This window comes from Lutjanus erythropterus, chromosome 19, assembly GCF_056507025.1.
Source record: "Lutjanus erythropterus isolate fLutEry1 chromosome 19, fLutEry1.hap2, whole genome shotgun sequence".
NCBI lineage: Eukaryota > Metazoa > Chordata > Actinopteri > Lutjaniformes > Lutjanidae > Lutjanus > Lutjanus erythropterus.
The window spans coordinates 25,606,984-25,751,162 of record NC_139335.1 but is presented as its reverse complement, the minus strand read 5'-3'; the positions used below and the strand labels follow the sequence as shown (position 1 = coordinate 25,751,162).

General features: G+C 39.7%; 2 protein-coding genes and 1 long non-coding RNA gene across 5 annotated transcripts in view; 1 reads left to right on the top strand and 2 right to left on the bottom strand.

Annotated features, from left to right (window-relative positions):
- Positions 1–25,394: 25,394 nt before the first annotated feature.
- LOC146309939 (uncharacterized) lies at positions 25,395–108,837 on the bottom strand. 2 transcript variants are annotated; one of them, XR_014772488.1, is made up of 5 exons: positions 108,699–108,837; positions 97,688–97,752; positions 57,747–57,867; positions 31,351–31,550; positions 25,395–26,173 (listed from the first exon to the last, which is right to left on the bottom strand). It is a non-coding gene; the product is annotated as an uncharacterized LOC146309939 (long non-coding RNA). The 2 variants fall into 2 exon arrangements; XR_014772489.1 differs by lacking the exon at positions 31,351–31,550.
- Positions 55,156–60,635, top strand: nptx1l (neuronal pentraxin 1 like). Its single transcript, XM_084744909.1, has 5 exons — positions 55,156–55,722; positions 56,324–56,531; positions 57,638–57,882; positions 57,966–58,145; positions 59,433–60,635. The coding sequence occupies exons 1-5, from the start codon at positions 55,279–55,281 to the stop codon at positions 59,652–59,654; spliced, it is 1,299 nt and encodes a 432-aa protein (XP_084601035.1). The 5' UTR covers positions 55,156–55,278; the 3' UTR covers positions 59,655–60,635.
- A 14,167-nt stretch (positions 108,838–123,004) lies between the features above and the next one.
- The window catches only part of sec14l1 (SEC14-like lipid binding 1), a 21,285-nt gene continuing 110 nt past the window's right edge, over positions 123,005–144,179 (bottom strand). Inside the window, exons 1-16 of one of the 2 annotated variants that reach the window (XM_084743859.1) lie at positions 144,126–144,179; positions 143,663–143,769; positions 136,956–137,105; positions 136,647–136,778; positions 136,143–136,271; positions 135,324–135,537; positions 134,788–134,897; positions 132,602–132,791; positions 131,814–131,902; positions 131,653–131,723; positions 129,779–129,950; positions 127,661–127,795; positions 127,350–127,484; positions 126,504–126,755; positions 125,360–125,538; positions 123,005–123,745 (exon numbers count right to left, since the gene is read on the bottom strand). The exon at positions 144,126–144,179 is cut by the window's right edge and continues 110 nt beyond it. In XM_084743859.1, the coding sequence (XP_084599985.1) occupies positions 123,640–123,745; positions 125,360–125,538; positions 126,504–126,755; positions 127,350–127,484; positions 127,661–127,795; positions 129,779–129,950; positions 131,653–131,723; positions 131,814–131,902; positions 132,602–132,791; positions 134,788–134,897; positions 135,324–135,537; positions 136,143–136,271; positions 136,647–136,778; positions 136,956–137,105; positions 143,663–143,725 (2,127 nt within the window). In that variant the 5' untranslated portion in view covers positions 143,726–143,769; positions 144,126–144,179 and the 3' untranslated portion in view covers positions 123,005–123,639. The remainder of the gene's footprint in view (positions 123,746–125,359; positions 125,539–126,503; positions 126,756–127,349; positions 127,485–127,660; positions 127,796–129,778; positions 129,951–131,652; positions 131,724–131,813; positions 131,903–132,601; positions 132,792–134,787; positions 134,898–135,323; positions 135,538–136,142; positions 136,272–136,646; positions 136,779–136,955; positions 137,106–143,662; positions 143,770–144,125) is intronic. The other variant, XM_084743858.1, reaches the window with a different exon arrangement.

The following is a 144,179-nucleotide window of genomic DNA, read 5'->3' as shown; positions in this document are numbered from 1 at the left end:
TAAGGCAGATGAAGTAGGATAAAGGGATAGGGATAAGTAATAATAAAAGAGATTACTGTAGTTGTGATTTGTACAATTAAGCAGCATATTGTGTTGAGATTAATGCAAGATCCTTACGAACTCTTACATATTATGTTTTATATGCCGAAACCAACATTTCTCCACTGCTTTTTAAGGAGGTTAATCATGAAAGGTTATACTAAAAGCGCCAAAACTGTTTTTAGACAGGAACAATAACCACAACAGCATGGCAGCCGGATGAAGTGTCTCTCCAAATCACCTGCTAGGTGGTCCTGAGGCGGGCCGTCACTGCTGATTATCACCTCGCCACTGATCGCCTCATTTCCTCTCTCGCACTGTGGGTACTTTGGACAGACTTTGGCAATACACAGCCTGCTAATCCTGGCTGCAGGGAGACACACTCATTTACACACTAACACACACACACACAGGGGCTGAGAGCGCAAGCAGTCATGCATGATGTACTTGGACGGCCAGGGGATTAAACCATCAGAGGAAGATCCCAGTTTTACTTGCACACAAAAGGGAGAGACAGGAAATGAGAGTGGTGCTGTCAATTAATTTCTAACTCCATGTATACAGCTGAGAGTGGAGCTGCAAAATATGACTTTTTCTATTCAGGCGGGGGCAAGATGATTGGTAGCCTGCAATTTTAGGACTGGCATTTACAACTTATAATGAAAAGTAGAAGCAGAAGCTGCCCTGTTACAGTCAGTTTAACAGCTGAATGATATGACTGTATTTCATCTTTTGATGCGCAGCACCTTGTGACCTGTACGCTGCTCTCTGTGCAGCTAACCTTTAGTATTGTGCGGTGTACAAAAATTCATCAGTCCGATTAGACCTTTTCAACCCACTTGATTGCGCCTCTTCGTCCCTCATGTTTGCCTGCGACCTCCTCTCTACTCAAACACACTCGCTAACATCCCCTCAAATATTCATTATGTTGCAGAGGCGTCTCAAGTGGAATGTACATCATTAGAGGAATTGAGCGCAGAGCTCTCAGAGGAGTCCTCCGCAGCAATTTTACCATTGAACCTGGGACCACACTGTCAGCATTCTACAGTGTGTGTGTGTGTCTGTTTGTGTAAAGGCTTGAGTACGTCTGTGTACCCTTGTTCCAGTGTAAGCGTGTGCAAACACATAAACAAATGTCCCTATCTACCGTCAGAATGGAAGAGGCAGAAATTTACTGCATCAGGAAGTAGAGAGAAACAGGAAAGATTAAGGCAAAAATAAAAAGGCAAAAAGTTTGAACCCCTGCTATCTTTCTGCTTTAGTTGCAAACATTTGACCCAGTAATATTTCACTTATAAAGGTTTTCTCCCTATTTATGAGGCCATGCAGGAACAGTGTGAAGTCGGCTGGTTGGTCGATCGGTGGACAGAACTTCCCATCCTTTGGCAGCCACAGTTTCCGCCATAACAGGCTGATGTTTGGTATGGAGGTCGAGTGCGTGTGTGAAGGTGTGTGTTTGGCTAAACGAGGGCTTGGTAATTGGAGTGGCCTGTTCCAGAAAGGCACACGACTTACAAATGGATTCAGAGATTCAGAAGATTTAGTGGAAAGGTCGGTCAGGAGCCACAGAACAGCTGATTACCTGTTCACACCAACTGGCAAAAAGAGGTTGTGGCAGTGGGAATGGTGAAAAACAAAGAGTTGTATAGCCTGAGTGTTCATGACCAAACCATTTGTTGCAGACTCTTGTGGGAGGCGTCATTGTCTCAGTAGAGAGTTCCTGTTTCGATGGTGCGTGATAACCCTGCCCCTATACTTTAACCACACCCCTTTCATAACCCATTAACTCTATGTTTTAAGCACTTACAGGAGTCATTATTGGACTTAGCGGAGTTCATATTTCATCTGTGACAGTTTATCCTGCCCACTATACTTTAGCCACGCCCCCTTTCTTAACTCATGAACTGTTTGCCGTTGAGCCTTGTGGCACGTGTCATTGGCTTTGACCAGAAGTTCCTTTTTCCATTGTGACCGAGTCCCATTACTTACACTTTAGCCACAGAGGTCAAATGGTTGTGTGTGTGTGTGTGTGTGTGAACGCATGTGCACGTGAATCCATGCGCATAAGTATATTGCAGTAGATGGTCACAGCTATTGCAAATTCAAGCTTGGTTTGATTTAAGGTGAGGTGGAGTTTCATTGTAAGCAAACAAAAGTCATTTTTACATTCAGTGTAACTCAACAAAACAAACAGCAAATCTGCTGAATGCCTTTCCTTTCTCATTAAACATTTGCAAAGCCTTTTTTTTTTAAACAGTTTTAAATGTGCTTTGTTTATGTAACGATTACTAGCGGACAGTCTTCTTCTCTGCCTTTGCTGGCTGACTGTTGCGTGTTTCTTGGCGCCTTAGCACCCCCTGAAGTTATGTGAAAAACTTGGCAAGACTGATTCGTATCACCTGTGTGTATGTACAGTTCCATCCTCGTGCCTTAGTCATAAAAAAGGGCTACATAGCACTACTAAAGGTCATAAGCTTCATAGTGTACCTTGAATCAATTAATCGTTTGTTTATTAAGTGCCAGAATATAATGAAAAATGCATGTCACCTTTTCCTAAACCGATGTCCTCAAATTGTTTTGTTTTGTCCAACAGTCTAAATTGCAAAGACTGACACTGATATTAAAGAGAAAAAAGCAGTCAGTAAGTTAGTCACTTGCTAAATGACCTGTAACAATTGTGGAAATCCATCATAATTATTGTTTCTTTCCCCTCTCATTACAAATATTCAATTCACACCACAGTCACACCTCGCTTGTTCTTCCAATGGGATTTGGCCATCCACCAGAGTAACCGGCCCCTCTTTCATTAAACGTGGTGATAACAAAAACAAGATGGTGGCGTACCACTCGGGGAAGAGTCTGTCTAGCAGTGTGTCCTTTTAAGAAGTGTTCTTGACTATCCCTGGTCCCATGTACAGGCAGCGGTTATGTGGGAGGAAATACCCACAACTGTAAACCCACACCAAAAGGACGATCAGCTGACAGTTACTGGAGATAACTCTGACAGCATCAAAGATGTGGGGTTTATTTTCTTTTTAAGAAATCTTTTATTGATTTGTTTGGGTAGAGGGTTTACTCAAGGGAAAGAACTGAACTAAACAGAATGGATAACATTGCCAAAGAACCTTTATTGATTTGTTTGAGAAGAGGGTTTACTTTTGTTGAAATCTGACTCTTTACTTTTGGTGAATAGCATTTGGCCTTGCATTTGGACTGTCTGGACTTGTCTGTGAAGAACATTTTTATTTTTCTGTGGAGTGGTCATTCTACCTCCAAAACACTGGTTTATATCGAACTTGAAAATTAGCATCTTAAAATACCATAAGTTATCCTTTATTAATCCTCGCAGGGAATTTCGCTCTCAGGATTTAAACCATCCTTTCAGTTCTTACAAATGTTTTTACTGAGCATGATGTTAGATTCTGCTGCAACTGACATACAAATTAGATTTATTATTATTTATTTATTAAGGTTATTTCTGTGTATACTGCTGATCCTGAATATCCCTGAAGCATGGTAGAAGTAACAGTATCTAAGTTCTTTCAGACTTTAGTTGGGATTTTCCCTTCAAGTGTTAATTCACATTTCACCTTTCTTTATCAAGACTTTGGTTCTCTAATGTTATGTCATGTTACTGTAACAAAATGGCAAATAGGCAGATGTAAAATGCTGCAATATGACTAAATGGCAACCCTAAGTGCTAGAACTTTTGGGGGCAGTTTCCAGTATGGCTTTAGAAGGACAGTATACTCACATGGCCCCATAACAGTGTTAAAAAGAGGACATTTGGGACATACACAGAATATTCATATATGGTCTCCTATTGGTCATATGAGAATGTTTTGTTGAGGATTTTTGTTGAGGATCAGACTGATCATACAATATGACTTTACAGGGACGTTACATCCTGGTTATTTCATGGTCACATTAAAACATTCCATTCTTAAAGTGTGCTCCAATCAAAGAAAATTTCTCTAAGCATTCTGGAGACGAGGTCACAGCGACCTTTGACCTCCAAAACCTAATCCATTTATTCTCAATCCAAGAAAACATTTGTGTCAAGTTTGAAAGAATTCCATCGAGATGTTCACAAGAATGACAGAAGCATAATGCCTTTGGCCTAGAAGTTTTTTCAAGGTTTTACAAAAATTGTAAGTCCTTCTTCATGCAGCCATGAATGTGCTCAAAAAATATTAGGCTGATGGGTCCAGTAGTATGTGAGATTAGCTGCGGACCAGCTGGGTGATGGTTGTATATTCTACTGTTGAGAGATGTGATGTGAAGTAAATGGTGCTTAACCTCGACAGCATCTAGTTATTTGACCTGTAATAATGCAGTAGAATAAGCATTCAGTGAACAGTAAAGTCAAGTGGCCTCCATCTGAGTTCACTCATCATTGTTCCATAACGGTATATGACACAGTTTTGCAGTTAATCAGCCCTAAAGAAGTGTGCTCAAAACAGCAACCTTTTATCTTGATCAGTGTGACTACAAATTATGTGATGGTTGGATGCACACACCTCTCTGAAGTAAGTAGTGAGGGGACGGACACTCATTATCTTCAAAGTGTGTGTTGCCTTAAAACATAATCATCCATCTCAGGCCTCTGCAAGTGCTTTGTCAAAGTGGGGACAGTTATACAATATATGTGTCTCCTTACTGAGAGCCACAGAGGCCCGGCCTAGTTAAACACACCTGGCTTTTATCCAGTATTGGCTAATAAACTCGACGCAGCCAAGACACTACGAGAAATTGCAGCAATATGCAGCAGTGGGGCACAAACACACATCAATTTGTAGAATCACACACACAGGTGACGATGCTTCCCATGGGGCACATACAGTTATAAAATTAGAGATAAAAGAAAAAGCCCTGCTGTTGACTCGTGTCCTTCTGCTCTTTTGATCACTCTCTAAGGCGGAGAAACACACAAAATAAAACACATACAGTGTAACTGAAATCCATTTTGCCAGACACACTGTACTTTAAGTACAACGAGACCCGGTTTATTGTCAGTATCATAAATGTTTCTACTGATACTCATTCAAGGTGGCACTACAGGCACCATTGTCCCATTTTCTCCCCTTAAATCTGTCAATATACAGTACAGCATCCTCCAATTACTGCAGATGAAGACCCTGTGAGATTGCTTGTGGCTCAGTCCATTAGTGAGTAAAGTATGGGAGGGGAAGGGAGGTCTGCATCATTATACTTTCAAAGAGCAGAGCGTGTGTTCGCTCCGCACTAATCAAGGAGCTGTAATTGATGAGAAATCCTGAGCTCGGTCTGAATCAAAGGTCGACTGTACGGACAGGATGAAAACAGTGTCGCTTCATCAGCTGGTCCTTCTTCATCTGTGGAGAGGCAGCAACACCCCCCAGTGAGACACAGCTGCCTGGATTAAATCTGACTGCATAATGGGACAGTGCGTGTTGGTACATAAAGCGCCTAACAGTATTAACTGCCTGACACCTCTTCTCATCTTTTGAGCAGGTAGTAAAAAGCAGCCACTGACAGAGATGACAAGCAACTAGAGGAAGCCTTCAAGAAGTCTTCAGAGCCACCCATCAAAATGTTGATTACAAGGGGGTTATATTCAAATATTCTTTTGGGTTGCCTGCTGAGGATCTGCAGTGAATGCACTGTTCTTCTTCCTATGAAAAATTAAGGTGTTATGTTTTCTTCCAGAGTCAAATCTTTGAGGTGTTTAATTTCTGTGCTTACAATAATTTCATTTCATCCTTTATTGTGAAGCATTTTCGAAAGACTGTTTCAATGTGAGTGCTGTAAATTAAATCCAAGGTTCACAAACCTCTTTAAATCACAGAGCCCATTTATAGTGGTGTTTTGTTCCGCATGCCACTCCTCTGAGCAGCATCCCATTCATCTGAACTTCCATGCCGGAAAGCATGCTGGGTTACTATGACAACTGTGAGCTATTGTCACTAGTCTTACCTGCAGCACAACTGAATATTTAATGTTTTTTAATACAGAAATTTGGATGTTTGTTTCTCCTGTTTTGATACATTTGAATTGCATCCGGGATTTTTTATGTGATGAAGTACAAATGATAATGTAAAGAAGAAGAAGAGGAAGAAATTTTGCTGCACCCTTGGCCCATCCTCAGGTGGTACCCCATAAACCCCATATTTCCCTTCTTTCACATTTGATGATGACGGCTGGGAGATCGTCATGTGATGAATACATGTGATGAACGAATGATACATGTGCCACTGTGTAATGGTTGCAGGTAATGACAGCTTTGCATTGAAATCACACTTTGTCCTTGCAGTCTTTTTATTGACAAATCTAAAGACTGTTGGAGCAGAGAATGAATAACACAAACCAGTAATTAACGTATTAACTTTCTGTCTCTTCATGGCCAACTGTGGGAAAACAAGTTTGTGTACATGAATTTGAGATTATAGTTAAGATAAAATCAAAAATACCTTTTAACCCTTTTAGATCACAACCCCAGTCATACTGTGCATCCACTGTCTGCTGCGACAAATCTCTTCCAAATCCTTTCCTTTCCTTTCCTTTCCTTTCCTTTCCTTTCCTTTCCTTTCCTTTCCTTTCCAGTTTTTGTTGTCAATATGTGGAAGCAAATAGCAGTCTGATTTTCATTCCATGTCAGCTTTAATAAAACAGAATCGTGTGCTTGCATGGATTAGATCATGTTTGCATATTTCTAATTTGGTGCGTGTTTTAGTCGTTGTACATGTCTGACCCCACGCTGATCTGTGAACTCTACAAACAGCATCACTTCTCTCTTTTTTTCAGTCAGACTGTCTGTCTGGAGTAATAATCTCTGCATTTGATGACCTCTGTAGCTCATCCCTTCTGTGTCCACTAACACTATTTGTGTGTAAGACCTCATACACATGCACACACACACACAGCAGCAGCACAGACAGCCACGTAGCGTAGCAGTTTGACCCCAGGACGTCCTGGGCGTTCTCATTCAGCTCTTGATTCCAGTGTTGTCAAATGCATCTGTGGTCTCAAAACATATAAATGCACTGAGCGCTATAAGATAATGAAAACTCAGTGGATCCTCATGACTGATGGTTGCAATCACTTCGGCACAATGAAAAATGGATCGCAGTGTGAAACTGAGCCGTGTGATAAAAATATCACATCGCAGAATGGACGGAAATGTGTCATCTTGTCATCCGAAAGTGGTGCATGGACGCCGTCTCTGTGGAGAGCCGAGTCAATCACCTCCTGTTAAAAATGACAGGCAGGGAGACAAAACAAATTATGCAGATGGAGACATGTGGCTGACAGGATGCAGAGGAGTGGACCAGACAGACAGATCTATGGGAACAGGAGGAAAAACAGAGCGGTGAGATCAGCTAAAAAGACGGTGTAGGAGCAGACAGGTGAGTGGGTGGCTTGATGACCAAACCAGACCAGGAGGACAGAGAGATGGGCAGACACTAGACCAGACAGCCAGTTAAAAGGCAGTTAATGCATCACAGTTGCGTCAGAGAGAGAAGGACAACCAGCTGCTGTGACATCTGGGGCGGGCTTGGACAAAGTTGCCCATTGGTTGGGTCACATGTGCAGCCCTGGGTTAACTACTAGCACTAATAATCGGCTTGGACAGAGAAGACAAGCTTAATGAAGGCTAAGCCACAGTTACAGCTTCTCCCAGTGGTCTGCGGTCAGAGGTTAGAGGCTTAGCAGCGGGAAACTGAAACAAACAAACTCCAGACAAAGTGGAGGACACAGAAACTGCAGGGGACTATGGTACAATTTGGGTTTATTAGCATATTTATTACACTTAAGTGGCTACACTTGTGCACATGAAAATGTTAGATTTTATGGTACACTGTTGCCTCTGGGTAACATACCTCCCTTTTGACCTTTTTAACTCAACTATATACGTCCTCAATTATAGTGCAATACTTTAAAAAAAGAGGCAAGGCCCTAAGTAAAGTCATATGAGTGTCACATGACCTCATATGGTTCACCTCCATCATCTGTCTCATCACCAATAGCCTGAAAATATATATTTTTTTTGTCATTTCACAATCTGGATAAGAATGGCAGATGAATAATTAGTGATTATGCAATCACCTCTGTGTGTGCACGTGTCTGTGTGCATGCATGAGTGATCTACAGGCTTGCATCTTGTCCAGAGCTAATCTCGCATAGTGCTGGACCGATCAGCATAATTTTTGTGTGAACACTCATGACTGCATGCTGGAGGACCTCTGTGATTGACAGTATTTGAAAGAAACATCTTTAGGGCTCCACGGCAGCAACAGCCGTGACTACAGGCATTGTGTTTTTAGGTCAAACCATTCTTGTGAACGCGATAACTCATGAACCCCTTGGAAGAATCTCTTTAAACTTGGTTCAAGCGTCCACTTGGACTCAAGGATGAACTCAGTAGATTTGGCTGGTCAAAGGTCAAAGCCACAGTGACCTCAATAAACACAGTTTTGGGCCTCCTCATAATGATGAGGTGATGACATGTTAGATCCAAAAAGTCAAAGGTCAACCTCACTGTGACATCATAATGTTCAGGTCTCTGTCAGTCCTCTGTCCTCCTCTGTAAAAATAGTCTCTAAGTGAGGACAGCATATTTCTTACTTGAAAGTTTTTACTGGAATCACACATATATAGTGAAAACTTCTATTTTGCCAAAAATATACACTCGATCCCTCTGTATATTCCTTTAACATTACAGGTCAGTATAGTGGTACTTTGTTTTTGTTAGGAAAAAAATTCATATAAGGTAATACACTCTCAGGTGTACCCTAAAAATATTTCTTTAAAATTTTACAGCACACTAATAAGGCAAAACAAGCTGTACTTTGTATCAAATTAGATGAAAACAAGAAATAGTATTTTCTTCATTAGACAGTATTAGACCCTTATAAGACTTTATTAGAAGGTCATTAGGAGCACATTACAATAGAATTGTACTGTAAATTAAAGCATATTATTTCGCACTGTTAGACCCTAATTAGATTTTCGTAAAGGGTATCCGAGTACCAGCCTGCAACTGGATATTAGACCTCACAAACAGACCCCAGACAGTTCAGATCGGCGGTCTCACCTCCTTCATAGTCCTCAACATCAAAGCTGTGTGCTCAGCTCCCTACTGTTCAGGCTGTATGTCCATGACTGTGACCCCCAACATGGAGAGAACTGCACTGTGAAGTTTGCGGATGACGCCACCATCATCAGCCATATTTCGAACAATGATGACTTCTTATCAAGAGGAAATTAACCGCCCTGCAGAGCGTCAGAGAACAGTTTCAGGTTCCTGGGACTCAACATCACAGAGAACCGGTCATCACATATCTCCCCTCTGGTGACAAAGGCTCAGAAACAGCTGCATTTCTTAAGGAAACTTAAGAACACAAAATTCCGATGCCATGTTCTTGTTAACTAAGGAGCAATTGAAACCATCCTGACCAGAAACATCGCAAACTGGCATCATGGGATGTGCATGGCCCAGGACAGAAAAACTGTCATTCAAACAGCATTAAAATAACATCAGGCAGGTGAGGTGCCTGCACAGAACAAAAGGTTACTAAATACAGCACCCAGCCACAGCCTGTTCACCCTGCTGCCATCAGCCAAGAGATACAGAAGTATCTGCTACTGTACTACCAGACTGAAGAGCAGCTTCTTCCCTCGGCTGTATGACGGTTTAATTCATCCACCTTATTAATTATTGTGTTCTATAATTTTATTTTATCTCTCCAATCAATCACTAAAAGAGGGAACTACAACAAAATCTCTGAACTGTACTGTAAACTCAAGTGTATCATTTTCTACTGTTACAACAGACAAACAGTTATACCTTAATAAGACACCATAACTAAATTATCCTATAATTATGTGGTAATAATAAAGTCTAATAAGAACTAATAAAGGGTCTGCAAAAGAACATATCATTTGTAGTTGTCTCATTTAATATAAAGTGAAGCTTGTTACACCTTATTAATGTACTGTAAGAAAAATAGTGACCATTTTTTTACTTACATGCATTATAATGTGTTGCATAGACAAAGAGGTGTGTGTTGCAAAAAGTAAAGCTGCACCCAACATTTCTCTTGTCCTTCCATTTCCATTCAAAAAGAGAAAAAAATGGTGGCATTAGAGAAAAAATAGATAACAAAAAAAAGGAGGATAAGAGGAACAGAAAAAGTGATCAAGGGAAATGAGGGGAAGAGAGATTTCCTGTCCCATCCAAGGGCATGGCAGTGTTCATGTTCTCAGTCGGCACCATCTGCTCCAGGAGCATGTCAGCCTGCCAGTGAGGAGAACAGTACAAGCCTCCGCCAAAACATGCCGTAACACCATACCGCCACCATGACAAATAAACAAACATCACACCGCACACAGACAACCACACACACACACACACACACACACACACACACACACACCGGAGAGCAACACATTAATTCTGCTCCAGCGAGTGTCTGCAGCAGAGTTCCAGCTATTAAAAATCTGCAATCTCTCCGGGTCTGCAGATATCTGTGAGACAGCAAATTTATCCAGGGGAGAGTAACACGATGAAGCGAAATAAGTACGTTTCTCCAGGAGGAATGAATTAAGATGATACAGTCTTGTGAGTTGCATCCAGGTGCGGTGAAGAGAGCATCGGGTGCTGGCGGCTGGCTGAGTCAGGCCCGGGGTGACAGCGCATAAGAGCACCCGTGAGGGACCGGCAACGTGTGGCAATGTGCTACAGTCAGCTCAACTGCTGGCTTGTCTCAGGGTGTATTTGTGTGTGTGTGTGTGTGTGTACGGGCATCTGCGTGTGTGTTTTCGTGCCTGGGTTGCGGTGTGTCGACGGGGAGAACTGAGAGTTTGTGTGTTCCTGCTGCGGAGTCTGTCTGCAGCTGGGAGGGGGGGGTAATGAAGCAAGGTGCACAAGCCCAACACCAACACATTTAGCACCTACACACACTCAGAGACACACACACACTTGTTTCCAAACAAATACTCAACCCCAGGTAAGCTGCTGTGATGGATAATGGCGAGGCGAATGCCATGAATGCATATCAGTCTTGTAAACAGTCAGTCGTGTCATTCATCTGCATTCATACAGAGACACAATCTGTTATATAAATGCATACACATGCACACACATTACTCTGACCCACTTATCCTATCCTATACTACAGTAGACGCTATGGTCGACCCAGATATCAGCTGACATCCATCTCTTTGTAGAGGACTGGAGGCATCTGTCTATTAAGAACAAACGTGGAGAAGGCAGAGAAATGAATCGCTTGTCAACATGTTCGATAGTCTCGAGCAGATGGACACTCCATCACTCTCTGAACCTTGTTGCTGAGTGCTTGTAAAAACCTGACCTACACTGCTGCCCTCGCAGATCTCAGCGATTGTTACAAGCCTCCTGACAAGCAAAGGCAAAGAGAAAGGACGCGTGTGAAGGAACGATTGAGACCAGATGCCCACAGTGTCACTGAGTTACACAGCCTGACACATTAATGCGAGTTCAGGCCACATGAACAGCTTGACCTGACAGACAGAGGGTGTCCACAACAAAGATGGACAACGGGCGTGACAATTGATCATTTCATCTTGTAGTGTATCATAGAGTATGACAACTGACACCACATCTGGGATGCCTCACAATATGATTATTAAAAGACATGCTCGTTTTTTGTTTTTCAAAGGATTTGCCTGTGAAACAGGGTGACTTTATTTAAATCTTAAATTATTTAGACTTTTCTGAATTCCAGACAACCAGTATCATACAAACCAATTAAGATGCCATTATTAGGGTTTACATTCTTGTCTGTGGAAGTCTATTCCTAGACATTATGCAGGTACACATGAGGTAAAAAAAGAATTAAACTATTAAGAATTAAACTTATGATGAACAATTAATCATTAAAAGTATTTTTTCAGAGAGACAGATATCTCTAAACCTGGAAAAATAAAACTAAAGATGGTGGTATGTCAGAAACCAAAGGCGTCAATGTCATGTTTTACTTATTTTCAATTTTCAGTTGGTACAATACTTTTTGATATACTCACCTTTATCTCTCATTTCAGATACTTCACTTCCTGCTTCTGTGTGTTTCCTGCCTGTGTGATTACTTGCCCCGCCCTTATTAGTTTCACCTGTCCCTCATTGCCCCCTCTCTCCTGTGTGTGCAGTCTATGTGCTGTTCTTTGTCTGTTGCCAGTTCGTCTAGCTACCTTACCAGCAATTTCCACCAGCCATGGCTGCGTAGCATTACGGCCACGTCAGACGTGCTGCGATGCATCCCAGAGGCGGCTCGGCACCCCGGTCCACAGAGAATACGCACCAAGTCTATTTTTTGAGGGATGGCGCATCAATTAGCACAGAGCAGACCAAACGGGCAAGAAGTCAGACACAGAAAAGGCAAGGAGAATGCAGTTAATTTTCAAAATAAAAGACCCTCTGCAGACTCACGATCATAAAGACAGACAGAAAAGAACAAAAGACAAAAGACAAAAGACATTTGTTCTCTCAAGTGGTCTTACCCTAAAACGATGAAAGTCTAGAACTAAAGATTGTGATTTATTTTTACTAGTTTCCATTAATGAAAATACTGTCCTATATTGATTCACTGGAAGCGTCTATGTTGTCTTCATTTTTTGGTATCCAGTGACAGAGAAAAGCATATCTGTAAAGCTTTTTTATTTTATTTTACATTTATCAAATACTAGTTATAAAAAGGTTCAAAGGTGAAAACACATGTACTTACTTTATGTCTGTCTACTTAATGGGGCTCCCTCCCCCCCGCTCAGGTCTCACCCATCCAAGTGACACTCAGTCCTCTATCAGGGGAGAAGCCGTGCATAGACAATTTGTCTGTGAGGATTTATTACAGAGGAAAGCATGACGCTCACAAGTGGCTGACATGATTCACGGCACACATAAGCTGCTGCGCTGTCTGAGTGGGGTACAATGTGCCTCACTGGTGTCCCTCTGCACTATTTTCATTTCCCTCCATGCTTTGCATTATCCAGAAGTCTCTGACACGCACCTAAGATCCAAATGTCGATTTTAATTATGTTGATTTAGGACCATCTACAAATGCACATACCTGTAATGCTGGTAATGTTGCTTGATGCTTCTCATTACTGTTTTTATTGTGTGTGTGAAATATTCTGTTGTTTATGTTATACATTTTGTGTGGTTATTGCTGTTTTTATTGTATGCACAGCTCTTTAAGGCATGCTTTATGATATCAGGCTATAATAAACTTAAACTTAAACAGCTGATTTTACAACAGGGTTATAGATCTCGAAGCCATTGTCAGATGTGTTCATATACACCTCTTAAACATGCTATTTAGCTTCCTGAGAATCGCTCTAAGAATCACTGCATTCCTGGAAGTGACAGACACAGCCAGGCGATGCATAAAGGTTACCATGACTACTAGACAGAGTCATAAGAGCGAGTAATCAACAGTATTAGATGAAAAATACAAAGGAACAGGTAAATATAAAGTAACAACGAGCAACATACAGAATGAGTCACTTGGTTTATTTTATAACTCAAGTATATGGCATGACAGTAGATGTGATAGTATGCTGCAGTTTTTCTAATCATACTAAATAACATGAGGACACTCATATTACTCAAGCACCTTTTACAGAACAGGTCAAATGACTCTTCAGTGGTCACAGGTTTTTGTCGGCTCCAGCTCCTATCAACAGTGATGGAAACATGACATTCAGATGGACACGCTAATTTTCGCCGCTTTCCCAGTAGGAGTGAGGGCTTGTTGCCTTCATCAGTCACTTCTGCCACTCTTCTGCCTCTTTTCCATACACGTGTCCTAGCTTGATTCAGCCCAGCATGTCAGGGATTTACACCCACTTGAAGATGTGTACAGCATTTAACTGATGGCGTGCTTGTCTTGAGTCGTGTGGCTATAAAACAATGAGTTAACTCTATAATTTCCTATAAATTCTTCTCAATTACTGTCAAGCTTGTAGCATGAAGCTGCAATCAGGAAATGTTGGGTTTTCATTGGCAGTTTGCACCCACTTGAAGGTGTGTATTTATCATGTTGAGCATCTAAACAGTGGATTCTATGTCCTATAAATTCTTCACAATGAAAGTGTTTGTAATCTAAAAGCTTTTATTATGAAGCAGCCAAATCAGGAAATGTAATTGGCAGTAACCTATCATGACTGCTATCAACTAAGAGTGAGCTTAATACAATAAAATGAAGCAAAATAAAGCAGACACCTGGAAACAGGAGAGAAACTAAACTTCAAACCAGTGATATTCAGTTAGAAGATACTATTGAACTACTGGCAATAAAAAGGGAGTCACTTGCCTGTTTTTAGTGGGCTTAAAAAACCTGCATATACATGCTAATTTTGGTGTAAAAAGGGTACTACACTGGATCAAAAAACCCACTAACATGAAATATCATGATATGGAGGTGTTGCTGGAGGATGCAAATAAACATACTGTTGAGCTACAGCAAAGAAAAAAGGTCAAGAACAAGAGATGAAATTAAGAAATGATAGCAAGCTCTCAGGTGAACAACAAAAGTAAAATTGGCTTAGAAAAAACTTCAACTATCTTCAATAAACTAAAAAAAAGTATAATAATAATAAATCTGTTGTGAGCTGTGCACTGTTGGAGAGAAGTGCAATGGAAGAGAGGAGCGCACTGGGGGGAGAGATGCACAACCTGCCAAAAAACCTTAGTTAAAAATATAAATGTTGGTGAAAAAAAGGAAATAAGAAGACATAATAGAGGTCAGTGTTAATTTTCTTTAGGCTACAATGGCTGTGATTGTTCAGTATTGTTTGGCTGCTAATATGCTGCAATAAATTTATGTTTAGTCATGGTGTCTTTCTGCATTAAGGATTATTGAATGAAAACAAAAATAAATGCATCCCACAAACAGCCCCTGAGAAATGGTTTTAAATGAGATGGTCTCCTTCTTGCCACAATAACAGCAGCCATCTGTGCAGACCGCTGGGCCGATTAGCACCTTCCTTTCAAACGTATTAAATACAGACGCCGTCACAGTCACCGCAAATTATTTTCAGGCTTGGTAAATCGCAGTGCGTGTGCTGAATTAATCTATTTGCATTTTCTCCTCACAGTATTTTGCACACTAGTAAAATGTACTAAATGGACAGTGCATGCTCTCTTGCACATTTGAAAAGACGCTATCCTCATCCCGCACTCTTAGTAGATCAGTTTGCACATTTGTTTGCTGGTGATATCAAGTTTGCACACATTTTTACACATGCAAACCTTTAGTAAATCAGGCCCTTTGTCATCTCAACCTCAAATTCCACCAGTCTCCATTCAGGCAACACTCGAACATCATTACAAATTAGACAATGTTGAGTTTGAAAGAGAGACTTAAGTAAAAGATGTAAAAAAGTAACCAGTGTTTATAAATGTCATCTGGTACATTGGTGACATTGAACGTCACAAATGAGAAAAAAAAGAAAGGTAAACTTGTCTACTGGCAATGGGAAAGGAGTCAATTGCCTGTTTTAAGTAGGTTCACCCACGTTTAAAAATCCCACATACACAGATACAGAGGCAGACTGGAACAGGACTGACACTTCAAAATGAAAACATCCACCCAGTTTTAAAGGCCTTAAAAGACGCTGGGAAAGGGATATGGGGAAGAGGATCATGGTTTAAAGTATGAAGTGAAATGCAGACACGTTTTATTAACTATAAAAATATCAATAGTATTTATTGGACCCCAAGGAAACTGGCGAGGTTCGGATTTGTATTGGAGATGTGATACCATTTGTGGCACTCTGTTACACATCATGCTTGTGATATAGCTTCCATGGTCTAAGATTGTCTCCATCAATACAGTGATGTCCTCTGCGCTGGTACAGTGACCAGTGATTTGCCTATTAGGTGTGCTACTGAAAGGAAGTCATCTAAATGTTCATCAGACCTCACTGGATGCAGGATGGTGCAGCAACAATGAAAAGCAAAAGAAGTTACCAATGAAGGATTGGTATGATGAAATTGCCAAATATTATAATATGTTATATGCTGTGTAATATGTAGAATTTGAGGTGTCATGTAGTCTGTATCATACTGATTATGTTGTGTCCCTGTATCCTCTCTTTGTCCTGTCTTTCAGTTTGCTGTGATGCTTTGATATATGTTAGCATTTTCTTCGTTTGGCATGTATGTATGTTTTTTCTGCAGAAAAATCAATAAAACCCTCACATATGTGGGCTAATTTTGGTGCAGAAGCCTGATAATGCTGATGTCGTTGCATCATTTATTTTGATGTATGAAGGTGTGAAATCAGTAAATTGAGGAATTAATTATTAAAGCAGGAGAAATGCAGAAAATATATTTAAAGAAATGTAAAATACATGTAAAAATATGTAAAACAAGTTAAATATTTGACAGTGTACCCAAATTCCACACTAATGATGAATTTATTTCCATACCATTGATACAGCAGGTACTGTATCAGCATGAAAACGTGTCGACCATCTCAAAGGCTCACACTCCTCCCACGGTCAGCTGGTGGCTCTGACCCTGGACCTTTCTCCCATAAGCTCTCTCTTTATAGATCTGCCACTGACACCCAGAGAAAAGTCCATAGCAATATATTCCCCCCTCTCATATCTATCCACTACAATCACTACCGATCTCCTTCCCCCCTGGGCTGCAAATTATCGAGAAACTCCAACGACTAGCTGAGCGGTAATTTGTGGAGCAGCAGACCCTCATCCCCTTGACCTTCTCTCCCTCTCTCCCCCTGAGACAGCCAGCCTCTCTCCCATCAATTCTTCTATTTCATTTTTTTTCCACCCACTTGTGAATGTCAGGCCCTTTTTCTTTCTTTTTTCTCTCGCTTTTCCTTAACCTTTTCCTTTCTTTCTGTCTCTCCATCCTCACTCTCCCGCACTGATTTACACACTACCTCCACAATAAGGAGGGGGAAGGGTGAAAAAAAGCCGAACTTAAATAACGAAATAAATCTTTTATCAGCAGTGAATTGATTGATAATTCAAGGGGAAGGTTGACAGCTGTAGGAGTGAAGAAAAAAAATATATATATACATGTGGTCTGTGTGTATGAAGCCTCTGTCTGGCCACGCAGCTGTCAAACTCCTGCTGAATTATCAGTCCGCAGGCCGGCCCTCCTGCAAAATCAATTTGAAAGAATGTGCTGCAAAACAAAAACTGGCAGCACAGGTTGCCATCACATGACTCAGGACAGACTATTCCTGTGAGAGCGGAGCTAAATGTGATCATCGATATGCTGAACACACATGCACACGCAGCTTTGTAAGAACAGCAGAGGAGCATGGGAATGTGTGCTGGTTAACGTGATAAAAACCCAACACGAGCTCAACTTTTGAGCGAGTCGCAGGGCGGAGAGGATTTCTCAGCGATTTGGCTCAGATGCAGATAGGAGGAGGAGGGTGGTGTAATAAGATGAGTCAAGCTGATGTGCCCATTAGTGGGTGCGAGTGAGGCATTTCACTGTGACACCCACATCCTCAACACGACGACCTGCAGTGGGCTCGCTATGGCAGACAGCATTGATTGATCCCTCGCCTTTAAAAACTCACAGTAAGCAACAGAATGAGAATAGTTTATGTACACACATCATAACTGAACTACTGACTTGACACACCACACCGTGACAGCTTTTGTCTCCCCAGTTTGAGTCCTGAGGGCTGTTCTACGAAGCCAGATTAATGTGTTAGCAAGGTATGTTTAGTCTGGAGCCAGTCTGCATTGTCACAAAAGGTCTCTTTTAACCTGACTAGATCACCATGGTAACTTATGCTGAATTCACAATCTGGTTGGGAGCAGGTTATGTTCAGACTTCCAGAATAGCCAATTCTTTTCCTTTGTTTGTTCCTTCCTTCCCTCTTGTTGCTTTTTATGAGTGATATATTTTCTAAACAGAGAGAAGACATAATATATGATATATACACAGTTGCTGAGCTGTACTTGGTAATGTCACCGAACAAAACTGTGTAATAGTTGTAATATAATGTAACACAGACTGTATGCATCATGTTTCCATGGGAACCTCCATTTGGTGATGGAGAGTCTCTTTTTCCTGTTTGCTTCAGGTCACATTAACACATAATGTTACACAGCAGATCATCCACACACAAAAATAATAATGAAGCAACTACAGAATAAAATTTCTAAGCTTGATCCTGATTTGCTGCCAAGTGTGTTTTGCACTGCTGGTACTGCAGCTCAGAACACTGATTAGAAAATTGATTTGTCAGTCTTATTCATGACGGAAAATATTCAGTCAGTAACATTCATTGCATTCAATCAATTAATAATTTTCTGACAGCATTCCTCTCTTGCCTTATTTACAGCAACAGTGTTGTTTTTGCCACAATATATTTTCAATGTTTTCACAGTTGTTCATTATAATTACTTGTGATATTTCTTTTTTTTTTGAAAATCCATGTGGTGTTTTTCGCATGTTACAAGACATCAGGAGAAAAATTAGCAGTAAATGTCATGTCAGGTTGCAGTGCAAAAGGTGTGTGTTGTGTTTGCTGCCACAGAAAAGACATTAAAAGTCTCTGTTTAGGTTAACAACTTTATGCAGCAGCAGAGCTAGCTAATTAGCAGCTATGAGTTAATTTCATGGTGCCCTGCAACCAAAAGACAATGTGATTGATCATCTGAAGACTACATGACAATACTGCTGTAACATCACAGGGGCCATCACACTCTGACTCTCTCACAAAACCATAGACTGTGGGGCAAAAACAAAGGATGCCGGCATGGTAACGCACCACTGTCAACTGAATTTATGTTAGATTGAGGAGTAAACATTGGTCTCTTGTGATTGATTGTGATTGGAAAATCAAATAGCCCGCACCCAGGGAAATCTGTTAGAGTGGAGGAAATGTCAGACTGAATATGGAAAAGTTGATATCAGGCTGAGACAAGACTTACAAAATGTATATAATTTTGGTCACGATTTTTGTTTCCAAAAGACCAAAAATAAAAAGAAAGTTGTATTGCGCCAAAACTATCTTAAGCATAGTTGTGTAATATCAGCAAATGCTTACATGGTCCAACAAACATATAATTTTTTGAGGGCTTGTTAGTTTCCAAACACCCACAAGAGATGAATCAAACATTCCCCTGGTAGATGAGCCATCTCTGATCCATGAAACATTTGCAGGTTAATTGCTGGACCGTGTTAAGCCTCCCGATGTGACCAGCTGCTATGTAGGCCATTGATCCCTCCAGCTGGCCGCTGCCACGTGACGCCAGCATCTGGCATCTGGGCTGTGGCAAAGGTCATGGGCCTCCTATCCTCTACCTCTACCTCTCGCCTGTATCGCTAAGACCAAGCACGGATGCACGGATGCACGGATGCACACACACACACACACACACACACACACACACACACACACACACACACACACACACACACACACACACACACACAAACCTGGTGTTCCACAAGACCAAATACATTATAAGAACATAGTACTGAATTCTGGAGTTAGACTGATAAGCTGGCATGCAGGATTTTTTGGGGCGGACCTGAAATTCGGCTCAGTGACGTGTCGGAGCCATGTGCCCCACAAACTCCCCCACCTTAATGGTCAGTCACGAATGTACTTCAGAGATTCTCTCAGTCAGCTCACTTCAGTTCCTACAACCCAATACAGAAAAAGAAAACAGCATCTGGTCACCGTCCTCTGGTTCTGACGGCTCAGACATGTCTGACCATGTCCAATAAAGCTGCTAGATGGAGCACCCGTGTTTTCAGGTCAAAGTGGTTTTTGACTCTGAGACATGTGCAAACAGGATCTCTAAATTTAGGTTTAGGTTTTCTAAATTTAGCTATTTTTTTATTTTTATTTTATTTATATATTTTTTTTATTTATTAATTGGCTGGGTAATTAATAACACAGTAATAAACATGCTGTCTTCACTTAGAGACCATTTTTACAGAGGAGAACAGAAGACTGATGGCGAGCTCAACATTATGAGGTCACAGGGAAGCAGACCTTTGACCTTTTGGGTATAAAATGTCATCACCTCATCATTTTATCCTATTAGATATTTGTGTGCAATTTTTGTCATAATGTGTGTAAGAATTCATGAGCTATGGTCAAAAATGTATTTACTGAGTTCACCGTGGCCTTGACCTTTGACCAGCATTCAAGAGCCCAAGTTGACCCTTGAACCAAGTTCACCAAGGCGTTCACAGGGTGACCTGAAAACATAATGCCTGTGGCCACGGCTGCTGCTGTCATGGAGCTATAAAGATGTTTTCAAATATGTTTAACAAGGTCTCTGGACCTCGACTGTGGACCTTTGACCACCAAAATCTAATCAGTTCATCTTTGAGACGCTTGCACCAAGTTTGCAGAAACTCCCTCACAGTGTCTGAGACATCGCATTCACAAGGATAGCTGGCGTGAAACATTGGAAACATTGGAAAATGTTTTTTTAAAGAATTCTGAATCAGACAACCTTCAGCATTCAGTCATGAATGTGCACAAAGAAAAAACTAGGCTGTAGGTCTGTTGATTGTGCACACATGCTCATACATGCAAGTGATCACATTCTAATTAAAATCCACATGAATTTTACATAAGGTCAGAGGTTTGGAACAACAGAACTGGAGATTTTCCAGCCAATGTCTGCTAAAATTAACATAAATGTAAGAATTGTTAATATCTTCTGAGGCCTTTTTGTTTTTGGAGAAGATTCAATATAAGACTATTGAGCAACCAGAGGGAGACTAAAACACACAACCACACACACTGAGTATGCTAAAGGCTAGTGTTGATTTTTTTTTTCATAGTGAAATGTGTAAACACATGTGGCTGGATTCGTTTCTTATTATACATCAGGGCTCAGAATTGAAGGCAAAAAAACAGCCACATAAAAAAAAACTAACCTTCAGGCTTCCTGTGAAAGCAGCAGCTAACAATTATGTGCACAGTGTGTGCCGTGTCCACCATTTCTTTTTGCCAGTCTTGTCCATGTGAAGGTTTCATGGTTACAGAGAACAAATGCCTATTCTTCCCTTCTGCTACCGCAATGCAGGGCCAGAATAAGACCGGAAAAACAAACTACCAGCAATACTCAAAAGAGATAATGCAACATTAATGCTGCTTCATCACGACAACAGGAAGAGAATAGCATATAATAATACAAGAAGAAAAAGAAAACTTTTGTGTATCAGAAATGATGGGTTGGGTTACACTTTACAGTACTACTTCGGCACACTTTGTTTGGCTGGTCCTGTACTACTGGCAGAAGAGCAGAAAGATTGATGCCTACTTATTTGATCAAATCACATTATCTTTTTAATATATTTGAGTCTTTTTATTTGTCTATCATTTGTCTGTAACCTTTCCCTGACAGGTCGCAGGAGCCTATCCCAGCTGACACTGGGTGAGAGGCGGGGTTCACCCTGGACAAGTCGGCAGTTCATCTCAGGGCCGACACATAGACAGACAACCACTCAAGCTCACATTCACACCTTTGGGCAATTTAGAGTTATTAGTTAACCTATTATGCTGCATGTCTTTGGACTGTGGGAGGAAACCGGAGTACACAGAGAGAACCCACGCGGACACAGAGGTTTTGATCTTTGGTCCAGAACATCACAAATTACAGATACAGTCCTCTCTAGGTCCACTCACCACCAATGTAAAAGAACCTTGGAGTAACCTTTGAAAGTCAACTGTCCTTTGAACAGCACACCAGGAAGACCACACAGTCTTGTTGTTACTAGCTAAGAAACATCTCCAAGATTAGACACATGCTCAGTTTTAATGACACAGAAAAGTCATACATGCTTTCATATCGTCACGCCTGGACTACTGTAACTCTCTTTTTACCTGTTTAAACTCACACTTGGTCTCACGACTACAACTCATCCAGAACTCAGCAGCCAGATTACTGACTAAATCTAGAAAGTCCTGTCATATCACCCCAGTTTTAGCATCCCTGCACTGGTTACCAGTTCATTTTAGAATACATTTTAAAATTGTATTAATTACATATAAGGCAATCCATGGTCTTGCTCCAGAATATAATAAGGAGCTTTTAACCCTGTACAGTCCAGCCAGGCCCTTGAGATCAGCCGAGACTCCACTGAAGCTTTCAAGCGACTTGTTAAATCTCACTTCTATAGAATGGCCTACTATTATTAATGTTTTATTGTTTTATTGTCTTTAAGAAAATGTTTGTATCTATCTGCTCTTAATGCTTTTTTAAATGTTTCATTATGATCTTTTGTGCTTCCGACTCTGTATTTCAATGGTTTGACTTTTTTCCCTTTTATTCTGTGAATCTTTTAATATGAAAAGCACTTTGCGCATGAGCTTGAAAAGTGCTATATAAATAAAATTATTATTATTATTATTATTATTAATATTATTTGAGTGTCTTCTACTTGTGTCTTAATTTTACTTCAATTTTAGCTTAATTTTGTCTTGCTTTTGTTTGGCCTCATTGTGTTTATTTTGGTTTACAATTCTGTTGTAATGTGTTTCTAATTACCCTTTAATAAAGTTTAAGAAGGGTCTAATAAACAGTATAATACTGTCAACTATCAAACAAATTATTTCTAATGTGTCTAATTTGATTTTAAAAAGTATGTCTTATTACATGTTATTAATGTACTATAAAATAAAATATAAAAAAAATAAATAAAGCTAAATAACTTAAAACCAAAAAATGATGATTCAACTTGAGAGAACTTCCTAAAGAGTGCATGCAACTTAAAAAAAAAAAACATAATTAAGAGCTGTGCATCACTAGTTTTGCATCGTGACTGTGGGTAAACACCCTCACTGTGAATACTGTATGGATGACTTGAGCTGTGGGTGGATTAAATCGTGCTGTAGAATTTGTCATCTGATGTGCAAACAAAAACCACATTATCAATATATTTCGAGTCAAATGCCACACTGATTCACCAGCGCTTTTCTGAAGTTTCCACATAATGATATCACTGGCTACAAGTTTTGCGCCTGTTTATTCTGCCTGCAGCTGTATGTGAAGCGCAGATAAAAGGTGATGGAGAGGTGGTTGCTCGACTGCGTCTCAGAACATCAACAACGCACAACCCACACACAGCTGTGCTGATGAGGAGAGCCCTCTGCTAATAATAATACAGCACTGTCTTCCCAAATTTGGATGGACACAGCCTGGAGGTGATGGAGAGAAATAAAGAGAGGAAAAAAAGAAGAGAAAGGGGGAATCTGTCAGTGTGGGATCACTATAACTCGCTTTAGATTTTCCTTTTTGTGTGTGTGTGTGTGTGTGTGTGCAACTCTTCCCGCCTCTTCAGGGAAAACTTATTTTTTCTTCTTTGGATGGAAACATAAACTCATGAATAAACAGAAGGATGGGGCATGTGACTGTGAAAACACATGGCTCGGGCTGGTATAAATGTAGACGCCTCTACTGTGGAATGTTTTTCCTTGATTTAGAAGATACTCTGAATAGCACGCCCTAAAGTCAGAGTGGGAACAGACGAGAACGTCAGCAGTGGTATCACTCTCAACCATGGTAGAGGTTCTCTGGGATCTGTTCTTGTTGCGGGGTCTGCGGCGGGGCTCAACAGGTTTATTGATGACATCTGGTCGATGTTTAATGGATTCGCTTGTATCAAATTTTGCTCACCGTGCACATGGCATCATGTTGGATCAGCTCTCTCTGTGGTTTGTATCGATGTGCTCTGCCTACAAGGCCATTCCTTTATGCCTCTGTGTGGTAAGACAAATGGATTCTTGGAAGCTCAGCTGGTGATCCAGAGAAATAACATCTTTCAAATTGTTACGTTATTATGAACACAACTGTTGAGATAGTTTGCAGCAGCTGGAGGGGAACCGCTGGAATAACAGCAACTGTGGGATGTCGAGATAAAACCTATCTCTCTGGTCAGTAACAGAAGGGCTGTTTCGATGTTAATGCCTTAGTGTTGCGAAGTGTTAGAATCTCGCATGGAGAAACAGAACTATGTCAAGCCCAGGTATCCTGTCAGTGTGGAAGAGGAGACATGTAGTACCATGAAGTCCAACCCCCAGTATTGATTTAGTAAAGATCTGGGTTAACAACATGCATCTGGAGTGCCTTGCTTTGTGCCAAAGTTCCTCTCTGTTCCAATCAGACACTTCGCATTTTCCTCTGGGTGCAATTCCAAGAAAACTTTCCACAGATGCTCTCAAAAAGAAACTCAGGCCGCGGTAAAAAGCATACAAAAGCAAGGTTCAAAAAACATTAGTGACTGAGCTCCAGTTCAGTGGTTTAAAACCCGAGGGTCAGGACCCCTTCAAGAGGTCACAAGATATAGACACACAGCATACATTTTCTGTTACATTTTTTCAGACTAAACTCAATTTTCTTGTAATTACTGGAAAAAACATATCACCTCAGGACTCTAAACACATTTAAATAAAACAAAGAAAAAGCTAAGTTATGTGTTAAGACATTCAGTTGAACTCTGAACTGAACAGCTCACTCTTTACTTAGTGGATGTGGGTCTGCCGCCCACCCTTAGAGAACAATGTACTTTACAGAAGAACAAACTTTAAAAAATGCCTGAATAATCACTAACACTAAGCTGAGCGACATCCATTTTTTGTACCTCTTGGTCACTCTTGGGTACAACCAAGGAACACAAGAAAGACTTGACTGTACGGAGGTAGCTGATAATTTAACCCTGTCAAATCAAGGATGACAAATCTGGAGGTGTGTTAAGACAAAAAGCAAAGCGAATTTAACTTTAATGTTAATTTGACAGCTGGACCATTTGGTCAATTTGTGTTTATTCCCCCCAAACAGGCAATTAAGCAACTGTACAGACAATGGCAATGAGCTCAATGTGTGTATGTCCCCTTTTACACAAGAAAAACCATTAACACCCAACAGCATCTGTCTTTTTTCCTCAGATTAAATGACTCTGCAGTGACAAGTATTTGGCTCAACTTCAATCAGCAGTGATGTAAACATGACACTTGGGTGGACACACTAATTTTCACCTATTTTCCAGCACAATGCTCTGTAGGCTTGTCAGCTGTTTCATTAACTTCTGTGACTCTTTTGCCTCTTTTCTAAACATGTGCTGCTTGGCTCGTCATATTATGACTTGTCTTGTCAGCTTAGCACAGCAGACATGTGCATCTCCATTAAAACAGGGGCACCTGATACACTCTCATCTTGAGTCAAGTGGATGTGAAATAGGGGCACATTTCATCATCTATACATTCATTCATTCACAATTCCCTGGATATTTACTTACTTAAATGCTCTCACAAAGAAGCAAAAAATAGGAAATGTTGGGTTTTCATCAGCAGTAACTTAAGACAAGAATGCTTTTCCATTGTCTGTACATGCAATTGCACATCGTCATTTGTTTATTTAGTCATTTTGGAGCCTAAGGCAAACACAGGCAGGGGGCCCTACTCATCGCTTGTTCTTCCCCTGTTTTAATCCTTGAATAATTAAGTCATAAAAACAAACTATGTATTCTTGGGATGCAGCAGTGGATACTCCTCTATCTCTGGCCAAATGGCAAACACTTTCTTAAGCATAAGTTTATGAAGTGTTTTATGGGGCCCTTGGTTGCTTGGAGCCTGATGCAACTGCCAACCTTTGCCTAATGGTGCTCTGCATCACAAATTCACCCTACGTTCTGTCTGGACGCACCCAAAGAGCAAAAGCATATTTTTTATCACTCTTTTATTGTGATGTATCTCCCCCCTAGCATAGTTTCTATTCCAGCTTTCATCAGGCACAAGGCACATGAACAATACTAGCTTTATTCTACAAAACTGAATAATAATAGAGTATATGAATGACACAGTAGAGGAGGGTTGCCAGCACATTGTATGATTGATAAGTCTTGCCCTGGGTGATAAGTGCAGCATTGACAACCCCTTCCATGAACACGAGGACTGTTTTCGTTAATTAACAGTATATGCTTTGGGTTACTTTGGGCCTTTCTTGAGCTCCCCTTTAATTAGAGTTAGAGCATATGTTTCAAGGACACTTTGCTCTGTGCTGCCATCGTATGAGGTCCACAGGAACATGCTGGATTTGACAGTCTCAAATCCACTCCAGAAAGTCAGGAACATGTTCTGTCCAATAAGAGAATGACCTTTAAAGACAGAGGAAAGATAAAGGTCACGATTAAAAATCTAATACCCTTCATTATCCCAGCTTAGATTCTCTCACTAGCTCTATCATACCAGGCAATTCCTGAGCTGTAAACATGCCAAATCTATCAGCATTCTCCGGAAATAATCACTGATGATGATAAAACACTGATAGCAACTTGCTCATCATTTGTGGAACCGTGTTACTGCAATAAAGAAGCAGAGAGCTCACAGCTTTTTCACTTTCCCATGGAGTCAAGATTGTTCTATTCCCCGAGGTGTCTTTTGTGTAGCAAACTGGCAATTTGCGGTGGCTCTAAAAGGGAACTCTAATGCCCTGTCCATTTGAAACAAGAGCAGAGAGCGGAGAGAAATCTTCCTGATAGATTCGAGCTGAGCCTGGGTCAGATAAACAAAGCAGCAGGAACAGAACACAAATCGATAGGTTGAGACGGGTCAGGAGTTGGTGGGGACAGAGAAAGTCGGGTTGGGTCAGAGCTCAGAGCAGTTTGTCTAATAGTGCTCACTGTGTGTCTCTCCTGCTTCACATTTACTTTTTTCAACTGGTAAAGCTGAAAGCCTCACTCTGCACTTGACAACTAAACATTTTCACCACCTAAATTTAATTTCTAAAATGTTGGAGAGGCCATTGCTGCTTTTCGAAAGATCCTGTTCTCTTTTTTTGTAGTAACCATCAAGAGAAGAAAACAGAAACAGACAATGACGCCGGTTCATTTTCGGGGCAAGATGAAAGCGATCACCAGCAGGTGTTTCGATTTCAGATGCATTAGCTGCTGATATTAAAGAGTGGGCATTGTGCTCAGTGCCATTCAGGCTGCATTTCCTTCCACCGCACCCTCAGTACTATGTGGGAGGGTCATGACCACTCAGCCAGAGCTACGTCTCCCACCAGAGATCAGACAGACACAGCGGGCCATGCACTGTGACCATACCGCCTTAAATAGCGCACAGAGATGCTTGCTCACACAGACACACAGTGAGTCACGACAGCACAGAGCTGAAATGCTGCTCACTGGTTGTGGGGAGAAAAATGACTGTGTTGATGATACTTTTTCCGAGTTAAACTTTTCCACATCTCACGCACATTTGTCATATTCCTGCCAGCTTGCTTTTTTGCACTTGTATTTACAGCAAACATTCATCAAAAACAAAAGTTTTATGGGTGGACAACCTACAACAGGAAGTGAAGATACATGCTAATATATACAGGAACTCCAATATAGTAAAACTTATGCTTTTGTGGCAGGTCTAAACTTATTGCAGAAAGGCAGGTAAATTAAAGCACTAAAAACAATTACACAATTAACTTGGGGCAACAGACAAGAAGGCAGTATTGTTATTTAAACAAAACCAAAAGTCTACAGCTATGGTAGCACTTTTATGACCTAAATGATAACATTAGCATGCTAACATTCAGATAATGACAATGCTTATTTGGCTATATGTTAAAGCTACAACAATGAACTATAATATTTTGTTGATTTTGGAGGCTCTTGTGCACAAAATCGGTAGTGTTTCCACATTAAAAACTACAATCTATAACATATAACATCAAAATTAAACCGTAACTCTGCCTGGAAAAATGTAAACACAGGCTCGTTTCATCTGAAAAGTGTTGTTGTAGATTTACAATGATCACTATCACAGTTTAGAATGCTAACATTTGCTCAAGACCACTGAACTTACCTCGATCCTCCAGAAGTTGCACCGTTGCGCCATTAACCCATTGCAGCAAAGCAGCTGCTGATAACAGGAACAATAGTTTTGTTGTAGAGAAAACCCTACATTTTTGGTGTAATTTTCAAAAAAGGCAGCCACCAAAAATACAAAGGTAGCACGCCTTTGAGTCAAGTAACTGTTTGTATTTGAAGCACGAAGTTTTACAGCCAGTAACAGTAATGATATTAACAAATATGTCAGACAATGCACAGGCAATTTAGTGATTTCCCAGGAGCTGTGGTCTTGATCGGTCTTGAAATAAAATCCTGAGTCCTCTCTGTTTTTCTTTCTCAACACCAAGAATGATCTCCAACACCACAGCAAGTTGAAAAAGTGATCAGTGGGTTCATGACTACACTCCATCACTCAAAACAGGACAGATGGCAAAGTGAGTAGCTGCTCCACATGGATCCACAGATCTATGAGAAAATTAAAAACTGGGCGGATTTCGGTGGGGTCTGGAAGTCCCTCCACAAGACAAATTGAATTTTAAAGACTTTATTTCTTGCATTTTGGTGACTGTTAAAGAATGAAAATGGCAAAATAATAAGCACACATTTTTGGCAAAAGATGATCTATAACTGACACTTATTAGCTGGGAAACTCAACAGGACCCCAGCATTTACTCTTGCCTGGTCCTATTTCAAAAAATTTCTATATGAAGATCCGAACCAGAGTTCGGCAAACCTGGTGTTCCCTTCTAGACACGACCCCGACTCACAGAGGAGATGGAGGTGGATGAGGCACAAGTGTGGATATATTAAGGAGAAGGATAAGGATAATTTGTCATAGATCGTGAGAAATATGGGAGAATAGCCAACCTAGGAGGAAAGCAGGAAAAGGCAGTGAAAAGTGTGAGTCTCTCGGGAAAATCAGGAAGGTTGGCAAGCATGACTTAGACCCCTGCTGTGCGTGCAGCTGATGGCACACTAAGTGGTGTTCATTTTGCTGCAACACTGCTCCTTGACCAGCTCACACCATCACATGCCTCAGTCAATCACACGCTGACATGCGTGCACGCACAGTTCTGTACATACTGTACACTCCTACATGTACTCCCGCTGCAGGGTTTGTAGTGTCAGCTCAGCCCTCTGACAATATTGAACCTTCAGTAAGTTGAGAGACTGGTCAGTTTGACTTTGCAGAAATGTGCAGTGCTGCATTTTGAATCCCAGGCAGGCGGTTCGCTTTGATCAATGCACAAAGGCTTAGAAGAGGCAGAGTGAAGCTGGCACCTGTGAGGCACATTGAGTTTGAATTGACAGCTGCTGAGCTCTGAGGTGTGTCTCCAGTGTAGGCAGGCGGCTGAGCCTCAGAGGCCATCTATATTCCTGCACAATGTTCAAATGCTCGAGTTCAATAGACGGACTCTCTTAAAAAAGCCAATGTGACATCAAATAGACTCTAGCAGTGTAGAATAAAGAATTTGGTGCAGGGAGCTATATCAAATTAGCTCTACTGAAGAATACTATAAAAACACTGAGTTTTTACAAGAGCTAGCACATGGAATAACTAAAAAAGAAACCTATTTTCCCATTTCCCACTTGATGGGTTTACATAATTCTGGCTTCTGGCTCTGAACAGGCCCAGTTCCAGAACAAAATGACGTGGGGTGCATCTGAAATTAGTGGGGGAGCACTGGTATCTAGTTTGGACCAGCAACAGCAATAATAAATAGTAGTTGTTACAGGTCTGACTGTGGTCCCTGATGAACAGATTATGCTGAAAACACAACTGGAAAAAGTTTTAGTCTTAAGTAAACACATTGTGCCATTCCTTTTCGACAACAGTTTACTTTAGGAGTCAGAACGGCACCAATTAAATGTTAATACATCCTCAGCCTCCATTAATTCTCAAATAATGCAGCCTCATTGTGTTTACTTTCATCAAAACACCGGGAAACAACACAAGGCTGCTGCAGTATAAGCATAGAGACCTCTGCACACACCACACTGCTCAGTTAATATTTCTTATGCTTTTTTATAAAGGAGAGATCTGATTACAGGGGCTCATAACAGCCTTTCTTTTTAGCAAAAGTAATCCGCAGTACAAGTGAATAACTTTGAATTAATGCAAAAAAAAAAGTGTCATGTCAAAGAATCATATAAGCAGTTTCACCAAATCAGTGTCCATTTTTTTAGTGCTATAATTATTTTAACTACCTCGTGGAAAACCATATTCCATCTTCAGAATCTTCGGGCGCTGATTTTTGGAGATGTGTGTCCATGTAATGATGCTCTGCACCATCCAGATATTTCCTGAGGTAAAGCTTTTCTGTTCGCTTGTTAACATGTTTAACTGTGATTGGCACAGTTGTCGATGTGACCAGCTGAGAGAGAATTTAATAATCACTCGCTGATCTATATTCACCTTCACCCAGTCTTTCTGCACGTTGCGCTGAAGACACACAGTCCATGTACCGTGAATATAGTCTCAAATGGATGCAAACATGGACAGCTGTGGACACCATGGATGCTCAAGCTACCACTGTGCACTTGACCGTTATTATTTAGATTTAAACTGAGGGTGCAAAATTAGTGCAAAAAAGTGAGGATGTAATGCATGTTTCTGTACCCTCTTCAAACACGGCTCAGCTCTAATTGCTAGAGCATGTCAGTAATTGTTAGTGTTATCAAACGGGACAGGAGGGCATTTAAAAACAAGATCCTTTGGGTATGCTGATATTGCACGATAAAAAGGGGCCGTTTCTGAACAATGTTCAGGAGTATCCACTTTAAAGAGGATGCCGTGTTGCCTGGTCTTCAGCTATTCCAAAAGCATCCTGAATGCACAAGGAACAGGGCTTTTAAAGAGTAAATATAGAGGCACTGTTTTATGTGCGTGTAGAGTATCCGCAGGCCGTTTGCAACCCGGAGAATATGGCAATGCCCTGCGAAATCTTCTGGGAGCGTACAGGCTTTTAGCATTCGCCTAAGCATAAACATCCAAGAACTTTCAGTGATGAAATTCCATTCGTGTAGCTACAAACAGTCAGCAAGCATCTCTCTGAACTCCTGATGTAGTTGAAGTCCTTGTTGAGAAAATGTACAAAGCAAGCTTAAAATAACATGCCTGCTAAGTAGGGAGCATACTAATGGAATCTCGCTTGTGTGTTTATATGGTCTCACTGCTGCAGCAAATTATGCCAACGTAGGGAAACTAAATTAACATCTAAAAGCAGAAACATCAAACCCCCGATGTTTGACCCAAGTTAACTGAACATGGGGTGGAGATGAGAAAACGAGAGAGGTGGAAGCTGACAGACTTACTGTATATTGACTGAGTGAAGGACGGACGGAAAGAAGGGGGAAGGTGGAGGAAAGAGGGGATAGTAAATAATTGAGGGTGTCCAGCAATGAGAGAGCACCGGCTGACCTAGTGTAGTACTGTGCTCACTTCCCACTGACCACACAGGCCCTAGAAATCAGTGTAACATCACCTTTAACTCTGACATACACTGGCTCCCCGGCCACTCAGATCGATGGCCACTGATCACCCTCCATGCTCGGCTGTTAAGGCCATTACCACTGTTGTCTCCATCGATCACTGAAGAGATGTGTGTGTCCTGGTCCCAGCTGACGATAGTTGTCCTGTGTCAAATTCTGCTGCCCCTCACTTTCTTTGTGTCTATGGAGAAAACTGCGATACAGAATTCCATAATAATTAAGGGGAGGGAGATTTCACACCAAACCTGTCTGATAAATATACATTTATATACCACTGACTTGTTTTTGCCATATATTTGAAGTCTGCTTCATGATCACTGTTTGTTTTTCCAGCCTTGAAAGTGTTCCATTTTTACAGGCAGGTTGGTAGGTTGTTGTTTACTACTAAATCATATTGGTTAAGGTTAGAGACAAACGGTCATAAGGGTGAAATATTGAAAAAGCAAACACTTCCTGCATGGTCCTTCAGTCAGCAAACATTTTTTTAGAGAGCAGAAACCAAAGTATAACTTTTTAAAGTGACCATATTTTATAGTCAACAACATACACATATCCTCTACCGATGTCAGCCTTTTTTTTTATTTTGGATGGAATCAGACTGGAAATTGATGATGCACTTTTGTCTTTTACTCTTCAGACAAAAGAAAGACAGATGCAGGACAAATGTAACAGATGGATAACTCAACCACAAAACAAATAAGTCCTTAATGTTTCTGGCACACAACACTCATTCATGAAAATTGTTAAAAAAGGAAATAATGATAAAAATTATTGCTTCAGTTATGACTGTCACCTTCCAGTCAATTTATCATGTTAAATGTCGCAGTTGTGTGAAACTAGACCAATGCGTCAACCTCACTTTAGTCCATAATCACCTCTTACTGACTGTTGGTCAGATAAAACAGCCTGATGTGTTCCACATCTGGACTGATAAGACCTCTGCTGGTTTCCTCACCCTAACTCTGCCATATATAATGAGCAAATAAATACATCTTTAATAACTGAAAGACAAAAGTGACACTGTTACTCTGTCAGCTTTACCTCAACTAGCATCAAACACAGGCTAGTGTGACAAATTAAATTAAACCTTCACAGATACTATGATAGGTCTAATAAATTTTTTACCTTCAAAGTGAAAAATCAGTTTTTCTACTATAACTCTGGGAAAATTGATCGGATTGGGTTGATTTTTTCCTGCAGGCTGAATCATGGTGTGGACTTAAAAACATGCTCCTGACTTCTATGTTTCAAGATAAAAGGTCCGTGTTGCAATCATCTCATCTATACTTTTGTCCCAGCTTTCCCCTATATATTTAGATTTTTAAATCATTCTGTATATTCTCAGTAGTGTTCCTTATGTATTCAAATCCGAATTTTTACTGTCAAAATGCTCTTTTTACAACAGCGCTTTTAAAAACATTTTTCCACTTGACCTGATGTTGTCTTCTGCATGATGACATGGTTACATGTAAACCTGAGAGAAGAGAGGGCATCAGCTCTCTAAACTACACGACTGTTCTTTGCTAACAGCTGAGCGGGCGTTTCCATTTGGAAAACCCGAAAAAGTACACAGATGAAGTCAAGCTTTAAGACCTCAGACTTTCCTTGACCTTGACCGAGTGCTGTGCCTAAACATGAGCATGAAAATGCTACCATGCTTTAATCATGAAGAAAAGATACTGTAGGGAACATCTTCATAAAAAGTATGCATCTACAGTCATATTAGCTGCTAGATGAGGCTGTACTTTGGCACAGGAGTGCTTAGAGCATCAGCTTAAGCATCACCAATGAGCATCCATCATGTTCTCCATTGTGGTTTATCATTTATCTGCTGATTAATGCTAATTATTATCTTGCTGATGTCTTACTTTTACAGTTATTTAATTATAAATCAAAATAACGGTTAAAAAAAATGACCGAATGATGGAGCTAGAGAAAAAGTGGGATCACCAAAGTGACAACAGTTCATCCTGCGGGGGGGATGTATGTCACCAATCTGAAATTTCAGACCGATCCATCCAAGATATTTAACAAATATCAACCTCATGGTGATATAGTTAACCAAAGTGGGGGATCAACTGACCAACCCTGCAATCGCTAAAACCGCAAAGATAGTGTGGCTAAAAATGTTTCCTTAGTGTAGTGATAGGAAAAAAAGAGGAAACCAAGAGGCGTAGCATTTCATTCAAAATATATTTTCTGTTGTAAACTAGAAGTAAATAAACTGTTTCTGTTTCAGAGAGTTTTATCTTTGTGTTCTCTACTTACTGCCCATAAAGAGATTAAGAAACGTGACAAGCATCTAATACTCTGTATTTACTGAACTGTGTAAACTGCAAATGAATTCAACTTTGTTCTACTTGGATGTTTTTGCTCCAGAGCATCTAAAAGAATTCACTGTACATGAATCAGTTATTTACAACTGACTGCTGGGAAAAAAAAAAGACATAAAAAGGCGTTGCTGATGTGATAGGATATGAAGGGAAAGCACGCCTTCGCCCACTCTTGTACCTACGACACAGTACACAGGAGAGCATGGAATCATGGTAAATTTGTGAGTGGGTACATCTATTCATTAACATCAGTTCAGTTACTGTACAAACTGTTTCAAAAGTTGGGAGTACTTCAACAGACAATATATATTCTCCTACAGATTCTGTGTTCAAACTTTTCACCCACTAACAGACAAATCTCTCTGAGGTTAGTGAGAAAAAAGAAAGCTTGCGTGAGAAGTTCAGTTTTCTGAGAACAGAGGGCTTTATGCCATGATTGATTTTAAAGTAGGTAGACGGTTACTGGATCCAGTGCTTCTGAAAAGTCCCCACTGGCATCACGAATCTGCAGTTGCATCAGCTATATTTACACTTTAGAAGTGAATAACTTCTAATGATTCAACAGAGAAGCTTAATTTTCATAAAGTCTTATGTTAAAAAAAAAGCATTTTTAGCACAAAAACAAACTTGGATATTTCTCATCAAGGATTCAGTGCTTGATCTCAGGAATTACACAGCAATGTTGTGCATTTTTTCTTTTTTTAAATACAAATTTATTTACATAACTGCCAAAATTCACTATGAACAAACCTCAATCCCAAAACCGTTGGGATGCTGCGTCAAACTTAAAAAAAATGAATGCAGTGATTTGCAAATTCTTTTTAGCCTATATTCAGTTGAGTACAGTAGAAGTACAAGATATTTAATGTTAAAACTCAACCGAACACGTGCCAAATGTGCCTTGGCATAATAATCAGCGACGTCCTTAAAGACATGATCTGAATGGCGGCATACGTTGCTCCAAAACCTGTATGTACCTTCCAGCATTAACAGAGCCTTCACAGACGTGCAAGTTACCCAGGCCATGAGTACTAACACCTCCTCATAACATCACAGATGCTAAGTTTTGAACTTTTGGTGAACTCTGGTAACAATCCGTATGGTCCTTTTCTTCCTCAGCCCGGAGGACATGACGTCCATTAACTGAAATGTGGACTTGTCAGGCCACAGCAGACTTTCTCGTTTTCCATCAGTCCATCTAAAATGAGCTCAGGCTCAGAGGAGTCAGTGGCATTCCTGGATGTTGTTGATGAATGGCTTTCTCTTTGCACGGTACAGTCTTACCTTATATTTGTAGATGCAGCAATAAACTGTTGAGTGACAATGATTTTTCCAAAGTCAGTGTAGTGTAGTGATGTAGTGATTTTATGGTTTGTAGATGGTGAAATCCCTAAATTCCTTGCTTGTTTGAGAAACTTTGTTCTCAACTCTTTCCCCCCAATAACAATATATCTCGTCAATTGCTGTTTTCACTGCGAGGCGGTGATGCATCATCTGTCAAAAGACTGTCACTTGAAGAGGAAAGGAACCACTGGAATGAGCAGAAGAAGAAGAAGATGGTGTTATCTAATGTGAAGACATTGGTGAGCGACCGCGTCTTTCGAGGATCCCTATTTAATACCCAGTCATGATACTGTCACATTACCAATACATCCATTTACCTGTCAAATGTTCCAAAATGTTCTGTTTTTTGAGCATTGCTTGCTCCAGTTCCACCCTCTTTGAAACATATTGGAGGGGCCTCAAATTCAGAATGAGTGTATATTTACAAAAGCATTTAAGGTTATCTATTTGAACGTTGCATATCTTCTCTTTGTACTGTTTTCAACTGAATACAAGTCGAAATTTTTATTTGCGTTTAACACAGTGTCCTAACTTTTCAAGAACTGGGGTTGTACTTTCTGCCACAGCCTAATTTAGGATTCAGTAAAGCGTTCCACTGTAAACATGACCCAACCTTTATTTGATAATAAAACAACCTCCATCATCATCATATTAAGATATTGTTCAGGTAAACCCTGTGCTGATACAGTGGCCTTGTACAAACACTGGCGTAATCCTGCCTGCCAAAACCAATTTGCACACCTCATTACACTGTGCCTGTGAAAATATGTTTGCAAACATCTTAAGACAATAACCTGGAATGATTTATGAGGCTAAAACAATGAGAATTAATCCATTGTTTACTATTGTTTGAAGTTAATGCATCGGAGCAAAGAGCTAAAAAGACATGAATAATGAGCAAAGAGGGAGCTAAACTATAATGTTACTAAAATAATCAACATGCAGAGGGTAAAGGCAGTCACTGCCATTCTTCACTGTGTTGAAAAAGAAAAGGAAACAAAAACAAATTAAATGTCACTGAAATTTTATGATTTCTGTCTTCAAATAGTTTTTTTCTTTGCCCCAGCTGTTTTAATTACTTTTATTACTGCAAAATCAGCTTGTTAGACACGAACTTGGAGAGATGAAGAGATGTAAATTACAAATGAAAGCAGTGATGGGTAAGCAGGGCTGAAACCAGCATCAGCACTATCTGCCCATCAGCAGGTACCTATGTGCCCCATTAGGACGCATTATATAACAAACACTAAGTCAACTCTCAGCAGAGTGTTCCTCTCCTGCTTCCTCCCAGTCAGTGTGAGGCAGGGTCAGAAAACTTCAGCAGCATGAACCACAACAATCAGCCGCGGAGCAGAAACAAAACACACACACACACACACACACGCAGCAGCAGCAGCAGCAGCAGCAGCGGGTAAGGTGCACTCAACCACCTCTGAAATCACTTCCAACGTGAGACTCAGCGGGAAGATAATTGTTTATGAGAAATGTCGAGACTGCGTGTGATGCACGATTGACTGTGGTTTGAGCACACACACACACACACATGCACACACACTAGTCTTGGTAAGCATCTCCTGCTTGACTCTGACGGATTAAAATTCACACACATCGATTATGGTAGATGGTGTCATCTTGTTTTAGAAAGTACTCTGTAATAGTTGAGAATGCCAAACTTTCTTAGAACTTTTTCTACTTTTTGACAAACAATCTGAGTACTATCTTTATAAAAGCAACTATATTGAATGGAAGAGGCCTGAGGGAAAGACATCGACTGGGGTTTTTGCAGTGTTTTTTTTCTACCGGGACTCTTGTATCATACAAAGATATTTAAATCCAGCAGCAGATAAAACAAAACGTCACGGTTAACAAAACACAAATTAAATTTAAGTGGTCTAATTTCCCTGCTGTTATTCCCTGCGCACTCCTGCTGCTGTCTCACTGTTGCCTACGTGACTTATTTATAATTCTGAAAACATTTTCCAGTTTTTGATCTTGTATTGAAACAAGACTTAAAAGTCCACAGACATGCTAGGAGCTCTGTGAGGCTGTATTTTAACACAGTGGTGCTTGGAGCTCAATGCTAACGTCAGCACACATACTCACAGTAATACTAATATTCTGATGGTAAACAGATATAATGTTCACAGTCTTAGTTCAGCGTGTTTACATGCTAACTTTTTCTAATTGGTACTGACTAGAAGCTGACTAGAATGTAATTAGTTTAAGTTAGTTTCAGGTATTTGGTTATAAACCAAAATACAAATTCATTGCAGCCGCTTGGAGGCGGGCCGGGTTCGCTCCGGCAATGCTCTGGAAATGGTCCATCTCAGGCGTGACTCGGCACAACTTGGCACATTAAAAGCGGTAATGGAAATGTGAATCAGTGTGGTATGATTTGTGTCAACATAAAAACCCCAAAAGTATCTCAGGCATTGGGATATATCGTCTGAGACCCTGTTTACCTGTACAGAATTTTTTTTGGCAATACATATAGTTGATATTGAGATGTAACTTTGAAACCGTAATGGTGCTAGATTAAAGGTCGAGGTAGAGACACACTGAAATTACCAACCATAAAGCCATGCTGTATGTGTTATACTAAAAAAAAAAAGCTTCATCTTACAGGGACCAGCTTGGTTTAATACAATAAAAAAGATAAAATACAGAAGTGAGTGATCAGGGAGGTACTCGAAGCTTGAGAGTTCAACCAGTTTGATCGTCTAAAGGCAATATCTCAGATGTGGTAACACTTTTTTCTAGGTCTGTACTTATCCGCAAAGTACAAAGATCCACCCTGAGACATACTGTACGGCCTGAGGAGAGCTACCACTTGGCAGCATGAGCAGCGTTTTGAAGAAATGGGGTTTGTGGGTTTGGGGGAAGACAGAATACTTGATGGGAAGTAAGTGGGAAGGTGGAAGTGTAGACTCATCTGTTGACATCTTTCCTCATCACCTATTTAAAGACAATGAATAGAGAAAATGGGAAGGAGGAAGAGATGGAGAGATAGAAGGGCTAGATGAAATATTAAACAAAAAAGGAGGTCTATTTTTAGACTCAAGTGGTGGTGGGGGGTGCTACAGTTGTATTATTGATGTTGCTGTGCAAGTGGGGGCTCTCTGGTTGTAGCCTGAGTGAAGGCCTGGCAGACGTGTGTGCAGTGATAGCGGTTTTCTGTGGGGAGTGGTCGTTGCATTAACAAGACAAAATGGAGCAATAAAAGGGAATGAGACCGCACTTAGTACAATATCAGATTTAAATCTGGGCAGACAGACCACAAAACAGGGGAAGCATGAAGGAGACAGGCTGAGAGGAAGGAAAAAAGAGAGATTGCGGCAGTTGTCTGAGCTCCGTTTCCCACAGAGAGCGGCGGAGTACAGAAATATTTGCCTGCACTTTTTGACACAATTTTATTATTCCACACAGATGCAAGGCTGGCTCTTCTCTGGCAGAGGCTCGGAGAGGGAGCCTTCATGTGGAGGCACTGATCCTGCTCTTTTTGCAACATGCACACATCCGCGCAAGCTTGCTGGGTTACAGAGTTCACAGAGCAAAGATGTGGGAGAGGCTGTGAAGCACTGATTTATGCATCATCTTGGGACTTCAAAAAAAAGTTGGCGATCAGCATCATCTACAAGCAATAAGGTGTGATTCATTTAATTTCTGACCTTTAGAGGCTTAAAAGTTTAACTCAACAACAACTTTGTTTTCTCGCCACCCTTAGTTTTTTTTCTGTTACAGGGACATTGTGCCTGTCGTCTTATTTCTCCAGGAAAAAAAAAAACTGTACAGTATGTCTCACTGTGACTGTACAGCGCATCAGAAGCACAAGTGTGACTGTAATTTTAAGTCGTGATATCCTCAGCTGTCCCAGAGTCGACAAAGACACTACGTCCCTGGTGTGTGTACTGTACCATATCTTCCCTGAGTTGTTCCACAGGCAGGCGCGCACACACACACACACACACACACACACACACACACACACACACACACACACACACACACACACACACACACACACACAGTGGGGTTTCCATCACTTCAGAGAACATTACATTGACTTCCATTCATTTCCTGGAGACTTAGCTTAATACCATGCATAACATCTACTTGTTTAACCCTAACCCAAGTCTTCATCCTAATATTTAATGATTTACATCATGGGGACTTGACTTTTGTCCTCATAAGACAGGCAGGTCCCCACAATGTGAGTGTGTCAATCCTCACCCTACCCATAACAGCTACTCGCTATAGGGGTGTAAGAAAATATCAGTACACTTAAGTGTCGCGATATTATGTTTTGTATACTGTATTGATTTATAAAAAAAAGCTGTATTGTGAAATAGTGATACATGCAAAGATCCATCGCGACGGTTCATTTTGGGTTGTGTTTAAACCCCCAACCAATAGATTGCAGTGTTGTTTTCTATCTTCACTGTTCTGATGGCATAAAACAGTAAAATTTATACTCAGATTTTATGAATGTGGTGTTCTTTATACTATGACAGTCTAAAAATTTGATGATTTTACAATTTTGTATTGCAATACATCACAATATATTAAATCATAAGTTCAACCACTTATCCGAAATCAGGTCGCGGAGGTTCCAGCAGGGGACCCCAGACATCCCTTTCCCCAGCTACATTAGCCAGCTCTCACTAGGGGATCCTGAGGTGTTCCCAGGCCAGGGTGGAGATAAAATCCCTCCACATAGTCTTCAGTCGGCCCTGTGGTTTCCTTCCAGCTGGACGTCCATGGAACACCTTCCTAGGGAGGCGACCAGGTCGCATCCTTACAAGGTGCCCTATCCACCTCAACTGGCTCCTTTCTACGTAAAGGAACAGTGGCTCTACTCCAAGTTCTTTACGGATGACTGAGCTTCTCACCTTATCCCAAGGGAGATGCCTGCCACCCTCCTGAGAAAAACCATTTCAGCCACTTGTATCCGCAATCTCCTTCTTTCGGTCGAACCACCCTTCATGACAATAGGTGAGAGTAGGAATCAAGATTGACCGGTAGATTGAAAGTTTTGTCTTCTGGCTAATCTCTCTTTTCATCACAAAAAGAGAGCTTGTGACCCTTGTCTTAATCTAACCCTAACCCGAACCCGAACCCAAGTATTCACCCTAAAATTTATTGATTTTGGTTATAAGGGTGCCTTCCTTAAATGTCTCCATAAGGAAGGCAAGACCCCACAACATGAGTGTGTGAACAAATTTATGTCCCCACAGCATGAGTAATACACGTCCACACACACACACACAGAGACAGAAAAACATGGAAAGAGGAAGTGACCTTGATGTACTGAAAGATCAATACATCCTTACTTCCATGGCCTCAGATTATCCTCTCCTGCATTACATCACAGTTATATCCCTGTGCTTATACTGTAATTCAGTTCAAGGCCAGACAGTCTCGTCCATGGCATGCCTGCTGGACGTCACATGGAAGCCTTTAATGCTCACAATACTTATGAATATGGACTGATGGGGAGTAATCAAATACAACCACATGTCAGCTGAATGTGACCGCATCTGACCTGAGCGAGGACATAAAGAGGATCTGACGGCTTTAGACAAACTGCATGTTTCAAATTTATTGTCTACATTCAGTTGTACTATGAAAAGTGATCTCAGACACCAACTTTTTCTACTTTTTGGTAAATCTTTTGAATGCTGAACTGCATCTCTGGTATATCATTAAATCAGGAGTGATCCAGTCAGACAGCACAGTGCGTGACTATGTGCATGTGCATGATCATAGCGTGCAGGCTTCTTGCCGCCAGCCTTTTATACCACCACACTGCAACGTATGTGGGCTATTTTTGTACCGACTCAACCTGTTACCCATACATAATATATGGAGGAGTCTGCATGAAAGACTAGATAGACTTCCTGCAGATAGTTTTTTTCTCTTCTGGTATTTAAAGTTGCAAGTACATTCAGTTTTTCTCCCCAAATTGTCTATCCTTTAGGTCTTAGAAGTGTGCTTTCTTCTTCATAAAACACTTCAGAAGCAGATCTTTGAAAAAAAAAACATACATGGTTTACATCCATGTATTTGCTAGCAAGATTATTCTTGACTGCCTTTTGCCTTTTTGGCACATTGCTACATTTGGTAACACTTTTTACAACTGTCCAGTTTAATGGTGAGTAGATGGTAATCAGCTATGAACATGCCATCGCTGTCAGGTGCAAACCTTGTATCTCCATATTTTGACTTTTTTTTTCATAAATCAATGCTACTGGAGTTTCACAAATATTTAACCCTTGTAACATATTAACAAGAGATCCTAACTAACAAAGCAGGGGTGCTTGGATGGCTTGGTTTGTGGAGCGTGCTCCCCATGTACGGAGGCTGTGGGCCCTCTGCAGCGGCCGCCGGTTCGACTCCCGCCTACGGTCCTCTGCTGCGTGTCATTCCCCCACTTTCTCTCCCCCTTTCCTGTCATGTCATCAGCTGTCCTATCAATTAAAGGCATAAAAGCCCAACAACAAAAAAAACTTTGACAAAGCAGCATTTAAGAAAAGCAGATTTTTTTCATGCTCTTCAAGGTTTCTGCCCAACAGCGACCATATTTGAAACTTCTATGAAATTACCCCCAAATTTTTATACATCTTCTAGAAATCAGTAGCGATGCAATTTACTTAAAACAGAGACCTCATTTGTATCTGATACAAACCAGATTTCTATGTTAAGTAAATGGTACCATTACTGATCTGATCTCTGTTAATTAGACGAGGCATAGAAGCCTTGGGGTAAATGTTAAAGTAATCTGGGGGTTATTTCATAGAAAATTCAAATATGTTACTTGCTAATTATTATTTAATTACCGTGAAATTGGAGACCTTTAAATGAAGTGTTACCCCACATTTCTTGGAGTAATGTTGCCAACCAACATCAGCATAAAACTAAAGGCAAGATATGAATCTGAACACCCACATGCATGTCCGTCCTAATGCTTCTAGTGGTCAGAAATACCACAGGGTACCTTTAATCTTGCCTTGTCGGGGGTACATGGAAACTAATGAAGTTGGTGGTGTACTGGGAAAGAAATTCAGCTCTGGACTTATTTGCTTTTAGTGAAATAAAGGTCAGCGTGATCATGTCAGCAACCTGCTGTGTGTTTATTCCGCCTACATAAGTCATAATCATTAACTTTATTTAACTCTATATTTCTGCCCTGGTCATCCAGGCCCCCTCCTGCAGTGGCTATGCACCCCAGCAGTGGGGCCCATCCCCAGTGCATTAGGGAAAGATTTAGTTGACTAAACAATTAAAATTAAATCCATGAATAATTCATAATTCATCAACAATCCGTTAAAATAATTAGACAAACAACTGTTTGGCAATCATGCTGTTGATAAGAAAAGAAAAGAAAAGAAAAGAAAAGAAAAGAAAAAAAGATATGAGGATGCGCTCCTCGTATTTGGTTGTTGACTCCTCCCACTATTTATTAATCCAATAGCAATCTATTGGTTATCATCATGTCCACAGTTACTGTACTTTTTGTTTAGCTGAGGTGCATGGGAAGAACTTTCTGGACTTTTTGACGGCCCACCAGGATTTGTCCCGGTATGCCAGATGGCCAGTACACCACTGACCAAAGTTATGCATGTATATTACTTGAAAAAAATAAAACAAAACAAAACAAAAAAAAAAACTTTCAGAATCCAAACTCTGTGGATCCCCAGGGTCTAACAAATGCTGAATGTGTTTCCTTCCTCATGAATCATTTGCAAAGCTGATTTTTGGAGGTGTTTGAATTCCACATTGTTTACATCCATGTTTGCCGGCTCAGTCCTCTTCTTCTTCACTACATTTTCAGGCAACTGCTACACCTCTTTCACAAATTGCTATCACCAACTGTTGATCAATGGAAAAACAAGTGTGTCATGACAGCTGCAAATCTGTGAATAACAAACAAAACAAACGAAATGCAACCCAGACATTAATACATTGCTCCATTGTGCTACTAGAGGTCAAAAACTCCACAGGGTACTTTTAGGGCCTCTTCACACCAGAGAGTTTGAACCAAGGTTGCAAGCTCAATACAGAGCTATACACTACATGACATATCCATGACATACCTACATCCTGCCATTGTTGTCAGTTCAGTTCAATTCCTCTCTCCTTCATCATCCTGGAAAATAAATGCCTGAATTGTGAGTTTTTTTTTCCAACTGACACTTTCTAAAGTACAAAATGTGCAACTGCAGCTCATTTAATTTTGTTGCCTTATTTGTCTTTTTTCCAGTGCTGATGATAGTCTGCCCGATCTTTATGTAACTAGTCTGAAAGTCTGAACGATTAAAAAAAAAACAAAAAAACAACTACACACTAGAAATGAACCAAAGCATGGTTCAACTTGACTGACTAACACCACCTCTTTCAGTCAGACCAAAGTTTCGGTGGGTTGGTCTGGACTGTGGCCTGGGGGTACATGGGAGAAGTTAGCCTCCCTTTAGACTTTCTACCCAGAAAGCCTTTAGGAAGTCAGGTGACATAAAGAGTGACAAAGTCCTCCCCAGGAGCAGGTTGTGGTGAATGAATGGATTAAAGGCCCAGGACACTGGGCTTCAGCTCTCAGAGGAAACTTATTGTTGACTCATTATTTTTAGACTTTGACTTATTTCAAGGGTTTTGTTTAGTTTTTATGATTTTCAGTTTTCTAGGTTTGGTTAAGGCACCAAAACTACACAGGATTAGGAAAAGATCATTGTGTCATATCTTTTCACGTGGAACTAGGAACTGTTAATGTTAGTGTACTTGAAACAACAGCTTTAACTTGAAGACACATAAACAGCTGAAACGCAAAACAGCAGCATTTTAATGAATCCTTAAGTCATCTTTCTAACTTTTGTAAATGCTGTCGATCGGTAAAACAGGTAGGAATTTTTCCTCTGCTAACGCTGTGTGGGTGGGTTGGAATCTTAATAAGTTAGTAAGGCATAACTTTTTCTTGCGCAACCATTGCTTCTTTTTCTCTTGCTAGGCGTGATCCAGCGCAATGTCTTAAGTCTCTCCTGCAGAGAGAAGGTGCCAGACAGAGGCCTTCAGCAAGTCAGTCACACTCCTTTTGTGTTGCTCAGCACAGTACATCCCTTCATTAAACTGCATCTCTTGACAGCACGTCATGCCTCCACAGCTTTAGTGACAACTGAGCGGCGCACAAGCATGAGGCTCCCACCTACACACTGCTCATGCCTGGCTAAGCCGCACAATACCACGGACACATGCCACAAACATATACAATAAACACGTCATATACTGTCACTGGTAAATAATGTGACTTTTATAAAACAGTGTCAGGACGTGAAGCAAGCATTGACTAAAGGTGAGCAGAGACACCTGAATCTCTGTGGTATTTTATCACATTTACATACAATTTGTACATTAAGTCAAATCTTCACTACATCTGTTACTTTGTATGCAAAACAGAAAACCAATTGTGGATTATCAGGATCTAAAGGGAAAATGTATAAATCATGATCGTGCTTTATGGAGGTTTTGAAAGGCTACACTCACTTGGGTTTGGGGTGTGTTTAATAATAATTCACCGTTATGGTTTAGCAGGGCCTCATCTGTCAAATTGCTGTAAAAACCGTCACACAATCTGTTACCTTAAGCAAGTTCTCCTGTAGGAAAGCAGCCAGAACTGTCTGATTTAGAGCAATAAATGTGAGCAACACAGTGTTTGTAGCCTTCAACAGCGCTGAAGGAATCCGAGCCAAGATTGAAATCAAATCCACAAAGCCGTCTGTGATGTGATCCTGAGAATTTCTGATGCCTAATTCATAATGTAACATCCCTTCAGGTGCTGAAAGACTACTGTACCGTTCGTATTCATACCAAACAATAAAATACAATAGAAATGGCAATATGCTGTATAAACCAAGTTCTACTAGATGCTGACGGATAATAGGAATCTGTGACTTATTTTCTAAAGGCTTACAGAGATGTACACATCTATGGTAGGCAGTTGATATAATAAAAATGTCACTGTGAAAAAGGACAATTACAAATGGAGTGACAAGGGTTGTTAAGTATTTGACTGATCAAGGGAAATTTAATCAATCTACTATGAAATAAAGATCTGAAATATAACAGAAATTACTTTTATGGCTGTGTGTCACATGTTGTCTGATATGCAAGTACATGTGCTTAATATGTGGGCCTTTAAGTCAGTTATAAATATGCAATATGCTGTGGAAATCAAGCTTTGACTGAGGGGAAGAATGCATTTGGTATTGTTCGGTGTAAGCTAATTATTTGTTTTTTAAATAACGATTAGTCAAGTAATTGATCATTAACTTTACCAGTGATCGATTAAGGAAAGAAAACGGGGCAAATCCTTTGCTAAACACATCAGTCACAACTTCTACAAAGATTATCTTGCATACGAAAAGTCACAAACATTATGACAAAGTATGGCTGACTCAGCATATGCTGAGCATCTGCAGCAGTGCTAAGTTTGTCCAAGTGGGATATTATAAACATGTATAGTAAATTTATTTAACCTGATCCATCCATGATGCGTTCATGAACCGGGGGTAATTCATTATTTTACCTCCACACAGTTTGGAGAGTTGCAGACAGATTAAAAACATAGACTTGACACAATCAAAGCAGTAGATATGAAATGTTATATCCAGTTTCATAAACCACCTGAAGTCTCAAACTTTAGTCTGTCCCCGTCTCTTTGCCCACGTTTTTAGACTGAGGCTTTCATGACAGTCATAATATAACGCATGTGCACTTCACTCACACTTCACTCACACTTCACTCATATCATTCTTTTATGTTGCTTGACAGCATTATTTTCAGTGCTGACTGGCTTCTCCAAACTTTACAACAAAGAGAATACAAGAAGAAAAAGATGATGAGAATTTTGTCTTCCTTGAAGAATATAGAAAAGGCAACAGAGGTGGGAAAAGTACACACATTCTGTACTCAAGTAGAAGAGCAGATATTTGTTTGCAAGACTAAAAAAGGTAAAATAAGAAAGTAAAAGTGAAAAGGTATTGTATTCCATGTATAAAAAGTAAAAATTAGCCCTCTGAACGATATTTCTAGCAACTGCGTCTGTGCAAAAGTAACTGAATATCACCTTTTATCCACAGTGGAGTGTTGCTCTCTTGTCTGTTTCATCTGTTGTGCGTCATCACATGTGTGTGATGCACTGATGGATACACCAAAGAATCACCTCTTTATGTGTTATTGTGCTATCCATTTAGGTTGAAATGATCAGTCTTAATGTTGGGAAGGTGATGCACAATGATGCCATAGGAAACTAATCAATAACCTGCCTGTTTTTATCTGCAGAGGACCCTGTCCTCTGCCTGCATTTCCTTATTTTCTCATTATTTTGCTGTGCTCAGGATTGAACATTGGTATTTTAGATCCTGGAAATGAGATTCAACAATCAACTATCTTTCTGGTGCATTTACGACCAGCCGGTCCCATTCTCACGAACACGAAATCCTGGAAGGAATTTCTTCACATTTGGCTCTTATGAATGTGAAATCCCAAGAAGCAAATTTGACAAAGGCCAAAGTCACTCTGACTTCACAAAGCAAGTTTTGGCCGTAACTCAAGAAATCATATGCTAATTATGAAAAAATTTCAGACAAATGTCCAACACAATGAGATGAAAAAATTATGACATTCACTGTGATGTCACAATGTTGAACTCTCTGTCAGTCCTCTGTCACTGAGTGAAGACAGCATGCTTCACACTTATTATTCACTAGAATCATACATTTCAATATATTGATCATTTCACCAAATAATACACTTCATAATGATTTTTGAATTCCTTGTTAAAGCCTTCATTATATAATCATATGTAATGATTATATGATGTAAACGGCAGCTTAGCAGAGCCATACAACCGCAAAGCAGTAATTCTAGCTTTTTATGGTATTAAAACTTACAGCCCATTTAAAAGTTCTCGTGAGAAAGTAGCTGTGATCGGGTTAGAAAAGTAAAAACCACTTAGGAAAACAGCCACAGAGAAGCATCACGGACAGAACAAAGAAGTATTAAAGTCATAAAAACTGATAATCTATTAAATCCAAACTTGCAGAGAGCGAAGGCAAGCAGTGGTGGTGTGAGCGCCCAGCCTGTTTACACACAAATATGCATCATAAAGCTTTCCATGAATTCAGTCTATGAGTGTTTTGCATGCATGTGACAGCAGATTAGATTAGAAAAATTAGATGATGAATGGGTGACTTGTATAAGAATCTCCCTGCCCATACCCAGCAGTAAATTTAGACATTCTGTTTCCAGTTGACACACACACTGGGCAAAAAAAAAAAAAAAAAAAACTTCCAATCATACATCGTTGCATATTTCCTCATCATCTTCAGCAGAAGAAGCAGACTGTCACTTCAGCACAGAAAATGATCCCAATGTCAGATGATGCATCGTATCAATTTCAGATGGGCGCTCAGCTCATGCAGAAGGGAAAAATAATTAAATCACAACCTTTAATAAAACATAGGGACAGCAATCATACGGTATGAAAAACTCCATCTGTAGACCGGGAGGGAAATAACTAAAAAAAGGGACAAGCGATGGGAAGTTACGGGAAAGAATGCCTTTGTCTTAATTAGTCTCTCTGGGCTATACATGCAGATATATTTTTACATGATGTTGGCAACTGCATGACATTTTCCTCGCACTAACCAGTCAGTGCATACTAAAGTTCCAGTGACCCCAAAATGGCAGCTGTCTTCCTCCTCTGGAATGGCATGCATGGCTGTGGCCTGCCACATTAAGAAGCAGCTTAATTAGGCTTCTGTTAGTAACACGATGAAAGATCTTCCAGTGTCCACACAGTGAGACATCGGCTGACGGTGACCTCAAGCTTCCTCAGAGATACTGTAAATATTTTTTACATTGTAGGTGTGCTGCTAATTATCTAATTGCTCTGATGCGACCAGCTGGGTTTCCCAGTGTAATGTCACTTAGACACGCCAGAGCGACTGTTGCAAAGTGACAACAGACTGCAGCCTTTAGTTATCGGGATGTCAGTCAAACAACTATGCTGTATACCTTTCTTCACTGTGTTTATGTTCTGTTACATGAAACAACTGTCAGAGGCAACGTGTGAAATCAATCTGAAGAGCAGAAAATAAATAGAAGAGAGATAAAGTACAGTCAGTCAAAGACACTGTCATACAAAAGTCTGAAAGTTGAGATCAGGTCAATAGCTGTGACTGTCAGATTCTCTAAAATGATGCAGTATTTTCATTTATTTTTATCATGATTTTTGAGAGAGAAAAAAAAATCAATGTCAGCATGGAGAAAATGTTCAAAACCAGTGCCTAAACATAATGAGACTAACTTGTCTTAATCTTCACTTGACATATAGCAACCACTGAAGAGCTGTGCCTGAACAAAACACGGTCTAAAATATGACAAAATATCATTTGAGTCAGAAAACATCTAATTACAGAATAGTCTTCCACAGAGGGCTAAGGCTGGGTTTGAAACTGTATTTACTATATAATAGAGACGCACCCCAATCTGATTACATTATTTGGGAAAGCTCAGATAAAGCCATGGAAACAGACATGTCTTCTACCTGAAGTTGCTCTTTATTATTTTGGAAAAAATAATTTCGTACGTAGCGTAGCACAGTAACGTTATGAGTACTACTTTTTACTTTTATCTAAAGAACATTTTTACACAAGTACTTCAATTCAGTATTGTAATATTTTATGATATACTGTGATTGTGACTGTAAAGTGCAGTAATATTAACACATCTAGAAATATAAACGCAACGTCATTGCAATTGAAGATGATTCCCTTCAACTGAAGGATATTTTTAATATCTTTACTGTAACAAGTTCCTATTTAGGTTCAGAAAAAAAAAATCAGCTCAATTTACTGTGACTTCCTTAATAAACCACGCCATCTGGTCTCCTCTATCCGAATACAGATACCAAGACAGATAATTTGAACAGATACAGATAATGACAAGTTTGTGCACTTTTACTATACAGGCCACCTTATGTTACTTATGTTACTTTTTATTTTATTGGAATGTGCAAATTTTATTCCTTTGTAAATTTTAAACAACATAATGGAGCTGAAACTATCGTGCCCATAACATGTTACTAGCCTACTGTCTGCTAACATTCCCACAATGCAATGTGTTGCATTGTACTGATACAAAAAGGAAAATATGCGTGACACCACACCTGTCAGTGAGGACACAAAATGGAAGTGATTCATAAAATATCTAAAACCTCAATTTACTGCTCACTACAAACTACTGAGTGTTTCTTATTAATGGAGTGATTTTTGGACACCGGCAAAGAATCTGAGCGAACAGCACTTGACTGTTTCTGATATTAAAGTCCAGATGAAATGAAAAATGGGGTGCCAAGTGGAGTGGAGCCTCTGTCTCTAAACTGATTGCACTTTTGCAGGTCGTGCTTATTACTATATTATATTCTATTGTTCATTATTAGAAGGTAGGTCGGCTAAATTTGTGTAAATTATTGGCGCTGAAATACCCTCTGCTCCCGGCGGTCTTTCAAGTGGGCAGACTGTTAAACCAAACTCTGTTTTACGAAGGGACACAATTTTCACTTCCACCATCACAAAGACTCGTCTCTGATTCATTTCAATTTACAGACCAATTTGGCGCACGTCATTTACTCAGGAACATCATTAACTAATGTGTGATGAAGTGTTTGCCACAGACGCACTACAGATATGGACCAGCCCAGCACTGTTGCTCTTGTTTTCACCAAATGAAAATACCACTTTGCAGGATAGACAAACAAAACTTTACAAAAAGTGCTGTGTTTGTGTGTGAATTATTTCAAAAGATGAGCCTGCTTCCATTAAATACATATTTTCATTCACATAACTTATTTCTAAATACTTTGCTGCAGCAGGACACATTCCCTTTAATTGCCCCCAAGATCTGAGCACAAGTATATACCAAAAATAAAGTCATATTTTCTTCCTGTAAAATGAAGATATGTGCTTATGTTAACTTGTTGACCAACTAGTTTCAACCAATAATATCATGACACCCACACATCAACCACCTTCAACTTTAAGCAGCATAGAGCTAAGATTCATTATTCCGCTTGTTAGCAGCAGTATGATATTTTAGGTTATGGAATAAAATAAATGACATATTCCATCCTGCCTATCCTGTTGCACTCAGAAATATGTCTGGATATGGAGGATAGATACTCTTGAAACACTGTTTCAGGTTTCAGACACATTAAAGTCGTTATGTAACCAAGCCCTGATGTCAACAGATAAACATTTACACCACACTTTCTTGTTATAAAATGTAGAAGTTTTTTTTTTTTAATTCTTATTATTATTTTCAGTTTTCAGTCATAGTTTGGTTAGGTTTTGGCAACAAAACTTCCTGGTTAGGTTTAGGGAAAGATCATAGTTTGCCTCTGTCATGTAGATGTAAGTAGCCACATTTATAGCCGCAAGTAGCATTGTGGGCTGTAGACACCTGGGTCTCTGCCATGCTAGGCTACATACACCTGGGTGTAAATAGCCACACTGGCTATTCCACCCTGGGTGCAAATAGCATTTGCCTAATTTAAAACAAATAAGAATCACTGAATAGTTTCCCTCCTAATGGTCTTCATTACATTATAGCAGGAGGGGGCAAGGAAAAGCAAGTCAAGGCAGGATGCCAACATGTGAAATTACAACTATTGATCCCTGGTGCTGCAGAAAGCATTTCCACGGTGTTAGAATGCATTATTAAGGAGATACTGTTCGCAACAACAGGTGGGATGGCGGCTCGGCAGCACAGACAGGAGCGAGGCTGTAGGACTGTGATAAGAGTTACTGGCAGCTGTTTGTATGAGATTAGTATCTCCAGTGTCACCGATTGTTGTGCCATCATGTCTAGTAGAATGACTTGAACAACAGATAATCATTTCTTCCAAACCCTATTATTATTTCATGCACACCACGGCTAACAACATTATAAATTCAACAGCTGTTACAATGCTTTTTTTTTTTTTTTTTTTTTAATTTCAGCATAACTCAATATGCTTACAGGGCCAACTCATGGCATTGTGGAAGAAAATGATAATTTGAGAGACTGGTAAGGCTACAAAGCAGCAGTGTGCTTTAAGAGGCTACTTGAGCAGCTTGTGGGAGGAGAGGAGAGGACGGCGAAGGGGAGGAACGCAGGGAAGAGTGGAGGTGATGGGAAGAGGTACAGTGTGTTTCTGAGGAGCGCAGACGAGTGAAGGCTTTTCTTCTTTAAGCATATGGCTCTGAGACTTGTTTGTGTGGGAAGCACTGAATAATGAATTCATAATGAGAGACAGACTTTGGACATTTTGCATTGCTACTTTGGTCCCACAGGGGTAGAAGATGTCTAGGCTTTTCTTCCTGATTATACAGTACATACAGTAAGATAAACTCAACCCAAACAAAAATGTAAAATATTTAAACTACCATTCTGTCCTTTGCAAATAAGTGCAAAGCTCTGTGGTTTATAATGCGTCATTATATAACCAGCACAATCTAACCAGATGGTTGATATGATGGAGAGAAGGAGTTGTTTACTCATATTTCTTGCTCTGCAAGTTAGGGTGCTCTAACAGGACCAGAGTGCACGGCTCTATGTTGCATAACATCTAATAAAGTTTCAATTTTTTTTGTCTGTTTATATTTTACCCGAAAGCAATGCAGCTAAAAGCATCACTCTGCTCTGTACTGGTGTTACTGCTCTACACATTCTCTGTTTAGTTTTCTGTGAATGCCCCTGTCAGATGGATGCTCACCAAAAAAGGGCTCAGATGGCTCTGCTTAAACAAAGAGTCGGCTTCTTGGTGTTGACCTTGGACCCGTATTTTACTTCTATCATCCCCTTTTTCTGAAAACCTCGAGACAGGCACGCCACCAGCAGCAACGGTTACACAAATCTGGACGGTTACATCACCTAAAAAAAATCCAGTTTTTCTTATGAAATTACTTTCACACCTGTAAGCTTCATATTTGTTTTTCATACTATCAAAAACTGTCCATCAACTTTGGATTACGGACAGAGAGTAAAGTCACTAAACCTCTCTCCCTTTTCATTCCTCTTAGATGTCGCATCATTAAAATGAGCCATAATCCACAGGAGACGGTCAAGAGACAATAAATAAACAAGTTATGTCACATGTTATAACACTCTTTACTTTACTTTGCCTAATGTATTTTAAGATTACAACATCATGCAATGACTTATCAAAATCACAAAACTCTTATGTGGCAAAACATCACAGAGACAATAACTTTATTGTGGACCAAGGAAATACTTCAGAGCAGGATTTACTTTAAAGGGATAATTCACCCCTAAATCAGTAATACATATTTTTATGTCTGGCACATAGTGCTGTATTTTCATCACCTTGGTGTGAGTTGGCAGGTTTTAGAGATGTCGGCTGCTCATTTTTTCTTTATTGATGTAAAAAAATATATATATATTCAGATCATACCAACAGTGTACAAAGCTGTCATCAAAGCAAAAGGTGGCCACTTTGAAGAATCTAAAATATCAAAGAGCAAAAAAGTTTTGTACACACAAATCAACAACGTGCATAGGAGAAGCCTATGGGTTGAAATAAAAAGCAACAAGACACTCACACACACTGTCCTCTGAACTTGCAGTCAAAGATTTAATAACGATGTTATTAATATGTTATTAACAATGTTATAACTATGCTATTAATAACAATGTTTAATAACAATGTTATTAAAACTTTGATTTAAAGGCAGAAGACAGTGCAAGAATGCTGTTTCTTTTTAAGAATCTAAAATAAGGAGCATAATTTGCCTTCTTTTCACAGTTTTTGCTTACTACATATAGTTTTAGTGTCTCTTAATCTATATTCATTCATTTATTCATTCATGCATTCATTGTCCGTAACCGCTTATCCTTGAAGGGTTGTGGTTGTGGGGGCCTGGAGCCTATCACAGCTGATATTGGGAGAGAGGTGGGGTTCATCCTGGACAAGTTGCCAGTTTACGACAGGCATGACACATAGTGACAAACCATTCACTCTCACATTCACAGATAGAGTCACCAGTTAACCTATTATGCTGCATGTCTTTGGACTGTGGGAGGAAGCCGGAGTACCTGGAGAGAACCCATACGGACACGAGGAGAACATGCAAACTCCGTACAGAAGTACATACAACTTGCCCCAGCCACAAACTCCCCAGCACCCCAGCTGGCTGAGGGATTCAAACTCAGGACTTCCTTTCTGTGAGGGTTAGCACTGTACCAGCATGTCTCTTAATCTACAATGTAAAAATACATACAAAAACCCATACAACACATCACAACACTGCAACCCAAATTCTAAAGTTTTGAAAACGTTTTATAATGTTTTCTTGAGATAATTTACTCTTCTTCAGATAAACATGAATCTCTGAGTCTTAAAAACCCACAGATTTCAAAAGCTGTTGAGTAAACTCATTGAAGTGAAAGTGAAAATAATATTTTCAACAGCAACAATTTAATTTTCAAGCACCCAAATAATGACAAACCTGGTTCACAGCTCACTGTGAACAGTTTTTGAAATACATCTTTGTCAGGTTTCTAAAACTCAAAGCTTCAGGTAAAAAGAAAATGATCTCAACAAAAGATCATAGGTTGGCAAAACTTTGTGTAGTTTGTTTCAAGCCTTTTGACTTTGATTCAAAACTCAAAAATCTAGTTAAGGCAGTTACCTTGAAAAGGTTTTTTTCACCCAACGTTTTAAAAGGAAATATAATGGCTGGTATCTGTAAGACTGCAAGTCACACCAAAACAATCTAGATGCATAAATAGCACTATGGGCATGAGAAAAAAATGTAGTTTTGATTTAGGGCTGAACTGTCCCTTTAAATCTCTCACCATATAGTTGCTAAATCATTTCCATACACTGATAAAATGCCTACAGTCACACAGTATATTGCACCAGGTCTAATTCTACTCTTTGTGGGCTTTACAAGGTTGAAATGAAGCTCTTCCTCCCGACAACAATTGAATCAGTCATTCAGTGTTAATATCTGCACCTGCAGTTATGAACCATTTAGCTTTAGAGATGTGCTGTAGATGATAGTAATTATGCCCTGACCTATGTAACCTCCTCCATCTAAGATCCTTTTGTCACTTCCACACCTTTGTCTCTCATGCTGTGTACGTCGGCCTGTGTTCATCTCTCACAAGCAATCGATTTTAATCTGAGAGCCGATATGTTTTCATTACTTATTCAGAATGTTTTCATTTTATTTTCAACATTGACTGAATAAATAAGAGCCGAGTGGGCAACGAAAAATAATAAAATTGTCCTTCCTGAATAATAGATGGGGCAAATGGCTTGGGGACAGATTATCATTTGAGAGACTGAATTATTGAGATGATTAGAGCAGTGATGTGGAGAGCAGATCGCCACTGCAGGAGAGGGTCAGTGGGAATAAGGTGTGTGAGGTGTTGGGGGAGGACTGGGCTGGGAGTTTGACCTGAAAAAAAAATAAGCTATGCGTTTTTAATAAACGTGAAATAAACACGTCTAATCTGAGAGAAACACAGACTAAGAGGAACATGTGTATATGCTGAAACAAAGTGAGAGGAGGGAAAAAAAGGTATCAGCAGCTGGAAATTAAGCAGCATCTCCAGCTGAGCCGCTCCTCTGCGCTCTGTGATAATGTGATGTGGTCGGAGCTGTCCTTGGTGCTGAATCTGCAGGGACTCTGCCGACCACAAATTGCTGCAACTTCTGATCTGCATCCTCCTCCTGTGTGTGTGTGTGTGTGTGTGTGTGAGAGTGAGAGTTTTCTGTGCGCGCACAACAAAACAAACACAGCTGGCTCTCTTGGCACCCCGCCACGCAAGCAAACCCCTCTCTTCACTGCCTACAAATGCGCGTTTTCCAGATGAATAATACACAGCGAGAAATGACAAATAGTCGAAGTGATGAAAGATTTAACATGTGGGAGCCTGAAAGCAAAATGGGTTTCATCTCTTGAATGTGACGCTGCTTTCTGGAGCCGATTAAACGGGGACGGCGCGATTCCCTCCCCTCCGGTCGTGATGCAGTGAAGCAGCTCTGCGCAGAACCAGGCTGGCTGTATAAAAACGGCTGCACTTTCCACGGACGGATTACAACAACAAGCGGGACAGGAGCGCGAAGTCACTGCGGCTCGTCAACCCGAACAAAAAATCGCAGCCCAGCACAGCACAGACGCCGACATGCGGGCCGGGAAGAACGGGGTCTGCTGGAGACTTTTTCTATTTTCATGCCTGCTTTTGGAAAGTTCGTCTCAAGACTTTGGCGGACAGACGCAGTTCATTTGCACGTCCGTACCCAAGGATATGGACATATGCGCGGCCACGTTGCAGAACAGTGTGCCGGGGGAGGACTTGAAGACCACCGTCATGCAGCTGCGGGAGACGGTGTTGCAGCAGAAAGAGACCATCATGAACCAGAAAGAGACCATCAGAGAACTGACCTCAAAGTTGGCTCGGTGTGAGAGCCAGAGCGGCATCGAGCCCGGGGACGCGCGGCCCGGGAGCAGGAGGAAAGAAGCTGGGACCAAAAACACAATGGGGGACGTATCGAGGGGCCCCGCTGACACTTTGACGCAACTATCACAGACTTTACAGTCGCTGAAGCAGAGATTAGAAAACCTGGAGGTAGGCTGCTGATGCTGTCGGGGACCCTTTCAACACTTTGGGCGCTCTGCGCAAAGCTCCGTCGACCAATTTACAACCACTTTTGAAATAAAAATAAAATTAACAAGAGGTGATTCGGGTCTAATAATGGGTGACTAACAATATTAAAGCTACTACAAGGAACTTTAATATTGTGTTGATTTTGGAGGCTCCCGTGGACAAAATGAGTCGTGTTTCCACTGTCATAACCACACAATAAACCGACAAAAACATAGTTATCCTCTTAACATACTAACTTTACCGGGGAAGTGTAAACAGGCCCGTTTCATCTGATTTCATGGGGATTCCGACCCGGTGCATTAAGAGTAACTCAAAAACATATCCGATCTTCTCTTGCATGGTCTTAACTAGTCTCGATCATATTGAGGCATCAGTAATAAACGGAGACTGTTTCATAACCAGTTAAAAACTCCTTGTAGTTGCTTTAAATTTATTAAATATGTGACATGAGAGAAATAAATCAAGTCGGTTGTCCAGCTTTATAGTAAGACAGGAAAGAAGTCAATCTGTAATCAGAATCATTCTTTACATTGAGCTAAATGCTTCTTTCCCCTCCTGACAGCAATTTAGCAGGAGTAACAACTCGGTGCAGGCGAACAGCCTCAAAGACCTGCTCCAAAGTAAAATCGACGACTTGGAGAAGCAGGTGTTGTCCCGGGTGAACAGCATCGAGGAGGGGAAGCCCGGGCTCCGCAACGAGACGGAGCAGCGTGGGAGAGTGGAGTCCACCCTCACGTCTCTACACCAGAGGATCACCGACCTGGAGAAAGGTAGCTGCAAGGGAGGAGGTGATGGGCGTGTGCGTAAAAAGTAAAAGGAGATCTTGGGAGGATTTGGTGCAGTGGCGGATTCAGGCTGTCCGCAGGGTTTTAAAGCAAATTAAAAAGGGCACCAGCGTGGTGAAAATTATTACGCATGTAATGCGGAGAAAGTTCCAGTTCTTGGTTAATATTAAAAATGTGTTATTCCACAATAACTACAACTCTGTCATAAAACAGAAAGAGAAATATTTAACTACTTAAGGGCACATAGAGGCCAAATCATCTTTTAGTATGTGGGGCAGCCTGTATGGCACTTTTCTGCAAAGGCATCCCAGGGGGCATTTTATCATATTTTTCCACTAAAAGTGCACCCAAGAGAGCAGTCTATCATGTTCATCTACCACATGTGCATCCAAGAGTGCAGATCTTGCTTCGTTGTTTAGAACATCAAGATACTGGGGGGCGATTGCCTCCCTCACCACCACCCCCATGAGTCCACCAGTGGTTTAGTGGGTGTGTTAAATGTATGTAGGGATGGGTGGAAAAGAGGAACGAGGAGCAGTGACTCTCAGCAATCAAGAAGAGATATTAGAAAAAAAAAAATCCAGTTTGGCATTATGAGCTTTAATGACCTCAGCAGTCGATTTAATGTTTTACTCATCCGCTCAAAGCTGGAGCAGCCCGGTATATTCGACAGTTTCCTGCTCTAATTCATGCAGATTAAACCATTTTAAACACGCAGTGAACGACCCATCCCTCCATTTGCTCTGTGAGACATTTAAGAACTTCAAACCACTGGGTCTCTGATACCATACAGCGAAAGAACAACTTATACAGCAGTAAAACAGAGAGGTGTGGTAGGGGAGAAGACAACAACAGATGAAGGTTGGCAATGCCAGTACTCCTGTGATAGACTTATCATGCGAGATTAAAGCAAATCTGGAGCGTCACGATTGTGGATTTGTTGTGTAACATATAATTCCTATGTAAATCCCCAGGATGTGTGCGTTTGGAATGATACATCTGTGTTTAATATGGGAAACATGAAAGAAACACACTGATTCTGCCTCCCCCAAAGTGTCTGAAGCCAACTATTTTCTATTTCTCGCTCACAGGTCAAAGAGAAAACAGGCCTCTGGATAAATTCCAGCTCACGTTCCCACTGAGAACCAACTACATGTACGCAAAAGTGAAGAAGAGTTTGCCGGAGATGTACGCCCTCACCGTGTGCATGTGGCTCAAATCCAACGCGTCCCCGGGAGTGGGCACACCTTTCTCCTACGCAGTTCCTGGTCAAGCCAACGAGCTGGTCCTCATAGAGTGGGGGAACAACCCAATGGAGATTCTGATAAATGACAAGGTATGTCTGAAACACAGTGGGAATGACTAGAGATTGATTTTTTTGTTGTTTACTGCAGCAAACAATCATCTGTCTTTTTCAAGGTTGCAAAGCTGCCTTTCCTCATCAATGATGGGAAGTGGCATCACATCTGTGTAACCTGGACCACTCGTGACGGTGTGTGGGAAGCTTTCCAAGATGGAGTCAAGAGGGGGAGCGGGGAGAATCTGGCCCCATATCATCCCATCAAACCACAGGGCCTGCTGATCCTCGGTCAGGAGCAGGTAAACACAACACGCATCTGCCTCAAATGCATATGCCTTTCAATAAACTTGGATATTTTTAAGCTTTTTTTTTTTTTTTTTTTTTTTTTAACGTTTTGTTGAGATAGCGTGGTTAAGTTTTAGAAACCTTCCAAAAAACTGTATTTCAAAAACTGTTGAATAATCTCATTGAAGTGAAGATGATTAATGGTTCATCATTTAATATATTCTATTGCAACCATTTAATTTTCAAGCACACAAATAATGTAAATCAGGTTCACAGCTCATGGTGGACAGTTTTTGAGATACATTTTTTGGGGGTTACTAAAACTCAAAGATTCAAGTTCATCTAAAGAAGACAAAGTAAATTATCTCAATAAAATATTATAAATTGGCAAAATGTTGTTTAGCTTAGTTCAAAACTCGAGAGTGTGATTCAGAAATCTAGTTTTTACAGTGTACTTTATGGAACCATGAAGGCAACAAATTCTAGTTCAAGCCACAAATTACCTGCATTTACTACACTTTACTCACTATAACTGCTGGGGAAGGGCTTAATGCAGAGGGATCATTATACAATAAGATATCATTTTGTTAAATACAATAATGTCGTGTCACAAAACATTAGCTAACAAGGTGGAAAAGTAATTTTTGCATTTTACTGCTTACAGAGAAATACTTCCTGTCAGACTTTGCTTTGATGAACAAAAGAACAACTTGAGGAGCCTCAGTTATTCTTACTTCAATGTATGAGTTTAATACAGGACATATCTGTATACAGATTTGATACAGAGTGTACACAAAGGCACAGTTATACCAAAAGCTTGAAATAACCACAGAAACGTTTAAAAGGTTTTATACAATATGTCTAATGTCATATAGAATCACCTATCATTAGGACACTAGACAGGAGGACACCAGATAATATAAACAACGTCAATGTCAAAAAAGCTGTTAGGACTTTAACCAAGGCCTAAGATATCTACAGCTCCAGACACCCAGAGTCTACATAGTGAGTGCGCCATGAATGAAAGACAGAAAAATTCTTAAACAATTGTGGAAACAATCAGTTTTCAATTTTCACATTCATCCTCAGTCTAATTCATGTAATAGGTTTAATAAGGTGATTATGTCTCATCAAGTGTCCCAGTGGATTGAAGATGCATGTCCCTCATTCAATTTAATCAGTCAAAAAAACAAAAACAAAAGAACAGATAAATCCACGGAGGCAATTTTGTTCTTTCCATGAAGGAGCCTGGGGCGAAAAATCATATCATCTTTGATTAAATCTATTTGTCTTCACTACAGGACACACTCGGAGGAGGATTTGACGCCACACAAGCTTTTGTTGGAGACCTGGCAAATTTTCACATCTGGGATCGGAAGCTATCAGTCGGAGAGATATACAATCTAGCGACTTGCAGCAGCAAAGCGCAAGTGGGCAACGTATTTGCATGGATGGAGACGAGCCTCGACATTTACGGAGGTGCCTCGAAGTGGACATTTGAAGCTTGTCGCCAGCTCAACTGAACTGCAGGGAAGAGAAGATCAATGTTAAAGCCACTCTGTTTGTCACAGCCTCGGTAGACTCGTTTGAAAGATCAGGAGGCGGTTATTTTAATGAATAGCATCTGGATTTGTTATAGATATTTGAAAACATCATTTGTGGACACTTGATAGATTTTTACCAGATTCTCATGTGGGGGACAGGTCACTGGAAGTGGACATTTTTGGCGTCCTGTGGTGCTCGAACGCACAACAGGCCTACTCGTGGTTTCATTTGAAAAAGCTGCTGACGCTGCTCCGGAGAGCAGAGGACGCTCTCCAAAATGACAGGCCAGCATCAAAAGTACAGTAGGAGGTCATGTAGTTTTTAGCGAACAGATGTCACGCAATCAAACAAAATTGACTGACTTCTTCAAACGTCTTTTCTGTCTCGACTGCCAGGGATTTTCACTGTGAAAAAGGACAAGGTGGACTTCTTTAACGGGAATGAGTTCTTCAGGAGGTTATGAAATAGACGACATTGTTTCTCTCTCACTATTCTTTCTCTGCCACCACCTGCTTGACGTGATTTTGTGTAAAGAATGACGTATTTATTGCCAACATTTGAGCCTGAGTGCCTTGGGCTGTTGAAAAAAAAATCTCAGCACATTCATTATGATTTGCAGAGTGTTTCTTTGTTTATTTTCTTGTAAATTAATTTCAAATGAGGTGTTTTCTTGTAACACTCTGGATGACGCTGGATCGGATTGTTTATTGTAAAATGCAATTCATTGATGATAATGACGCATTTTGCAGATGTTTGTACTTCAACGGGAATGTTCTCTGTACAGTAACAGCATGTCTTAACTTCTGTAAATGCTGCGTCAGCATCTATGATCTTTGCTTTTACTATCCTACTTTTGGGTTGAGATTTTATACTGTATTGTTATATGCTTAAAGCATGGCAACACCGACAGATAAAAAAAAGTTCTAGTTTTTGTAATAAATTGTGATACTTGAATCATACACAGGTGTAAACATATTTATTTAAGACATCTGAAACTTTGCACACTCCTTATGATACAAGATCTAATGAAATGTTTGGATTTGACAGATGAGGGCGCTACAATTAAATGTCTAAATTTCACCTGCGTGAGTCAGCAACTCCTGAATCTTTAACCTTTTCTCTATACTGAACCACTACATTTGGCTGCTACAATCAATATTCTTATATTAAAAGTCAAGTGTATAAGATTTAAGGGGATTTATTGGCAGAACATAGCAGAAGAGGAAGAAAGTACTCATGAGTATATTTTCATTAGTGTATAATTAGCTGAAAAATGAGAATCGCTGTTTTCGTTACATCAAAATGGGAGCATGGGTCCTCTTCCATGGAGGCTGACTTGTTGCACCACCAGTTTTCTACAACAGTGCAGAACAGACATACGAAACACTGACTCTGGATACAGCCTTTCATACTTTCGTGGCCATTGTAGGTTGTTCTTCACTCTTGAAAAGGGGGAGTGAGACCAGGTGTTTGCAATCACTGCTAAATGCCAGTAAGTCCAACACACTGGTCCTTTAACAATGGATTACATGACTACTTTTGCAAGTGAAAGGAGCCGCTAATGATGAAATTACAGAGAGTTATAACCCAGCTCTGCAACAGAACAGACACAGACACAGTTAGTGACTAGCTGGTGAACATAGTGGACTATTTAGCAGTGGCAGAGCCACTTTTTGTCTCTCAGGAGTTGGTGGAGACCAAAACAGAGCTAAAATGAGGGTGACTGTTGGACTTATATTTATCAGATGGCCAGAAAGACGACTCCAAATGACCGCTAACATTGATTTGTTTCTGCTGGATGCATAAATAGCCAACTGTTTACTAACAAGATCATGATAACAACCTGAAAGTTTTTTCTGTCAGTTTGTTTGTGCCCCAAGTGGCCAAAAAAGTTATTACAGGTGAAATGTGTAGTATTGTTACTGTAGTAAATCATAAAATGACCATGATATGTCATCAGAGATTAAAGAAACATGCCAGGTTGAAATACAACAACAGTGCTGCAGCCAGCATGTTTTCCATTACGGTATGTAACATCTGTTTTAGTTTGCCTATATTACGCTTATTCCCTTTACATGGAGCTAACCTTAATATCAATATTTGCTGAATGAGTTAGTGTCTGTTTATGAGTTGTGAGAAATCATTAATGAGTTGTGAGAAATCATTAATGAACTTTTGGAAGGAGTAGATGTTAATAACAGTATTTAATTTAATAATTTTAATGGAGTCTGGCAGGCAATAAGGCAGGCAGTGTGCATTTTTGAGCAGGGGGCTTTTGTTTTAGGGATAACAGGCTTAGCTTTACATTGAAAGACAACTAACAGAATTATAAACAGCTAATGAGCTTACAGTGCAGGACTCATTGTCCCTCGTCATTGTCAAAGTATGTCTCTTGTACCTTCAGTGTCCCTGGAGCCTGCAGGCAACCTGTCTGAGCTCACCTTAACTTTCACTTTTAAGACAAACTTTGTAACTATTGTCTGATAAAATCCAGATCAGTGACAGCCACTTTGAACAAGTAGGCTGATAGAAGTGGACATGGTGGAACAATAAGCTAGCCAACAAAAACTGTTCTGTCCAACCAACACAATATATACAGTAGTACATTTTTCTGGTCACCAAAAGTGATGCCAAAACATCTCGATCATCTGATGGCTGGCTGCAGTTTAGGTCATAAATCCTGTCCACTCCATGTGAGCAGATGGAACATGGGCCAAACTAAAAAATCAAAATACACATTTTTTTTTCAAAAATGGTTTCTGTAATTTGAGGTAGTTCTCATCACGTTGATGATTGTTCAAGTGTTCATTTTTCTTATAAGTTTGGTTTTAATTAGTTATTTGATGCTATAAAAAGGGGGCTTCACATCATTGATTGATTGATAGCTGAGCTCTGCTTGCTGTTGAGTCGGCCTGTATGGGCGGGACCTCGACATCGGGGCTCCAACTCCGATCACTACTGCGTAGACTCTGGATCCAAATGATATAACCAGAGATGGCAGATAACCAAGATGGCAGCACTTTTATCCAGGATATTGTGGCTTCACGTAAGTACAGTGGGACGAAGTGAAGATGTGGTATTCAAAGGTTCCAGAAAGGCCAAAACAAATCCTATAATCCTATTAAAACCTTAATCGTAAATTATAATGTGAAAGTGATGATCCTACTAGAGTTTCTTGTGACCATCCTGTGCCTCTCCTGGTACATCAGTATACCTAACAATGAACTGAAGACTGGCTGTGACTTGTGTTAACCTCTTATTTTGCATCTCCTTGTCTCAAATAGGTGAAGGATCATGAAACATATTAACAGTAAATTCTCATGGATTCAAACATGCTTCTTCTTTCAGCTTGTCCCAAATATCAGCGCGACACAGTGCAGGCCTGTGCATGAGTCTACATTTGACATTTGGGGAAAAACAACATGAACTACCAAAATATGTTAGGTGGTTTGAAATATGGTGGTCCTCACCACATACAGTATTTCTCACACAACTTTGGCTAGATAATTGACCCTTCAATAAGACAATGACAACTCTCTCTAGAAGATTTAATAAGAGTAATTGGCTAATGTAAACTAATGCCAGTGCTTAAACTCCTTGAGTCAGCTGAGAAGTCAGTCTCCAACGGACTTTTTAAAATTTCCATCTGACACATTTTAAAACAAGAACTCTGAAGCTAAAGCTAGCTTACATTCAGGCAGACACTGGTCAGATGGTGAAATACGACATGTATATGTATGATAGATGTCTGTAATACAGTCATTAATGTGGAAAAAGGAAGCGCAGGGATTAGATTAAGCACACTGGACCTTGAGACGGTCACCCAGCCAGACCAGCCGGATAGGAAGAGAGCTGGGAAAAGAGCCAGGCTAACCTGGCTTAGACTTAATAAGATGCACTGTCAATTGGCCACTTTGATTCCGCACCAGCCTACATCCTCCACTTCAACCTCACCACATAACAAACCCCTGGGAATAAGCCGTGAGTTTGATATCTAATGACTTTGTCTGGAGGTAATGTTACTGCAGGTAGCTAGTTAGTATTAATTAGCTGGACATGCTAATGCTTGAAAGACTACCAAAAAGACGCCACTGTCTAAAGTCACTCAAGCTCACTTATGTTAATCATCATTAACATCAATCAACATATATGCTTGTGGGTTTTGAATTTTTCCCATCCTGCGTCCAGAGAGAATGATGAAAGTGAAAACACCATCTTTCTTTAGTGAGAAATTGACCTAAAGGTGGTGAAGATCAAAACAACTTCTAGAGGAGCGCACTGTAGACAACAGCACCTTAACTAAACATAAATCGCTCTACAAAGGAGTGCACAAACACCAATACATGCACACACTTTGAGTACACACCTTTTTACACACTGTACTGTAAACACATGGCTTTCTCTGTCAACAAAAGCTTGGCGTTGAGGTCATACATCTCAGTCTATGCAGCTTCTCTGCAAATGAATCATAGCTGACACCACCTGCATTAGAGGTTACAGGGTCTGAAGGTCTTCCCTTTATTGTTAGCGAGGTCATTTGGTCCCACCGCAGTCGGCTCATGTGTCCCACAAATTGGTTTCCATTCTCTACCTCTGAGGTGGTAGAACGACTTGACATCAATAGGGTTTTCCCCAGACAGCAGACAAACTTCAGCTCATACCTATTGCAGAGCCATTACAGACAGATAGTGTGGCACATTTGGGGTTGAATTTCAGGGCTGATAACTGAAAGTCACACACACACATAACCCCCTACATATCCACGCAAACATGTACAGACACACACAAAGATACACAGCATGATATCTTCCTGAGTGGCCACTAGAGGCCTAGGAAGAAATTGACTTCCTCCACTAGATCCACCTGGCCTCGTTGACCTACAGAGCACATTAGTCTGAATCAGGTCTTTTTTCCGTTGACCTAAATCTTGCCCCAGCTGTCCAGGTATATTTCTGGCATTGCCAGATAATAACCAGCCTGTTGACCTCGGCCCATAATTGGTTTGTGTCTGCATGCACTCCAGTTCAAATTACCTTAAAAAGTAAGGGCAGATATGAGATGATTTTTGTCTACCACACCTGGCTCCTCTTATTTTAGTTTTTATCTGCATAGGCAATGCACACAAAATTGAGCTTTTTTAATAAGGTGACAGTGTGGATAACAAGCTTTTACCTCATTCAGGAGACCATGTATTTGCTGCATGTCAAATCATCATACAGTACCATCTGGATTCACCAGTTCTGGGTGATTGCTGCTTAAAACACAGGAAAACATTCAACTTTTCTCATATACTTTGTTTTAACCAAAACAACAGCAAAAATTCCTGTTCAGCTGAAAATGCAACCTGATGATGACACTCGCTAGACAAAAGGTCAGGGATCAAAGTTAGTCCAGTCCCTCCTCTGGGGACCATGAATGTGTGCACCTAATTTCACTGTAATCCACCTCTTAGTTATATAGATATTTGCCTAAAAAACACTAAAATCCACCTCATGGTGGTGAAAGAGGAAATGTCAGGGGGTTAACAAAGTCATTAGGATTCGTCCTCGTGGAACCATAAATATCTCTAGAAAATTTCATGCATACCTGCTTACACTCGTACGTTTTTCCCATATTTCTCCTGTACTGCATATTTCATTCAATCCCCTGGCACCCTTCCATTTTGTTGTTCCTCCTAAGAAACTCCCATATTTTGCATAGTCATCAACTTTTATTATGACTAGAAAGCATAAAGCCATAAGGTGGAGCCATAAGTTTTGCATGTTTAAATAAGAAAAGAAGAGTAAGACGTGATAAGGTAAGATAAAAGATAAAAGTGTATGAAATACACTGCAAGCTGAGTCTCATTTAGTAGTGAGAAACATACAGATATATGTTATATGTTTGTCCTCTATGAAACGTCTGTGTGTCCTATGGGAGTCCATTTCTGCCAGTGTGATGGGAAAAAAAAAGATCCTGTAAGTCATTAAAATGAGAAACTGTCAAAATAATGAGGTGGAATCTAAAAGTCACTGTTTTGAGATACTAGGTCATTATTTTGAGATAGGGGAGACCTGGGACAACTGTAACTCTTAAAAATATTTTTCTTAATAACTCACAGACTACATGAAATACACTATACATCTTTTGATATGAGACGTGTACTAAATTATGTAGTGGCCACTCCTTATCTCTGCTTGAGGCTAATAGCTCGAGGTTACATTAGCTGCTACATTAGTTACATTAGCTGCTACCAGCATAACATGGATGTATTAAGAAGAGTAGATACAGCATTGGAGGCGGGCCTCCATTCATTCCTATGAGAGCCGCTCACTGGCACATGAAGCCTTGCACTTTATGCAGCCCAGTAGAGACTATCTTTGGCTGACTGGCTAATTTCTGCTTTCCAAATGTTATTGGACTGAATTTTATCAAATTCTGATCATGAAACAAAATGCAGGGGTTGCAACGCTCAAAATGATTTATTGTATGTTTTGCAGCCACTTCTTTCACAATGCAAGTCTATGGGGAAAAGGTCTTTTTGTGCCACAGAGCATCAGCTAACATTGTCATTACAAAGTTGAGCCACCATGTCAAATCTTCCTGGGGGCTCTAATCAAAATGTCAGTGATCAAGTTGCATCGTGGATAATGTAAGTACAAGATTGTGACAAGGAATAAAAATGATCCGGTTCTGCTGCGTCAATTTCGATCCTTTTACAAACAACGTTATAGGAGTTGGTGGAATTCTCTTTTAATGTGAAAAGTGTATAGCAGTAAGTTTTGTCCACTGCTGTCACTATACTGACAGGCTGATTCTGACAAAGATGGGGTTAACAGACTATAAGTTACTAAAAGACCATGCCTCCACTATTCAAAAGCCATTGTAGCAGTGGGAAAGTAGAAAATGTCCCCTGCCCAAGACTGCTTACTGTGCTTTATAAGGCAAACACATGAAATGTCTCATCAAGCGGCTGATGAAAAATTCATGACCAGAGAATAGGAAAACAAACTATGTGGGAGTGAGAGAAATTTAACTGTCCCACTGATGCTGAATAAGAGCCATTTTTGCAGGAAAAATCTGATATTGGTGACACAGGAAATCTGTAGATAAATGTTGTTCAGTGAAATGCATTTTTAATGGCAAAGAGATTATCTGCACAAATAGGAAAACAGTGGTATTCAAGAGTTTTATAGTATCATATTCGCAAACCATCAGTATCTTTTATTGAATCATATAATGCTCACTGCAAAAATGCTGAGACATGTTTTTATTTTCAAAGACTTTTTAGCATTTTATTGTTCAGACTGGAGAGTGGATGTCTTTTGCACTTTCTTTCGCACTGATCCAATTCTAATTTTGTAGGTGCTATGAGTAATATCTTAACGCCCCACTTAAATCTCATTACACTAAAGTTTCGGCCCGACGTACTGCTGATGAACTCTTTATTCATTTGTAATTACAAGTATAACTGGCATAATACAGCGGCAGCCAGAGGAGAGCCAGTGGTTGTTTGGCAGGAAGACAAAAGGAGATTGACTTTCCTAGTGAAACAGAATATACATGAGACACACATCCCGTACTTGTCCTTAATCTCAAAGCTACTTCTGCAGCTGTCAGGGTGGTGCTCAACCCTCCATGCCACTGAATGAATAATGGATTTCCTCCCGACATGGGAAATTCCCCTTCCAGAGTATCACCCAAGAAGTGTCAGTCCAAATATATGCACAAAATGCCATTCCTCGAGGGAAAGGAAACACAAAAACACACTACTACACTGTTTTCTTCAATGCCTCCTTGAGGTGTTTGCTAGATGAGTAAGTATCTAATTATGTATTGGGGGAGAGATTTTTTGGATTGTTTGAAAAACTATACAGTAATTGTTACATTTTATTTGTACCATAGACAGCAGAAGAAGTGGACAATGTCTGAAAAGTGAGACCAATGTGGAAGTACCTTTCTAATGTCAAGCAGGGGGCGACTCCACTGGTTGCAAAAATAAGACATATTGCCTGAAAATGAAACTACTTCTCATTTGATTTATGACCCCAATAAATAGTTTCTTTATAGTCTCAATAGAGTAAAACAGACAATAAAACAGGGTATGCCTTAAGGCGGAGCTACCATGTGATTGACAGGTAATGTCAGTGAGTGATCTGTGAAATTTGTGCGAGATTTGTACTTGTTTCTTCATTGTCTTGTGTTGAACAAACAATGTTTTATAATGTAATAATGTTGTCGTTAAGAGCTGGGTATGTTAGGGGCATCTGGTTATTGTTAGGGAAAGTTCATGGTTCGGGTTAACATATTCACTCTTGTCATGTCTTTTGACAGTCTGGGGATCCCTTCTAGACATGACCAGCCACCCACCATTGCGTTTCCAACGTCCAATGGAACCTCCCGAAACTCAGATCAAACTGTAAACTTTGATCTGTTACTCCATTGACTATGTCTCATTTAAAATGTTTACAGACAAATATTCTGAGCTGTTAAGTTGTTATAGGTGAGAGATTGCCACCGAGCACACCAGAATTTTTTCCCGCTGACTGGACAAGCCAAAACCAAACAAAGCCCAAGTTGCAGTGCATCACCAGTTGCTCTGTTTTCCAAAAAACCAAGATGGCAAACCCAAGGCCCAACTCAAGGCTTCAAAACAGTAGTCCACAAACCAATCGGTGGCGTCACGGAGGCTCTGTCTACTGATACATTGTCGGTGGTTTATACTTTTTAGGCATATTTATTTTTATGTGTACAGTGTACACTTGGGATGCATACTGAGACACACTGGCGATGAGTCAAGCATTGCTGATTCAGAGATTAAATATAATGATCAAATTCACAAGAGCTAAACTATATGAGAGCAAGCCAACACGACCACAAAGAAAAGTGTTTTTGCAGGTTGAGCATTTGATGTTTACCGTTATAAAATCAATCTAGAAAAATTACCTAGTTGCTCAGTGTCCAGGTAATTCAGCAGGCCCAATACATTATAGTGCTGATGATGTCAAATATTCTTCAAGTGGATTTTGGGTCTTGCTATCAGCCATCCGACAACCTGAGTGACAAAACAAGTTCATTTCCTGGTTCATTTACGACCCTTTTTATCGTGCATACTGAACCAAAGCTGATGTGTTCAAACTCACAACCTTATGCAAACTAAAATGTCACACTGGGTTCTCAAATCATTTCAAGGACCAGGCAAAGCCATGTTGAAGTTGCTCTCTTGTTTGGCTGTTCAAACTGCACTGTGCATCAGTGTTATGTGTTGGCGTGTCATGAAGCCAACTGAACTATATCATCTGCAAAAAGAGAATTTCACACCCAACTTCGCCAAAAATGACAGCCCCGTCTCCTCAGTTGAGCCCTGAGTTACGACCAGTGAAAATCACATTCAGTGATGATGTATAGCCTTGATGAAGTGAACACCCACTATGAACACACTTATGGACACTGTTCTTGCTCAAGATACATGATTGTACTGTACACCAGGACTGGATGGACTAACAGCTCCCAGATGGACGTGATTATTAAGCATTCATGCACAAATGAATGAGCCCCTCCACTGTTCCCAGCACAACATAAAATCAGCCTCCAGCACTCTGGTATAAGCCTAAGCTTGAGCGTGGTGATAACCTCATAACGAGAGCAAACCATTCTGTTCACTTTTGTAAAAAAAAAAAAAAAAAAAAAAGGGAACCACTTCTGTTGGTCTCTCCAGGACCTCCATTTACAATAAAAAGCTAAAACACCCCAACAGTGCAACAACCCATTATTATAAATCAAAAGTAAGACTTTGGGAGTCAAAACTTGTGTGGCCAGTACATCTTGGACCACACTTTCTCTTGTCTAAGGGATGGCAGAGCAGATTAATGGTGCTTTCCAACACTTCCTGGCAGCCCTCCTTCCATTGGCTCAGTGCCCCCCTCTGCAGCTCGTTACTTGTGTCCTCTGCACACTGAAGAGGAAGGTTTGCATTTTTCGTTTCCAATGATCATTTAATCGATTAGTCCATTGGGTACCCACTTGGGGTGCACGTCCCCCTTAGGGGGTGCCAGAAATCACAGGGGTCTCTTAAGACTTTATGTCCTCCTAGGCCATCAAAATTAGATTTATACATGTAATCTAAAATCTGCTCAGGGAAAAAAAAGTTGGGAACCACTAGAGTAGTTAACCAAAAGAAAATTACTTGCCAGCTTATTTCATAATCGATTAACTGGTTTCAGTCATTTTTCAAGCAAAAATACCCATTTATTCACCAGATACTTGCTGCTTTCAGAGTCTTAAATGTGAGGATTTGGTGCTTTACTTTGTAATTTATGATAGTACCTGAAGATTTTTTGGCTTTTTGATTGATTTGATTTGACCTGAAGATGTCGGATTGGGCTTGGGGATTTTTTATAAACTAAACAATAAATCAATTAATCAATAAAATTGGATTATATCCTATTCAGTTTGCTACTCCTAAAAAGACTGAACAATACAATGACAGAGACACTGCATTGTTTCTGTCATGTGGTCACCACACCACAGTCAGATTTAGATCTATGGGTGTGCATGATGCAACTTCTTCAGCACACACATCCATCCAAAACCCCTCTGTCAATAATGAGAATATTATTTATTTATTTATTGCGATGGCCTCAGACCACACTGCAGTCTAGGGAAGCACAGAACATGTCTCATAATAAACACAACATCAAAATCAGAAAAACTGAAGTGTTGTGTTTTTACTGCCATAAATTGCCAGATTTGGTGAAATTTTCCTTTGTTTGCCACTTTTGTTGATTTACTGCTGCTGAGTGAATCAGGGCCTGTTTAAAAAAAAAAACATCATACATTCCCTGACGGTAATTACCACTATGCTAACATCAATAATATCTACCATAAATCCAACATGACACAAATGTTGCATAATTCTATCTCCTCTTCATCATCAATCTCCCTCCGTCCCTCTCTTCCCTTCTTTAAAATGTCCCTCCCTCTCCCTCTTGGCAGTCTGCCATGGCTGGGCTTTATCCACAGGCATCTTGTGACAGAAGCCGGCACAACAGGAATATTTTTCATGAAGATGCCACAATCCCTGCACCCTCCGGGAGCAACGCCAGAGGCTGTTTTCCATAATCAGGTCAATCACAAACAGCCACTGTGGAGCCCTCCATCCCTTACCTCCACCCACCCACACCCGCCCCCTCACACACACACACACCAGGTAGAGCAGCGCGTGGAGGTCCGCTCCGTGTGCCAGCAATCACTAAGAGTGTTGTGGCAGCAGCGCTGAGGCAAGCAGTGACGGAGGGAACGCAGGTGTCCTCACCTAACCTGACAGAGCAGGTGCACCATGAGGCAGCACATTCAAATTCCACTGTTTTTTTTTAAAGATGGAAGTCAACAGTTAACTTTTAAATCCTGAGAATAAAAAGAAGTGACATCAGCTTAAAAGAATGCAAGTTGTGTTGGAGATACAATCTACTTTTTTCTGAACTGCATGTGAAGGACTTCACTAAGCTTGTAATTGACTGAGCAAATTAATAGAGATCCAAAGATTCCAGCAGTGTGCACTGTACCTCACGTAGGTGCAAACAAAATTAATGAAAAGGCAGCAGCACAAATGAACAGATTGGAATTTCTGTCAAGGTGAGCTGACTTCAGTCTACACTAAACAGCTCCAGTGTTCAAGAAATAAGATGTCATCCGTGTTCATCCGGCAAAATAATTAAAGGCAATGTACAGTAATTTTGTAGCCTAAAGTCAAATCAAAGCTGAATGTATCACACTGGCCAAACTGCTGGTATAGCCAAGGGCGCAGATCTTATTTAATTTACTACAAGCCAAGAGAAGTAGAAAACAGGTCGGTTTAAGCTCTACTTCCTACATTGCTTTATGCTTTTTACAAGAGAGCAGGTTTTTATTAGAGAGCAGGTCATCTCAGCTGATGTGAATTACTGATGTTAAAATACCCTCTGAGCAGTTTTTCAAGTTGACAGACTGTCAAACCAAACTCCATTCTAAAAGCAGACATGTTGGGGACATATTTCTTCACGGTAATAGAAGGCTGAAGTCACACACCTTCCAGTGGACCACCACAGAATGTAACTTGGGAAAAAATATGAACGGTAGTCAATGGAGAGAAGCAAATAATTGTTTGATCCCATTTGAATTGTGCCACAAATTACACATACCATATTTGTCAACTTAAAAGATTTTAAGTATACTTTTTTTAGTGTAAGACTGTGAAAAGACATAATTAGAAAGACTACACGCCGAGAAGTCGCGTATGTGATGTCATGACTTTCTCAATCCAAAAGTTAATCGAATGCAGTCACACAAGTTTTGCTCATTCTTTCACTTCCAAGCTGATAAAAGAACCAGGAGTCACTGGATAAAACACATCACATACAATAACGTTACGAGGGACACTGATGTTAGTGTAGATGTTGTATATTGTGTGAGACGTGTGAGATGTAGTTCACTGAACAGTTTCATATAAAACTAAACTACAACAAGCTACAACTTTCTTGACTTGTAAAACGCTAAAGGCTCTGTCCAAAGCCACTGTCTGGTTTGAACCTTCTGGTCTAAAGCAGAAACATGGTAGCCTCCTTATAAGAGGGTCTGGACTCTGTAGATGCCATGGGCTCATTCTAAGGAAACGAAAACACAGCAACTCTTATTTTCAGGTGATTCACGTGGTTTTAGGGGTCAACACAGCACCAAGACGCCCCCAATTACAATTACAAATGACCTGCTTTTAGCTGCTGTTTCTGGTTACCTCAACATACTGATCCTGTTAAATGTCAGTGCTGCTTTTGTTATGGTCTGTCAGCTCAACCGGTTAGAAACACTAATTGGCATCACTAGCACTCCATTATCTTGGTTCCCTTTGTGTCATTCAGGTCTCAGTTCTTGGACCATTACTCTACATCATTAACATTCTCCCCTTTGGACAAATAATTCATCAGCAAGGCCTCAATTTTCACTGCTATGCTGATGACACTTAACTCTATATCCACACCAAACCCTCAGACACTTTACCACCATCCAATCTGATCAACTGCTTAAATAATATCAGTGCTTGGATGCACTGCAACTATCTTAAGCATAATCACGGGAAATCTGAGGTTATTGTCGTTGTCCTACCAGCCACACTTGGCAAAGTCTCCCATCTAAATCTATCCATCCCTACTTGATTACTGTAATGTCCTTCTCCACAGTATACCAACTCAGAACTTAAATAGACCACAGTATGAATTCAGCTGCAAGAGTCCTTTTCTGTCTTGGGAATAACATCTACTGCACTGGCTCCCAGTTAAATACCGCATCTGTTTTAAAGTACTTCTCTTCATTTATAAATCCCTCCATGGCATGGGACCACCCTACCTGTCCAATCTACTCCATCTCTATACACCTGCTTGATTGCTACATTCCTCTGATGTACGCCAGAGCACTGCTGTTACTTCTTTTAAAACACAACTGAAAACTCACCCCATATATAATACCTTTTCCTGGTGCTTCTTAATGTGTTCTTTTATGTGTATATGTAGTACATTGCTTTGTTGATACACTTTGTTATCATTATTGTATCATTCCTTTAATTATGTATTGATTGGCGTGTCTATTGTAAAGTGTTTTGGGTGTCTAGAAAGGCGCTTCTGAAAAATGTATTATTATCATTATTATTATTATTTGAAAATTTGTGTCACAGCGTCACACAGGCTTTGTGCCATGAGTTCTGTTTGTTACATCTGTACACTTTGTGACACACAGCCAATCAAAATGTATACAGGAAAACTGACTATTTCCCACCGCCTTTAAGCCACTACCAGTATCCAGTATATAATTCAACATACTTGCAAGTCTGTGCTATGATCAGCGCACAGTGTTTTAGCCATTGGCAAAACTGTGAGGCACACTAATAAGAACAACATTCTTGGACCACAGAAATAATTTAGAAAACTTGAAGGTGACTAAAAGCAATTACAGGTGACACAAATAAAGCAGCAGGAAATGAAATTCAATTGACAACATACTGTAAAAGAAATAAGTAATTTACTGTCACAGTGGGACGTGTTAGTGGAAAATAGAAATGTTGTTTATGGCCAAACTCGAAGCTGGAGATGTAGAGCGCCTTACAGAACAGACGATGTTATAACCACAACAGAAAGAAAGATGAAGGCTGAAACAACAGCTAAGAAAATCAGCACTCTTTCTGGAATGCTGCATGTTCAATAAAAGAGAAGACAGCAGGTTAAAGTTGCTTTGAAATACTTCAAACATAAAACAAGAGGACAGAAAAGGAGGTAAGAAAGACAGAAAATCAGATCTCCAGCTTTAACGTCTATACTCAGACAAAAAGAACATTACCAGATTATGGCTGCCAGGAATTCTTCCAGAATCAAACAAATGACAGATTTTGCTTTAAAAAAAAGACCTAAAAGAGGTCATAGCAAAGTGTGCCACCGAGCCGGAGGAAGTAAACCATCAGCGGGGCCTGCAAAATGAAGGAAGCTTATACAAAATATACCTCAGCAGACCTTGTTCCTGCTGACTATGGAGGAGGAAGAGTTGAACGGACAGAAATCATTAAAGATCTTGTAAAGCAACAGCCAGAGGGCGGTGACAGGTATTTTTTTCTACTGTGCCAAGTGTTGGAACTAAAGCGAGCTGAAGTGAACTGCTGGGCTGATTTGGCCTGAGAAAGTCACTGAAGTTATGTTTGTAACTGACTGTTAGGTAGGGTGAGGAGAGGGGGAGGCGGTGTTGTTCGTGTGTTGGTTCGTGGGGCTTATATAGAGTTAGGGGACCATGGCACTGGGATGTCACAGAGCCATGTTTCAACTCCGCCCCAAAAATCCTAAACACAGAAATCGTGAACAACAGTCTGCTGGCCTTACTTGAGAAAGAAAAACTCAGTTTTTCCTTTACATGGACTTTAAAAAACTAAATGTGATGCTGTGGAAGACAGCCTCTATAAACAAATGACTGTGAAGGAGATATTATAGTACAGAAAAGCTGGAGGAAGATGAGCCAACTGGTGATTTGGCAATGAAGAGCAGCCCCCCTCAGATGTACTGTGACTGCAAGCCTCCAATTCATCCTGCCACAGTGTAAGACTGCATTGTCTCTATGGTATTACACAGGGTGATGTGACTGGGTTTTCAGGGACCAGGGTGAGATACTGGAGGAAGACGCATGCATTTTTCAACAGAGGAGGAAGCTCTGAAAACACCTGAGTCCATCAAGTCTCCTCTGACCTAACAAACGGGGGTGGGGGTATTAAAGTTGACCTTGGCATGCGGCTTTCAGGTTCCCAGAGGATCACCTAGACATCTCTCCACCAGACATGGTGGTGTGGTCAGTGGACACAGAGACCTTCTCCCTCATTAGGAGGACAGAGCTGTGCAAGTGAAAGCACACATACAAATACTGATGTATGGAGGTGCAGCCCCTGCAGAAAAAGGGATGAAACTTCAGTTTATTCTTGTGACTGAAGACAAATTTTGACAACTCAAATCCAATATAAAGCAGCCAGATTTGATTTATTAATGCATTTTCATTTCAGTTGGACATTGGGAAACATTTTGGCTTTAATAAAAATCCAGAAAAAGGCAAAGCATGAGACAAGATGCAAACCTCGAGTCTTAATAATTTACTGTCTGAAACAGATATGAATAGAGGGAGAAGAATAGGAAAGAAAGTAGAGGAACATCCATTTGAAATACTTTTTACTTCTTTAATCTTTTCATGGGTCAAATGTTCAGACACTTTATGAAATGATAATTGTCACACCACTGTCTCTGGTTAAAAGGTAATGTCTCCTTGGCATATGGTTTTGGTCTGGAACTGTTGATCTCAATGATCAGTCTGTCCAGCTGCTCTTAAGGATTAAAAATATTAGATTGGTGCTGTTTTGGACACAGCTTCACAGGCAGAATGTGAGTGCTGAATACAGAAAAGCCTCTTTTGATGGAAAGAAATGCTATTTGCAAGTGATGTGAAGTTCATAGCTCCTCCAGATTATGGGTTCTGTTTGCTATATAACCAAACAGCAAGCAGCGTACACAATCAGAATCAGAAGAATAGTGATCCCCAAGAACAGAAATATATACAAGCCCCAATTCCAGTAAAGTTATGACACTGTATAAAACCAATGCAAAACTTATTTGTGTTGTATTCAATTGAAATCAATGCAAACACAAGATATTTAATGTTCAAAGTCATAGCCTTTCTTAAAATATTCACTCATTCAAGTTTGATGCCTACAGGTTCACCCCTTTTTAAAAAAACTGCATGGGCAAATAGGAATGTTTCTCAACAGACAATTGCAAGGACTTTAGGGATTTCACCATCTACATTCTTTAATACGGTTGGGCAACATGTTAAAATTTTCCAATCGACCATTGTCAGCACATCCACCCCTGCCCACCTCCTCCCATTCACTCAAGTCTCAGCTGGAAGACGAGCACAAGTTGCACATTCAGTGTTACCAAGGCTGAATTATGTTCAATGTGCCCAAAAAACAAATTAAACTCACAAAGTGGAAAGAAACTGCATATTCTCACATCTAATTTCCTTTTTAAACAAAGAAATACAACCTTAAGATTTCAAGTTTCTCTTTTACTGATCTAAGACAAGTTTAATTGCCTCGTTAATTGCCGCAGAAAACACACTTCATTAAAAAAAAGAAAGTGTAAAACTCAGCTATAATCACTTTCTTATTCAGTCCACTCTTCCAACAAACACCAACTCTGGTTTGGTCAAAGTAAATCCTTAATTCACAGCATGAAAAGAGTGCAAAGACTGTCCTCTCACTCCTCACCCAGCTCAGAGTACTCATGGTCGGCTGAGTGGGTGTGTCCAGTGCAGCTGGATGAGAGCACGGCGCGGAGCAGCAGCTGACACCCTGCAGACCATTACGTTAGCAAAATAAAATGACAAATATCCCCCAGAAATCTTCCAAAAAAAGCAACCGGTCAATGATTCAGCAATACATTCATCTAATCGCCCAACCCTACTCTGTGATATAATTAAAAGATTCAGAGAATCCAGAGAAATCTCTGCACACAAGGGCCAAGGCCGACAACCAACAGTGCCTGTGACCTTTGATCCCTCAGCTGGCACTGCATTACAAACCAATATGACTGTATGAAGGATATTACTGCATGGGCTCAGGAACACAAATGCAAGTTAAGACTCTGCCATGCAAAGCAAATGCCACATATCAACAACCTTCAGAAGCACTTCTCAAGGCCTGAGCTCATTCGAGATGGGCTGATAGAGAATGGAAAAGTGTGCTGTGGTCTGATGAGTTAAAATTGTCCAGATTGTCACCAGACCTAAAGTTCAAAAGTCACTATTGTTGATGGTATGGAGAAGTACAATGCATTTTTCAGAGACATCCCTGTTTATTTCAGCAACACAATGCTACAGACACATTCTGCACGTGTAAAAACACTGTGGCTTCGTAGTGAAAGAGTTTGGATACTATAATGATCTGGCTGTAGTCCAGACCTGTCTCACATTGAAAATGTGTGGTGCATTGCTGTTGAGCACCTGAAGTCATGTATCAAGCAAGAGTGGTAAAGCATTTCACTTTCAAGACAACAATTACTGTCCTCAGTTCCCAAACACTTACTGAGTGTTACTGAGAAAAGGTGATGTAACACAGTGGTAAACATGTTCCTGTCTTTTGAACTTTTTTGGAACACACTGCTGGCATCAAATCAGCATGAGTGTATATTTACAAAAAGCAATCAACTTAATCAGTTTAAACATTAAATATCTTGTCTTTGTACTGCAAACAGTTGAATATAGGTTAAAAAGCATTTGCAAATCATTGCATTCTGTCTTGATTTATGCTTTACAAAGTGTCTCAAGTTTTTTTGGAATTTGGGTTTTACAAGCATACAGAAGTATGAGAAGAATATGTATAAGACAGTGTATAATGATAGTGTATATAAAAAAAAAATAAAGCTGAAAAATGGCTCTATAAATAAGTCTGTTCAAATGCAAGAATTGAGTTGAAGAGTTGAATTATTATCGCACAAAGTATTATTGCACAGTGGAGTTATTGCACAAATGATTTTATTATTTGATCAGTATTGCACAGTTGAAGATAAATTCTAAATAAATTATGGGTTATAGCTCTTGACAGGGGTGAAATAAGTCCAGAGACCATCGATTCAGAGTGTCTGAGACTCTGAGTTAAAAAGTTTGATGGCCACAGGCGCTCAGTGGTGCATCTTGGTGGAATGAGTCTTGCACTGAATATACTCCTGGGCTTGACCAGCACATCATGGAGTGGGTGGGAGACATTGCCCAGGATTGCCGGTAACTTAGATGGTATCCTCCTCTCTGACACATCTGTGAGAGTGCTTCAACGTCACTGGCTTTGCAGATCAGTTTGTTTAGTCTCTTAGCCACTGCTAAACTCAGCCTGCAGCCTGGGCACAGCATACAGGACAGCACTGGCCATCAAAGACTAAAACATCCTCAGCATTGTCCAGCAGATGTTGAAGGACCTCAGCCTCCTCAGTAAATAAAGACAGTTCTGGCACATGTTGTCAAGGACTTCAGTGTTCTTAGTCCTGTCCAGTTTATTGTCTATGTCCACTTACAGGTACTTCTAGTCATCTAGACTGTCCAAACTGATGCCCTGGATGGAAACAGGCGTTGCAGGTGCTTTGACCCTCTTCAGATCCACAGCCAGCTCCTCGGTCTTTGTCACACTGAGCTTCAAATGGTTCTGTTCACAGCATGTGACAAAGTTACCCATCACAGATCTGTGTTCAGCCTGTCAACACCCTGCTGATACACGCAACGATTGCATCAGAAAACTTCTAATGATGGCAGGACCTGACAGTCCCATGTGGGGCCCCAGTGTCGCAAGCGCATGTACTGTGGTCTGCCAGTCAGGTAGCTGACAATCCAGGACACAAGAAGGACATCCATCTACACTGCTGTCAGATTCCCACCCAGTACAGCCAGACAGATGGTATTGAATGCACTGGAGAAGTCCAGGCAGGTGTAGACATGGTTTAGTAGGAGGGAGTCTAAGGCCTCCATTATAGACCCAAATGGATGCATACATGGACAGTTGTGGACATCATGGATACTAATTAGTTTTGTTTATACTACTTTCTGGAGGAAGTGCACCACACATGTGTAGTAAATCAATGCCTATAGTGGGCAGGTATGCAGATGTCCACAGAGAGCCAGCATGCACACCCACTGATGACAAAATTTACATCACATGGACCTTCGCTTATTTTGGGATTTGGGAAGCATAATATCAGTTTTAGACTGGCCTGATCATGGGCCAGAAGCAGGATGACCAGACTTCTGGAAAAATTCAGGACACTCTGCAATTACAAGCATTCGTCCTGCATCCTGAATTCTGTCCAAATAACCGTTATAGTAATAGGTATTAAGAACATTTGCATTCATGAGCATATTTTCATCAAATCACTTATATAGGCGTTAATTCCTTTTCCTTTTAATTCATTTTTTAAAATAAAATATCTCTGAGTATTGTTGTGTGTTATATGAGAGGACAGAGAGTACAGGACACATACACTCAAAAAATTAGGCCCAAACAAATTATGATGAAAGAAAAATTAAATAAAAAGATTATTGGACAGACAAACTCACAAAAAAAAAAAAAAAAACAGAAACCAACAGTGTGGCAACAGTGTCTGACAAAACACTGAGAAAAACACTGACAAAACACTGACTGAGAGAACATGACATGGTAGTAGAGGTAGGCCGACACAGGCAGACCTGGCTGCCCAGAGAGGGGAGGTTGTGTTCCTACTGTGACCAGGGACAATAGAGACAGAGCAGCACTTCCTGACTCAGCGTACACGACACAAAATATTAGAGAACAAAAAAAAAGTGACTCTGAAAGACTCCCAGCCTCACTAGGAGAGAGGAAAGACTGCTGTACACTGGCAGCAAAATATATTGCAGCCTGTCATGAGCTCTGCAACTCCTGTCCCACAAGACCAATAATTAATGTTGCTTATTAAAGAATAATCCATTTTTTGTAAGTTCATAAGAGATGATGAACCTACAAGAACTCTATTCCATAGTATTTATTTATTTTGTTTACTATGTAATGATAAGTATTGCCAATAAAGCCAATGAACTGAAAAACTGAGTGCAGGTGCCACTGTGGGATGAATGATTTTACCTGTTTCTACCCAGAGGATTAGATGGTCAGATGGTCACCAGATAGCCACTACAATGAAGGCTTTTAAGGTTTTATACTGACAGACAGATCTGAGCTCTATTTGTACTTGGCTATTTACTTGAAAGGAGGCTTATATCCAATGATGTGTGCTTGTAATACACACTCAACAAAGGGCAAGTTTCTGTGTCTCTTTCATGTTCAGTTCCAAGCAGAACTCCTACGTAATTTTCTTTAAAAAAAACAACCACCAACAACCAAAATCTAAGAGCTCACATAGAAGAAGCTGTTTTCATGCTCTTCTCATGTCCCAAAATATAATATCCTACTGAATGCAAAGAGATCCTTGGCACTGCTAACTCCCACTGTCGGCCTAAAGGGGGTGCAGACACCGTAGAGACGAATCTCCAACACACACGGTGTCACAAGATGCAACTGGGAGCATTTATGTGCATGTTAATTATGTGTATCAGTACAGTATGTGTACAGGACGTGGAACTAACTGTCAGAAAAATACAAAACAAAACTCCTCTGTGTGATGCATGTAAGCATCAACATTCATCTGCTCAGACTTGATGAGGGGTTGTCAGCTATTATGACTCACTTTGCGAACAATGACTGTGATTGTGGTTAATTGCTGGTTGATGCGAAACCGAAACTGTTCAATCCAGCTTTTTCACAGACTGCCAACAGACAGACAGAACAGACATTACAGGGTTATTTCATCACTGCAACCCATGGAAAATCCACAACAAAATAAACCACCTTTTTTACTTCTGCACCGCAACACAAAATTCCTGCTGCCATGCCCAAGTGTAGCTGTAAGGTAGTGTCAAAAATAAGAGCAGACGGTCTGTCAGGGGCAGAGCAGAGAGGCAAAGATAGCTGGCTTATCAGTGGGTGAAAAATAGAGAGACTAGAAACTGAAAGGATGCGAGGGTTCTACTGACCAGTCATTAGAGCAATTTGCAATGTTTGATGTCCAGGCTGGACACAAAAAAAGGCCACTGAATTCCATAACAGTTACAGGGGAAAAAAAGATGTCATCAGATTACAAATCATAGAAATGTGGTCTATTTGTAGGATTGCATTTTTTAAACATTTCAAAATAAAATGTGATATATGACCATGCACTGTGTACACACATTGCAGTACTTCATAAGTCTCATCACCACTCTGGTCTCCATTTCATTTACTGGTAAGACTAACTGCTAACGTTAGCAATGCAGACCAACCTCTAACATTAGCTACACAGAAAAAATGCTAATGTTAGCAACACAGAGCAACCACGAGCGATGGCTACACAGAACAATCACTTATGTTGGCTACACAGAACAACTGCGAATCAGGCGTGGCATTATGGGTAGGGACGTCCCGATACAACTTTTTCACTTCTGATATGATACCGATATTGCAGCCTTGAGTACTGGTTGATACCGATATCGATCTGATACGATATCAGCACGAATCATACATACTTTTATTACTTATTTTGTAGCGTGGAATGGTAGAAAAGGCTTGATCAAGTGATCAATGCAGTCCGATAAAATCCGATACTCATTTTTTGGCTGATATTGGACCGATATCCGATATCAATATCGGACTGGGACATCTCTAGTTATGGGTGGGCCTAACAGGCCTGGGCCAACCCACTTGTCCAACTGCCCCATATTAAATGTCTGGGAGAACATTTATTTTCTTAACTTTTATTTTTAACTTTTGAAATCAGCATTTTAATACACCCTTAATAGAAAAGAAATGTTTTCATTTGAAAAAAGACAACATTGATTTGGTTATTATCACATGTGAGGTCTGGACCAATCACAACGGGCTATTATTCATCAGTGTTGAGGTCATCCAAAAGTAATCAGTTTACATGGATTTAATATATGATGTGTTGATGTCAGATCCATCTCTGCCCTGGAATGACAGGTAAATTAAAACAGCTGTAATGTTTTCTATCCAGTTAAAGTATGAAACAAATAAAAGCAACACAAGAGGCTCAAAGATCATTTCACTGTATTATTAGTAGCATAGTCATTAACCTCCATTCACGAACTTCGGACGTGTGACAACTTTTTCTGTTGACCTGATGCAACTGGCCCTGTCACGCTCACCGGGATATGAGCCACACAATGGGACTGCGTCATCCACTCCTTATCCCATGAATAATCCATGACCTCAGAGGCAGCAGCAGCAGCTCCGGGTGCTCGGTGAGAGGCTTTTCACTAAAACAAACTGTCAAAACAAGACGCGTGTGTTTACATGAACTCGACAGGAAGGTGGGAAAAGTTACACAACTGCAACATCCTTGGCTGTTTTACTCAACAGAGGGTTTTGTCTGCTGGAGGGGGAGTTTAAATTAATTTTTCTCCTGTATTTGTCTTCTTAACTCAGACAAATGAGTCAGCGTGTTGTTCAAGGACATTCAGGAAGGACGAACATATAAGGCAATGCAAGAGTTTCATGCTTCATTTCACAGCACAAGATTATGTTTGCAGACACAAGAGACATCATCTGTACAAAATACACCTTAGACAATATTCACATTAGGTTAATCTTGTGTTATGAAATACATTTCCTGCCATGAAATTAAGAAAATGGATTTGAAATAACATGATTACCATATTATTACCATAATCATGAAACACATTCTAGCATTGGGTTTCACAAAATGGACTTAAGTGGCAACAGGCGGCTATTGTGTACAGAAAATATACTCTGATATACAATATGGGGCATTATTGTTACATGCTACAAAAGGTCATGGAAAGTGACACATCACTCTTCAACACAGTAAAACCTGACATCCTATGAACATTCATATTCATTTATGATCATATAAAACATTTCAAGGCACAAAATGCATCCATGAAATGCAGCCTGATCACACTGCAGCTCACAATAATTTTACTTTACAAGTTAATCAAATTGCTTTAATCAACTAATGATTTTCTCAATACACTGTTTTTATAAAATGTAATAGCGATTCCCAGAGCAACAGTGACATTCAAACAGCTTGTGTCTAAAACTCATAAGACAAAGAGAAGAAGTAGAAGAAGAATAATTTGAGATGCTGGGACTGAAGAATGCAGAGGTGGAAACATTATTTACTCAGGTAGAAGAAAATGTAGAAGTACTAAATTCAACTTCTTTACTCAAGTTAAAGTGAAAAAGTACAGCCTCTAATCAAAGGATAAAAGTAAAAAGGAGCCATCTTTTCGTTGTTTTCCTCTTACATCTGTTTTAGTCTCTTTTGTCTAGTAACATCTTTTAGTTGTTTTTTGTCTTGTTGGTTTTTTTGTCTGGATATATCTTTTTCATCATTTTTCATTCGTTCTGTAATTTTTGTCTTGTTGTGTCTGTCGTGCTCGATCTGCATTGATGAATACATCAAGGAATGGTCTTTCCTGTCTTTTCCTGTGTTATTGTCCAGTCCATTTTGGTTGAAATCAATCTTGATGTTTGGAAAGGCTGCATGCAGCAATGCAAAATAAAAATCTATAATTCCCTTTAAAGGCATTAAAATTAAATTAATGAGCTCTGAGTTTTGAAAATGTAAGGAGTAGAAAGTAGAGATATTTGTGTTAAAATGTAGACAACATAAGCGAAATGTTATCATGAAAAAAAGATACCAGAAAGCACAGTAACAAAGTATTTGTACTTAGTTAATTCTCAACTGGAGGAATGTTTGCCGTTTTTGTTTGATTAACACAATTAGTCAATTATCAAAATAGTTTCCACTTTATTTTCTGTTGGTCATATAAACTGTGCATTGTTGCTGCTCTACAGTATGGACTCTTTTAGTGCAGACATCACACTTACATCACAGTGTTAGCTGGAGGCAAAACAAAGGAAAAAGTAGAGGAAAACAAAACAATTCACCTCAGAGTAACAGCCACATATCAAATAGAAAATATCATCTTGCTTTGTTTGGCTGCCAGAAGAGTAATGGCTAAAAATTGAAGTTTTATCCCAAACCAGCTTCCACTGGTAGTCAAAAAAAATGAAAACAACTATGGTTAAACACAATAAGATGAATGCTAGGAGATGTGTGGGAGCCGCCACAAAATAAACAAAATGAACTCACAAAATGTCAAGAAAGTGAATATTGTCACACCTGTTTCTCTTATTATACAGGAAAATAAACTGATCATGTTTTGAATTCAAATTTCTTTCTGTTACTGAAGTAAGATGAGCTTTAATTGCCTTGTGAATTCCATAAAACACACCTCATTTACACTCAAACGACATAAAACTCCCCAAGTTGTCTTGCTCAGTCTTTCCACTGTTATCACAATCACACACTCTGGTTTGGTGAAAACAAATCCTTAATTCACCACATTACATGTGAAAACAGTCTGACTCTACAGGCTGTATTACTCTCACTCATCCTCTGGCTCAGTGGGTGTGTACTGTGCTGCTGAGTGGGTCACAGAGCAGCACCTGTCACTTGTGCAAACCATTAAATTAGCAAAATAACATGATGAAAATAGAAAGAAAAAAAAAACCAGACACTTCCTGAACCTCTCAAAATTTCATAACAGGCTCTAAAAAAGCTTGTCCATCTGTAGCTGACGGGTAAAAAAAAAGTTAGAGGAGGAAAAAGAGAAGATGTAAAGTTATGAAACTGTATGTTAGTTAACTTTGCCACCAGCTAAGCTTTTTCATGAGGGGTAAGCTTGTGTTTCTGTCTTGTAGATTGCTGGCCAACATGAAAAGCTTAGGTATGATTGCAGCTGCAGGCATCATTTAACATCCTTGACGCAACCTAGTTTTTTCTGCTACCACAGTAACACAGTAACACTATACTTATTAAAAAAAGTCTCAAGTTTTTTTCATCATTTTTTCGTCAAATATGGTTTTGTTTCAAAAACTAATGATTAACTGAGAATGTTACAATATGAATTCTATTTTATGTGCACTATGCAGTGAAATAAATATTAAAATAACAAACTCACTGTTGGAGGTCTGTGACAAAATTTGATTTTACAAGCTAATTATACTTATTACACAAATTGCCCAACATGCAACTAAGTAGAATTTCATCGACTAGTGCTACAGATGACATTTCAATCATAAGGTTTATAGGAACCATTAGTTGGCCCACAAAATGTCCAGTAGATGACCAGCTGAGCTCTTACCCACAAAAAAAAATCATAATGTTACCCAACTGAAAACTGAAAATGAGTCTATACTGTCGTCATCACAGTTTGATAATACTGATGTCCTGGACAATCTTCTTCAGATGAAAACATGTCGGCAAACACAAAACCTGAATTACAGTATGGGATGGGATTAATGGACGGACAGACAGGAATCAAACCCACTTTGTTCTTGCTATGAGGTGACAACCACTGAGACACTGCACCACCCACAGGTTACCAACTATGCAATGATGTGCTTATACAATAGTTGCCACAGACTCTGGAGAATAAAACTTTAAAACTTATGTGCCTTACCTAATATAGTCTTCTCTGACAGTGAGACTATAATAGAACAGTCATCTGCTTCACCTGGTGTAGAACATTCCTCTGGCAATGATTGTCCCATCTTTCCTCTGCAGCACAGCACTGCAGCAGTAGGCAGGTTCACATACCAACTCCCTACAGCACATTTAATGAGCAGCCTGCAGAGTGTGTGGTATGTGTATGTGTGTGTGTGTGTGTGTGTATGTGTCAGCTTTTTACGACTTGCCTCCTCCTACAGCCCTTCAGCATATTTCCTGCCTGCCTGTCCACACCCACATTGTCATCCTGTATGCTGAAACACTCATCGTGTTCAGGTGTATCCATGACAGACACGGCCTCATTTAGAATTAATAAAGATGTAGTGTAGAAACATCATTATCTGTATCTGTGTCTCTCCAAACAACAAAATCATCTGTCTCTGTATCTGTGTTTGGATTAAAGACTGGCAGTGGGTGTGGTTCATACAGGAAGTTGCTTTAAATGTTGCTGTTTAACCAAATAATCATTGACAAAATAATTCTCTTTTGCACTGAAAATAAAATATCTTTCAATTAAACAGAATCACCTTAAATTGCAATGATGTTGCATTTGTGTTTCTTGATTATAATAATACTAATATTAAAATTATGCACTTATGTAAAAACTAAGATTAAAGTTAAAAGTAATATGAACATCACTGTTTAATTTTTAATTTTTGACTGAAACCAGGGGCAAAGTGCTAGCTTGCCTCTATCCAAAGGTGACATAACCCACTATCAACAACTCCTCCTGTGTGATCTGTAGAAAAAAGTGCTGTTTTTTATCTGTTGGACTATTTCTTGGCCCAGGAGCAATAATTTGAGGGGTCTCTGCTGGTTGCCTGGTAACTGCTGCTGCTCCTGGCAGAAAACTCCCTCTAAAACATTCTTATACTTCACTTTTTGTACAGATGAAACAAACAAGATAAACATGTTAATTAGCAAGCTTTAGAAGCACAGGTTGGCAAATGTTGTTACCTTTGGACAGACCCAAGAAAGCTCACCGTTTCCTCTTTTGGCTAACTGGCAGCAGATTGATATTTACCCTGCAGACATGAGAGTGATATCAATATTCTCATTGAAATCTTGGCATGAAAGCAGAAGTGTCTTTTCAAAATGTCCAAACTATTCCTTTAATTCAGACAAGCAGCATAAAAATACAGAAAATGATTGGCTTAACAATTAAAGTGTGTGTAAAGAAATTAAACATATTATACTACAACCTGAAAAACGGACGTTCTATCTAAAAGCTTTATTGGACTTGTACAGACATGACTGAGCCGCCAGAGCCAGAGGACGGTGACCTTTCAAAACTTTCAAAAATCATCTCGTTCCTCGCTGTCTGCAACATGATGGTATTTTTTCTTTGGTGTCTGGTCGCTGGCTGATTTGGACTGAACAAATCACTGAAGGTGTGTTTCTGGCTGACTGTGCATGGTTTGTGAGTTGGTTCGTAGGGCTTAAACAGCACCAGGGAGTGTATGATTCTAGGGCATCACTGACCTACATTTCAGGTCTGCCCAAAAAATACTGAACATGCAATCATGAACAACAGTGTAATGGTCTCCCTCCATAATTCAGTACTACGTGGTTCTCAGTCTGTTCACATGTAACTATAATGCAACTATAATGAGTTCAGAAGATCTCTGGATTTCCTTTCCACAGACTTTAATGAGTTCCTTTCATTGCCTTCATCCACTGCTCCTCTGCTCTTGTATAAACAAACTAGAAAAGTAATAAAAAGGAAAGTCTACCCTTTTATTTGAATAAAGGCTTAAAGAAAAAAAAACTGCATGGAAACATCTTAAGCAGTATATCCTCAGTGACAACTACTCCACAAAATAAGTAATTACCCCGGTGGACAAGGACCGTCTTTCCCTAATTTGGCCGAGACTTTGAGGATGTTATGACTGACTGATCTTCCTGTAAGAACACACAACTTCCTCTTAATTACTGCTGGGCGCTGAGATGAAAAGATCAATCTATGTGCAAATAGACCAAGCAGATCATGTCAAGCTAATTGACACTTGAGACTGCATGGAGGATCATCATTACCCTAATGGACAACAGCCATTATAGTGCCGGAGATATAATCTGTCTTCAATTAATTGCTGTTACCACGGAGGGCAGAAGCCTCTTAAGTGACCCTGTGTCAGCTCTCACTGTGAGCCTTGCTGTGCTAATGTATGAAATGTTTCTGTGATCCATTTGGGTATTTTGCTACTGAACCTGTGTATGAATATAGCATAAATTGAAAAAGGATGCAACTCAAACAGATCATTAAGCGGCTGCTGAAGCACTGCATAATATGTTCAATACAGCATAAAAGAACACCAATTGATTGCCTGGTTAGACTGTCTAGACTGTAAGTACAGGAATATGAAGAATCTATATACATGCTACTATAAGTTAGGCCTCAAGGACACGTGGCAGGAGGAGAGCAAAGGAAAGAAAAGCAGTCTGTCAAATAAAGGAGACTAGCATGAAATGGTGCTTTGGGACTGCAGGATAATGGCAGCCCACCATCATTTACTTTGTCTAACCTTTAAGCACAGTAAAAATCTGCAGTATCCTTTAATAAAACTCACATACTCAGTTTTGCCCTTTCCTGCTGTAACCTCTGTCTGGGTCCTCCATTCAGGGCAAGTGGCTTTGTCAAGAAAATGTTAATAAAGTTGGGTTTCGTTAGAATCTGTCCCTCGGGTTCCCCTGCGTGCTCCTGTGTTGTGCCGAATATAGGACGTGGCTTTTAGACAGTGCAGGTTTCGGTGCAATTAGCTGTCCCTCTGTGACAGGAGTAGAGGAGGGAATACAGGAGGACTAATGATCCCGAAAAAGGTCTTTAGAGAGGGAGTTCAGTCTGAACATTAAATGTCTTGTCTTTGTAATGTATTTATCAGAACTGAAGTCGAAAATGATTTGCAAACTAAATGATGCATTAGGTTTTTAATTTACATTTTACATATTGTCCCAACTTTTTTGGAATTGCAGTCATATGTCCTATAGATCATGCATAACAACAAGGCTGTATATAATATTGTAGCTTTAGTGCGCTATAGTGCATCTCTGCTCAAGGTCACTTCTATTAGCAGCCAGCTGCATCGACAGCAGCACCTTGCAAAGAGTCGAACTTTATCAGATCTCTCAGGAGGAGCCCCAGCTCTTCAGGAGCCAAGAACCACATGTCAATCATCAGTAGCGATGGTCTTTACCACTTATATAAATGCTCAAGTTCCCCTGTTACTGCTACTGACAAGCAGCTATTCACTTTGAAAAGACAAAGAGTAGGGTCACATAACAAGCCCAGAGTGGAGTGGAGTAAAAAATCTTGTTTGCAAAACTACACAAGTAGAACTGAAATCAAAAAGTTGCTCGACGGATAATTAATTGGCATCTGCTTTGCTGATTGATACCATTTAAGTTGTTATTGAAGAAAATTTAATTGGTTCCAGCTCAAATGTAAACATTGCTGTTTTTCTCCACAGTGTGGGGAGACAAAACAAGTAACTGGGAGGATCTCCTGCGTTGGGAAACCGAATGAAGTTTTTTTTCTGAGACTGGAAAATATAACAAATAACCTTCAATAACAGTGCAATAAACATTTTCCAGCCACACACACATACACACACGCAGACTCATAAACTGAAAACAAAACAGCCACATGCTGTACACTCACGTTACAACAACTCCCTGTTTCATGGTGAATCATGCATCATCATGGCCATCCATTATACCTTGAGACTGCACCATAACAAAAAGCTTTGTTTTTATGATTCATTATGTATTCACCCATTTGATGTCTATAGTTTTTAGGCTACATATAAAAGAGTCTATCTCTAAATCTAAGCTCAAATGCAAGAGACACCAACCTTTGCTTCAAAAAAGTTGAAGAAACAAAATATGCAGCAGTTAAGTTAGATATTAGCGTTTTACTTTTAACTGGTAGACTCTGCAGTCCTCTGTGTGACCTTCACGTCAGAGTTCGGTGGGAGTGTTAAAAAGGAATTATCCAAATCTCTCCTCTGGCACATAGTTCAGACAACAGGTAGACTCCAACCAGTCGCATCAAAGAGCCAGCAGCCCTACCATTTTTGGCCCGCACTGCCCGCTTTTAATCTGGCATACTGGGATAAAAATACAACACAGTGGGTCAAAGACATCTGTCAAAATAACAGGGGGTAGCATGTTTACCACAATAAAATAAAACCTTTTAGCCAAATAGCCAAATCCATGGCTTTGACTTTATTACCTGCCTTATTTACTGTAGCACTTAAAGGAGAGATCTGTAATATATTTACTGTAATAAATCATAAAATCACCCTGATGTGCCATCAGATATTGCAGGAACATGAAAAGTTAAAATACTTAGCCAGTATGTTCTCCTTTGAAATTTCTATTCCAGTCCTTAACTTGACGAATGTTTGTTGAATAAATTAGTGTCTGATTATGAGTCATAAGAAACTATTAATGATCTTTAAGGAGTATATCTTTATAACAGTTAAACTGAGCAAAATGTTAATGAAGTCTGGCAGGCAGTTACTGAACTCCAGAGTGTGGATTTTTGTATTGTGCTTTTGTTTTCAGGATAACAGTGTTCCTGCAGTGTTCCTGCAGTGTTCCTGCAGTGTTCCTGCAGTGTTCCTGCAGTGTTCCTGCAGCCTGCCTGAGCTTCCTCAAGTCTGGGGAGGAGGGGCAGGGGGAAACAACTCACTTCAACCATAGACTGTATATTAAATAGGATTTCAACCAAGTTAATATATCTGTCTCTGGCTCCAGCTTCTTACTTGGATCACAGAACTAACTTTTAGACACCCAACTCAAAAATTCGATATTGCTCCTTCAACACATCTTTGGTATCTCTCAGCATTCTCTATCCTGTCTTAAACCAAAAGATTCTGGGTTCATTTGACTGCAGCACCAGAACTTAAATTAAAATCTTGACTTCAAAATCTTGAGAAAGAGACATGAGATCCTCTGACCCAAAAGTCCTGTCTGTTGCGAGATGTAGCACTAAATGTTCAAGCTATTTTCAGATGCTGCCCCAAAATCAAGACATTTCCCCTCTCCTTTCATTTGATCTTCTCCCTTTATTGAACCTTTCAAGATTAAATTTTAAAAACACTTTAACCTACCAGCGCTCTGCTGTTTTGACTTGAGTGTTTGCTCCATATGCCACATACATCTGCAAGCTTTAGCTGTTTGTACTGGCATTTTTTGCAGAAAGATGTTTGATGTTAAAAACACTCTTTTTCTACTGAAATTTGACACATGTAGATAGCAAATAAGCCTCTGTCATGAATGAGATTTCACTGTGACTCATGCACTGACACACACAGATGACAGTGTGGCTGCTCTGTGCTCAGATGAGTCAGTGTTGGGAATTTAAATGTGTATTTTAAAGCATCTGATATGACAGCTGCTGAGGATATTGGATGCATTAAAAACAAAACAATGAGGTGCTCACTTATGCTTGTCATGTTATTGTTGTAAATGATAAAAATGATGCAGTTAAGATTGTTTGTGGGATGAAATTATCAGGTACATTCAGTCAGTGAGTTATTGCACAAATCTTGCACGGTCCTTGACATTTAATCCCAAATGTGTGAGAATCCTACGGTGGTTTGCCTGTCAATCCATAAAAATGTGGTGGCTAGTAATCCTGCATGTGATATTGGCAGAGCAGTGGTTTACCATAATCCCAGGACATTGGCTCAACCCCCAGGCCAGTGTGGAGGGGCCAGGTTCTAATCCAAGGTCACTTTTTCAGCCATGTCTGTCCAAGCACATTATTACATTACATAATGTTCACTTTTGGGGTAATAAGTGATTAAAACTGCTGGAATAGTGTTGTCAAAAGACACGTTTCATTGGTCACTTTGTTTGGAAGCATTTTTAAAGGGACAGTATCAAAAAATACATATTTTTCCTCTTAACTGTAGTGCTATTTGTACGGCTGTTCGATCCCTCGTCCGGTCTTGACTACCCTCCTGCTCGTCCACTGTCGGCTCATCTACCCTGTCTGACTACTCACCTGCTCCAACTCTACCACCTGGCCTCGACTCCCCCTCCTGCTCGTCCATCGTTGGCTTGTCTGCCTCGTCTGACTGCTCCTGTGGTTCTAGATCCTCCGCCTCATCGACCTCGTCTCCTGCCTGCCCCCAGCGTGCATCTACTTTTGGAAGAGATGCAATGCAATGTAAACATTAGTGGCATACTCCTTGGCTGAGCTGTAAACACTTGTCCATTTTTCAAATGGCACCTCAAGCTGAGTGTCATCTAATTCTATTATATTTGAGAGGAGGCAGACATCCACACAGCTGACATCTCCAAAACTCTGCAACTCACCAAAACTATCTACATGGTTAAATAGCACTACAGGTAAGGAAAAAAATGTGTATTTTTTGATTTTGGAGTTAACTGTCCCTTTAAGCATCACCAACAGAAATGTTGGCAGGGAAGCTAAATCCAGTTATTGCAAAGCTGATGAATAAAAAATAGAAACAAATCTTCCCAGAGATTTTCTGTCTGAAGTCAAACCACAAAGGGGACCCTGAGAGAAGATCAAAAGACTGTCGCAGAAAATAGACAAAGGCAACCAGCAATACAAAAACAAAACAAGACTGTTAAAGTAGATACAAGTGAATGTGAATACAGAAGCTGAACTATAAAACCTATAAGAAGTATACTGAGGGAAGGCTATACAAAAAAGGATTACTGCGGTCAACATTAATGTTTTTTTCACTTGCCCAGCCAGGCAAGAGGGTCAGAAATCTACTTGTGCAAAGTCAATTCTTACTTGCCCCTGTACAAATTAACAATTTAACAATTAAAGTTAATTGACCACTATACCTCAGCTATTAGTGTTCTGTATTCTGTCACCCTTTTCAAATGACAAAAACTAGAAGAGGTCACTCAGAGTGCAGATCTGTCAGGGAACCTGAAAGCAATATTTGAATGTAATGCCTCTGTAATCACCAACATTTTGATAACTGTAATTTAGTTACATATTTTTATAAGTAACTTTAACCGATTACAACTGCATTTATTTTGTAATTTATTTTGTAATTTAATTACAGCTAACTAGTTACAGGTAAAGTGGTGAAATTTCTTCAATATCCAAATTAGAAGTCACAGTCACCTTTGACCACCAAAACCTACTCAGTTCATCCTTGAGTCCAAGTGCATATTTGTACCAAATTTGAAGAATTTTCCTTGAAGTGTTCCTGAGATATTGTGTTCTTAATGGTCATGATGTCACAGTGACCTTGACCTTTGACCTTTGACCATTAAATTCTCTCAAGACATTCCTTTACAAGAATGACCCAACAGCTGTCACCAATTGTCAATCACAGAGTTCCATCAGCATACTGTCATGAATGTGGACTAAAAAAAAACTAAGCTAATCAGTCTAGCTGTGTATGAATCCCATACACAGCTAGACTGATCAGCTTAGTTTTGAGCTGTGGATGAGTTCCAGGTCTGTTCATACATTCATGCTCACAATCGCATGATCCCCTCCAGGCTCAGGCCTGTTATAATAACAGCACCACTGTAAATTTTTTCCTTGTAGAAATGACCATTTTCAGCAGTGTGTTTAATCATAAAGACATCCTTCCTTCTCTTTATCATCATCCTTTCTTTCCTCAAACAACAACACATTTCAACAAACAGCCTGCTGTTAATGAGAACATGCAATTGCTTTTAGCTCAGCTTTGATGTGTATAATACAAAATGCTAACAAGATTGTACCCTGCTAACCTCTGCTTCCCCTCAGCCTGTTCAATATGAAATTGCGCTGCTGCTGATTCAATTTTTCAAAGTTTCACCAATCACATATTTATGAACAAACATGTCAGCAACAGCAATATGATGTAAATGGACAGCGTATAGCAGTGTCATTAGCATTTACTGAAACAAGAGGCAAAGCAGCACAACACATATTGGATTTTTCCTGCATACATTATGAGATTTAAATTTGTTTTCCTTCAAAACAACTGCTAGTATACAGTTCCTACTGCAAATATGCCCTCAATCGTCACAATTTCAGAGCTATGTACAGTGAAGTGTGGAGTTGTGTTGTGCCACAAACCCTGAAACTCCTTAACCTGCATCACTGGCTCATATTATACCTGCATAAAATGTAAGAATGTGAACAAATATGTAAAGGTGTACTTTGAAAACATCATAGATATCAATTAATTCACACAAAAATTAAAATAATCAAGTAATAATCTGAATCTTCTCTTAAAATGAATGGATACATACAGTTTAATTTGTCTCTTACAAAGCTTGTACAAATATTATTATCATGCAATCGCTGGCGTGTCTGTGAATGTGTGCATGTATGCATCCGTGCATTAGTGAGTGTGTGTGTGTGTGTGTGTGTGTGTGTGTGTGTGTGTGTGTGTGTGTGTGTGTGTGTGTGTGTGTGTGTGTGTGTGTGCGCGCGCATGATCAACAGATCTGCAGCTTGTCTGGAGCAGCTAATCTCGCATACTACTGGAGCGATCAGCCTGATTATTGTTAGGTTTTTTTTGTGCACACCCCTGACTATGTGCTGAAGCTCAAGAACGCTTGGAGAAAATTTCTTGAAACTTGGTTCAGGCGTCCACTTAGCCTCAAGGATGAACTGATTCAATTTTGTTGGTCAAAGATCATGGTGACCTCGAAGTTACAGGTCAATTTAATAGCAAGTTCCACATTGAATTCCTTCAAGGTTTTCACTACAGACATTATAAGAGTCTGGAGAGACATGGATCTAAACTGCAACTTGACTGGTTGGTGGAAACATACAACTGTGAGGCAGTGATTCTATTTTTTGACTGCTCTGTTTTATATGACCATTGATAGCTGACTTCTTACTCCTCTTAACCAGCTGCTGGGGCCCACAGGTGATGAACAACTGCTTCATTTTGAGCTACGGTGAGCAGGCCATTTGGGCTGACTATAGATCTGTAACGATTAATCGATTTATCCCTTACTCAATTATTCATCAGCTATTACGTTAATAGTCTTTGGGCTGCGAACAAAAACAAGACATTTGAGTTCATCATCTTGGGGAAAACAGTGATCAACATGTTTCGACTTTTTTCTGTCATTTTATGGAGCAAACAATTATTCAATTAATTGAGAGAATAACTGAGAGATTAATCGATAATGAAAATAATCATTAGTTGCGGCCCTAGTTGACTGGACTGCCTACATTCATCTTTGTTTCTGTGACTCACTGAACTTTTTTATTTGTGTGTACTTTGTTTTCATTTCTTATTTAAGTTCTGACATCCAACATGAGGGACAGCTAATAAAAGAAATTGTTAGTACAGTGATAATGAAAAGTACAAAGAGAAAAAAGCTGATCGGTTTTGTTTTTTTCCCACAAAGAATGCATTGATTTCTGGACAAAATGGTTTCAGAATATCTGAATCCCAAACCAAAAAACACATAATAGGCCTTTAATAAGTGTGGTCTGTATTGGCAAAGCACCAAAAACTCATCAGAAATAATATAAAGCCTCTTCTCTAATATAAGCCTCACAATTCTATAAAAACACAAGAGGCCCAAGCACTTCACATTTAGACAAATGGTGTCACAGCTCTAGGTAGCACACGTACAGTACTAAACAACTGTGTTAATAAACACTCCAATGGGCCCTTCATCAATTCAGGCCACCTAAAGTTGTGTTCCTTTATGCCGCACTCTCTCTCACCAAATAACAAATGAGTGCAGAGCTTTAACAAATTAATCTAGTCTGCAGATGAGAGGGAGTTGGTAAATAATGAATCACACTGCCACCCACAAAGCAGACTCACACACTAAAGTGTGGATGCAGGCACAGAAGATTTCGAAAACCACACACACATAAAAGGAGCAATGGGGTGTCCTTGGGGAGAGGGCCAACATGGTGGTTGTGGCTCTTGTTCAATAGATGACTCAGTCCTTTTGAAAACATGGGATTATATATTCATTTGTGTCCCCAACAACTAAACTGATTGTAACCATTGAATAACAGGGTTCATCATTGTTGCACAAATACATGAGACAGTTAGCATCAGTCTACCCTGGATTTTGTTGAGGATGCAGAATATAACTGAAATGGTATTAGATGGCTTCTTGAGGATAGTTAAGGAGCTTACATTGAGGTTCATTGATACTGGTGACAACTGGGCTTAATCAAAATAGCGCAATCACTATATGACCAAATGAAATTTCCAAACCACAGAAGCTGCAAATTTTTTTAAATAATTTTTGATTGCTACAAATGTAACATAATCATGGGTTTGATGAGTTCTTTTCAGTGAAAATAAAAATTCTGGTGCAAAAATGATCATTCCCTCTAATCGTGAAGCACATTGAACCAAAAAACAGTGACTGTCCACTTTTTCTGTGGCTCTGGTTCAGGAAGTGAATTTCCCATTCATTCAATCCATTGAAATTTCAGAAAATCATCGTATAAAAATAATGAATTGTGACCACAGAACATTTGATTTAGGACAAGAAAAAGAAAAAGAAAATGATCACAAATTATATGTTTCTTGTTAAATTTAACTTCTGTAATTATCATAGCGTTTATATTATTAATAACAGTTTTGTAATGTATTGTAGTTTTTTTCACTGCAGCATCACAACATTATTAGTACAATTCATGTTAGCGACCTAGCTACTCAGCCTGCTCGCAGAACTACCTGTTCATGGGTTTCAGTAAACATTTCCATGGTAACAGTGAGCTTCACCAATCGGAGACTTTGCTGTCACACTTCTTGATTGTGGGTAGTGTCGTACTTCTCCATGGCATCATGAAAACAATGACATGACACAGAGTTGTGGCTTCTACAGGAGCATCTACCATCATTTCACAATCTCATCAAGTTTACTTTGGATGGTTACAACATTATTCCTATGATCATAAAGTTTTTTCACTTCCAGAATCTGTTGAGCTCTATGTCTGTCAAATTATTTTTTTCACCATATAATGCAGCTATAGTGACGATCCATGTTGCTGCTCCCTGCTTCTGAGTCCTCTGGGCGCTCAAACATGGCTCTTTAGCCATTTGAGTGATAGACCTGATGACAAAAGTTGTCAGGTTTAATTTTGTCTGGATTGAGTCACTGAGTGAGGTGGCAGTTCACCCAAACCATGTGGATATTTATCGTCACGGTTTGTTGAGTGAGTGAGTGAGTGAGTGAGTGAGTGAGTGAGTGAGTGAGTGAGTGAGTGAGTGAGTGAGTGAGTGAGTGAGTGAGTATGCATGTGTGTGTGTCTGGGAAACATTAGTGTCAGCAGCTACATTCAGATCCTCACGCTGAACTGAAGAAATCAATCTTGTTATTATCCAGCAAATAAAGTTTTTGGAGAAGCAATATGTGTAAAAGGGACATATTTAAGTCCCTAGTGTTCAAAAATCACTACTGCAGTCCAAAGAGTGAAATGGAGCTATAAAGAGTATATTATATTAAATTGGTTGAATCTCTTATGTCTTTAATACACAATCTATGGTTGAAGTGAGTCGTTTTCCCTCTCCTCCCCAGACGAGCGCAACATTATATTTTGACAATGTCGTGTGAAAATGAGCCTTAACTGTAAGATCATCAGCTGTTTATAACTGTCAGTTGTCTGTCAAAGTAAAGCTAAGCCCGTTATCCTGAAAACAAAAGCCTACTGCTCTGAAAATACACACTCTAGAGTCGGAGTTCAGTCACCGCCTGCCTGCCAGACTCCATTAACAAACTTTTTTTTGTTTAATTGTTAAATTGTTTTTGTTTAATTACTCTTATCTACTTACATTTGGCATTAATTTGACCTCTAATAAATGTGAAAAAATGATTAATCCAGCCTGGAATGGAAATTATAAAGAAGAACATGCTGGCTGTAGCGTTGTCAGAGAAGCCGCAAGTTAGCATGTTTTCTTCATTCCTGACGATATATCATGGTCAACTTATGATTTAGTATAGATAATATATTACAGATTTCTCCTTTAAATAAGTGGGGACTTGCAAAAGTAATGCATGTGATGTTAACTGGGTTCACATGACAATAATCTTCATGCACAACAAGTGCTGTAACATGAAGTGGAGATGAATTTTGCAGGTTATCTCACCATATATCCAAGCTCACAGTGAACCATGTACTGTATCAAACAAAGGATACATGTGTTTGTTCTGTCTGTATACTGTAACTGTCTAAACATTTGGGCTAGCTTGTTTTTCAAACTTCACAATATCATTGAACATTTTTTTTCTTTAGAAACTGCACAAGCCACTCAGTTGTTTTTGAAGCTAACAAAAGACAAACATTATTTCTCCAGTCAAGATGTAATTCTTGTTTAGAGATGCCAGTTATGTATTTACATTTGGCTACGTACCTACAATCTGTTTGAAGGGGTCGGACAGAGTTGAGCAGTATCCAGATTTTCACCAGAAGCGTCTCCTGTAAACAAAGTTGGACAGAAATGGCCTGTTTTTTTAAATCCAACCAAACAGCCAAAAATCCCAAACACATTCAGTTTATGGATCCACTTTATTTTACAGTACCTGCTAAAAAGATACAAGAAGTTGTACTTTATATCAAATTAGATGAAACGAGCAATAATATATTCTTTATAAGACAGAATTAGACCCTTTATTAGACATTATGAGACAATATTGGTGGGTAATTCAGGACACATTACAATAGAACTGTACATTAAAACTAACGTGTATTGCTTCCCTCTGTTAGACCCTTGTAATGTTGTATGTGTGGTGTGTAGTGATTAAGCTATAATTGGGTATGACTACTGTCTAATAAGAACACATTAGTTCTAGTGTTTGTCTTATTTAATGCAAAACACAACTTGTTACGTTGTATAAATGTGCTGTGAAATAAAGTGCAACCCAGTTTATTTACAAAGACAGGCCTAAAATCCTTAGATGAGCCAACCTGAAACCAATTAATTTAACATTTGTATGTGGAAAAAATCACTGAATTTATTATTTATTATTTATTATCAGGTTATCAAAATCGTTGCTGGATCGACTAATCATTTCAGGTCTAAATGACACAAGCAGACCTTATAAAAATGTATGACTCCAAATGCCTCCTCTGTGACATTTAAGCCTCTGCTCATTACAGCAGCAGTTGCAGGAGTAAAGGTAACATGGTTCATATTCATCACTTTTAACTTATAACTGTGCTTCACCTACACACCTACGCTGATCATCAACTTTTATGGTAAATGAACACTAAGATGAATCATAATATTATATAAATTTGATTTTTTATGATTATTGTCAAGGTAAAGCTGAAATTCTCCTCCTTTCCTTGTTTCCAGTTGTCACTTCATCTAAGGTCTATTCAGACTCAGAACCATTGTTCTTTTGTCACAAAAGGCTCTGATGCAATATTATTCTCAAGGCTCCCTGAATGGAGAGGGTGGCGCTGACAGCTTTCATCTGTAAATCACTCGGAGGCTCAGTTCTTCTAACGTACAAGAGCTGAAGACATCAGTGCTTCACTCCCTGGTTTGTGGTGGGAAACATCAAATATGCACAAATGGGAAAAAGAAAAAAACATTACTGACAGCACCCCCATCTCATTTACGCTTTGATCAAGAGCAAATAGCGGCTTCGCTTCAGTCTCCACACAATATGTGGAAAATCACACACACACACACACACACACACACACACACACACACACACACACACACACACACACACACACACACACAAACATGTACCATAAATCAGTAAATTAAGTATGCACCACCGTTATCAACAGAATATTCACTGTTTCTTGATCAAATTATGAAGATAATGTGGCTTTTCCTCCACTGAATGAAAGAATGTGTCAAATGTATGAAAAGACTGAATATATGAAGATTTATGAAAAGACTTATTTCCCTCTGGTACACTGGTAGACTCAGAGGAGAGCAGCGGGGTAATTGCCCTTTCTGGTGCCCACACGTTTAAAAAAATACCACAAAAGTGTCCTTTGGGATGCCCCTGTGGCAGATAAACCATGATCAAGTATCCTCTAAAGTGCCCTTCCAGTGGATAAAACACGGTGCAGCACAATTTTCAGCACATTCGTGCCCCACTGCATACAGCTGGTGCCCTTTTTATTTTCTCGCCCCTGCCTCTCAGACAGCCTGAGGCCACCACTGCTCTACTGTATCACTCCGCAAAGTCCCTCCCACCAAACCTACAAGCTCGAGTGGCAGCAGAAGGAGCCGGCTGCCCTGCAAAACCGCTCTCTGCTCTCCACTGTGTGAGCCTCGCCAGGACCTCAGTCCCCCTTGGCGCGACTTGTCTTCTCAAAGACACCCCTCTAGCACTTCCCCGCCCAAGGGCAGAATGCCCCAGGCTTCAGAAGCAGTTGTGCCACCATCCAACGGCTGAATGAGAGTCTAGTACACCACACACACATCCTCCTGTCCCACCTTATAATTTACTCCCCACTGTTTGTCATCGTGCTTCTTTGCCACTCGTCTATGCAAGTGTCATGGCATTGAAAATAAAGAGCCTGAAGCACCACGAGAAGACAGTATGTCAAGTTCACATGGGTAGGCAGAGGAGTTATTAGAAATGAATCACAAGATTTGGGATTTTCCACCACTGAATCAGGCTTTCACCATCTGAGGAGATGCACATATGCATTTGAATAACAACCAATAGGAAGGCCCTCTCTCCGAAATGACCTGTGATTGGCCCAAGGTGTCCATTCACGGGCTAAACTTTCCAAAGCCTCAACTGAGCCGAGGGGAGGAGCAGGAATCTAGTTTTCCCTCAGACCACCTGAATTACATTATGCTGAAAGGTCATTATGAAATATATATATTTTTTTATTATTATAATTTTTGACTGGGTAGGTAAGTGCCCCAACTGAACAGTAGGAAATGCTACTGCTGCCATGAGATCACTTCAAGAGACAGCTCCAGAAATCAGCTTCTTTGGTTGCACTTTATTTTATAGCACATTAATAAGATGTAATAGGTCATGCTTTATATTAGATTAGACAAAAGAAATAAAATGTTGTTTAACAGACATTAAAGAAACACGACAATATACAAATTAAACACCATACACTTAACATTAATAAAATGTATCAAGTAACAAAGCTTTCTTTATCAGAAAGTATTAGTCTCTTTATTGGACCGTTATTAATCTGTATTGGAAGGTAATTACTGTATAATAAAATGAAATCACATATCTGCTACTTTAAAAACAATGTGTGAACCAGATCTATCAAGTAAAGGCCAACATTATAAAGGTAGAGGAATATTTTGTCTGTGGGTGACTGTACAGGTTCATTGTAATACCATAGGCATATAATGTGATTTGTTATTAACAATGTGATTTCAGCCACAGATGGTGTGTCTCAAGTAGCAGATATGTGATTTTACTTTAGATTGCGGTTTTGTTGTAATGTGTCCCTAATTACCCTCTAAGAAAGTCTAATAATCTAAAACAGGGTCTAATAATGTCGAATAAGGAATACATTACTTCTAGTTATTTTATTTTTCTAATCTGATACAAAGTATAGCTTAGTAAATCTTATTAGTGGAACATTAGGTATATGGTGTCTAATTAGGGTATAAATACTGTACTAAATAACATATTATTCCTAGTTTTTTTCAAATTTTACTAACAGTATGAGTTGTTAGGTGTACAGTGTCTCATTTAGGTATCTGTGTTTGTTTTATGACTAATAAAGAACATTTTTCATTCTTGCCTACTGCTTGTTACTTCTTATTCATGTACTGTAAAATAAAGTGCAACCTCAAAGTCTTTGCGGAAAAGGTCAAGAATTTGCCTCTTTGCCATGCAACTGGCTGTTTAGATATTAAACTTGGTACAAGCATTGAACAATAACAACATGACCTTTATACAATTTTCCCTGAAAAAAGACAAATTATCTGGTCTTATCCCTTGCACTCAGTTTATTACATGACATTTTGGTCAATAGACCTTAATGAATAAAACTTAAAAGAAGACTAGATAATATGTTCTATAAATGAGACACCTTTTTTTCTTACTTTACCCTTAAGTAAGTGCCGTCCATCCATAGTTGTATCTACACAAATATCAGAAGCACTCATTACACTGGCAATCAGAAAATCCAGCCTTAATGCCATTAGCACATCTGAGATCAGGCAGACAAAGCAGATGCCACAAGAGACGTGGGATCAGAGGCTCAGTCAGAATCTGGGATTCAAAAGAAACTCTCTTCCCTCTTTCACTCGGCTTTAAATCTTTATCCATTCCTCAAAACCTGTCATCCTCTACTGCATTCCTGCACCGGAGCTTCTTTTAATAACCATCCTCTTTATCTCTGTCTCATGTTTCTCCCTGCTGCCTCCATGCTGCACATGTGACTCACCTCTAATGATACCTATTGTATAGGTATATACCAGTGTATTGTATCAGGACCAATTATCTGAGATGGTAGGTGGATGAGAATGGGCCGGCTAGAGCTATTTTCCCCGCATAGTTAGCGATGGTATTGATTAGTGGAATAGCACCATTGTAGAGAGGCATGGCATATTGTGTGAGAAAACATAAGAAAAATTCAATAAAGACACATCAGGTTTACACTCACCGTCTACTACAAAATGGTATTGACAATTTGTTTTGGCATGGACTGTTTGACGTTGATTTGAGCTAATTACACCTCACACTGCAATTAACAAGCTTATAGGAAATCAGTAGAGTAATGAAAAGGGGAGGCTAAAGCTGGGCTGAGCAATTAACTAACCAAACAAATAATAACCCAAACTAGACAGAGCTTAGGCACAGGGGACCAGATAATGACATGAAAATGAAAACAGCACTGACAAGTACATACACAACAGGTCTGAGTGATGGTAGTATTATGGAAAATCCAATCCGCAGAAAGCTTAACAGGTGAGGGTTGAAGTCTGGACTGTCAATCATCCGTCGGTGTTGCGCCAATTGCGTCGACCTTTTTCTTCCTCGACGGCAGCTCTCATGTTCAGCTGCACTGCAGTGCCAGCCGTTCAAAGAGCCATGCTTCCCTCTGCCTCCTGTCCCAGCCGTGCCCTGCTGACCCTCATTATAACAGCGCCCACGACCACCACTGTGCGTAATTGAACCGCGGTCCTGCTAATTTGTGCCGCAGGAGTGGGAACCCATAAATCACCTTTGTTCTGCTCTTGATCTCTCAAAGTTCAACCTACTGGCTCAGAAACACAACTCAGTCTTCGGACCACAGAGGAGGAATGAGGATACACTTTATAATGCAGCCTGCAAGTTACAGTCTAACTTTGCTGTATGAATCAGTGCATAATAAAGTACTAAGCAGTTCCTACTGGTATTTAAGACACAGTGGAAGAAAACAAGACTATGGGGCACAACAAAGGAACAACTGGGCATTTTTGTAAATACTGGGTATCTACAGGATACAGTACTGAGAAACAGTTTTAGAACGAGCCAGGTGCTATTTGCACCCAACTGGAATAGCCAATGTGCCTATTTGCACCCAGGATGGAATAGCCAATGTGGCTATCTACACCTGGGTGTATACAGCCAAGAATGACAGAGACAAGCAGCCAGGTGTCCAAAGCTAAAAATGGTATTTGGTATTTTGCTAATGTGACTACTGACACCCAGAAACAAACCATAATTTTTCCCCCAAACCCAGCTAGGTTGTTTTGTTGCCTAAACCTAACCAAACTGCAACTGAAATTTGAAAACAATAAGATCTAGTAACTATCAAGCATCACTGACATGTAAATTCTACAAAGACAATGAAAGTGTGGATGTCCATGGTGGGACGTGAACCCCACCTCACAGGAAAGTCCTGGACTTAAACCACTTGTCCACCACAGCCTCTTATAAACAGTGAATTAGTCAGTTGCAAATACCCAGATTGCTGCCATGTGCCTACTCTTACTCAGGTACAAAAAGACACGAGGACCACTGTGTAGGATGTCGTGCTGTCTAGCACTGATCTTGCAGATTGCAAACCCCTCAACATGGCAGCGACCTGCACCCTCTGTAGATATCAACAGTTCATTCAGAGGCCCCCGACCTCTGACAAAAACAGAACAATTCTTATTTTCAGGTGACCGTAGACTAATGAAAACATATCAGCAGCTAAACCAAAGTTCAATGAACATGATTTATGCAGGAGAAATAAACAAACAACAGTTTGCTGATGCTATCATGATAAGATTTATTTCACTAATATTCAACTTGAATCCTCTTTTCAGCTGCTTCCTATTATAAATATTGGTGATGATGGGTTTTTTTTTGCTTCTGAAGAGGGACATACCAGAAAAAGTTTGGGAAACACTACTCATGTATTATATTCCATTTCTGACATATTCTTTCAATAGACCCCCCCTAAATCTACCACACTGGACCTTTAACAGCACTGATATTCTGAAGAGTCTGTGTAATAATTATAATATACTGTGTTTCACAGTTATACATTAGTACTACAGTAACAAAATGGGCTTTGAGAAAACCTCTTAAAACTCGTTATTTATTGATTCATATATTTTATATATTCTTCAGTAACGCCACCATTTGAGTTTCAAGAGATCTTCTCAAAGCTCCTTTCTTTACCTCACTGTTTCCCTGCAGTTTTTATATCACATTATATCTCTTGAATATGTTATACCATAAATACTTTACAGTTTCTGCAGTATCAGCAATATCAGTGTTGTTAACACAATTTTTTCCCCAAATTTAATCTCAGTACTTTACATCGTAGGTATATAATATATAATATTCTAAAATGTTCAATTGTTATCCCCTTATCCCTCATTCTTCCACAGTACCTATATTTAAGTGCCAGTAGGGATCAGGAAGGACTTTATTGGTACCTGACTCATAATGTTATGAAGTGTTGTCAAAGAGCAGTGAACTTTGTGAAAACATTCATAAATGCTTGATCAGTTAATATTAATGTTGAATTATTAAATGGTCTGTTGCCCATTTTGAGCAAAAAGCATCCCCTTCATCCCCAAGACATTTTCATTAATGTTAACTCATCACACTACACCTGCACAGGCAAACACAACACACCTGTTTTTCCTTATCAACAGACAGGAAAAATCAAAGCAGTGACAACAAAAACACAAAATTTGCTTTAAATTTTAATTAGAAATAGGCAGAGCTGAAGGCCAAATATTTCATGAAAGTCAAATCTAAAGCAACATTTTGTCCGTTTTGTTGTAGAAAATGCTCATCTGCTGGTGCAATCACTTGAAGAAGCAACGTCTTATATAAGTGTTGCTTGAATTGCTGTTTTCCTGCAGATGTGTTTGAATCATGTGGTCTGAGAATCCCTTCTTGATGTCTTCCTCACAACAAAACATGACAGCGGCACCGTGTTCTGTAATTGATTCAGTGAGGAGCAGACACGTGTACTGCCGAAGTCCTCTGTTCCTGCTAACAGCAAACAATAGTTATGAAAGTGATATTTTTATATCTGACTGCAGCAATCTGAACAGGTTCACTGTCACAGCAATATGTGGCTCGTGGTTATCAAACATGGCAGGTAAACAAAACACTGCGATACAACCACAACAACAAGAGATAATTGAGAAATGCCGCCTGAGTCACATGTTATGGGAGAGTCGCATCTTTCAGCATAAAGCAAGACCTCACAGGCCTCTGGAAAACTATTCAAACTGAAATTACGTTTTAGTGGTGCAGCCCCTGGGAGCGTGAGAATGAAATTCTGCACATATCAAGCACTCACCTAAGGCAAAACACCGTAATGAATTTTTATTGCTGCACAGGCAATGAGTGCTGAATTGAGAGAAGATACGAGCAGTTAAAACCCTAATAGATAATTTCTAAGTGTGTCATAGATAGAAGGAGATAGAAGCGGGAAAGGTGAGAGGAGGGGCGGCGTGGTTCGGCTTAAATGATGGAAGGATGATGGAAGGATCATGAAAGGATCACAGCCGTCAAATCATAGGTGCAATCAGGCTGTCAACATCAAATGCTTTAACTTTAAGACTAGAATTACCGCCTTGCAATTGTATCCACCAAACAGTCAAGTTGTTGTTTACATCCATGTCTGTCTAGGCTCATATAATGAATCTGTAAATACTCTGAAGGAATTTAATAAAAAGGTATTAAGCAATCTTTTTGGCAATATGTATATATATATATATATATATATATACATATACAATATGTATATATATATATATATATATATATATATATATATATATATATATATATATATATATATATATATACATATATATATATATATATATACATACATACATATATATATATATATACATACATACATACATATATACATATATATATATATATATATATATATATATATATATATATATATATATATATATATATATATATATATATATATATATATACATGCTGACATTACTTAGAGACTAATTTGGTAGAGCTGAACATTATGATGTCACAGAGAAGTTGACCTTGGCCACAAATGAGTTTTATGAAGTCACAGTGCCACTGACATTGAAATTCTAATAAAAGTGAATTGTGCCAAATTTTAAGAAATTCTGTCAAAGTTCTTGAGATATTGCGTTCACAAGAATGGGACAGATGTGAAGTCACAGTGACCTTGAACTTCAACATTTGCCCGTTAAAATCAAATCAGATATCATCACTGAGTCCAAGTGGACATTTGTGCAAGTTCGACAGAATTTTATCAAGGTGCTCTTCAGATATCATGTTCACAACAATGGGACAGACATGAGGTCAAAGTGACTTGCAGCTACGACTTTTAACCACCAAAATCTAATCACTTCTTCCTTGAGTCCAAGTGGATGTTTGTAATAAATTTGAAGAAATTCCATCCAGGTCTTCCTGAGATATTACATCAATGAGGGCCAAACATGAGGTCACAGTGACTTTTGACCTCCAAAATCTCATCAGTTAATTCTTGAGGTCAAGTGAACATTTGTGCCAAGTTTGAAGAAGTTCCATCAAGGTGCTCTTGACATATTTTTCTAACAAGAAAGGGACGGACAGAACCCAAAAACATGCCTCCATCTACAACCATTACAGGCATGAAGCCATAACAATTAGGGACATCCCGATACAACTTTTTCACTTCCGATACGATACCGATATTGCAGCCTTGAGTATTGGCCGTAACAATATCAATCTGATACAATATCAGCACGAATCATACATACTTTTATTACTTATTTTGTGGTGTGGAATGTTAGAAAAGGCTTGATCAAGTGATGTTACTCAAACAGAGAACAATAGTCAGCAACCAGCGTCACCTATGGATAGAAGTGCTGGAGCAGAAAATGGACTGCTGATCAGAGCGCTTATATCAGAGATTTTAGATGCAGTCCGATAAAATCCAATACTCGTTTTTTGGCTGATATCGGACCAATATCCGATATCAATAGTGGATCGGGACACCCCTAATAACAATGAAATGGTTTAGATGTCTAGTATATTGCATGATAGATTTTCATTTTAAAAAGAATTACATTTTAACAATGTAAAGTCTTTCTCTGTGACTCCAATCAGTCTCAGATAGAAAATCCCTCTCTTGGCTTAGGTTCAAGGCCTCAGAATCTTTCGTTACACCTTTCCCTGCTGAATAATGCTGTCTCAGCCTGAAACCTTTGATCCACAGGCAGAAAGGGAATCTAAATTCAAATGTAAGAAAGTGTTTGATCCGGACATGGTGACTCCTTGATTGCAGCTGACACGATGATCTATCAGATTACATAGAAGCAAGAGGTGGAACAAAGGACTATCAGCTCATGACACTGTATGATAACAGTCACTTTACAAGACGTACAAGTTGGGTGCTACCCAGGAGAGTAACACAGACCTGAGAGCTCACTTGAAAACGCAATTATCATTTTAATGGCATGTCATCAGAGTTTACAGGCGTTGTGAACTAGTCAATCAGCTCTACAAAGTGAACGGACAGGCTTAAGGTCATCCTCTCATCCTGCCCTCGCGGCATCTTGGGCTCTTTCTCTTTCTTGCATGTTCTTTAAATAATACAGCATAGCATAATTTATCAGTTCAAATTAAGGTTATCCACTGTTTTAAATCAAGGAAATATTTTAATCATGCAAAATATTTTCTGGCCTGTGAAATAACTAAAGCATTATCTATGTAAGAGACCACTTAAGATTAAGGCTGTTCGCAGCCTTCTGTAATATTTACAACATTAACTCATTTGCAAGCCAAAAGTCATAAAACACTTCTTGTCTTTGTACATAATACATGAGATGCATCCTAAGAATTTAGCCAACAGCCATTTCAACTTTTAACATAACACTTCTGCTGCTATACTACAGTTCAGACTGCACATACTGAATAAGACATAAAAAACAACAGATGCTCAAAACTCTGCAGGATCCCTCATTTAATCACATGACACGGGTCCAACTATACAAACAAAAGCGCCGCCTCCACATATGGTGACTGCCACATACACCCCCGCACACACAACGGTGTCTGAAAGGCGTAAGAGTGGAGTCAGGTTAGATTATATCCACATTGCTGGCAAGTAAACATTTACTGCCCACTCTTTGCTCTCTCCAGCAGGTTGTGTTTACTGTAGGGCCTAAAGAATAAACGGTATGTTTTCACTGTTCACTTATTCATCCGGCCAATTATTATGCTGCTGCTTATTCATGCATTTACTGTTGTTGCAACAGCGTGAGGTGCGGCCTTAGCAAGTTTTTGAGAATAATTTCTGAGTAGGGGCGGGTGATATCAGCCAAAACCTTTGTAGCACCCCAGCACTCCATAGTATTTTAGACCTGTGTGATTTAAACGACCTTAAACTGGAATGATGGGGTGTTTGGGTTTGTTAGATTCAAGGTTTACCTATATTAGGCGGAACGCAAATCTCCCTGATTACAAGCAAAACTGCTACACTTATCACTATTCACCTTTACATTTACTGACTGGACCCAGACATTTTTTTTAAATAAAGAATATAAATTTATTTGAAGTTCAGTTTTATAAGAAATTACAAAATTGCCCTTTAATTTAAATAAAACACAAAAAACACAAATGAAATACAAATGTATCCCTTAGAAAATACCAGTAAACCAAATTACCTTGACCCAATTTAAAGTAATCTTTCAATTACTGAAAATGATTAAATACTTAATAGCCTCCTACCCAAATTGGGTAGGAAACAAGGCTTACTTGTTACTACTGATTACTAGAACAGTTGGCTTCCAATCACGTGCATTCACCATTGTTAACAAATGTGGACCCACACACACACACACACACACACACACACACACACACACACACACACAAAATTAAAAAAAGTTGCAGGCCTGTGCACAGTCCTTGCACAATGCAACTGGTTGAATCTTTATTCATGGAAGGAAAAGTAATAGGAAACCTCACCCACAGTTTGGCGTTCAGGTTCAGTAGAGAACGGTCAAAGTCCGAAAGATGGACACCAGGCAGCAACGGTGAAGAAATCCGCGTCAGGAGTCCAGGCGCAGTCCTCCGGAAACATGAAGTAGTCCTTGTCGGTCAGCTGCGTCGTCCTCCGCTCCCGTGCTTCCTGAGCATGGCGTCCTCCCTTAGCAGGCGTCTTCAGGGTGTTAGTTGAGGCACACGAACACAAATGGTCGCTTTACTCACAGCAATTCAGGAGCAGATGTGCCCAACAGTCCACAGCTACATTCTTCCGCTTCTTACTTAAACTTTGCAGAACTCTGTATTTCCATGGTGGTTTCACCTTCTTCAGTCACGCCTCTCCTACTGTCGTTTCTGTTTCGTCCTCCGTGTTTTTTTTTTCCTCCGCCCCCTACAGCGCTCTCTTCCTTATATGGTCAACTACCACAGGTGAATCTGACTGACAACTTCAGGAACCAATGACACACTGAAATGGTAGACGAAATTAAAGCCATGCTATGTAGGTTTTGACCTGGTTCAGTTTACACTTCAATATGCCATTTATGACAGTTTATTTTAACATTACCTCAACAGATTATTTTAACCATTTACTCAGCTATTTACACAATACTTTATAACAACCCAGTTAACCATTTATTTTCCTTTATAAACCAAATTTGCTTTCAGTTTAAACATCTTATTATATTATTTTTGTCTGATTTTAGTAGAAATTAATTTGTTTTAACCCCTTATATTTACACCGGGCTACACCTTTCACTGTATGGGCAATTTCATATCATGGTACCAGTATATGTCAAGATGAAGTTACTATTTTTTAATTAATTATGGAATAGTTTAAAATAACCAGTAGTGGACAAAGTACTCAACCCCAGTACTTGAGTCAAAGTATAGATACTCCTGGTCAAATATTACTCAACTACAAGTGAAAGTTGCTCAGTCAAAATTTTACTTGAGTTAAAGTACTAGGGTTCTTGCTTTTAAAAATACTTAAGTATTCAGAAGCACATGTTTTTAAAAATACTTAAGTATTCAAAAGTACAAAGTACAAAGTACATTTTCTAATATCAATACACGCTGTATCGTTTTCATGATGCATTTACAGAACCTTGTAACTCTCTGAAACCATCTAATGATACACTGATGCTTGTAGAACCACTCTGCTACACAAAGCCTATAGAAACACCTATAAAAACTTCAGCATAGAAATACAATCAAAACCAAAAAGGACAGCTATTGTCATTTTCTGATGTAACTGTATTAAAATCACATCATAAAATTAGATTGAAGCCGACTCTAAGGAGTTCTCCAAGTCTGTTAAATAACTGAGATTTCTTTCTGTTTTCAGAGGCAGTATATACATGAATTATGCTGTATTTTTCACCCCAATAAAAACAATCCAACTTTAAAAGCAACCTGGAATAATGAATGATTATAATAACATCTTGAGATTTAATTTTGTCTTTCTCCTGCTGTCACCATTACCGCTTTTTGTTTGAATGACAGAGGGAGAACTTGCTTGTTCTTGTTACAGAGAGCGCCTGGACGTATTTCCACTTTTACATCAGTCCCATTTGAGAGGAGCTACTGTGATTGGTTTTCTTTTGTGAGGAACACAGCATGTGACCAATTGTATTTTAGAAAAGAAAAAACACCAACAGCTGACTTCAAAGCTCAGTCGAAAAGTAACAACAACCTTCCTACAAATGTAGTGGAGTCAAAAGTACAATATTTGTTTTTGAAATGTAGTGGAGTGAAAGTCAGAAGTTTCCAAAAAAAAAAAAACAAATACTCAACTAAAGTACAGATACTCAAAAAATGTCCTTAGGTACAGTACTCAAGTAAATGTACTTCACTACTGTCCACCACTGAGCAGGTCCCATCTTACCCTAAGACCCTTTTGCAACCCGCCCTTGACCGTCATCCTGTAAGGGAACGGGTTGTGTTCAGCCAGAGGAAGGCTTAGACCTTCCTGGTGCAACAGGCCCCTATGAGTGTTCTACACGGAACACTCAGGCTACGAGTACAACCATCGTAGCCACGGGCCTGTTGGCAACCCGCCCCTTAAGTCATCCTGAAAGGGAGCGGGTTGGCTTGAACTTAGTCTATAATCATCTGCTCGACCTATATATACTAACTTCTGCACCTGTGACATCACTGTGATGTCATCAGCTGTGACATCATCAGCATCAGCATGTGCTGTGATGTCACAGATGATGACATCACAGATTATGTCACAGCTGGTGACATCACAGTGATGTCACAGGTGCAGAAGTTAGTATATATAGGTGGAGCAGATGATTATAGACTAAGTTCAAGCCAGTGCTTGCCCTCTCTCTCTCTCTCTCTCTCTCCCTCTCTCCCTCTCTCTCTCTCTCTCTCTCTCTCTCTCTCTCTCTGCTGTGGACCAGCCTTATTGTCTCCATCAGCACTTACTCATCTCCCTCCTCATATACTTGTGTTTCTTTGCACTGAGTCAGTTGCCTGAACACACAAGCCTGTTTACATTGTCGTTTGAAAGAAATTCGCGTCTTCGTGACTGCGAGCTGATTTATTTCTTGAGTTGCGCGCCAGCTGTCGCAGTGCATTGTGGGACTTGTAGTATGAGTTGTGGTAGCGCTATTTACCGACGGGCCATTCATAATAGACACATGAAATTATCTCGCGGGCCGTATATAATTGAATTGCAGGCCGGATGTGGCCCGTGGGCCTTGAGTTTGACACATATGCCTTACAGGATGACAATCAAGGGCGGGTTGGAAAGGGGGGACTTGGGGTAGGATGGGACCTGCTGCTGTTGAAGCCTTCCTCTAAACTTAGACCAGGAGTGAATCCTACACCCAGTCAGAGACAGACATACAGGCCGCTTTGATTCATTTATTTATTTATTTATTTATTTATTTATTTATTTATTTATTTTCTATTTATTTATTTATTTTTTTGCAGGGTGCCTAATACAGAACAAGGTGTCCAACCAAATAAAAGGGTTGGCCTGGTGTATTACCACACTGATGATGTTACAGTTCAGGTTATGTGAGCTCAGAGATGATGTCACCAGTTCAAAAGCATCTCTGAAACCACCTCATGATACACTGATGCTTGTAGAACCACTCTGCTACACAAAGCTTATAGAAACACCTATAAAAACTTCAGCATAGAAATACAATCAAAACCAAAAAGGACAGCTGTTGTCATTTTCTGATGTAACTGTATTAAAATCACATCATAACATTAGATTGAAGATAACTGTAAGGAGTTCTCCAAGTCTGTTAAATAACTGAGATTTCTTTCTGTCTTCAGGAGCAGTTCAGTTCAGAGCATTTGAGAGGAGCTACTGTGATTGGTTTCCTTTTGTGAGGAACACAGCATGTGACCAATTGCATTTTAGAAAAGAAAAAACAGCAACAGCTGACTTCAAAACTCAGTCGAAAAGTAACAACAACCTTCCTACAAATGCAGTGGAGTCTAAAGTACAATATTTGACTTTGTAATGTAGTGGAGTGAAAGTCAGAAGTTTCCAAAAAAACAATTACTCAAGTAAAGTACAGGTACACAAAAAATGTACTTAAGTGCAGTACTCAAGTAAATCTACTTCACTACTGTCCACCACTGAAAATAACCATATGCTACCGTACTTCATCATATTTCCACACAAAACAAAAACCAGCTGAGACAACACTTGAGTTAAAACCAAAAGACCCAAAACAGTAAAACTGACATTACTTCAAGATGGAAGCTTTAAGGTACCCAATGAGAACAATATATATAGTGACGCCTGTGAGGTAGTTGAGGCAGTCAGATCAAGCTCCACCACCAACCACACGTGACATGACTCACTCTCAGTACTACATACCAAACGCACCCTTCCAATCTGGTGGTCTATTTAAACAGCTAAACCTCCAATCTCTCCTCTCTGCCTGTCAGTGTATTGCTGCCCTGCACTACTGTCACTGCCTGCTCTTTTAGCCCCCCATCACCCCAGCATCCACCTGCAAGCTCCGACGGGGGGTTCACTTCCCTTATATGTCTATGTAACTTAACCTGCAGGGAGTGATGAAGTCGGAGCCAAGATGCCAAACTCTAATGCTGTTCTGCAGCTGAATAAACATTATAAAATGTGAGTTGTCTGACTGAACTTTAACTGGGGGCAGTACGGTGGTGCAGGTCCTTTCTGTGTGGAATTTGCATGTTCCCCTTGTGTCCGCGTGGTTTCTCTCAGCTTCCTTCCACAATCCAAAGACATGCAGCTTAGTAGATTAATTGATAACTCTAAATTGCCCATAGGTGTGAATGTGACTGTGAGCGGTTGTTCATTTCTACTTGTCAGCCCTGCAATGAGGTGGCGACTTGTCCCGGGTGTACCCCGCCTCTTGCCAAATGTCAGCTGGGATAGGCTCCAGCCTCCACGACCAGGATAAGCAGTTACAGAACAGGGATGGAACTGTTAAAGGTTTTTAACTGGTACTTTGTAGTACCAACATTTTTCAATCAGCATCTTTAAAAGTACTGAGTTCAGCCCTAGCTAAGAGGTCTCTGAACTGCCTCAACTGGTTGTAGACAGCAATGGGGGCATCTCTCCTGTTTGCCAATCCAAGGATACAGTTGTGAGGTTTGAGAGTCTAAAAATATCCAAAGCCTTCATGTATTATAGTAATGAAAAAACAGGACAACCAGACAGAGAAAGGGTGGTCACTGAGTCTACCACTGTACCAAAATGTACAATGTGAGAACTGTAATTTATTTACAAGGTCATCTCTCAGAGCTCTTTGAAACATGGGATCTTTACAAGCCACTTCACTAGGATTAATGCACTTGTAACCCCATTGGCTCTCTGTAACGTGACTTCACTGGGAATGGAAAATAAATTGACATATCCACAGCTTCTTTACTAGGCTCTGGGTGCGGCCATACATTTTGTGGGAAATGATGGGTTCCTTTAATGAAGGTTAGGTTTAGGATTTTTCAGTATTTTAATAACAGGGAGCTCAGGATATTTATCTTGAGGAAGACACTGTTCAGTCATTGAATATTATCCAAGCCCGCAAGCATGTCAGTCATCAAAGAAGCTGTCTAGAGTGGGATTTCTGCCAAGTTTCTGCCAGCAGGCTACCGTTTGAAACTGTCCAAACATATTTATCACCAGATTTCATCACAATGGTTCAACCATCAGGCCTGTGCTTTCTGTTTAAATGCAAGATGTGTTCCCTGAATCATATGCTGAGCTGCTGCTGGCTTGAGGGTTGATGCTGAAAATAAAATACATTTACAGTCACATCAACAAGTCTGCAGTTTAATTTTTTATGATCCCATATGAAGAGCTTTATACACATGTGTGATCAAAGTGCTGTCAATAAAAGTCAAGATGCATCTTTGGACACATCAGCCATATTTCCATCTCACTGGTTTTAGTTGTTGGCCTTATCTTGCCCAATAAGACCGTTGTCATACCAGTTGGTCTTGACAATCAAAGACCTCTGAATTCATTGCCTTGTCTATTCTGTGTTGAAGTACTAATGATGCACAGAACAAAAGACTTACGCTATATTTCAGCACAGACGGGATGTGGTGATGCCAAAGCAAGTGGCACAAATTGGCTCTCACACACAGGCTTTCGCCCACATAGGATTGTGTGTCTTCACGCAACAAGTATGTAATAGGCTTAACAGATCACAGCTGAAAGATCCCTGGTCCTGAGCCTAAGCCAGTCTTGAAGGCAATTATAACCACAATGCTTTCACACCACACGGCAGGAGGACAGACATAGAGAAGATGAGCCGGGGGGAGTGATGGTAAAAGCCTTCATCGCTGTCACACATTCCCTGTGACTCTCTGCGACTGTCAGCCTCATGTGACTGCGTTGAGGGGAGACTGTTCATTTCGATATCCAAACAAGGAATTGAAAGGCAGCAAACACGCTTACACACCAGCCTATAGTCATTTTGGTCCTGACAGGTGATGAGTTTCCCTCAGGCTCATACAATAGGCACACCTGTCAAGGTCCATATCTCATCTATGCTGCCTGTCAAAGCTATTTTCCCCAACTGCCCAGCAGGAAAGTCAAAAACATTTTCTACATCTGCATGTAGCACAAACCTGTCCTGGTATACTTAAACTTGTAGCAGCACAGTATGATAGGAGACAACAGTAAGGACATTAAAGGTTTGATACATCACTTAAAAGGAATCATTCAACGCTTTGGGAAATACACTCCTTTACCTTCCTGCCAAGAATTAAGATGGAAAGATGGATACCATGTCTGTATGATAAATATGCAGTGGCAGCCAGCACTCAGGACCCCCCTAAAAATTTGGCTGCCTTACATCCTGCGTCACACAGAGTGTTGTGTGCCTGATGTGCTTTCTCGTTGGCTTGTCTTGGGTCATCTTGTCATTTTTCCGTTAACTTACAAAACTGTGGCCTAAAAAGTTCTTTGTTAACCTAATGTTTCCCCATGAAACAGTTGGCGGAGTGCTTATCGGATACGAGACTCCTACAAGTCTTGCAAAAAATGTAGCTGGGGAGCCACTTGTTGCAGGCATTGATTGCCGTTTACAGTAGCTAATAGTGCTGTGCATTATGCTCCCTCCTGCTCTGCGGCTAAAGCAGTCCATGGATGTAATGCTAGGAGGGACAGTGGTCCTATTAGCCAACTCTTCCTGGACAGAAAGCTCTCAGTGAACACAGTTGGACCTGGACTAAATCGGCCTTTGAGACTAAAAGGCTGCAGTACAGAGGTGGTGCTCTCATGGGGTTTGGATCCCTGTACCCCAAGCTAACTGAGCTTAAGTAAACTAGCTAACAGCTAAGTGCCGTTTGCTCGGTTAGCCCCAGGGTACTGGGAGCCAAACCCAGAAGGAAAACCACCTTGATGTTGTATCCCTTGTTGGTCTCTGAGGCGGTGTTCAATGGGAGGCTGCTGAACCTGGTTCTGTTGCCTGCTAGTGGCATCTAACAACTAACAGTTACAGTTAGCCATCTGTCCGTCAATGTAATTAAATCAATGTGAATTGAAATTAAGCAACAAGTAACTCATCAATTTATGTAGACAGGCTTAGATTTTTAGTCCTTGTAGTGCTGGCACAGCTGCAACTATGATGAGATTTCCCTGCAGATTTTCAAATGTCCTCTGACTGTCAATAAATTCTGACCTTCATAATGCCACTGAAAACATGTAAACTAAGTAATGCTAAAATATATCAACTTTCAGATAAACTTTATTATGTCCAACAACAAAAATCTGATCAGATCGGGGGATCTGTATTCTGATATAAATGTAAATTAGTATCTTGCATCAACATGTCCATCCCAAATGGCCTTACAAGGCAGACTATCAATTTCCAAAATATACAAGTTACAGGAAACCATGAATAGAATATTCTGTATCAATGTGTGTATTATTTAGTGTAATTTTAACAATAAAAACTAGCCCATAGGCCTACTGCCACTTAGAGCAAGTTCTCATTTTCATCAAACCAAAATAATTCAGGATTTGGTGCAACTGATATGGAGCACATGATCTGATGTTCCAATTTTAGCATGAGAAGATAGTTATATAGAAGTAAGGACCTGTATTTGTGAAAAATCATGAAAAAAAGTGAATAAGTACTCAGAGCATAAGCTGAGATGGAGCTTGCAGCATGTACTGCTATGTCTTTTAAAAACAGTCACAGAAATACCAAGTTTTTAGGGAGTCCTGCTGGCAGTTGGTTAGCTTAGCTTAGCATAAAGATTATTTCTTGGCTCAGAGCAGTAAGGACACAGCCAGCAGAAACCCCGGCCGAGAAGTAGTCATAAAATGGTGCTTTTCTTTTTTTCACATTTTGCTTTTTGTTCGGACATAGACAGGTGAGCTGTTCACCCCTGTTTCCAGTCTTTGTGCTAAGCTAAGCTAACCAGCTGCTAGATGTATCTTTACAGTAAACGGACATAACACTGGTACTGATCTTATTCCAACTCACATCAAGAAAAGGAATAAGCGTGATACCCAGAATGCTCAGCTGCTGCTATAGCTAATGATTAAAATTTTAAGATAGAAATAGGATAGAACTTTTAACATGGACCACGCCTTAATCAGCATTACAGCTAAACAGGTTCATATACTTCACCAACCACACAGCATCCTCGCTTTCTTTATAACTGGAGCCACATGGAGTTACAGTGTGCCAGTTTGGACCAATCAGCCGTTCTGTCTCCTCCACCAGCTTTAATGTTCTGCAATCAGACTCAAAATGATAATGTCCTCACTGTCACCAGAGAAAAGACGTGTCCCTTTATGATGAGAATAGTTTGCTTTAATTTACACAGCGCAATGAGGCAAGTAGTTCAAACAAGGTGGGAAGACTCAGAGGCTACAAACAGACTGAGTGGTGTAGTGCCAGCATGCATCTAGGGATCGCTTATGGGCCTGGCTTACAGTAACTACCTCATAATGTCAGGGGGAGACAGAGAGAGGGAACAGCGGATGCCGGTGCCAGAAAATGTTTTCAACACATAACAGTTTGGCCATGTTTCATCTGCTCCTGTTCTCTGCTTCACTGCATCTGTAACGGAGCATCTAAAACAACAAGAGACAAAGATCTGACTCGTTCAGGGCAGTATGTAGAGAATTATTTTGTCTCTGCTATTATAAAATACATTACACTCTTGAATTGTAACACTCAAATGCAGTATAACTCTGTCTTTGTATGTACTGTGTTAGTGTACAGTAAGTTGTACGTTAGTCAGTTAGAAAGAAGCAGAAAGAGATTTTTCTTTAGATAATTTTATTTTGTTATAATTTGTGGAAACACTACTGCTCTTGTCCACAGGAGGCTCCAAAATTAACAAAATCTAAAAGATCCTTATAGTTGCTTTAAACAATTTTAGTGGCACATTAGGTATGTGAAACAGTAACTCATGAAGCACAAATAAGTTTAAAGAACAGAATAATAAAAAAAGGCTCTCACTAGAAATGCCTGAAGAAAGAATAGATTAACAATAAAATAAAAAAATAATGGCCCAGAGTCTTATACAGCAGTGGATGAGTTTACACTGAAGTTACTTGAAAAGCCTGGTGTATTGTTCTGTTGTACAGTGGAGTTGTTGAGGATCAGCAACAAATCGGTAGTATATGAGCTGGGAGTGAGGTCGGGCTGTTTTGCCATGTCATTGCCAATTTTTTCTAGGCCACTGTGACGCCTTCAGTTCGTTTTTTTTCAATCCAAAACCTAAATATATTCATTTTATTATCATATATCACAAAGAAAACAGCAAATCCTCAAATTTAAGAGGCTGGGACCAGAGATTGTTTGGCAATATGGCTTGAAAAATGACTAAATGGATTAACTAAATAATCATTGTAGCTGCAGTTGAGTGTGTGCACACATGTAGGGGCGGTAGTATTAGGGTTATATAGATGCCATATATATAGACATAGATACCAGCTCGAGACAGGCTCCTCCACACTCGAGTATGCTCACTCATCTTCACAGTTTGAATGGATGAAAAGGAACTAGGAGGCAAGATGGCAGCCAGTCCCACGAGAAGCCCGAAATCTCTTCAAAATCTACATTTGCCTTGATCGCCCTGCTACCCTTGTCCTTAATCTTACCTTCATGCCTTTATCTCACCCTCTCCATCTGTCTATCACTGCCTTTGCTCTCTCTCACACACTCTTCTCCTCTTTATTCAGGAGACACCCACATCATTCAGGTGTATAGGGGATTCCTGCCAGCCCCTCCGCCTGACAATAAGGCCAGCCTGATTTTATTGAGGGGTGGCGAGGCTTAGCAGGTAAGACGAGCAAAGATGGATGGCTTAAATGCCCCTTTTACTTTCTGCTGGCAGGAACAGGCATCCATGTATTCATTACAGACTCCCTAATCATGTACAAAACATGATTACATCTGTACTAAACTAGTACTGTGGGGCACGGATCAAAAGGCAGAAGGTACCATCTTACAAATATGTGATAACGCCCATTTTGTTATTCCGTGTGTGACACTGTTGATAATTTTTGTAGATGTGTTATAATGAACTAAATACAGGACACAAAAATGGCACCCATTCAGTCCAGTGAGACGTGTTTGTGTGGTGTATAAGCTAAAAAAAAGCCCACAATTTTCTGCTTGGCTCATAGAATTCAAATTGTGATGACTTCACATATTTTTTTAATCTCTTTTCTCTGCATTAGGAAAGATTTACCAATAAAAAAAACTCTATGGATGAAAATCTAGTCCTCGTTAGAGTCATAAATGAGCTTGTTTGTCAACAGTTTTACAGACGCCTCTTTTATTATGATGGCTTATGGGGGCAGTGGGTAATTTTTCTCTGCAATGCCGCAAGTGGCCACTGGGAAAAACTGGACGCATCGATGCATCACAAACTGGATTGTAAACTTAAAAAAAATGTTGACAGGTGGAAGGCCTCTTCATAGAAATGATTTAAAAATGAAACAGCTCAGTGGCAAAGCTAACACGCTGTTAGCCCAAGTTTGTGTCTACAATGCACACAGCCTTTGTTTTTAAACTTGAGAATTTTGAATTTATGATTTATTTGGAGTTCAGGTTTTACTGAAATATAATCCCTTGTGGGCCTTCTGAAAACACTAACCAATGTTTTGAAGATTTTCCCAAATTCCTCAAAGACTTAAATCCAGTGGAAACTTAATATTATTTTCTTTCCTTTTTCATCTTTCATCTTCCTCTAATCCGTTTCCAAGGGAATTACCAAATTGGAAGCCACTTGAACAAAACCATGTTTTTTTTCTGCAAAACTTCAAATATGTCTGAAAATACACAACATGAATCCAACATATTATTAAAAAAGATAACAGGTTAAAAAACAAACAAAAAACATCATTTAATTCAAACAATGTTTTTTTTTATCCCCTAGAAAAATATTTTACGTAAGTTTATGTATCACATACCTTTTTTTTTCTTAAATGACCATTAATTATATATTTGGTTGTCTGTCCTTTTGAATGTAATTTCCTTTTAATTGAATTTTTACTTTCTTAGTACAACTTTCTTTCAGAAATGTTGCCCCCTGCTTTTCTGTCTGTATTGACTTGGACACAAAAGATATTTTATCCAAGTGATAATATTGTGAGATACACTTCAGATTAGCATTTAAGTAGGGCAGACTGACATTGACCTGCACAGTTTAGTGCACATTTAGAGTGAGAGGAATGGAAATGTCAGCTGCAGAAGTCAGTGGGCTAAGAAAACACTGGAGGAAAAAAAAAAACAGGCCTGATGGTCGGAAACCGATGAAAGCGACATATGACTTAAGCAGAGCTTTGACACTTCATTGCAAAAGAGGGCAGTGCTCAGAAATTGGCCTAAATTGAAGCTAGATTGATGGTCTCTCTTGATGCACGGAAAATCAATGTTAGAAGATATGAGCGCTGGTGTGAAGCATCAGAGATAAATAGACGTGACTGTATCTATTTGTTTGTGGACATATTAATCAGGCCCTGTAGTACATCAAGTCAGAAAATGAATTTCAAGCTGGCCGATATGAGATTAGTTAAATAGACAGGTCCACAACTCAGATGGAGGAGGCATTAAACATTTACTGTTTTTCAGGTTCCACACGACACGGTGAGGCAAGGCCTTGATTCAAGCTGTAGACACAAACAATCCCGGACAAAGTTTCTCTTCCAGTGTGTCAGGCCTCCTAAAAATAATTTAGTACACACTAATCCAGAGCTCTCCTTTTCAATTAGCGGGAAGGTCAGGATTGTCAGAAGGAAGCAAATGAAACACAAGCTTAGGTTTTAATGAGTATCTCCACTGCAGCGAGGCTCTACAACCTTATGTCTGATGAGATTTTCTTACTGTGATCAAATCAAGTTAGAAACAAGCTGTTTCTTTGTACGATTTGATAGATTGGGGGTAAAGAGATGGATGGTACAGTATAATTTGGTTTAAACCTTTGTATTCCCAGCTCCCCTGGTCAGCTCTTTCAAGTGGGTTCAAAGGTCTATGCTGACACAGGCCAGAGGGGGACTTACCATTAGGCAAAGCTAACTTGTTATTAGATTTATTGCTAATAAATTACTTTTCTAACTAATCCAGGTCACTCTTTGTGGACCCCAACGAACTGTGACAACCTAATACCATAATACAAATTGTGTACGCAAAAAATTGACATGTATTTCATGAATTAATAAGTAATCAACAAAATGTTTTCTTTTTACCGCCATGTTTCTGCATATATGGCCTAAACAGAGAAGTTGGCAATTCCTGTAACACGTGTAACATGAACGCAGGATTACTGTGCATCTGTTGACATTATTCAAGAAGACAGTAGCTATCTCATGCAAACAAGCTGCTCGACATGGTGTACTGAAAAATTAAGCAAAGCTACTCCAGCTTTGTTGAAAAGACGGTAGAAAGGAAGAAGTGGGACAACGCTAAAAGACAATACCAACCCAGCCACAACCTGCTCTGCTCTGCTGCTGTCTGGCAAGAGATACAGGAGTATCTGCTACTGTACCATCAGATTTCAGAACAGCTCCTTTCAGCTGTGAGACTATAAACAAAGGATTATTTTTGTACTTATTATTTATTCTAGGATTGAAACAGGGAGAGAACAAGGGATGTCGAAGCTCTATGTCTGTGTTTGCCTTAGGCCCCAAAATGACTAAATCTGCCCCTGACACAGGGAAGTGTTGCATGAGTCACTATTTTGAAAAGAACAACCTGTGTACCTTTTGTCATTTATAAGATGGAAATAGAAAAAAGAAACCCCACCAAAAATCAGCCTGGTGTTGACTATCCCTATGCCTGTCTGGTATTTCTGAGAGAATGATGATTCATTATCATGTACATATTCCCACTGAAGACTGGGGTGTTTATATCTTTAACAAGAAGACAGACTATTTCAGCAGCATATTATCAATGCCGTTCTCCTCCTTTGCCTCTTTGCCTGCTGTGCTCACCAAAGAATTAAAGAGATCTAGTGTTCCTCGTTTCAGTGTTATTGAAAATGGGATTTTAATTCAACTGCTTCTCCATCACAGGCCGGCCAGCAGCTTATGAGCTGGTTAAGTTCAAGAAAGAGATCAATTTCTCACAGGGATGTAGCTGGGATTGAATCCTCTGGCCTGTTACTCTTGAGACAAATTCAATATAATGTTGTGGTTTTATCTGTGATGCTCCGTGCAACCAAAGAGTCAGTGATGAGATGTCAAACTTTCAAATGCAGGAGGTGAAATTTGTAGCTCTGAGAAATTACTTCATGAATGACTGTTCCAGAAACGGAAATAATTCCTTTTCAGTATAGGGGTGAAAAAAAAAAACTGACTGTTAGATAGTTACAAATATTGGCCACACAATAAACACACAGTTTGTTCTGTTTAATTTGTCAAAGAAATATGAGGGAAAATAAATCTACAGAGAGGTAGAGGTAGTCTCCATCACAAATGTTATTGTAATAAGTTATAGTTACTGAAAAAAATACTGAAATCAAAATGTTGGTGATTTTTTCAGTTTGCCTGGTGAAAATCTACACTCTACTGAGGGACCTCTTGTTTACTTTACTTAATTTACTTAACAAACTACAGTTACCTAAATAATGGACATCATTTTTCAAGAGTGCAGACGCCAGTGACATGCTTCAGCCTTAAATCACATAACTGCTCATGAAGAAGAGGTTTTAATAGCAAATTATGAGCATCAGGAGCTGCTGTTTATGTGGACAATGTGTGTCTTGGGAGGTCATTAGAGCAAGCTGAGTAATTCAGTAAATAAGCTTCTAGCAAAGTCAGTACACTTCCTCTTTCTAACAATCCTGTCACGCCAGCAGGAAGTCAGGCTCCCGTTCACTCAGCCCCTCAGAAAACACCATCCACCTGACTCAGAATTGGGTTGGCACAAGAAGCAACATGACATAAGTTTGCAAACTGAGGAAAAAAAAAACATAACACAGGGAAATTCAATTAAGCTTTAGCTGGAAGCATCTGATAAGTTTATGGAAATTAAAGTTTTATGTAAATCAGTTGTCGGCCTGGCCCTGTGCCAGATCACAAGGGGCTGCACTATATTGCATTCAAATTAGCTGCCTCAGAAAACTCAGCAGCTACGCCTAACAAGCCCAAAAACAGTACATGAAATCTAGAGAGTGAAAATACATTTCACATTATCTGCTCACTCTTAACATCTCACCTTTTGTTTAAAAATGATTAATAACCCATCTCAACGATTATTCAAAATTACTATCCCACTACTGCAGCTCTGCTTCTGCACTCACTGTTGTTTTTTCGCTCTAAATTCAGGATAAAGACACACGCTGGAGTTGCATCAATATTAATTCTTGTGATAAATTCTTTATTTAAACAATTCTCCTTTCGATTTCTTAGAAGAGCAGACAAAGTGTGAGTGTTGGACTGTAAACACACTGCAGACCTGAGAGCAGTTCCAATCACAGAGTACACTGACATCTTGTGGACAACGAACGCAACTTCAGGAACTGAAGCTGTGTGCGTTGTACATACAGTACATTTCATTTGCAATCTCTATATCTCACATAAAGAAACTGTTTGTGAGGCATCTCATTTTGTCTTATTGATTGAGCAGATGCTGCTCTGTAATGGCACTCATGGTCACATATGGTGTACTAACTACAAATCATATATTTAACATTTGCACTGTGCATTACATTTTGTTATAAATAACAAGTCAGTCATCATATGTGCAGGCAACTGATTCTTTACGTACATCACTCCCTAGAATCAGATCAATGAACCTTTACTGATCTGCTAAAATAATAATAATGATATAAAACATTTCCATAATCCTCTCCTCACTTTCAGTCATCAGATCAAATTCTAATTGAAGTGTGTGAGTAAAAACAGCCTCTTTTTGAAGGCACAAGGCACAGTTGGAGGAAGATGTCATTAGGTTTAAGGTCACTGCTGCCTTTGACCCCTGCTGAGCAGATGCTACCTTGAGATGGTGGAGCTGGTGTGTGACTGGCTGGAGGAGGTAGTGGCAGCACTGAGCTGAGAGAAACCACTGTGGCTGGACTCCAGACTGGTCATGGATCCCCTGGACATAACAGAGGAGGACAGAAAGTGAATGTACGGTCTCAAAAACAGACATACAGTATAACAGGTATATAAAGCAATGGTTCTCAAATAGGGGTCTGTGGCACTCTGACAAGGCGTCTGTGAGGAGTTTTTACATTCATTCATTCAAGAAGATATTGTTTTATTCTCACAAAAGGCTTCTTTCAACAAATAATGTGGTATTTCTTAATCTAAAATAGTTAACACATTATGTTCTAGTCTGACAAATATAACTTATTTAATATCCATTAATAGGATTGGCTGTTACAATCCCTGAAGATTCAGCATTATACTTACCTGAGTGGGATTGTTCCTGGAGGTGACTAAATACAACTTAATAAATACATTTACAAATCATCCTCTCACCATCCTAGAGCTGCAATGATCGATCGATTAATTGTGAACTATGGATAGGTATTGTTAGGATTTCATTGTTACTGACAATGCATACTGATATCAATGCTCAATGACATTCTTATTGATACTTCTTGCCATAATTATGTAAAGACATTACATGACAGTAACTGAAAATATTCACCTTCATCTGTATATTATTAGTTTTTTTTTTGCAGAAGTAACAAGTTAAATTGTTTAATGAGTTGTTGCATTTAGCTGCATTTCATCAAATTCAGTCAGGAACCAGAGCTGGTTTAAAAGCGGTTCTCGCTGCCCATCCCTAATAGGGATGTTAATGATTAATCATCAAATGATTAATTGCTGTTAAGAATTTAACCAGTTCAAAAAATAATCATGGATAATTTATTGGTGGTCTAGAAATGGCAGTAATTGCACCTCATTTGACAATGTTTTGTCTGGTGGAGTCATTTGTTGAATAAGGACACTTGAAGAATGAGGAAAAAAAATGAGGGGAGAAAAAGAAAAAATAAATTGCATTTTTTAAATCTTATTTCTTCTTAATAATAAATTGATTGATCAATTGTTAGCGTCTTCAGTGGTTAATAAAATTGCACAAAATTTGCACCCCTAATCCCTATTGTCAACTAATAAATTAAATGTCAACTATTCTGACTGATTCATAAATTGTTTTTTCAAGAAAAAAAATGTCCAAATTCTCTGATTTCAGCTTCTTAAATATGCATATTTTCTCATTTCTTTACTCCTGTATGACAGTGAACTGGATATCTTTGGGGTGTGGACAAAATTAGACATTGGAGGACAATGTCTTGGGCTTTGGTAACCACCGACTGACATTTTTGACCATTATCTGACATCGTATAGAACAAACAACTAATCGATTAATGGAGAAAGTAATTGACAGATTTATCATTAATAAAGATAATCGTTAGTTGCAGCCCTCCACCATTCAAGCACACATCACTCATTAATGGTGCAAACTAGTTTATCATCATTTAAAGGATGCTCAGCTGAGAAACATGAACAAGCTCTGATACAAAGAACGTATCTGACAAACATGTCTGTAAAACACAATGAGAGATCATTTCCAAAAATATCACAACACTGATTTTTGATAAACCCACGCACTGTGTGAGAGGCAGCTTTGGTACATTACAAAGAGAACATGACACAGCCAGAGAAAAAAAAAACAAAGGCTCAGTGGAATAAACAAACTGACCTGAAGTCATGGGAGTCCAGCACCTCGGTGTAGTACATGATCTTGCACTTGTGGGAGGAGACCTGCAGCGAGGCCAGCACATCATCCACACGAGGCAGGCTGGAGGCGGAGCAGGCTGGCGAGCTGTGGAAGCGCCACTGGAGGATGTAGAAGCCGGGCCAGCGTGTTACATGGGAGCCCTGTTTGAACAGAGGAGAGCTGCAGGATCAATTTTAGGCCGCGGTGATGGAGAATTTAACTGCTTGCATGCAACAGACAGTAAACAGGGACAAACACATCCTGCGTTTCATCAGTAGTTCTACATCCACTCATTCAGCTACCCTCAGCCCTGGGTATGACGTAATAGTGTGCGTCGCATGGAGGCTGCTTGGAGAGCCAAGGGGAAAAGGTTGGGGCAAGAGCAGGGGCATTTAATGAAGCACATTTGCCCTAAGATAGGTAGGTAGGTAGGTAAGCAGGCAGACAAACAGACAGACAGACAGCACTATAATGATCTCAAACTGTGAAATTCTTGCTCTTGAACACTTTCAGCCCAAACTGTCATGAATCGACCCTCGGTTGTAGGCTTCTTGCGTGATACTGCTTTTTACAAATCATCACAAATACCTGCAGACTCACTTCAATGAGGCAAAAATGTCTTTTGCAATTTCTTCTATGAAATATATGTAATATATTAGATGTTTTGGTTTGCACCCTGGTCCCAGACAAGGGTTTATAGCTTAAAACAATTTAAAAATGTGTTATAAGCCTTCAAATTTTTATTTTTGACAAATTAATTAAATAATATTGCTATCGGATGTGCTTCAATCATAACCCATGTCCCTTCTAAATCAAAGCCAAATAAGAAATATGGTTTAAAAATGTGTGTTCTGATTAGCAGTAAGGGTATAGAATAATATAAAAATAATGTGTACTGTCCCTGAAAAATGAATGAATAAATAAATGGTGACCGCCGTTGTTTACTTGCTCCCTCAACTCTCTGAGGGCTGAGTGAACAAGTTCACTTCATTTTTTGACACTGATCGAGCAACACTGATGATGGAGGTGACGATTCACAGAGGGCAAGTGGCGAGGGAAAGTCAGCGAGGGCGTGTTGAACAACTAATGAAACGCAGCCACAGCTTAGTGACACCGTCTCTCTGACCTGCACACTCTCTCCCTCCCTGCAGGTGAGGGCTTTCTCCACCATGCTGTAGTCCTTTCCTAACACCCAGCTCCTGTCTATCAGCTGGGCGTTGACGGCGCCGAGGGACGTCAGGCCATGGGCTCCGAGGGTGTCTCTTTTAGGAGGCTGTGGGGCCCTCTTAGAATGGTAGATGTTGAAAATCACGTCTCCTTTAGACACATCAAAGTCCCAGGTGATGACAGACGAGGCCTCTGTGATCTCGATCAGCATCTGCACGAGGATGTAAAGAGATTGAAAACACAGAACAGCAGACAGAAAGACATTAATCACATCTTTGACCGCAAGCCTGCAATGTGGAGTTCTTACAGCTGGTGGCGCCCTTATCCACAGTATAAAATCCATCATACACAGAAAAATTGAAATGTAAGCCTTTACACATTAGCACAATTGAGATCCAGGAGTGGACAGTTACTAAATACAGTTACTTGAGTACTGTACCTGAGTAGACTTTTTGGAGTATCTGTACTAGCAGTACTGTGGTATTAATCTTTGAGAAACTTATATCTTTTAGTCCACCTACATATGAAAGAAAAATATTGCACTTTTGACTACAATAACAGCTCCCTTGATCCCACAGAACTTCATGAAATCATCAGACCTCATATTTTGTTATAGTTTTAATGTGAGAGAAACCCCGTACTTCAATACTTTAACTCAAATAAAAACTACTTTCACTTGAATTTGAGTAATATTTAAGTATCTATACTTTGACTTAAGTAATGGAGTTGTGTACCATCTCTGGTAAGATAACCTCATGCTTTGATACACGTGATCTGAGTGCTGATTTGAAAACAGACACCGTACCTCATATGGGGCTCCTTTGAAAATACTGGCACTCTTGTAGATGGAGTCGGTCAACAGGCGGTTTTCCTCACTCTCCAGCTCTTCTGCTGTCCTGTACAGAGATTTGGGGACCAAACCTCCCTCAGGGATGTCACACTGAAGCGGGCAGAAGAAAAACGCATCAAGCTCAACCAATGACAACAAGAGGCAACTCATTTTCATGTGGAAATGTCTCTGCTTGTGTGGAATTGTTGCGCAGGAACATACATATTTAGTATGCATTATTTCAGAATATAATGTTCGAGTCAGTGCTGTGTGAACTAAACCCTCACCATGCAGTCCCCTCCCAGGAAGTCGGGGATGATTTCCTTGTGAATGTAGTCCACCAGTCCTCCTGGACCCTGGTAGTCATTCCCAGCATACACAAGGAACTTCTTACGGGTATTTTCATCAATCAGGGGGCTGATCTGGAAACAAAACACCAAAAGTCATCAGAGAACATGAAAGCAACAGCAGATTCATATGTTACAAACTGCAAAAGTCAATGAATATTCTGACTATTCACCCGTGAGAACTAAACAGATTAGCTGGTGGTTTTACAACTGATTTTATTGTCATATTAGCTCATACTGTGTGAGTACTTCTAATCTTATTTTCTATTTATACCTTTCACACCTCCAGGTAAAAGCTGTTAGGAGTCCAAGCAGTGTTGCTCACTGCAGAGCCCTACTGCTTTTGTTCCAACCCTTCTCCTTCTTTCTCATTTTTCTCATCTGAAAGTGTTTGTGCAGCAAAAACTGCAACACGAAAATTGACAGGTTGGCTGCAAATTCCACACAATAATCGGGCAACAAAAATGACACTCAACAGACCTCAAGGTGGCGCTGTAACAATAATATAAGAAAAAATATTTCACCATTTTAATCTCTTAATTCATCTGCATCTCAATTAGTATTCTGTTTTAACAGTGTCAGTTTTTTGACTTTTTGCTCAATTTCAAAATCCTATTTTTGCAAACTCATCACAGACCAGACCAATCATCCCAAAAACCATCCAAGGACTTTGATCTAAAGTTATCAAAGAAATTTCAATTTTATGAGCCAATCATTTTGACCAATAGCTTATTCCCTAAGTTAGCTAATTCCCTAGTTATTTGCAATAACTCATGAACACACTGATAAATAGCCCTGAAAATCACACTTGTTCAATAGTGTTTACTAAGCTTACGTAGTCAAACACCTTGCGTTTCACCTCTAGACAGTGCCACAAATGTGAAAAATCTATATTGTAATAGACTTCATGGATTAGAACACAACTCATTTTGCAGAATCTCTGGTCATGACTTAGTCCATGCATGATTTTTTTTAATGACTGATTAAAGGAGAAATCTGTAATATATTAATTTCTGATGTCTGTTTCACATTAATTATACTTCAAATAAATGCTGAATGTTCGCTGAATGAGTAAATGTCTGTTTATGAGTCATAAAAAATCAATTATCTTTTAGGAGTAGATGTTTATAACGGTTAAATTGAGCAATATTTTAATGGAGTCTGGCAGGCAGAGAGACAAACGGCCATGTAACTCTCAGTCCACAGTGTGTATTTTCAGGATAACAAGCTTTACAAACAGCTGATCAGCATATAGTGACAATAATGAGCAGTTCATCATTGACTGTTGCACTGACTGCCGGAAAAATATTTCTTAATAGTTGAATGTTGCTCACTCTCACTGATGTCAAAGCAGGATTTTATTAATTGTTTGCACAACTTAGTTAATGTTAAGTGTTATTTGTTGTCAGTGTTCTACTGGTCTAAACATACACACCATAACCATAAGATCCAGCGTTTGGCCAAGTCCCACTTGCCCGTTGCAGGTGTTTTACAAATTCCACCCACTACTCAGGCACATAATGACACTCGTTGATGACCTCGAGGTGACACTGTAGACTGCACTGTTTTTGCAATTAACCAAAAAATACCTTGGCCTAAAGTCAAAATTCTTCATTATAATCTCTAAATTCATCTGCATCTGGTCTTCTGCTCTTAAAATGTTTGCGATCTTCACAATCTGCTCGGGCCCCATTAAAACCTGCTTGCAGGTTTTCTTGCTTTTATTACGGTTCTGATTTAATTAAATATATTGGTGTACTTGCATTAAGTCTTTATTTCTTTGCTGAATGCCATTACTGTCTTCTACAGACTATACCGTGGCATACTGCTGTAGCAATAATGAAATCTCCCCTATGAGGATCTGCATATTGTGAGCCTATAATTATCTTCCTCCTCTTTCGTCTTTGTTTACCATTTACTCATATTCACAGCGTTACATCCAGCTATTAAGAATTCTTCTGCAACCTCAGTGTCTGCACTGGACAACTTCATCCACTCTTCCATAATCAGAGGACTAATTAAAGCCACATTAATGCAAGTGCCAGCATTTATTCTCACCAGGGTCCAGAGCACCGGAAAAACACGAGGCGCCCTCAGTATGAGCAGGCGACCCAGAGTCTCGGGGTAGTTGGCCTCCACCACCTCGATGATTCTCAGCAGAGCCTTAACACCTGGTCTCCACAGGTGGCGCATGTTAAGACCCTCCAGATCCACCAGGCAAGTCCAGCAGCTGAACGACACATTCATATAGACATTACATGACATGACGTGACATAAAAGTGTTTGTGTATACCTGATAAGGTGTTGAAGGTACTATGTAGAATAAAAATGCAATTAATGATTGCTGATGTAATGAAGTTTGATTTTGAAGATTTTGAAAAATGTCCAAAATGATGTCTTCAAATTGCTTCTTTTATAGAGCCAACAGTCCAAAACAGAAAAACTATTCACTTACTATCATACATAACAAAGAAAAGCAGCAAATCCTTTCATTTAAAGGGTTTTACAAAAGTTTTACAAAAGAAAATTTTGGTCGTATTTGCGTTAACTGTTGCTATATCCTGACAGTAATACATGAAACAAATGCATGAAAAGATCTGGTTACTGTGGCTTTTCCTAGTGTTCATTATGGCATTTGCAAGAATAGACATGCCTGAACAAAAACAACCAATCAGAGCCAGAAGGAGTCAGTAACGCAGGTGGATCACACTGAGCTTCCAAACAAAAAAAATATTTTATTGTGGTGTCACAATTCACGATTTGATTTGACTTTCAGTTTTAAGGTCAGCATTTGATTCAATTTTTCAATATATTTTTTTTTTTTTGCCCTGTCAGCTATGCTGTTGTTAAACTATCAAGTTTTGTTTTGTAAAGATCAATAGGTTGTATGCCCTGACAACTGCCGTTTTCATTTTAAAATGCACCGAGAATGAGACTCAATCAACTATCTTTCGCCAGACTCGCCTACCAGCAAATGTTTGACATTTTTAGTCGAAAAATGGCTGAACAATTAATTGACTATCAAAAGAGTTGGCAACTAATTTTCTTTTGATCAATTAATCGACTAATAGTTGCAGCTCTAATGTGGAATTCTCTGAAAATCTTTGTTATCGATGACAGTGGTGGCCATTAAGTGGACTGCAGCCAGCATCCTGTTGCTCGCGCTCACACGAGGCATGAGCAAGAAATCTGAGCATCGGTCCCAACAGTGATGTGACATACACAAGACTGAACGCGACTGGCATCATGTTGATAAATGAGATAAGTAAAGTTAGCCTCGTGTTGTGTCGAGCTCTAAAACAAAGACTGGGGGAGTGAATTTCATTACAATAACACACATTTTACAAATGCTTTTCCAAGGGTATGTTTGTCTTATCTGAGAAAAATGTGCCCATTTCCTCTGAAACATCACACAAGAAACAAGAATTCTTATTTCCAATTTCCTTGAGTAAATCTTTCTATTAGTATTCTTCCTTTCTCTGTGTCTCACTCACTGAGGGAGACGAGGCACGAGTAGGAATTTATTAAGAAGGACTGCATCCAGTGGGTCTGAGCAGCTCTCTTCTGCATCATGAGATGACATTTAGTGTCACTGTATTGTTGTCTGGGTGGAAACAGGTTTTTAGAGATGTAGGGCTTATACTCATTGCTCACCGTCAGAAACAGGTGATAAAAATACTAATAATAAATAAAAAAGGTGTGTAAATTGTTCATAAATCAGGAGAAATATGGGGCAGTTGAGATCCTGGGAGGAAAACCAGGAGAGGGCGATGAAAAACGTGAGTCTCGTGGGAAAATCGGGAGGGTTGCACACCGTTGGCACTGTTTCAGAAGTGATTGGCAATAGAAAGTGATTAATACATGTAACTGCTTCACATAGTACCTTTAACCAAGGAGACAGACAGAGCAGAGATTAATTAATATTTAGGCACCTTATGGGTCGACCAAAGACCCTGGTGTTGTCTTCACAACGCCGCAGTCCCTCCTCATTGATGGACAAGACCTGAGTCACATTCATCAAGTTGTAGTATTAATGTAAGTGATGATATTTTACATGGAAATGAGTACGAGTATGAGAGTGTATTCATGTCACCTGTCTCAGTAGCACCTCCTCTCCCAAGGCTCGTACCAAGCCCTTAGTGTCCATTTGCCCCAGACGCAAGATATACAGAGGACGGCCATCTAAACCAGACAACAAAAACAGACACGGAAATTCAAGCAACAAGATCAAGCAACTGCAGCTCACGTGGTAGAAGTGGTCGTCTACTAATCTGAAAAGTAGGGTCGATCCTTTAGTCTGCATAGCAGCCTTTACCATCAATATATGAATCCAGTTACTGGGAATATTGTGCGTGTGACTGGGTGAAGGTTGCTTTAAGTGACTGGCTGACATGAAAAGGGAGATAATAAATGCAGTCCACTCACCATACAGTCCATTCACTGTACAACAAAGAAGAACCCGCCAGCAGAACGAGTCAGATCCCTTTGTAGTATTGACTTTTACCACATAAAGCTGGTATTTGCCACTCGGACAGCTATTCATTTAGCATGTGAACATTCAAAGGCCACTTCCTGTGTTTAAGTCCTAATGCTGACCTGATGGATCAGTTGAGCTGTTGAAAGCAATGACTCATTTTCAAACACGGGAGCTACGGCAGATGGTGCTCAGACTTTACAGTCAATAATTAACAGGCCGTTTCAACAGTGTGGACTTGAATACAGAAGACTAAAAACCCTCTGTCTCTTTATCTTCACGCTCGCTGATAAGTTTTCACTTTCGCTGCGGACAAAGCCGCAGCAGCACAATAACAGCAAGCAGAGAAATGAAGTGAAAATGAGATGAGCTTGAGATAAAACAGGCAGGTATTAATAACGCAGTACCTCTGTCGTGGTGGTGCCAGCCTCCAGTGTAATAGTCCTGAAGCAGCTGCGGGCGCTCCCATGTGTCCAACAGGAAGTCTACCTGGTGCTGCTTCCTCCAGGTAAGCGACTGGCACAAAAACTCCCTGGCCTTGTCAAGGCTGAAATCTCTGGCCCTCAGGAAGCGCAGCACGTGCTGGTCCTTTGGAATCTGTGCAACCAGAAGCAAGCGTGAAAAATCAAATGCAGAGCTCTAAGGCCACATTCAGACCTGGTGTTAACATGCTAGGGCTGCTGTCAACAACATTATTTTTGTTATTTTATTAACTGAACATTACATGTCTAACAACATTTAACCTTATTTAGGCGTAGACCTGCAACTAACTATTATTTTTCTTGATTAATTGATTAATTAATTGTCAAAATCTAGTCAGTTTAAGAATAGGTCAATTTCTAATTTTAATCAATTAGTTGTTTGGTCCATAAAATGGTGAAAAATAGTGATCAGGTTTCCCCTGAGTCCAAGATGACGTCCTCAAATGTTATGTTTTGCAAGTTTGTTTCAGTTTACTGTCAGAGAGGGGTAAAGAAACCAGAAAATATTCACCTTTAAGATGCTGAAATCATAGAATTTTGACATTTCTTTTTTAAAAAAATGCTCAAACAGATTAAGCAATAGTTGACGATATATTTAAGAAGCAACTAATAACTGATTAATTATTGCAGCTCTACCTGGAGGACAAGCTAGCAGGTGACTCTGTAGATTTTTGTTGTTGTTGAGTAAGATAGCTTTGGTAGTAACTTGGCCACTTACAGTGCAGAACCACAAATACTAACCAGCACACACTGCTTCCAAGATGCTAGCTTAGTTCACTGAAGCATCAGCAGGGCATGAAATAGGTCAAGCTGGATCACAAGGCTAATTAGTTCAAACTGTCTGTTATGCTTATAGACTGTAAATTCTGAATTTGAACAGGACATCACGGTTTGAATATTAACACCCACACACACACACACACACACACACACACACACACACACACACACACACACACACACACACACACACTCGAAGCTCAAAGTACAGATGTGAATGTGTGAGATGCATTTAAGAGCTGATTGCTCAGACCACATTCAGAGGTGGTCTGGGCTGCGTGTGACGCAGTCTTTTAGCAGTGTGTCTGCAATGTATCCTGGGAGACACTGTAATGGCCACTTATGTGACTGAAATGGTGTAAGTACATCATTTGGTTCATTGTAATGCAAATGAAGTGTTTACCTGCCAGGATAAGCAACAGATGTTTATGAAAAAAATAGCAGCCGCAATATCCCCAGAATTGTGAGAGTTGTGAGTGAGCAGAAACTTTATACACTTTGTGAAACACTGTCTATGACAATTTCTATTTGTGCCTTTTGTAAATTGGACAGATGTTGTATGTTATTTCTTTGTTTGCATAAAAAACATGTCCATTTGTCCCAGAGTGTTGGCTACTGTTGGGCATGTTTATTTGCATAAAGAGTGGGGACGTGAAACAGCTACTTATTCATTTGTGCATTCTTGAAAATTCAGCTTTAAATGCAAAACATTACGTTGTTTTTTTCCTTTCAAATATCATCATGTTGCTATGAAGAGCAAACAGGAGAAAGACTCTGTGGTGCGCTGGGATGGACACTTTTACTTTCCCTGACTCTGTTACTAATGGCTTTCCTGCTGGGCTGCTGAGAGCACAAGTAAAACATGAGGCTAATGCATGCTGATATAGTTTGGCACTTAAGATAAAAAAAAGAGGAACAATAAGTCAAATCTCCACTTTGACGATCAAATGGACAGTAATGGACTTTAGACTGACAAAACCGCATTAGTCTTAATTTGTAAACAGAGTGGGGACGTGAGATCTGATCACAAGAGGTCAGATGGACACATCTTGAGACATGTTGTAATGCCAGGTGTGAACTCATGTGCTCACAGCTGTCCACTTGTGATCAGATCACCCAGGACACACATTAAGTTAAGTGACCTTTTTGCCAATGGATGCTTATTTGTAATCTTGTTATATGTCAGCTGCAAAACTGACTTAAGTGTGGAAATAAGAGCTGAGCAGATGTCTAGATTGTGTGAGTGTCTAGAAATACATGCATAGTTAACATATTGGCACAAACTCCTCTATAAACAAACAAAACAGTGTTTGCATTTGTGTATATGTGACCTTGCCCTTGTGGTTTTCTTGGAGCCACTGGCGAAGTCGAATAAGACAGCTCTCCTGCAGAGGCGTTAAATCACCTAGGTAACGTCTGATGTAGTCGGCATCCAGCTTGTCTGCAGGCCAAAACACATGTACATTGTAAAGTTAGCACATACTGCAAGCACAAACTGGAGACATTGGGAGCTGAACAGTGCAGTGAATTTTCATCATGTGCAAAAATAATAAAACTAGTTGTTTCTGGAAGTTTTCACCTGCTCCTCCTCTGATGACAGTGCTTTTAATTCTGGCACTTTCGTTTGAAAATCTGCCACTAAAAATAGTGCCAAAGAGGCACAGCTGGGACAAAATATTTAGCCTTTAAAAATCCCCTGATTAACTGTTACTATAACAAAAAAATAACTCAAAGACAGAACTACAGCATTTGTGAAGATCTCAGTCCTGTCACTGAATGTATGTGCTCTGAACAACATAAAGAATCAATCTTTTAACCTTATCAATGCATTTTTGTGTGAAACTGTGACTAGTGAGGGAACACTGACCATCTGGAGAACCAACAACCGGCTCTGTGGGACAGGCCGGGTCTTTACTGTCCAGTCCACTCTTAGCACCCTTCGCTGGGATGGTTCTGGCAGCAGAGGGCGGCGGCAGCTGGAGCCTAGCAGCGCCAGAGACAACGGGGGGTGTCCAACGAGGTATGTAAGTTATTCCTTCTTCCTCCAGCTCTCTGAGGTAGTACTCGATAATTTCTTTACCCTACAACACAGGAAGGAGACAAGGCTTCATTTTTAGTGTGACAGTGCTGGTGAATCCAAGGTTAATACAACCCTGATTCCACAAACGTTTGGGCGCTGAACACAGCGAACACATTCCAAAAAAGTTGGGACAGCAGCACAGGGAAAGTTGTGGACTGCACAAAATAACCTGTTTGGAACATTTCACAGGTAAACAGCTTAACTAGTAATAGGTGATAGTATCATTATCGGGTATCAAAGGTTGTTCACAAGCAATGAAGAGGTTGAACACTTTGTGAAAAACTGTGTGGTCAAACAGTCCAGCAGTTTAAGAACGTCTCATAACACACAACTGCAATAAATTTAGAGGTTTCACCATCTGCCATCCATATCATTATAAGACTCCAGAGAAATCTTTGTACCTAAGGGACAATAGTATAAAGGACAGTACATGGGCTCAGGAACAGCAAGTTTATCAGTATTCAGGATTTGCACATCATTGCATTCTGTTCTTATTTATGTTTTTACACACCCTTCTGGAATCAGGGTTGTACATGCTAAACAGATCACAGAACACAAATACAATTTATCAGTAAAATCAGTCAAAGTCAGTTCAAGGACGCAAACCTTCTTAATGCTGCTAGCGTACTGTTTCATAGCTATCTTCTCTGCCGTGCTCTCGAAGCCAAAAAAGGACTTTATATCCAGACTGGCTGTCTGTTCGAAGCACGTCCACTCCTCATTCTCTGGATGAACCTATGGAAAAGAATAATCTATAAAAACATGCATATTGCTAGAAAAAATATATCACAACATTAACTATTCTTAAATGACCCATACAAAGTAATAACAGAATTTCATCAAAGTTATAATCAGACGGTCAGAGGGGATCAAGTACACAGCATGAAATTAGGGTGCTGTTGATGTAAATGTTTATCACATTTGGCACACTATAAGGAGACCATTCAAAAATTCATGCACTGAATAGGAAAACTAGAGTTTGAGTGATTTGCACATGAAGAAGTGGGGAATTTTTCTATGACTGTCTTACAGGAACAGTAAAACAAGTACAACAACAAAGAAATAAAACTCTCCTGGACGCTGTCTGTTTTATTGGACTTTGACGCTCACCGTGTAGTTGCAGCACTCACGGACAATGACTCTGCTGGAAAAGGTCTCATTGTGGACCTCAATGCGGAGCGTCCTGTCTCTACGATTTAGAGTGTTCTTCTGGATAAAGTACAGGTAGTCTACACCGGCAATCTATATGCAGAAAGAAAGAAAATATTTACACATAAATATTTCAAAAATTCAATCTTTCAGTTCATGCAATCTAATGCAATATTGCCACAAAATACACACTTTCTGATAGTTTTGCGAGTTTCTACGAGTATGATTTTTTAATGGTCTTTGCTCTGTACAAGGTTAGAGGAGAGGTACCCGTTTAAGAAGCCGGGGGGCATCAATGTCGATCATACAGCGTCTCTCAGTTACCAGTGTGGATCCGTCGTTGCTTTGGCTCTCGCTGATGATCTCACTGTCTACAAACACTGGGATCAGGGGGCACTTTGGGAACCTCCTATGATAAGCCTGAAGGAGGGAAATAAATCACACGTGAAGGAAAATTATTAGAACAAATTAGAAGAAGATCTGTGTAGATTCTCTAATCCTGATCATGTTTTATTCTCGTTTCCTTTTTTTTTTTGGAACAACACAGATATTCCTGGCTCTGTTCATTCTGTTCCAGCTGGAGGTTTCTGCTTTTGTCAGCTTTTGTTGCTTTTCAGCAGATACACTGCTTTGAATGGATCCATGATGAGAAGGTCACTTGTACTTGTGATAAAAGTAAACTGTGCTGTGATGAGAAATTTGCTGAACAAACAGTACAGCATGTGATTTAGAGCACCTAATTTTTGTGTCAGGTTAGGACACATTTAATAGTTAGTGGCTTAAACAGTTTCTATAAATGCATATTAAAATTTGATGTTTTTTGCACTGCAGCAGCCTACAGCTGTGGCAGATTTTACAAGCGGTGATTGCTCTGTGTTTTACTGCCCGCAGCACATTGTAGGACCATCTGTCCAAACCAATTTCTCCAGGGCTCACCTGTCAATATTGACTGAGTCACTGAGTGGCTGTTTCAGGATATGCAAAAAGAACCCTCAGTCTATGTAACCAGGAGCAGTGTGGTTTTTGCTGATAAACTATTGACAAGTAAACAAATACATGGATTTCCCATCTGCCAAATCTAGCCACTGATAGGGTGCCAGGTGGCCCTGTGACCATTTTCAAACGCACAATGAAAATAAACTAATTCACAGTTTGGAAGGAGGAACAAATATGGACAAAGCTCAGATATGCTGTTCATTCTGTCCCTGGCAGCAACAGTTTATGTTTATGATTTGATATAAAGTGTCCATGATATGTTATCTTCAAACTGCAGCACACAGTTTCTATTCTGGGCTATAAGTTGCGTTTTTATTTGCCTGTTTCATTTTAATTAATGCTAAAAAATTAATGCAGAACGTTCACCAAAGACGTAAGCGTCTCTTAATGAGTCATAAGAAATCGTTGATCATCTTTTACAAGGAGTAGATATTTATAATGATTAAATTGAGCAATAAGTTAATGGAGTTTGGCACCCAGTAAGGCAGGCTGTCACTGAACCCAACCCCAGGGGAAACTTGCTTCAGCCATAGATCATATAGGTTATTAAATAGGGCTTCAATCTATTTAATACACCATCTATGGCTCCAACTTGCTTTTTGGACTCCACAATTGCTATATATTGCTCCTTTAATAAGTTTTATATTTTGCATTATCATAATCATTCTATATTAACTTTTAGGTCTTGTATATACTTTACTTTTTATATCCATTTTAATTGGACTCAAGGCTGACTCTATTTGACATGTGTATGTGGCAGGACTCCAGCTCCATACGGTTTCATCAGGTCTGAATGTCCATTTAAGGGCAAAGAATGTTGCCTTGTTACATTTGTTAACATGCAGAGGAAGAGAAAGGCACTTTATATGATAAAGAGACGCAATGGTCTGAAACCACAGTAACCACTAACACATACACAGACACCTCTAGCTACACACAGACAGACACATACATATGCATATGTCCAAACTCACATTATCTAGAAAAGACTTCAGTCTCATCCACATGTAGACACAGTCTACATGTGGATGAGCTTGAACTAAGAATCAACTTGTCTGTTTGATTTCCACTCCCTTGAACCTCAGATATATTTTTGAAGCTTTTTTTATGCCTTTATTTTTATGCCTTTATTTGACAGTTCTGACCCCCAATCCAGCCTGCATGCCTTTGCAAACTGTAAAAAATCTGCAGAGCAGAGTATTCCAGACCAGACTACATTTCTATGAAAAAAGAATCAACACTTATTGTGGTCATATTTAAAGATATTGAATATTGTTAATTATGTCATCATTGTTATCATATACATAAATGTTTTGTGCATTTACAGATTCTTTGTGATCTGTACATTGTAATGCACATGTAATAAAAACAAACAGACCGAATGTGGAAAAAATGAGACATTGTTGAAACTGCACTTATTTTTCCTTCATCATCTGTTTTGTAAATGGATGGTTCTTTAATTGTGAACGTTCGCAGCATGTGCTTGTACTCCTTCACACCACAAAGGGAAACCTTCTGAGGTGTTGTTATTTAATATAGAATTATGTAACTGTTGTACTCGTCCAGCATACTTGAGATCAAATTGGACTGTACGTGGCCCATGACCCACAATGAGTGGATTATAGTGTGATTTTTGCAGGGTACCAAACAAAGAAGATATCTTAAATCTGAAGGATATGCTGTGTAGGCCAGGACATCTGCAGCATGACAATATTTGATTTAAAATAATATTTTGAAACACATTTTGCTTTTAACAAATATTGTGCGTCCTAGGATTTGAGAATTGCTGTAGGCTAAACTGTGATTTTGGTTAATTTTCCATTAATTTTTCAGACGTACCCAAAAATCAACTCCAATCAACTGGGGACACGTCCCTTTGTCCCAGATTGCCCCAGCTGCTTAAGTCATACCCACACACACACACACAAACACACACCCTGCCTGTAATGATACAGCACAGCACATGAGTAATCTAAATCAATAAGATAACATTATTCACCATCGCTTTCTCTGGAAAATACACAGCATTAACTGGCGTTATGTAACAAACACACTGTGGAACAAAAACACAATGTCTTGCTGATTGAAATCTCTGTCCTACCTATTCCTCTCAGAGATACAAGCATAAAAGATGAGCAGCATGTGTTTGAGGAGAACTGTCAATGGCCCCAGTAGAGTTTGTCTAACATCAGAAAACAACATTTTACACCATTATAATTCACAGGGCAAAAATAGTGCCATTATCTCCTCAGACAACATTGATTAAATGCTTTTCTGCAGGTGTCAATCATGTAGAGCAAGCTTAGTGTATCTATGTCTGCACAAGGAATTCTATTGAGCAAGATCATTAAGACGTGCCATGAAAGGGACAACAATGATGTCACTGGTTTAACATTCAGTAATATCCAGGACACTGATGAAGGCTGTTAGCTGGAGTAATAACCTGGACTACATCAGCCACGGGATCAGCCAGGGGACTAATGAGAAAGCCCAGAGATAAATGGGAGTGGAGGAGGTGGTAGACTATTCACTGGATTCTCTCCTTTATGCTGTCGAGGCCTGGATCTTTTCATATGGCCTGTTGCTTGCTTTTCACAAGGGCTTATTTTCGAGATCCCTTTCAATAACGTGCACTGATGCAAGAGACATTTTTCACAGAGATGTTTCATGGGAAATGAAGCTTGTGTAGGTGTTGACTTGGACTGCTGGGTGAAGGAGCGATAGACTGCAGAGCAAAGTGTCACGGCAACATCACAGACTTTACCCCCTCTTAAGGTATTGCATAAGTCTTTGGCTTAATATATAACAAGAAGCAGACTGTTGAAGTGGGTGAAAACAGACTCCTGCTCATGGAAACGCACAGTTACCTCACTTTTGTCCTACTTTTGCCTCATGCGGAGCGCCTTTTCATACATTTATCTAAAGCACTGAAGTGCAGAGAGCAATATATCAGTATTATAAGGAGATGTTTTCCACTTAAGGGAAAGTAAATTAATCAAATGGTGAATAAATGTTTGAGATCTCTGTTGCTTTGTTAGTGGAGTTCTCTGGTATGACTGTTAATAATAATACTACAACACTATTGAATACAGCTAGAAAACAGTCAGCCCAAAAATTCAAGGTATATTATATTGCCATCAGCCTTTTTTGACCCATAGCAATCACACTCTTCTTATAAGCATTATATTATGAAGAAAGGATTCAGACTGGTTGTGTAGGATTCGAATAGGGATAGGATACAAATATTTCCAATAAGTCCAGACCGTTGTAAAGCCTCAAAAATCAAATTTATTGAAAAAAAAGATGGATGTAATCATTCCCAGTCCCTATTTGTTGGCATTTAGCCTTTCAAAAACATTTTCACTGTAGTTAAAAGACCTGTTTGACGCACACAAAGGGAGGCACCACTTAACACTTCCAGCAGCAATCAGACAGCGCCATAAATAATATTAATGTTGAACAAACTGACAGATTATATTCATTAAAGAAAACTACTTTCATTGAAAAAGGCCAATTTATTTCATCCACTGATTCACTTTTTTTTTATTTAGGGTGATGATGTCACAATACAAATCCCAATATTAAAAAAGTTGGGATGCATGTATCCGTTTTTATGTATGTATAAAACATACATAAAAACTGAATGCTTTTTCAACAAAGACAAGACATCTAATGATCAAAGTGATAAAATTTGGGACAGGGGCAACAAAACACTGAGGAAAGTTGGGGAATGTTCAAGAATCACCTGGTTGGAACATTGCACAGGTAAACAGGTGAACTGGTAAGAGGTGATAGTATGATTACTGGATATGAAAGGGGCGTCACTGAAACAGGACAACAGAAACCCTGGACTGTTGAGCACCTGATGTTGTATATCAAGCAAGAATGAGAAAGAATTTCACTTTCAAAACTTCAGCGAATGCTTACTGAGTGCTGTTAAAAGACAGGATGACGTAACACAGTGGTAAACAAGCTCCTGTCCCAACTTTTTTGGAATGCCTTGCAGACATCAGAATGATTATTCAGAATGAGTGTATGTTGATTAAAAAAACAATAAAGTTAATCAGTTTTAACATTAAATATCTTGTCTTTGTACTGAATTAAAATGAGCAAAGGTAGAAAAGTATTCCCAAATCATTGCATTCTGCTTTATTTATATTTTATATGTTTTTTTTATACAGTGTGTTGTGTTAGTTTTTTGGAATTGGTGTTTGTATGATGACAGATATTCAAAGCTCCATTCGAAAACCTGCGTCTCTTCAAATGTAAAAAAAAGAACATTCAGTACAGTCCTAGTGTATATTTACTGATATTTTCTGCATAAATGTCCAATATCTAGCCCTGGCAAAAAGGCAAAATATATAAAAATGATCAGCCTGGCACTGTATAAAGTGGAAAGAAACTTTGCTGTGCTAGTTGCTGAAGAAGTGAAAACTTTAATAAGCAGCTTTCTCACAGCATGTACCCTGTAAATGACTGTTTGTTTGTTTTGTTTTTTTACCACAGCCTCAGGAAAGAATAGGGTGTACAGTATATTTTGTTCAGCCTCAACGCACAGCACTGATTGCAGTTAAGTGCATATCAAGAGCGAGACAGATGACCCTGGGTGGCAGACAAGGCTACAGGCATTCTGTAAAGTTTCTAAAAGTGTCTGGTCTTTTTTAATGTTTTATTTTATTTTTATATTTTTCTGTTTTACATTATCCCTTTCAATTAGAGCAGAAGTAGAAGCAGAGCATGAAGGTCAAAGCCGCACTGGCTAGAAAAGGCATAGACACATCTCAGTCACCGGTTTACTTATGTAAGATCCTGCAAAGCACTTTGGATCATCATCTGTCCTTATAATGGTACTGTATGAGCACTAAAAGACAACTAGACCTGTCATCATACCTAGTCACTGACTGTCGCCCCTCCATGTCCTCTTACTGTGACTTTTTGTATTCTACTTATATTCTATTCACCGAAAGTTGGTGGAGCATTCATTCCATGTACTGAGGTTGTTGGTCCTCTGCAGCAGTCGCAGGTTTGATTCCCGCCTGTGGCCCATTTGCTTCATGTCATTCCCCCTCTCTCTACCCCCTTTACTGTCATGTCTTCAGCTGTCCCTATCCAATTAAAGGCAAAAAGCCCAAAAAATAATCTAACAAAAAAAAAGGAAGGCCCTGGTGCACTACAACACCCTGCTGCCCATTTATGGAGTATCCATGAGTATCCATGAATCCCATACATCTGTCCATATATCCATGCATCTGTTTAAGAAAAAGGTGTATATAGTGTAGACAGCCTGTGTGTAGTTTGTTAAATTCATACTAGGGATGTCCCAATACAACTTTTTCACTTCCGATACGATGCCGATATTGCAGCCTTGAGTATTGGCCGATACCGATATTGATCCGATAGGATATCAGCACGAATTATACATACTTTTATTACTCATTTTGTAGTGTGGAATGTTAGAAAAGGCTTGATCAAGTGATTTTACTCAAACAGAGAACAATAGTCAGCAACCAGAGTCACCTATGGATAGAAGTGCTGGAGCAGAAAATGGACTGCTGATCAGAGCGCTTATATCTGAGATTTTAGATGCAGTCTGATAAAATCCGATACTCGTTTTTTGGCTGATATCGGACCGATATCCGATATCAATATCAGATCGGGACACCCCTAATTCATACAGTTATATTTTTAGTGTTTTTACATTTTTATTCAACTCATATTTTCTGTATTGATCACTCACTCCTTTCTCTAGCTGTACTCTAGTAGTTTTGAGCTGCTGTAATGAGTTAATTTGTGTGAGTTAATTTTTTGCTCTCTCTGACTTTAACCTGATATGTTGCGTTTTATTTGTTATTTTCATGTCCAGTTCAACATCAGGCAGAGGAATAACAGTTGAAGACGACACATTTACAGTGATGTTGATCAATGTGCATTGTTCCTCTGAGTAAATGAAGACATTAAACTAAATGAAACACACTACTCACCGCCATTATCAACTCAAACGGGTGTTTGTAGACCCGAACCGGGGACTGGTACTCCTGCACCATGTTTGACACTCATCCACAGGCAGCCTGTTACATAACCACACATACTACATGATGACACAGCAAAATACTAATTAAGAAAAGCACGATAACAGTTATCACGGGTTACTTTACCGCCTGCCTGTTGTAAAACGTTTAAAATGTGTCAGCTGACTGAAGGGTCAATGTAAGGACAAAGTAACTGTAACAAGACCCTGAGTTCAACTGCATAGTTAAGTTAAAATCGGTAAAAGCGTAGTTTGTATAGTAAATTGGTAGAATAAGACTCTTTTAGGAGCCGTCAGAGTCTCCATACTGAAATTATATGAAGTACAGGCCCGTTCGCTACAGTGTTAAATCTATGGGATGCATTTTTTTCAGTGACAAACGGACACAACGTAAAGAAAAAAAACACATGACTTACAGCAGTGTTGGTCCTGGTTGGTGTCTGATAAGTTACTGAAGAAGTCAAAGTTTC

Coding starts and splice junctions, on each gene's coding strand:
- nptx1l (XM_084744909.1), top strand. CDS start 55,279: ATGCGGGCCGGGAAGAACGGGGTCTGCTGGAGACTTTTTCTATTTTCA. Junction 55,723..56,323: donor AGAGATTAGAAAACCTGGAG/GTAGGCTGCTGA, acceptor CCCTCCTGACAG/CAATTTAGCAGGAGTAACAA. Junction 57,883..57,965: donor AGATTCTGATAAATGACAAG/GTATGTCTGAAA, acceptor GTCTTTTTCAAG/GTTGCAAAGCTGCCTTTCCT.